General features: G+C 41.0%; 1 non-coding gene across 1 annotated transcript; it reads right to left on the minus strand.

The window, feature by feature from the left end:
* Positions 1-140,238: 140,238 nt before the first annotated feature.
* Positions 140,239-140,346, minus strand: LOC138429803 (U6 spliceosomal RNA). Its single transcript, XR_011252893.1, has one exon. It is a non-coding gene; the product is annotated as a U6 spliceosomal RNA (small nuclear RNA).
* Between the last annotated feature and the right edge of the window lie 3,833 nt (positions 140,347-144,179).

The following is a 144,179-nucleotide window of genomic DNA, read 5'->3' on the forward strand; positions in this document are numbered from 1 at the left end:
TTAAAAAGGAATAGAATCACATCTTGACCACCAGGCCCACACCAGACAGTTTGCTGTTCCCTTGTCATCCATTTTCTCAGTCACTTCCCCATAAAATTTTGAAATCTTATTTGTAAAGGGGGTTCTATGCCTTAATAAGCTGAGGTTTTCTCGTGGACACTCTACAAATGCAGAAAGTAAGCTTTGAGACAATGGCTTGATTGAGCTAATTTTGCTCCTTGAAAAAGCTTTGAAAGAAGAGACTTTTATCCCCTGTACAAAAATTGTTGCTATCTTGCGCCTCTCTCAGCCACGCAGTGCTCCACATCCCCAAGAAACTCCGCTTCTTATTTTAACATCTGTCAACCTCTGCTCCCGCCACCAAATTTCTTCTAATGAACAGCAGCCAAGAGGTGCCGTTCCCTTTGTGTGCCCCGCTGATCCTCTGCATCAAGTTTGATTTCAACATCTCATTGAAAATTGGATGTTGGTAGTTGCCCTGCTACGATAATGAACCATTCATGTCTCAATTTGAAAAGGCTTTGAAGACACCTGTTTTCATTAGTAATTATAGATAATTGCTACGGCGGAGGGATATATATATATGTATATATATATATATATATATCACACAGTAAATGTCTTTGAGAAATGGAAAAATTAATTTTCTGATATCTTATTAAGAGCAAGTTATGATGTTAGCCATCACTTTGGGAAGCATTTCTAGGTAATTGGGCTAGACTGCTTGTGAAGAACAAAAGTAAATTATATTCTAGTCAGCCTTCTGACACATCCTAGCCATGGATAGCTGTTTTTTTTTTTTTAATGTTTTATAGTTTTATACAAAGTTTACTCATTTATACATTCTAGGAACATTTGTTGAATGAGTCCTATGGGCCAGGCACCCTGCTAAATGCTGGAAATGCAAGGACTCAGTTTATTTATTTACTCTTTCATTCAACAATTAGATGCTTACTGCATGCAAGGCACTGGTTATTAAACCATGACTTACAAATTTGAAGCTCTACTTTGACAGTATGAATCCATTATCCTAAAGAAATGTTCCTGTCTTTCAGCCTACACTTCCATATCTAAGACGTTTTATTAAAGAAACTATATTTACGTTAGGAGCAATCTAGTTCCCTGGTGGCTCAGATGGTAAAGTGTCTGCCTACAATGCAGGAGACCTGGGTTCAACTCCTGGGTCAGGAAAATCTCCTGGAGAAGGAAATAGCAACCCATTCCAGTATTCTTGCCTGAAAACTCCCATGGACGGAGGAGCCTGGTGGGCTACAGTCCATGGGATCGCAAAGAGTGGACACGACTGAGTGGCTTCACTTTCACTTTCACTTAGGAGCAATCTAAGTATTTAGTAAGAGTTGAAGAATGGTTAAATGAATCATGATAGTAATGTGCAGTCGTTAAGAAATGTCTTATAGAAAAAGATACAATATGGGGAAGTGATATTTCAAAACAAGGAGAATGTGGTGTTGAACACTCCAAACTTGTGAAATAAAATAGACTAGAAGGACTCCCCTGGTGGTCCAGTGGTTAAGGCCTCATGCTTCCACTGCAGGGGTGAGGGTTCGATCCCTGGTCTTGGAATTAAGATCTTGTGATGCTGATCAGCATGGCCAAGAAACAAAGAAACAAAAAAATAGAGAGAGATGCAATAAAACTATTTTAAAAAGAATAGAAGAGCATAAGTCAAAAATTGGAACTATCCTAGGTCTAGCCATCACACTACTGGGTATTTATCCAAAAGAATTTAAACAGGTTCCTTAAGAGATCTTAACATTCCCATGATTATCGCAGCACTAGTCACAGCAGCCAAGATGTGGAAACAACTTAAATGCCCATCAGCAGATGAATCAACAGAGAATATGGGTTGTATAACACACAATGGAATACTATGCAGACCTACAAAGGAGACTCTGCAATATGCTACCAGATGGATGAAACTTGAGGACATTTGCTAAGTGAAATAAGTCACAGATGGACAAATACTGCATGATTCTCCTTATTGAGGTATCTAATGTAGTCAGATTTATAGAATCAAAAAGAATAATGGTTGCCAGGAGCTGGAGGGAGGGCAGAGGGAGGGAGTTACAAATCAATGGGCATAAAGCTTCGGTTAAGCAAGGTGAATAAGGGGCCTGCTGTACAACAATGTACCTATGGTTGCCTTAAGAGATGTAAATCTGAGTCCAGAGGTGATAATAAGCTCCCTTACGATAATAATAGCAAAACTAATTCACAGGATCTCAGGATGGGAAAGAACTACAGAGGCTGATGCCTTCTACATCTCTGATTACCAGCCTTGGCTGCAAATAATCAGCTCTGAAACTTTTAAAACATAAGAATGCTCAAGTCCATCCCTACTGTACACACCTCACAAGAGATTCACCATGAGATGGGGCTGAGCCTGGATACCTTTTAGACTCCCCAGGTGATTGTAATATGCACTAGCCAGGGTTGTGAACCACTATGCTATTGATTCTCAAACTGAACGTAGGAATTCCCCGGGAGGCTTTACAAAAATATTGATTCCTAATCTAAAAATAAATGATACACATTAACTTACAAAACAGACAGAGACTTAAAAAAAAAAAAAAAGGACTTAGAAAATGAACTTATGTTGCCTGGGTTTGGGGGGAGGATAGGAGGAAGGGATAGTTAGGGAGTTTGGGATGGACGTGTACACTGCTTTATTTTAAATGGATAACCACCAAGGACCTACTGTCTAACACAGGTAATTCTGCTCAATATTATGTGGCAGCCTGGATAAGAGGGGAGTAGAGGGGAGCTTGGGGGAGAATGGATACATGCATAGGTATGTATAGGCTGAGTCCCTTCATCGTTCACCTGAAACTTTCACAACATTGTGAATCGCCTGTGAGCATATGCACGCTAAGTCGCTTCAGTCGTGTCTGACTCTGTATGCCTCCCATGGACGGTAGCCCACCAGACTAGTCTGTTCATGGGATTCTCCAGGCAAGAATACTGAAATGGGTGGCCATAACCTCCTCCAGGGGATCTTCCTGACCCCTGGAGATCGCAACAGTGTCTCATGTCTCCTGCTTGGCAGGCGGGTTCTTGACCACTAGCGCCACCTAGGAAGCCCTTATTGGCTATAAAAAATTTAAAAATACTGATTCCTAGGTGTCACTTTGAGATTCTGATCTAACTGGTCAGGGGTGTGGCCTGGCATCCTGATTTTTAAAAGCGCTCCAAGCGATTCTAATATGCAAGCAAGTTTGGGAGCCATCTCTTTATACTCTTAAAGAGTGGCCCATGGACTGGAAGCATGGTTTATCTAGGAGCTTGCAGGTAATGCAGAATCTCAACTCCATCCTACATCTAGAAAAGCAGGATCACAAGTGTCTGTGTGTCTACTAATAAAGTCTGAGAAGCACTGCCATAGACCATCCCAGACAGGAATTGCCAAGTCTCTGGCATTCTTCCAAGTCAAATTTCCACAGACACCTGTCTCTACCTCACCCCTACTCCCATCCTTTAAAAGGGTGGGACAGGGATCATTTAGGACAGTTCTGCACCAGGTAAACTAAGGATTTATCCCTCCCAATTTATATCTCAGCATCAGGATATACACAGTGCTGGAAAAGACTGAAGGAAAGAGAAGGGGACAACAGAGGATGGGATGGTTGGAAGGCATCACCAACTCAATGGACTTGAGATTGAGCAAGCTCCAGGAGATGGTGGGGGACAGGGAAGCCTGGTGTGCTGTGGGTCCATGGGGTTGCAAAGAGTCATCAATTTATATCCAGGCTTTTAACCACCCCCTACCCAACACAACTAAGCTGGAAGGCAAGCATTTGCTCCCTGAAGCTGGAAGATCCAGATTTTTTTTATTATTCCAAAGGACCACATTGAGTGGGAACAGAACAACCCCTGAAGAGGACATTTCACCAGTGAGCAGCTTCAGGAGGCCCCAGACTTCCCTACAACAAAGTGAACCATTTTCAACAGCAGCTGCTGGCTCTGTCTGTTTGCAAATCCCATGAATATGCAGGCCGGGTGATAGGATCTCAGGGAGCAGGGCTAATTGGCCCCTTTCACTTGATATTCCAGGCCACAATTCTCTTCTGGTGCAGTTTTCCTCTCCAGCAGTCTTGTGAGGGATTTAGGTCACAGTGAATGCCATGGGCATTCTCCATTAGAACAAGATCAAAGGGAGGAAGGAGCTCATTTTAGAGTCCAGTGTGCGGTGTGATTACTTGACGATACTATTCAATTTCTTCTATGTTTGGCAACCTCTCTGGAGAGGGCTTTGCAAATACCCCTCTGTCTCATTAGCCTTGGGCCAAACCAGCCCTGGGCTTACTGCTTGGTGGGAGGCATGCAGCTGGTGCCTCACCTTCTGCAGCCTGCTCGTCTTTGGAAATGGAGAGATGTAGGGGCTCCCTAAGGCAAGATTAGTGAAAGTGGAAGTCGCTCAGTCATGTCTGACTCTTTGCGACCCCATAGACTGTAGCTCCTCTGTCCATGGAATTCTCCAGGCAAGAATACTGGAGTGGGTAGCCATTCCTTTCTCCAGGGGATCTTCCCAACCAAAGGATTGAATCGAGGTCTCCAGCATTGCAGGTGGATTCTGTACCAGCTGAGCCATCAGGCGGGAGCATTTGAAGACCCAAATCATCCAAATGTAGCCTCTGGAGCAGACACCATATTGCTCACCAGCATTTATTCTCTCTTCTTCCTCTAGGGAAGAACCACTCTCTCCCTGGTTTTGATTTTGCATGGTTTGGAGATGACTGACCAAACCAAAGATGAGTGTGTGATTCAAGTCCAGCCAATCAGAGCTGCCTGATTCAAACAGTTGGATTCAAATCCAGATAGGTTTCTCTGCTTAGGCCTGTCTGAAAATCCAGGCCAGAGGTGGAAAACTGCAAAATCAAGCCAGATCATGCCAAACAGTTGTGATTGGACCATGGAGATTTTTTTTTTTTTTTTTTTACATTTTAGAAGGATTGTTGTTGTTCAGTCATTCATTCATGCCTGACTCTTTGCAACCCCATGGACTGCAGCACACCAGTCTTCCCAGTCCTTCATTATCTTCCTGAGTTTTCTCAAACTCATGTCCATTGAGTTGATGATGTTATCCAACCATCTCATCCTCTGTCACCCCTTTCTCCTCCTGCCCTCAATCTTTCCCAGCATCAGGGTCTTTTCCAAAGAGTTTGGCAGTTTTCCACCTCTGTTCACATCAGGTGGCCAAAGTCTTGAAGCTCCAGCTTCAGCATCAGTCTTTCCAGTGAATATTCAGGATTGATTTCCTTTGGGATTGACTGGTTGAATGTCCTTACAGTTCAAGGGACTTTCAAGTCTTCTCCAACACCACAGTTCAAAAGCATCAGTTCTTCAGTGCTCAGCCTTCTTTATGGTTCAACTCTCACACCGGTACATGACTGCTGGAAAAACAGTAGCTTTGACTATATGGACCTTTGTTGGCAAAGTGATGTCTCTGCTTTTTCATGTGCTGTCTAGGTTTGTCATAGCTTTTCTTCCAAAGAGCAAGCATCTTTTAGTTTCACGGCTGCAGTCACTGTCCTCGGTGATTTTGGAGCCCAAGAAAAGAAAATCTGTTACTGTTTCCACTTTTTCCGCTTCTAGACCAAGTGTTCAAGACCAACTACCAATAAAGGGAAACCAATAAAGTGACAGAAACAAATGTGCCTCCCACTTGTCTGAAGAGGAATGAAATGACAGGTCAAAAGGGCTTGACTTCTTTCATAGTGGGGAGAAAAAAGTTTGGGGGCGGGATTAGGAACATTCAATTTATTACTGAGTATCTGCTGTATGCCAGGCACTGTGCTAGGTGATCAGATACAGTGGTGAGTGAGACACAGTCCCTGCCCACAGGAGCTCACACTATCAGGGGCTGGGAGTAGGGAGATGAGAAGGCATGGGATGCTATAAAGTATAGGAGAGCTCTGATAGAACTGTGCATGCAGTCCAGGGGTCAACCCCACTCAGGGGGTGCACTGGAAGCAAAGGCACGGAGGGGGAAGAAAATGAAGCACATTAAGGGGATGGCTTAGGAATGGATAGGGGCTTCCTCAGTGGCTCAGTGGTAAAGAATCCACCTGCAATGTAGGAGACACGAGTTCAGTTCCTGGGTCAGAAAGATCCCCTGGAAGAAGGTATGTCAACCCACTCCAGTATTCTTGCCCAGAGAATCTCACACAGATGACCCTGGCAGCTACAGTCCATGAGGTCACAAAGAGTTGGACGCAACTGAATCAACTAAGCATGCACACATGCAGGTATGGCTGGAGTATGGGCGGTGAGGAGGCCAGGGGCCCGGATGAGACAGATTACACCAGAGAGGTTGGCAGGAGCCCTAGTGTGATGGGTCCTTCATACTAGATTTAATCAGCTCATCATAGGGGATAAAGTCATAACTCTGGCAACTTACCGACTGGGGCTCAAATCCATATTCCCTGTCTAACTTACTGGGTGACCTTGAGCAAGTGACATCACTTCTCTGAGCCTCAGTTATCGCATCTGAAGAATGGGAAACTAGCAGTGCTTACCTCATCGAGTAGTGGGGATAGTTAACTGAAATAATCTATTCAGATGCTTACCACAGTGCCTGGTACTGAGTACGTGTTTAATACACGTTACTGTGGGAAGCTCCTGAAAGGTGAGGCAGGGAGTCATGTTGTTATTGTTTAGTCACTAAGTATTGTCCAGCTCTTTGCAACTGCATGAACTACAGCATGCCAGGCTTCCCTGTCCTTCACTATCTCCCAGAGTTTACTCAGATTCCTTTCCATTGAGTCAGTGATGCTATCTAACCATCTCATCCTCCGTCATCCCCTTCTCCTCCTGCCCTTAATCTTTCCCAGCATCAGTGTCTTTTCTAATGAGTCGACTCTTCCCATCAGGTGGCCAAAGTATTGGAGCTTCAGCATCAGCTCTTCAAGTGAACCCCCCACCCCACCCCATCCCCTCACCAAATGCCTTAATTTGCTGCTGAGGATATGAGAAAAAAGAGCTCCTGGAGGAAACTGGATCTTTCAGTTCCCGCAGGAGACTATTTCTGCCTGTCCCCACCCCCACTGATAAGATGTGTTGGTACACAGGGAATATACAGAGTTTTGAGAGTCCCAGACATGGAAATGAAGTTTCTGATTTACTTTTCAATTTGCACTTCTATAAATGCATCCAGGCTGTAGGTCACTGAATTATTCAGGCACTTGGTGAACAATGCCCACAGTGGAACGGGTGCTTTGGAGCTGTGCTTTCTGGGGTGACATCATTTGGGAAGTTATCAACAACATGTCCTCAGAGATACCAGGCGAGCCTGCATTGTTGAGACAAGTGCTAATAACTTAAGCCTCTTGAAAATTAAGACGGAAGAGTGATAAAATTAAGAAAGGGACAGTTTACATGTGGAATTTGCATTTGCAATGAGAAGCGCCTCATGTGACTGGTGCATACACAGGGACTAAAAGGTTGGAAAGGTGAAGATAGAACAGCCATCCTGCTCATCCTCTGTCAGGCTGGCCAGGGGTCTGAACTCCACTATGATACCCGTCAATTTGAGGCCTGAAGACTTAACAGTCTTTTTGAACTCTTATTTAAAATGCTTATAGCCTTATAAAAAGGCAAAGGATTTCACATAAGAATTTTGGTTAAATTCCAGCTATATTCTGTTTATGCCTAAAACAAGTGGCAACAAAAGTTTGTGAATATATCTACAGGTACAGGTACAGTGGACTCCCCTGGGGGCTCAATGGTAAAGACTCTGCCTGCCGATGCAGGAGATACGGGTTCCATCCCTGGTTCACGAAGAACCCCTGGAGAAGGAAATGGCAACCCAGTCCAGTATTCTTGCCTGGGAAACCATGGGCAGAGGAGTCTGGCGGGCTATAGGCCAGGGGGTTGCAAAAGAGTTATACACAACTTAGTGACTAAACAACACCAACAATAAAGGTACAGCAGGCAAATGCGAAAACAACAATGGAAAGCATGAGCGGTGCTGGTATCAAGAGATAGAACACAATTCAGGACCAAAAGCATGAATTTGCCCAAATGTTGAAAGATATAATCCATGGAGAGAAGAGTGTAACGCTGACAGTTTCTGCACCAAACAATGGAGAATAAGGGAAAGAAATTAGGAAGAACCTAATGAACATGAATGGAAAAGCAGATGAACAGGTTTTGATGCACGCCTACTATGAAATATTATGTGATTATTAAAAGGGATGAGTTACATTTGTATTATATGTATTATAATATATATAATATGTATATATTAAAGTAGATCAGAGGCTTTCAATCCTGACTGCACATTAGAATCATCTAGAGAACTTTTAAAAAATGCCACTGGCCAAAGTGATTCATACCCATACCTTTACCTGTAGTTATATATGAGTCTAGTCCTTGGAATTGTTTTAAACTTTCAAGAGTGATTTAAATGTGCGATTAGAATGAGACTCACCAGCTTAATAGGACCTCACTGTATCATCATATATTAAGTAGAAAAGCAAGAAAGAGAGGGGGAAATGAAGAAAAACAACAAGAAGAAAAATAAGAGAATAAGCAATATGAATGTGTATAATTTTTCATAGCTTTGTCTGAGGCTTGTGAAAAATGAAAATAATATATATAATACCGAAAGTAAATACTGCTCATCTAATTTGTGGGAAGAGGAGTGTGGAGTACAATGAGGTTAATCATTGAATGTCCTATATGTTTCTTCGTGTAATTTGATTTACAATGATAAACATGAATTATTGTGTAGCATTAAAATTAAACCATTCAATAAAAAGTAATTTATCATCTACTACATGCCAGGCACTACCTTAGCTGCTGATGTTATAGCAGTAGGAAAAACAGGCAAAACGCCTACCTTTGTAGAGCTTATATTCTAGCAGAATCAAATTTTACTAAATTACAAATAAAATGCCAATCCTTATTTTAATGTTAATACTCAACATTGACAAGACATAATGCTGTATCAGCTGTTGTTTTTATGTAGATTAAAACCTGTAGAAACAGTAGGATGATGGAAACAGAATGACTATTTGGAATGATCTCAGAATTTGATGGCTAAATCAGGGACTGGAAGTGATCCCCTGGTCTGACTGACATGTGGTTCAACTGTAAGTTAAGCAGACTAAAGTCATTTAGAAAGGTTGCCCTCACTGCCGACCAGACAATCAGGAGTTATTCTGTGTGTCAGCTAAATATCTTATGTATTAATAATGGCATTTCTGAGTCTACTCTTCCCACTGGCATCTGAGTGTCCAGTTAACCCAGACTTCCTGAATATCTAAACAGAGTTTTAAGAGCTTAATAGGAGGGATAGGTGGCTTGAACAACAAGAATAACTTACTCCAACATTATCTAGGCCACCTTCTGTGCTTACTCATGAAGTCTACACCATAATCCGGCTTAAAACAGAAGAAGCCTATTTGAAACAACATGGCATATAATCCCCTTCCCTTCTCACCCCTCTCATTAAAGAATAAAAAAAACCTTGAGGTTCTTCAGGTCAGAAAAGAGCCATGAGTTTGTAAATACTTATTTCATGACTAATCTTGTTATCCCAGTCACTGCTGGTTTCTATTAGCACCTGCAAATCCTAAAACTTACGTTGTGTACCTAAAAGTATCCTGGAGCCTTGTCAAATACTGGAGCCAGGACAATCCCCAAATATGACCAAAGTTCAGGAATAGCTTAAGTTTTTACTAGCTGGAGAGAAAAACCTCATAATTCACAGAAAATGAAAGTTCTGAAAAATGAGTCATCTTATTAGTTTGGAAATGTAAGCCCTGAACTAAAGGATCTGCTTACCAAAACTTAAAAAGCAAGGCTAGACAGCAACAAACTTAACTATGTCCCACAACAAAATCATAAAATATTTATAAGATTACAAAACTATTCAACATCCAACAAGGTAAAATTCAAAATGGCTGATAATAATAAAAATTTCCAGGCATGCAAGGGAGTAGAAAAATCTTATGAAAAATGAGGAGAATAATTAATCAGCAGAAAGACACCCAGAAATGACACTGACTAGAGACGAGGTAGACAAGGAAAATAAAACAGCTGTTATTAATATATTCAATATGATCAAGAAGACAGAAAAGCTTGAACATGTTAAGGAGAGAAGATATTTTAGAAGATTGAAATCACACTTCTAGAAAGGAAAAATACAATCTCTAAGATGAAAAATACACTAGATGAAATTAACAACAGATTAGACACTGCGGAGGAAAATAGTGAATTGAAGACACAGCAGTGGAAATTTGAGAGGGAAAAAAAAGAATGACAAAAACCCAGAAGATAAATATGCTGTAGAACAATTTCAGATGGCTTTGATAATGTAACTGTAATCCTGAGAGGAAAGTAGGCATAAATATTTATAAGAAAAAAGCAGATACATTACTTTACCAACAAAGGCCTGTCTAGTCGAAGCTATGGTTTTTCCAGTAGTCATGTATGGATGTGAGAGTTGGACCATAAAGAAAGCTAAGTGCCAAAGAATCGATGCGTTTGAACTGTGGGGCTGGAGAAGACTCTTGAGTCCCATGGACAGCAAGGAAATCAAATCAGTCCATCCTAAAGGAAATCAGTCCTGAATATTCATTGGAAGGGCTGATGCTAAAGCTGAAACTCCAATATTTTGCTCACCTGATACGATGAACTGACTCACTGGAAAAGACCCTAATGCTGGGAAAGATTGAACACAGGAGAAGGGGATGACAGAGGATAAGATGGTTGGATTTCATCACTGACTCGGTGGACATGAAACTGAGCAGGCTCTGGGAGATGATGGACAGGGAAGCCTGGTGTGCTGCCATCCATGGGGTCACAAAGTCAGACATGACTGAGCGACTGAACTGACTGACTGATTGATAAAAAGAAAGCCAAATTAAATCCAAAAAAGAAGAAGAAGAAAAGTAATAAAGAAAAGAATAGAAATAAATGACATAGAAAATATACATATTAAAACTAAAAACAAGTCTTTGAAGAGATTAATCAAATTAATATACTTCTACTCAAATTGATCAGGATGAAAAATGATGTCAATCACCAATATCCAAAATGAGAGAAGAGACATCACTATTGATCTTACAAACATTAAAAGCCTAATAAGGGAATATTATGAACACCAATATGCCATTATAATCAACAACTTGTTGATGAAATGGGCAAACACCTTAAAAATCACAAACTGTCAAAACGCATTTAAAAAGAAATAGAATATCTGATAGTCCTGTATCTACTGATGAAATTAAATCTAGAGTTTAAAACACCTTACCACCAAGAAAACTCCTTGCCTAGATGAATTCATTTGAGAATTCCAACAAACATTTAAGAAATAAATAATACCGATTCTACAAAAACTCTCTGGAAATGTTACAAGCAATCTGGGACATATGCGTGTGTGCATGCTAAGTTGCTTTAATTGTGTCTGACTCATTGAAACCATATGGACTGTAGCCCATCACGATCCTCTGTTCATGAGACTCTCCAGGCAAGAATATTGGAGTGTGATACCATGTTCTCCTCCAGGGGATCTTCCCAACCCAGGGACTGAACCTGCATCTCTTATGTCTCCTGTATTGGCAGGTGGGTTCTTTACAACTAGCACCACCTGCGAAGCCCCTGTGGGACATATAAATGCTTGCAAATTAAAAAAAAAAAAATCTAAACATTTGACTAAACTATGATCAAATCATTCTGTTCTTAGGTATGAACCAAGGGGCAATTAAGACTTAGGTCCATACAAAGACTTGCAGACATATGGTCAAAGTAGCTTTACATGTAATAGTCAAAAAATAGAAGCATCTGAGAAGTCTCTCATCAGTTCAGTTCAGTCACTCAGTCGTGTCTGACTCTGCGATCCCATGAATCGCAGCACGCCAGGCCTCCCTGTCCATCAGCAACTCCCGGAGTTCACTCAGACTCACGTCCATCGAGTCTATGATACCATCCAGCCATCTCATCTTCTGTCATCCCCTTCTCCTCCTGCCCCCAATCCCTCCCAGCATCAGAGTCTTTCCCAATGAGTCAACTCTTCGCATGAGGTGGCCAAAGTACTGGAGTTTCAGCTTTAGCATCATTCCTTCCAAAGAAATCCCAGGGCTGATCTCCTTCAGAAGGGACTGGTTGGATCTCCTTGCAGTCCAAGGGTCAAGAGTCTTCTCCAACACCACAGTTCAAAAGCATCCATTCTTCGGCACTCAGCCTTCTTCACAGCCCAACTCTCACATCCATACATGACCACAGGAAAAACCATAGCCTTGACTAGACGGACCTTAGTCGGCAAAGTAATATCTCTGTTTTTGAATATGCTATCTAGGTTGGTCATAACTTTTCTTCCAAGGAGTAAGCGTCTTTTAATTTCATGGCTGCAGTCACCATCTGCAGTGATTTTGGAGCCCCAAAATATAAAGTCTGACACTGTTTCCATTGTTTTCCCATCTATTTCCCATGAAGTGATGGGACTGGATGCCATGATCTTCATTTTCTGAATGTTGATCTTTAAGCCAACTTTTTCACTCTCCTCTTTCACTTTCATCAAGAGGCTTTTTAGTTGCTCTTCACTTTCTGCCATAAGGGTGGTGTTATCTGCATATCTGAGGTTATTGATATTTCTCCTGGCAATCTTGATTCCAGCTTGTGTTTCTTCTCTTATCAGATGGGTAGAATAAATGAGTGAAAGTCACCAAACAAAAAGAGTGTGTAATCTATGAATCCACTTATATGAAATTTTAGAAAATTGCAAACTGATCTACAGAGACCATAGATCTATGGCAATCTGAGATAGGAAGATGGGGAAGGAACGGAGATGAATGCATTACAAAAGGACTCCAGGAAACTTGAGGAGGTGATATATTCATGATCTTAATTGTGGTGATGACTTCACAGACACATCGTAATGTCCAAACTCATCAAATTGTATACTTTAATGTGTGAAGTTATTATCAGTCAATCATACTTCAGTAAAGCTGTAAAAAAAAAAAAATGCAGCCACCCAGCTCCATGCCCAGAAATGTTTAAGTAGCAGTAGGTGAAATACAAGAATCAGCTTTTCAATACAACTCCCAGGACATGCTGGTGAAGGTGGTACCCGAATTGCACTTTGAAAAATGCTGCTTGAGGAAAATATATCTCGGCCACACCAAGCCAGCCAGGAATGCTAAATGCCAAGCACAGCTGGCCAGTTAGCCACAGTCAGCTGGGCAGGTAGGTGACATATTGCGGGAACTGATTTCCGCACTTTTTTTGTTCTCCCCTTTCTCTCTATACTGGCTCACCCACGAGTTCATTTTTCTTTCCTGTCATTGCCCTTCTGTGTCACTTCACTGGTTCTGGATGGCTATCTTCAACTCGTCCCCTTGTGGCTTTAGACCACTCATTCTTCTAAACACTCCAGAATTGCCAGAGCCCTCCCCACCCTTAAGCTGGAAAAACTCTCCAATGAAAAGAAAACACATTATGGTTTCCAAATTTGATTCATAAAAAATATATTCTTGGTGTACAGAAAGGCTAGAAACCAAGCTCAGTCTAATGGAAACGGTTTGATGGCTCTTAAAACATCTCTTTTTTTTTTTTTCCCACAAATTTTTCTAAGAGTTCTTTTTCTGACTGCATCAGGTGCTGAAATGAGGTCAGCAAGCAATCCAAGGGCACATTGTAATAGTATAGAAAAAGGTTTTTTTTTTAAGAGTAAGAAATGGAAATAAAAAGATAATAAACTCTTAAAAATGCAAATAACTATGAGTAAAAGTCAATACATTTTGCCTTATCAGTAGGTGTCTGGTGGATTTAAAGGGATTTTGGTTGTTGTTAGTGTTGTTAGTGAACTGCTTCTGTCCATGTTTTTAAATTAACTAAACAAGAAGGTCGATAGACTAAGTTGACTTTAATGCCTTAATAGCTTCAGGTGGCTCAGTGGTAAAGACTCCACCTGCCAATGCAGGAGACGTAGGAGATGCGGGTTCGATTCCTGGGTCAGGAAGATTCCCTGGAGAAGGAAATGACAGCCCACTCCAGTATTGTTGCCTGAAAAATCCCACAGACGGAGGAACCTGGTGGGATTCCTCCATGATCCATGGATGGGGTCACAAAGAGTCAGGCACGACTTAGCGACTGAGCACGCAGCTGACATAAGCAAACCAAAATCTAAGCCTGAAATCTCTCAAGGTTAAACAATTGATACCTAAAGACAACCAACCACAAATAGACAACTAGGTTTCTCCCCATAAAGCAACCACTTAAGCTATCGCTGAGCAAACCATTCCCTCACATTACTTTCACCCTTTCTCTACAAACATCTTTCCCCAAGCTCCTGTGTTGGGCTACTTCTAACCACTTCCTATTGGGCACTGGCAGATTCAAATAGATTTTTGCTCAAATAAATTCTTACCATTTTGAATATGACTCAATTTATCTCTTAAAAATGCTCATTGACATCACCCATTTGCCTGCCCCACTCTACTTTCGTCTACCTTTCCTTCTAAAGTAAATCTATGCCTTCCTCTGGCTTGGCTTAAGCTGTCAGCCTTACGAGGGCCACTTTGTTTGAAAGTCACTTTGTCAGCACCTGGCCCTCAGCAATTAGGGAAAGCTGGCAGGAAAGTCTCATTCTCAGAGGTATGGGCAGCCTTGGTGCCCTCTGAGTAGCCTAATGTGCCTCTTTTCTGGCTGAGACAATGAAAAATCTAATTTGGAAAACTGCCCTGGCTTGGAAGGCTCTGCTCACTCAGTCAAAAGAGAACTTTATTTACATAGCAACAATAATCCTGTAAGTTGATTGACTGTTTCTCATTTATATAGCGCTCCTGGGGCCATTACGGCAATAATATCAGTCAGGACTCCCTCACTATTGCAGGTATCCAGAATTTCCAGCTCAGAGAAATAAGCAAAAGCGGGAGAAATGGCTTATGTAATGTGGAAGTGCAAGGGGAGAGTAAACTTCAAGCATGTTTTGATCCAGGGACCTTGTTTCTCTCCGTCATTTGACTATCATTCACTGAACTATCTTCATTCTCAGACCCCATGTTTGACCCCTGACTGGTCTAGCTTGTAATGCCACAATTGTTAGCATTATCTGTGGGAAAGACCATGTAACTCTCTGCCAGCATTCCTAGCAAAAGTTTCCTTGCGTTTTATTGGCTTTCATGAGATCACATGATCACCTCTGAACCAATTACTATGGGCAGGCAAATCTCATATTCTCTTTGGCCAAGTCTCAGGTCACAAATCTTCCCTTGGAGTTGGGCTAAGACTGAGAGTAGGGGAGGGGGCTTCCAGAGGAAATCAAAGTGCATCAGAAAGGTACAGTGGATGCTACTGGTATCCCAGCCTCAATACAAGGTCTGTGCATTCATCTCCCAGCTGCTGTGATGCTGGGTGCTGACAGTTTATCTTGCAGCCTTCTCTGGGGGATTGCCTTGCTATTGATAGGAGCCTTCTCATCAGGCATGTCTGGGAAATTAGGTCCTTCTGGGAGCAGGCAAACAACCAATGACTGACTGATATGGGGGTATAAAGCCCAGTTCTCTGGCCTCTGGATAGGATAAACTCTGTGATACAGTGCACTAGTACTCCCTGCAGGATCTGACCAAAGTTGGACATCACCCCAAATCACTTCTTTGCATTTTTCCTCTCCCACTCTCTCCTGATTCCCTGATTCTTGTTTGTCCTGAGAGCAGTCTCTCAATAAACCATTTGCACACACACACAAAATATCCTGTTTCAAATTATGCTTCTAGGCAATATAACCTAAGGCAGATGGGAAGGGAAAAGCATGCTAAGCAGCAAAACAACCAACTGTCCCTAATAATGGTGGTGATGATGGTGATAGTGATGAAGATGGATGGTGGCGGTTATGAAGGTGGTGATGATGATGGTGATGATGTTGATGGTGACAATAGTGGTGATGATGGTGCTGATGGTGATGATGGTGCTAATGGTGATGATGATGTGATGGTGATGATGGTGATTCTTATGTTGTACCAAGGACTGATATGTACTGGCCTCCATTCTAGATGTTTTAGATACATTGCTTCATGTCTTCACTGTAGCCTCAAAAGATGGTCATTATTATCCCTACTTTGCAGAGGAGGAAGTTGGGGTGGAGAGAGGGGAATGGAATCACTGCTAGGAGCAGGCAAAAGCTGCCTGTGAACATACTCTTCCTTGCTGCTGCTCTTAGACCAGTTCAGTAATTTCCACCGCACCCGGCAATATAGCACACCTCCTTTCTCTGTTATATTATTTTTAGAAATATGCCATATGTGTCAGACACTTTGCTAAGCCTTTATATGCATCATCTCATTCAATTCTCCCAACATCTCTGAGAGGTTGGTTATTATCCCATTTTACAGTCTGAGACCTGGTAAGGTGAATGAGCCTGCCAAAGTCATTCATCCAATAAGTAGCAGGACCCAAATTTTGACCCAAGTACCTGACTTCAGGGCCCACACTCCTAACCCCTACCTTAACATCATTACTAAAGTTTTTCCAAAATACTCTAAGAAACCAAACTTCACCTAACTATGAAAAGACTAAAACAAATCATGTTTCTCTATTCTGCCCTTCAACACTGATTTCCTAGATATGTAAGAAAGTGATAATAACTCTGAGTTATTAACCCATGACTCAATCAATTTAAGTCAATTCCCCAAGCTGCCAGAGGTAGGCATGAAATTGTCTGCTTCATAACAATTATGATCTGAAAGAAAAAAAAACCTGAAAATCATGTTTAAAATTGGGGCCCATGTCCTTTAGCCACATAAAGACCAATTGGTTCCTTTCCTTCTCCAGTAATTGCCATAATTTTTTAGCAGTTTTGCGGTTGTTGTTGTTCGGCACTTCCTGAAGGTAACCTCCACAAGAACAAGGGTTAGGTTGGCATTGTTTATCACTGTTTTTCCAATACCTGGCACTATCATGGCACATAGTTTTGCTTTTTAAAAATATATTTGGGTGAGTACATTCTGAGAATGAAAAGAAAAATAGCAATCACATCAGGTTATGCATCACTGATACAGAAACTCCTTTAAAAGAGAGAACCGAATAATGTTGGAGGTCTACTAACTCCTCATGATTCTACTAGTGATTAAAAGCCAGTAGTTTCATTATTTCATTCTGTTCTGAGGTTTCCGGAACTTAATTGTGCCTTGTAAATTGAGGTCAGAAAACTGGTAGAAAATCTAAGTCCTCTGGGCTGTTTCTCCATTCTGGAGACTACAGTCGCCATCAGCACTGTCTTAATGAATCTCCACTCTATTAAATTGTTATTTGGTCCTGAAGCAGGTCATTTGCAGCCCTTCTTCCTGAGAACAGAAGGCAGGCTGCAGAAAAGAACAGGCAAATACAGACAAGGCAGAATGAAAAGAAGATGTACCCTTCAATTGTGCATCCTCACTGAATTAACTCTTTCTGTCTCAGATCTCAGACTCACACTAGCAGGGGCAATGTGGTGGAAAATTTCAGCATGGGACTGTCCAGACCTGGACATGGTAGGAATCCCAGGAATAGGGCATCTGTTTGGAAATGTGAATGTTTTGTTGCTGGGTCCCTGGAGAATGTCAGTTTCTTGAGTCAACTCAGTTCAGGTAGGAGCTACTGCAGCTCTTCTCCATCACCCCATCATTGCGCTAGCTCATGTCCCCATCATGTTCCATTCCTTCTTCTAAACTGGTCTCCCTGCCTTGAGGCTCAAACCCCCACACTTCCTGGGAATCTAGAATAATTATTTAATGAGTTTCAACTACATCCAGACACTTCAGCGCATTACATGAATTAACTTCTTTAATCCTCACCAACAACCCAGTGGGGTAGGCAGGATTATCATCTTCATTTTGCAGAGAAGGAAGTGGGGGTTTAGGGAAGAGACATACTTTGCCCAAGGTCCCACATGCTATTCGACGGTGAAGCAAGATCCCAGCCCAAGGCAGCCTGATTCCAAAGACAGTGTCATTCACTCTGATGCCCCGACTCTCGCCAACACCCATGTGATCTCTCTAAAGCCCACATCTGCCCATATCAATTTTATTAGACTTTTTGTAATTTTCTGCTGCCCAGTTAACGAAGTCCAGATTCATATTCTAGCAGTTTTCCAAAGTGGACTTAAATCTAGGTCCCCATCTTATCCCTCAATCCCTAACTCTCTCCCTAGTGTACCCATCACCCCATTCCCTTTAAATTTCTTACTGTGTTTCAAAGACACTATTCACCTTCATATCATCCCCTTTGCTTGGGAGGTCTTCCCCTTCTTCCCCACCTGGGGAATATCCGATGATCACCTGAAGCCCCAAAGGCACATCCCCTGTAAAGCTCTGTCTGACTGTCCAAGAAGAAACATCCCTCCTTCTTTGTCTCTGACAGCACTTTTGCCAAACCTTAACAGGGCACTTAGAGTTTTGTAATACACTTGCTCACATGACTTGCTCACATGACTTACTCACAAGAGTAGTTTATTTGTCTTGATCTTCAGAATGCCTAGCCCAATATTTCTCAACAGGCAACAGTTTTGTCTCATCTCCAGGGGATGTTTGGCAACATCTGGAGAAATTTCTGTTTTCACAATTGGGGAAGAGGGTGACTAGCATTTGTTGGGTTGAGCCAAGGAAGCTGCTAACTAACCAAAAATGCACAGACAACAAACAAAGGGTTATCCAGCCCAAAATGTTAATATTGCTGAGGCTGAGAAATCTGGCTTCTCTCAAAGTCTGCTGACAGCATGGAAATAGACCAGTATTTCCATAAGGGCAAATCTAGCTAGGAACCTCAGTTGTGACAGGTGTTTGTGTTAGAGAACCCCAGCTCTGCCCTTGGAAAACCAACTGAAAAATCCAGACAAAATCCAAGATTTTAAACTCTCAGGAATCCGCAGTGGAAAAATCTTATATATACATTTTTAGTCTTTGATCTGGGCTTTTGGAAATTGACATTCTTTGACATAGACAGGATACTCAATATTGCAGAAATAAAGAAGGAGCTCCATTTAGAAGAGAGGTTTGTTGTGTTTTTTTTCCCCCCCCAGGAGCTATTTTGGGGAGGAAGAAAGAATTGTCAGATACAGGAGAGGCTAAGAAGTGTGATCTCATGGCTGTGTTCTAGAATATATCCAAGAGTCCTTTAGATAGGAAGTATGGAATTATGCTTAGTGGAAAAAAAAGTGAAAGTCACTCAACCATGTGACCCCATGAACTATACAGTCCATGGAATTCTCCAGGCCTGAATACTGGAATGGGTAGCCTTTCCTTCTCCAGGGGATCTTCCCAACCCAGGGATTGAACCCAGGTCTCCCGCATTGCAGGCAAATTCTTTACCTGCTGAACCACAAGGGAAAGGCTCTATTGTGCTGAGATATTTTGAGCAGAATACTGAGAAAACACTGGTCCCCCAAAAGAAGATGGTGGCTAATAATGAGTGGTGAGGGCTCAACAGAAGAGATTTAGGAATATTTCTTGAGTTAACAAATGAGCTAATAATAATCATGCAAGAATCTTTACAGAGTGACTGTAAATCACTACTATCCAGACTAGGAGACACTCTTGAAAATAAAGAGGCATATATACATAACTAAGAAGGATTAACTGATTTATGACAGGGATAAACTGAGACTGTCCCATGCATATTGGATCTTATGATAATCCTTTGCAAACTTTCTGTTTTATTTATCCTACTTAGGCTGCAGGTAACATACACATGTATACTGCTATTTGCTCTTCCAACGCTTGTTAACAGACATTACTATTCACTTACATCACTCCATCCTTCTAAATTAGTGAGTGGTCTTGAAATCATCCTCAGTAGAGCATCCCCACCCTTCTCTATAAATGACAGGTGTTCAGTAAAAGAGTAAAAGGGCTTCCCTTGTGACTCAGCTGATAAAGAATCTACCTGTAATGCAGGAGACCTGGGTTTGATCCCCGGGTTGGGAAGATCCCCTGGAGAAGGGAAAGGCTACCCACTCCAGTATTCTGGCCTGGAGTATTCCATGAACTGTATAGTCCATGGGGTTGGAAAGAGTTGGACACAACTGAGTGGCTTTCACTTTCACTTTTCAGTAAAAGAGTAGATACTTGCAGTAGGAGAGCACCTTACCTTTTTTATTCCACTGGCTTCTACCCTGCCTTTACCACTTCTCGCCTCACTAGAGTTCTCATTCCCAGGAACACAGAATTCTGTTCTTCATATTCTCATAAGAAGGCAACATCCTAGATACAGTGGTTCTTTTAGACTTACTTGCAGTTATTTGAATATCTTGCTGTGCTTTTTAATAAAAATGCTATATGATGCTTGATCCATATCTAGGGTCAATGAGGCATGAATATTAAATATGTTTTTCAATTAATGGATAATAAAATGAAACCTCAGATGGATTTCTGCTTGTTGGAAGTTGTAGGCTTTGATTAACATGGTCATTTTTCCAAAGGGAGATTTCAGTTCCTATCTTTGCAAATACATAAGAGAACTTTGACATGCTTGACGAGTGGTTATTAAAGCAAGCGGGATGAACCAACAACAATAACTGATAGGCTGAAAGCCAAAAGCAGTTAAGAACCCCATCTCTCTCCATTAATATTAATGCATAAACTTTGAGAACATGGTGAAGCAAGGTCAGGGGGTATGATAGGGAGCTTCTCAAGGGTGACATAACTTTCATTATTTCAACCATAATGGAGATCAATGACTTGAAGATGATAGACTCAAGGTCTCTATCTTGTTGAGTAAAGCACTAGCATAAAATGCTAAAAATTGATCTTTAATGCCATAATCCTTCCTGTGTTATTTGGGAAACCCTTTGTGAAGTAGGCCCACTAAAATCTAACCTCAGGCCTCAAAATTGGGCCTTAATTGGATCTCTATCAATTTTATAGGTTTTGTACTATTCAACAATAAATGTAGTGTTTGATATTACCCAAGGTTGTTCTTTGGGCTTCCCTGGTGGCTCAGATCGTAAAGAATTTGCCTACAATGCAAGAGACCCAGGTTTGATCCCTGGGTCAGGTATATACCCTAGAGAAAGGAATGGCTACCTAGTCCAGTATTCTTGCCTGGAGAATCCCAAGAAGAGAGGAGCCTGGTGGGCTACAGGTCCATGGGGTCACAAGGAAGTGGACACAACTGAGAAATGAACACTTTCACTAGTTCAAGGTTGTTCATTGTAAATTAAATATTCATTGCAAACTAAAATACTATTACAGGTGTAAAACATTTAACTCCTTTTCTCAGACTGATTGCTTATGAGTTGGCTCTAAGCTTCAGATATATTTTATTTGGCCCATATAATATTTTAGACATTCTGTTTTAGTATTTCCCAATTCTATTAATAACAAAATTAAAATCAGGACCTTTTACATCTCTTAAAAGCACATTTTAAAACCAAAATCCTACTCTGAAAAACTAGAATATCCAGCAATACTGAGTGTCTATTCCTATGAAAATAGTGGATATCCATTCCTATGAAGATATTGGGGTTTTTTTTTTTCAGTTATACCTAAGCATCCTTGTTTACTATGCTTCTTTCTGGCCCCTCAAGGTATTCTAGTTTTCAATTCCCAGTTTAGCTTAATAAGTCAATCACAAAGGAATCAACCATGAAATTGAAGATGTAGTCACCCAGGAGCATATTTTAATTTAAATTTAACATTAGCCAATGCTTCAGGCAAATGATGAACATTATCCAGCTATTTCAACACAAATACACACAGACACACACAGAAACACACACACACACACAAAACTTCAGAACAATTTCTATTCATTGAACCAAACATTTATTGAGTGTCCACTGTCAGCCAGAAATAATGTCAGGTATTCTGATAACAAGATCAACTTGATTCTTCCTCTCAAAAAGCCCAGAGATAAGCAGGATAAACTCACAAGGTAATGGAAAATTACAACACAGTGAAATGCTGGATGCGGGGATGTGCTATGGAAGCTCTGAGGTGAAGCATACACCCCAGATTTTTAAAAAATCCTTGTACCGAGATAAGCTAGGAAGAAGAGATAGGTTTGAATAAGTTAATATGTTTATAACTGCCTTGGTACTTTGATAGGTACAAATCCTATCCAAGACATAGTAACTAAGACTCAGAGGACAGATATTAATGACTCACTCAAGGTCAATTATTTGACATCATCGGGCAGGACTAGAACTCAGAGCTGGGCAATTTTTTTTTGGGGGGGGGAGGTTTACAGATTCCAACCCACTGACTTGAAAAGTGTGTCATGCAATTGCTGGTAGATTTGGAAAATATTATCTGCAAAAATACCCAGCATATTATCTCCTTATTTCCATTCCTCTGAAATCATTAGTGGAGGTGATGGAATTCCAGTAGAGCTATTTCAAATCCTGAAAGATGATGCTGTGAAAGTGCTGCACTCAATATGCCAGCACATTTGGAAAACTCAGGAGTGGCCACAGGACTGGAAAAGGTCAGTTTTCATTCCAATCCCAAAGAAAGGCAATGCCAAAGAATGCTCAAACTACCATACAATTGCACTCATCTCACACGTAAAGCAATGCTCAAAATTCTCCAAGCCAGGCTTCATCAATATGTGAACCGTGGACTTCCAGACGTTCAAGCTGGTTTTAGAAAAGGCAGAGGAACCAGAGATCAAATTGCCAACATCCGCTGGATCATCACAAAAGCAAGAGAGTTCCAGAAAAACATCTATTTCTGCCTTATTGACTATGCCAAAGCCTTTGACTGTGTGGATCACAAGAAACTGTGGAAAATTCTGAAAGAGATGGGAATACCAGACCACCTGACCTGCCTCTTGAGAAATCTGTATGCAGGTCAGGAAGCAACAGTTAGAACTGGACATGGAACAACAGACTGGTCCAAATAGGAAAAGGAATACATCAAGGCTGTATATTGTCACCCTGCTTATTTAACTTATATGCAGAGTACATCATGAGAAATGATGGACTGGAAGAAACACAAGCTGGAATCAAGATTGCCAGGAGAAATATCAATAACCTCAGATATGCAGATGACACCACCCTTATGGCAGAAAGTGAAGAGGAACTCAAAAGCCTCTTGATGAAAGTGAAAGAGGAGAGTGAAAGAGTTGGCTTAAAGCTCAACATTCAGAAAACGAAGATCATGGCATCTGGTCCCATAACTTCATGGGAAATAGATGGGGAAACAGTGGAAACAGTGTCAGACTTTATTTTTTTGGGCTCCAAAATCCCTGCAGATGGTGACTGCAGCCACGCAATTAAAAGACGCTTACTCCTTGGAAGAAAAATTATGACCAACCTAGATAGTATATTCAAAAGCAGGGACATTACTTTGCCAACGAAGGTCCATCTAGTCAAGGCTATGGTTTTTCCTGTGGTCATGTATGGATGTGAGAGTTGAGCTGTGAAGAAGGCTGAGTGCCGAAGAATTGATGCTTTTGAACTGTGGTGTTGGAGAAGACTCTTGAGAGTCCCTTGGACTGCAAGGAGATCCAACCAGTCCATTCTGAAGGAGATCAGCCCTGGGATTTCTTTGGAAGGAATGATGCTAAAGCTGAAACTCCAGTACTTTGGCCACCTCATGCGAAGAGTTGACTCATTTGAAAAGACTCTGATGCTGGGAGGGATTGGGGGGCAGGAGGAGAAGGGGACGACAGAGGATGAGATGGCTGGATGGCATCACTGACTTGATGGACATGAATCTGAGTGAACTCCAGGAATTGGTGATGGACAGGGAGGCCTGGTGTGCTGCAATTCATGGCGTCGCAAAGAGTCAGACACGACTGAGCGACTCAACTGAACTGAACTGAAATCATTATGGTGGAAAAAAAAAAAAAAAAACCTGAAAAATTTTCTGTCCTATGACCTTCATCTAGAATAACTGGCCAAATAATGATCATTTGTGTGGTTGGGGTCAGCCTTGAGGTTGGTTTTCAGTGCAACACTGCAAGATCATAATGGAGAAATCAGGGGCTTGGAAGAGTCCCTTGTGGCCACACAGATCCAATCTGTATTTGACAAAATGTTGAATGAGAAAGCTAAGCCCCAGAATGAAAGAGTCAAATTGAGAAAGATCTCACTAGACTGGAACATTGGGTGCAAGCCAAAAGATAAGCATTAACAAATATTGCTTTAAAAAAAAAATCAATTGCTCAAGCAGAGCACGGAGAGGCCCAAGCTTGGCTACAGCTTCCTTGAGAAAGACTTGGGGTGTCACAGAGGCTTCTGTGCACCAAAGAGTGATGCAATGCCATAAAAAGACATTAATGCAGAAGATTCTTCTGGTTAACAAATAACAAAACTCCAACTCAAATTAATTTAAGCAATATGCAGAACCTATTGGATCATATATCTAAAAAGTCCTAGGATGAACTCTTTAATGTTAGTCATTTTTTTATTGTGTGGCAAAACGTCCTTATCTCAGTAGCTTTCAACAACAAATCTTTGTTTTCCTTTCTCATAGGTCCTTGGGGCAGCTTTTTTGCAGATCCGGGTTGAATGTGGTTGAACCAGGCAGGACTCAGGACTCCCAGCTTGTTCTGACTACTCCATGGGTTTCCACTCCAGTGCCCTGCCAAAAACGGAGTGGCAGCTTGAGGAGGATCATCTCATGGCTGATCACAGAAGCTTAAAAAGGGCGGTAGAAATACAAATGCTCATAGGTCACTGCTCAAAACTGGCAGCCATCACTCCTACCCATAATCTATTGGCCAAGTCCAGTCCTGTGACTAGCCCAGCATCACTAGGACTGAGAAATAGAATCCACATTGTTTGTTAGGAGGTGTTCTGGTTGCATGATAAAAGATGAGAATGTGTAATTCTAATGCAAAGAGAGCATGATTCAACCAGCCATTGCTGACTTTAGTATTTCTGGATTCAGAAATTTATTTATTTGTATCGAAGTATAGTTGATTTACAACATTGTGTTAATTTCAGGTGTATAGCAAAGCGATTCAGCTATACACATAAATGTCTTTTTTTTTTCAGATTCTTTTCCCTTTATTGGTTATTACAAAATATTGAATATAGTTCCCTGTGCTATATAGTAGGTCCTTTGGTTATGTATTTTGTATATAATAGTTGTTATATGTTAATTGCAAACTCCTAAATTTATCCGTATAGAAATTAAATGATGCCAACAGAATATCTTCCATCCCTCTGCCTTCCATCACCTACATCCACAGCTTACTGTCTACATTATCAGTTCAGCTCAGTTCAGTTGCTTAGTCAGATGAAACTCTTTGCAACCCCAAGTACTGCGCACGTCAGGTTTCCCTGTCTATCACCAACTCCCGGAGACTGCTCAAACTCATGTCTATAGAATCAGTGATGTCATCCAACCATCTCATCCTCTGACCTCCCCTTCTCCTCCTGTCTTCTTCAATCTTTCCAGGAAGCAGGATCTTTTCTGGTGAGTCAGTTCTTCGCATCAGGTGACCAAAATATTGGAGTTTCAGTTTCAGCATCAGTCTTTCCAATGAATATTCAGGACTGATTTCCTTTAGGATTGACTGGTTGGATCTCCTTGCAGTCCAAGGGATTCTCAAGAGTCTTCCCCAACACCACAGTTTAAAATTATCAATTCTTTGGCACTCAGCCTTCTTTATGGTCCAACTCTCATATCCATACATGACTACTGGAAAAACCATAGCTTTTACTATACAGACCTTTGTTGGCAAAGTAATGTCTCTGCTTCTTAATATGCTGTCTAGGTTGGTCATAGCTTTTCTTCCAAGGAGCAAATGTCTTTAAATTTCATGGCTTCATTCACCATCTGCAGTGATTTTGGAGCCTAAGAAAAGAATGTCTGTCACTGTTTCCATTGTTTTCCCACTTATTTGCCATGAAGTGATGGGGCCAGATGCCATGATCTTCGTTTTTTGAATGTTTAGTTTTAAGTCAGCTTTTTCACTCTCCTCCTTCACTTTCACCAAGAGGCTCTTTAGTTCCTCTTCACCTTCTGCCATAAGGGGGGTGCCATCTGCATATCTGAGGTTATGGATATTTCTCCCTGCAGTGTTGAGTCCAGCTTGTGCTTCATCTATCCTGGCATTTCACATGATGTACTCTGCATATAAGTTAAAAGAGCAGGGTGATAATATACAGCCTTGATGTACTCCTTTCCCAATGGAACCAGTCCATTGTTCCATGCCCAGTTCTGTTTCTTCTTGACCCACATACAGGTTTCTCAGGAGGCAGGTAAGGTGGTCTGGTATTCCCATCTCTTTAAGAATTTTCCACAGTTTGTTGTGATCCACACAATCAAAGGCTTTAGCATAGTCAATGAAGCAGAAGTAGATATTTTTTCTGGAATTATCTTGCTTTATCTATGATCCAACGGATGTTGGCAATTTGATCTGGTCCCTTTACCTTTTCTAAATCCAGTTTCAACATCTGGAAGCTCATGGTTCACATATTGTTGAAGCCTGTCTTGGAGAATTTTGAGCATTTCTTTGCTAGCATGTGAGATGAGAGCAATTGCGTGATAGTTTGAACATTCTTTGGCATTACCTTTCTTTGGGATTGAAATGAAAACTGAATTTTTCCAGTCCTGTGGTCATTGCTGAGTTTTCCAAATTTGCTGGCATATTGAGTTCAATACTTTCGCAGTATCATCTTTTAGGATTTGAAATAGCTCAACTGGAATTCCATCTCCTCCACTAGCTTTGTTCATAGTGATGCTCCTAAAGCCCACTTGACTTCGCACTCCAGGATGTCTGGCTCTAGATGAGTGATCACACCATCATGGTTATCTGGGTCATTTATATCTGTTTTGTATAGTTCTTTGTATTCTTGCCACCACTTCTTAATATCTTCTGCTTCTCTTAGGTCCAATGCCCAATGGTATGGGCATTCATGCCCATCTTTGCAAGAAATGTTCCCTTGGTATCTCTCATTTTCTTGAAGAGATCTCTAGTCTTTCCCATTCTATTTTTTTCCTTCATTTCTTTGCACTGATCACTTAGGAAGGCTTTCTTATATCTCCTTGCTATTCTTTGGAACTCTGCATTCAGATGGCTATATCTTTCCTTTTCTCCTTTGCTGTTCACTTCTCTTCTTTTCTCAGCTATTTGGGAGGCCTCAGACAACCATTTTGACTTTTGCATTTCTTTTTCTTGGGGATGGTTTTGATCACAGCCTTCTGTATAATGTTACAAACCTCCGTCCATAGTTCTTTAGGCATTTGATCATATCTAATCCCTTGAATCTATTTGTCACTTCTACTGTATAATCATAAGGATTTGATTTAGGTCATATCTGAATGGTCTAGTGGTTTTCCCTACTTTCTTCAATTTATGTCTGAATTTTGCAATAAAGAGTTTATGTTCTGAACTATAGTCAGATCCCAGTCGTTTTTTGCTCTCTGTATAGAGCTTCTCCATCTTTGGCTGCAAACAATATAATCAATCTGATTTCAGTATTGACCGTCTGGTGAGTTATCTCTCGTGTTGTTGGAAGAGGGTGCTTGCTATGACTTGTGCATTCTCTTGACAAAACTGTTAGCCTTTGCCTTGTTTCATTTTATGGTTCAAGGCCAAATTTTCCCGTTACTCCAGGTATTTCTTGACTTCCTACTTTTTGCATTCCAGTCTCCAATGATGAAAAGGACATCTTTCTTTCATGATAGTTTTAGAAGGTCTTGTAGGTCTTCATAAAACCATTCAACTTCAGCTTCTTCGGCATTAGTGGCTAAGGCATAGACTTGGATTACTGTGATATTAAATAGTTTGCCTTGGAAATGAACAGAGATCATTCTGTCATTTTTGAGATTGCACTCAATTACTGTATTTTGGACTCTTACTGACTATGTGGGCTGCTGCACTTCTTTTAAGGGATTCTTGCCCACAGTAGTAGATGTAATGGTCATCTGAATTAAATTCATCCATTCCAGTCCATTTTAGTTCACTGATTCCTAAAATGTTGATGTTCAGGCTTGCCATCTCCTATTTGCCCACCTCCAATTTACCTGGATTCATGGACCTAACATTCCAGGTTCCTATGCAATATTGTTCTTTGCCACATCAGACTTTACTTCCATCACCAGTCACATCCACAACTGGACATTGTTTTTGCTTTGGCTCAACCTCTTTATTTTTTCTTGAGCTATTTCTCCAATCTTCTCAAGTAGCATATTGGGCACCTACCCACCTGGGAATTTCATCTTTCAGTGTCCTATCTTTTTGCCTTTTCATACTGTTCATGGGGTTCTCAAGGCAAGAATACTGAAGTGGTTTGCCCTTCCCTTCTCCAGTGGACCACATTTGGTCAGAACTCTCCCACATGACCTGTCCATTGTGGCCCTACATGGCATGGCTCACAGTTTCATTGAGTTAGACAAGGCTAACTCCATGTGATCAGTTTGGTTAGTTTTCTGTGACTGTGGTTTTCATTCTGTCTGCCCTCTGATGGATAAGAATAAGAGGCTTGTCTACATTTTCATGACTTTACTATTTCCCCAGGGCTTCCCTGATGGCTCAAACAGTAAAGAATTTGCCCTGAGTGTGGGAGAACTGGGTTTAATCCCTGGGTTAGGAAGATCCCCTGGAAAAGGGAATGGCTACCCACACCAGTATTCTTGCCTGGAGAATCCCAGAGACAGTGGAGTCTGACAGGCTAAAGTCTGTGGGCTCTCAGAATCAGACACAACTGAATGACTAACACTATTTTCCTGTCTTCATAGACATAATTTTACCGTTCCAGAAAACTCTTACCCAGAAAGATAAAAGTGGCAAATAACCTTATTATTCTTTTAAGGAACTTGAGGAAAGATCCATCAATTCTTCAACAGAAAGTATTAAACAACAGTTTATACTCAAGACTCTTTGAACCCCTCATTTTGAATTTCTCATCCTGATATATCTACCAAACCTAAATTATTATACTACAGTGCTTACTAATTCTGACAAAGTCCTCAGATTAGAGACCCACCATAAATTGACTTCAGAATCTCAATAAATATTTCAAGTTTGTCCTTACTTCTCTGTGATGTTAGTAAAATTCTATCAAGGTAGAGCTCTACTCTCTATGGTAAAAATCAACTCAACTTTGACTTATCAGCAAATTGTTTTCTTGGTATTTGGGGGAGCCAGCATTCAATAGCTTCAGTCTTAGGATGTCAGCATAAGACTGCAAAAATGTCCGCAGCTTCCTTTGGTTTATATTATTAGCATAAAAAGTGGGCAACCCTGAAAGAAAAGGTGAAGACTGTTTCTTGGTAGCTACGGAAAAAGTCTTAGTTAAGGCTTGGATTCTCCCAGGTTAAAGCACAAGCCCAGCTATAAACAAATCCGTTCTGAGGGTTGTATATTCTGGCGCTGCCTTAATCTCTTGGCTATTGCTGGATGTGAGAACAGAGGAAACTCCTTCTGAATCATGTGGGTTGAGAGTGGGGGAATTGTGGCTCCCCAAATGACAATCAAGCATTTGATAACAGAGTAAGGAAGAATGGATGATGAGTGGCAAAAATGACTGATATTTGCTACATTATCTTAGTGGGTAGATATAACTGAATCCCACACAAGAGGAGAAAAGCTTTATTGCATCACTTAGTACTAATGTCTACACACTTTTGTGTATCCAGAAGAAACAGTGATAATAGTCATGAGATAGAAACCAACTGAATAATGAAGCCTGCAGTTTACCCAGAGCAAACAAAAGCCTTGAAGTCTTGTATAAAAAGAATATGGGATGGGGAGGGGGTGGGGCTCAAGAAGGAGAGAGTATATGTATATCTGATTCACTTTGTTATACAGTAGAAACCAAGGCAATGTTGTAAAGCAATTCTACTCCAGAAATAATAATAATAAGCAAACTCTTACAACAATTACAAAAAAAACTCGATTAAAAAATAGGCAAAGAATTTGAATAGGCATTTCTTAAAAGATGTACAAATGAAAAAGATATACAAATGCATACATACACATCTAAATATGTGTAAAACTGAGTCACTTTGTTGTACAGCAAAGATTGGCAAAACATTGTAAAACAATACTTAAATTGAAAAAATTTTTAAACACGAATGAACCTGATCCTCATCTGATTCCATTCAAAATTGAACTTTGTTATGGAATGAATATATGCATCCTCCCAAAATTCATCTGTGGAAACCCTAATTCCCAGTGTGGCTGTTTTTGGAGTAAGGAAGTAAACAAGGTCAAATGAGGTGATAAAGATGGAGCGCTGATACAAAAGGACTAGTGTCCTTACAGAAAGAGACACCAGAGAGTTCCTTCTCTGTGTGTACATGGAGGAAAGGCTCTGCGCAGACACGAAGGCAGCTCTCTGCAAGCCAGGAAGAGACCTCTCGCCAGAACCCAATCACAGAAACTTTAATCTTGGACTTCTCTCCTCCAGAACTGTGAGAAAATAAATTTCTGCTTTTTAAGCCCTCCAGCCTAGCAGCCTTAGCTGAATAACACAGACTTCAGGTTAATTTGCTATACAGTATTCTTTTACTGGCTTCCCTGGTGGCTCACTGGTAAAGAATCTGCCTGACAATGCAGGAGACACGGGTTCGATCCCTGGGTCTGGGAGATCCCCTGGAGGAGGAAATGGCAGCCCACTCCAGTACTCTTACCTGGAGAACCCCATGGACAGAGGAGCCTGGCGGGCTACAGTCCCTGGGGTCACAAAAGAGTCAGATGCAACTGAGTGACTGAACAACAACAGATTCTTTTATTTCAGTCAGTAGTTGATAAATCTCCACTGGATTCTGATCAAAGCAAAAGTTTTATTTCAAGAACTGGGCTAGGTACTATAGCAACACCACAAAAGGGGCCTTGACCATATGGGCGTTTTAAAAAAGATGATATAAAATTTATAAATAAGGTCAGAAAAACATAGCCTGAGTTCTCAATGTCATGTCAGAGTGTTGTTTAACAATTCTGCTCACTTAAGATTTATTTAGTTCTCTTAGAGAATGTATCTATATTGGTTTTGTTATTTATTCTTTGCTTAGAGACCAAATACTCTGAAGTTACATGTCACCTTGCAGATTTCTGTGCAGTTGAAAAGGCCGCCCTACCGGTTCCATTTTCTTGTCCTATAGGACAGTATTCAGTTTTGCACCTAACCTAGCAGTCTTAGTCTAATGTTTTTCTTTCTAAAATGCCTATAAATATCCAGTTCTTCAAACTGTTCTTTGAATAAGTTTTACCTTTTCTATGGATTCCTTCATTAAAGAGGGAAATAAAACCTTGACATGTTGTTCAATTGATATTCACCTGAAAGTCACATCTTTAACTTTTTGAAAATTATTCTGGGAGAGAGCTTTCTAGACTAGGAGAGAGACATTAAGCAAATTATAGCTGGGAAGAGTATTAAGGAAAGGTGACTATGGTGTCCTGTGGGGCCAGGAAACAGTGGGGTTTAATCTAGTAGAAAGGATTGGAGATGATTTCCCTTTAAAAAAAAAGTGGCACTTCCTGAAGCATGAGTGGAAATCAGTCAAGTGGAGAAGAGGAAGTTGGAGGCTGGGAAGTGGGCCTGATACAAAGCCCAGGGTTACAGTTGCAAGAAGAGGAGATGGGTAGAGTCAAGGGCGTCAAGCCATAAGAAGCATATTTTTCACCAGAGGGATCTGATAGACCCCTTCTGGCCTTCCAGGGAGGTCTGAATCCCTGACAGGATCATGAAAGGGGCACTCAGGCCCTTGTTATCTCTGACTAGGCTTGCACATGACTTCAGAATCTACGTGAATGACTCCCACAAAAGAAAAAGCTCAGAGGCCCATGCTTGGGACTCAAGGCTCAGCTTCAGAGAAATAAGAAAGACTGTTCCTTCTCCCCACCCACTGAGGGCTCAGGAGGGGAAGAAGGAAGTCAACTTCCACGAGCCCAACAGAAAAGACAGCTCTCCTAAGCCGGTGTGACACAGAAGCCTAATTAATCCCCATCCATGAAAGGGAGTGGCTGCCACATGGGCTAGCTCTGATCCCATCTCTGCTTTGCAGATGAGGGGGTTTAGTTAATGAGCCCCGTGTACTCCTCATTTGGTTGCAAATTTCAGAAAACAGGGGGGATATAAAATGTCAGGGCTTGTGTTGCCAGGATATTAAGCCACTTGGCATAAAATGAGATACCTCGAATTCCGTAGAAGGAGGTGGCTTTTCAATGCTGGGTCCTGACTTCTGAAGCACAGAGAGGCCTTTGAGGGGGAGGTTTGACCTGGAGGATGGTGGAGGGAGGTGCTTTGTTCAGCCTGCAACCAATCCAGTCCATGCCAGCCACCTAAAGGAGTCCCTGTTTGAACTTTAGACACTGATCAAAATTGTGCCAACTTCAGAAACACACAGGCCCGGGATTGTACCCTGGCTCTGTCACTTACTACCTCTGTGACCTTACACAGACAGACTCAACCTCTGCATCTCCACTGGGGAAATAACAGTCCTTACCTCACGGGGCTTCTAGCATGAAGTGAGTGAATGCATAGAAAATGCTTAGTCCAGGGAGGGGAATTCGGGGGAGAATGGATACATGTGTTAGGTTGGCCAAAAATTCCACTTGAGTTTTTCAGTAACATTGTATGGAGAAATCCAAGTGAACATTTTGGCCATTCCAATATATTAATATGTATGACTGGGTTGTTCTGCTGTGCACCTAAAACTAACAACTTTGTTAACCAGCTATTGTTGTTATTTAGTCTGTAAGTTGTGTCTGATTCTTCATGACCCCACAGACTCTAGCAGCCAGGCTCCTCTGTCCACGGGATTCTCCAGGCAAGAATACTGGAGTGGGTTGCCATTTCCTTCTCCAGGAGATCTTCCCGACCTTCACGATAGTAATAATAATGATCCCCTTCATGATCAAGGACTGTCTATAATTTCTATTATAAAAATTTGATTTCAAATTCCAGTCTCTTTTTCTATCTCAAGTTTCATCTTCTAACACTTTTAAAGAACATGTCAGCATCTTGAGTAAAAATGTGAGGAGTTTTGATGGCTGCCATTCAACTTAGAATGCCAGGCAGGTCCAGAGTGATGGCTGGCCAATTTGTCTCCATTTGCGTGGGTCCTTCCTGGTTTCAGCACAGAAAAGTCCCATATCCTGGGAAACCGCACAGATCTGGGCCAACCTGGACAGGTCAGTCAGTACCTTAATTGCAGGACTGACTCAGGATGCACAGTGAGTCTGACATAGAACCATTTCATAACTCCAACCTGGAGGTGCCCCCAACAGAAGTCCCCTCACCTGGTCCTGGGGTGAGGTGAGGAGGAGCCCAGACTGAAAGAAGTTCCAATTGACAAGCTTAAGGGCATAGCTTTTTGCACCTGGAACTAAAATGAATGAGCCAGACCAGGGGACTCCTACAGCAAATCACACAAGCTTTCTAAGTGGGCAGCAGTTGGTTCAGTCCAATTCAGTCGGCTCAGTCGTGTCCAACTCTTTGCGACCCCATGGACTGCAGCACTCCAGGCTTCCCTGTGCATCACCAACTCCTGGAGCTTGCACCAACTCATGTCCATCAAGTTGGTGATGCCATCCAACCATCTCATCCTCTGTCATCCCCTCTCCTCCTGCCTTCAATCTTCCCCAGCATCAGGGTCTTTTCCAGTGAGTCAGTTCTTTATATCAGGTGGCCAAAGTATTGGAGCTTCAGCTTCAGGATCAGTCCTTCCAATGAATATTCAGGGACTGATTTCCTTTAGGATTGACTGGTTTGATCTCCTTTCAGCCCAAGGAACTCTCAAGATCTTCTCCAACCACAGTTCGAAAGCATTAATTCTTCAGCTCTCAGCTTTTAGCAATAGCCATTTCTTGCCTGTGGGGGAACTGGAGCCAGTGTTGTGAAGTACACTGATTATTGAAGAGATGGCAGATTTCCAATTTTTTTTTCTTAAAAATGTGAAACCTCCCTATTTTCAAATGCTGGCATCTGTTGACTAAAAAACATAGTCACAACCTTTTCAGTCACAACCTGAAAAGTATTTTTTTTTTTTTTCCGATGGAAATGTTTAGGACTCCAAGTTCAGGAGCGGCTTTCTCAGAGCTAACAACTAATTCCACTAAGACAAACAAGCAAACAAAAACTGGATGAGCCAAACAAAAGACATTAGTGAGCCAGTGAGGTCCGCCGGTGCTCAGTTACAATCCTGACCTTGACCATCCTTTTCCTCACTCGTGGCCTTGCACATTCCTGCCCCTCTGCCTGGTACATAATTTCCTATGCTTGCTTATTATTCAGCTTAAGTACCAGAGCTTATTGGCCATGACGCTGCATCTTCCTAATTTTCTTGCCACTTTTCAGAGGGTCCCAGGGCTCTACCCCTGGACTTCTATTTGTTATCTATGTTTATTTTCTAGTGCTTTCATCCTCGTGACATTAAACAGTGTCTCTAAGCTAATGACTCCCAAATTTTATTAGTAGGTTAGAACCCTCTCCGGAATGTCAGACCCTTATATTCACCTGCTTGCTCAACATCCATTCTTGATGTCATAATGGGCATTTACATCTTAACACGATCAAAACTGGACTTGTGATCACGTGCCTCTAAATCTGTCTCCTCCCAGTGATGCTGACACCATTTCTTCCATTTCTTACCAAACTAGAAGCCATTCTTGGCTTCCCTCTGTCTGCTGTATCCCATATAAATCCTTCAATAGAGTCCGTGGCTCCTCCTCTACAATACAACCAGAATCCCACCTCTTCTCAACCCTCCTCTGCTATCGTCTTGGTCCAAACAACCATCATTTCTTACCTGGATAGAACCACAGCCTCCACGCTAGTTGTCCAACTTCCACTCTCACAAAAACAGTGTTTAACAATCTGCCCTCCTCCCCAGCACATCTCTGACTTCAATTCCTGAAGTGTAGTGAAGTGTTAGTCACTCAGTTGCGTCTGAGTCTTTGTGACCCCATGGACTGTATGTATCCTATTAGGCACCTTTGTCTGGGGGATTCTCCAGGCAAGAATACTAGAGTGTGTTGCCATGCCCTCCTCCAGGGGATCTTCCCAATCCAGGGATCAAACCCAGGTCTCCCACATTGCAGGAAGATTTTTTACCATCTGAGCCACCAGGGAAGCCCTCAGTTCCTATTGAGTAGAATAAATCCCCTACATACAAATGAGTTCCATTTCGAGAGTGGGTCAGGAAGTCCAATTTGTTCCTAAGTCCAACAAAGATAGCCTAGGTTCCCAACTAACACAATCAGCTATACAGTACTGTGCTGTAATAGCTTTACAATACTTTAGAAATGGAATATTTCCTGCCATATCAGTAAACAAGAATATCACAATCAACAGTGATTACAGCCCTCCAAAATGAGCTGGTAAGCCCTAAGGGCACTCAGGAAGGAAAAGAATACCTGCAATTTAGCAGCCATCAGACTATAGTCACTCCCTACAGTGAGCCCCATGGAAGCTCAGGATGTGAAAAACAGAGGCAACTGGACCCAGACAGCTGAGATGCATATGAAAGGAATGCTTTCAGTGAGACTAGACTCTTGTATCTTTCCATACATAGAAATGCACTACATTCCTTAACTTGGGATAACTGGTTTTCTCTAATTAACAATAATCTCTTGATGTTCAGACTACCTGCCCTTTGTTGCGAAACTTCTATGTAACCTGGCTCTTCCCTTCATCTTCTCAGAGTATTTATCTCAGGGTCAATTGATTTGCTATCTCTATGGCTTAAAGTCCTAAAAATATCCACCACATAAAACATACCTCTCAACTTTTAGGTTGCGAATATTTTTTAAGGCCACATACTTTTCACACAAATAATACATTTAAAAACACACACAAAAATAAAAAACATTTGTAGTCTTACAATATCTTGGAAAGTACCTTGGAAACTACAGTAGTGCCAGCTACATCACTGCTGCTTTCACACTTATTTCTGGACATGCTGGGCTTGAAATAAAGAGACTGTGCTACTGGGCTCTCTACAGTACTCCACAGTAAAGTACACCAAAGCACAACCACTTGTAGAGGATAGAAGCACACCAGACATGTGAGTTAGCTTACGGGACTGGGTGTGTCGCACACCCACATCTTTGAAAGTTTGCAACTTGAAGGTTCTTATGTAGGGGATTTATTACATTTTGCTATGCTCCCTTTGTGCTGTTTCCTTAGATGAGTGCTTTTCTCCCAGATATTCATGTGGCTCATTTCCTTGCCCCCTTCATATCTTTCATCAAATGTCACCTTCACAATAAGACAAGGCTTTAAAAATTAAAATTTTGTAACTGCCACCCTACAACCCCTCACCCCCACCCCATGAAATCTTGATTCCTTTCACTTGCTTTATTTTCTCTCTAGCATGTATCATCACTGAACATTCAATATATTTTACCTGCTTTTTGACTATCTGTGTCTCCTCACTAGCCCCTAGAAGACAAAGGTTTGTGATAACTTTATTTCTGTCTTTCCAGAACCTAAAACAATGTCTGACACATAATAAGAGCTCAATAAGTATTTGTGGAATGAATGAAACAAAGAACTAAGAATACATGAGGTGAAAGATCCAAAGAACCAGTTGTCCTTTAGGAGCAATTATGGATATTTGAATAAATCAGAACAAATAGATTCTGGCCATCCATAATAAAATCAAAAGAAAAAATTTATAAACCGAAGGAAAAATACTTTTGCCCCACCAGTGACAGAAGAAGGATCAATTTCTTTCATCAAATCAGTGCTCTTTCAAAGAAATTAAAAAATGGTCCCAGTGGAAAAATTAGCTGAGGGCACAAACAGCAGTTCACAAGAGGGGGTGGCGGGGGGAAGCTTCATTAACATATGAAATTATGTCTAACTCCCTCATAATTAAAGAAATGCAAATTAAAATAACAATGAGACCCTAATTTTTGCCTCCCTGGCTGAAAAATATAAAGATATTTATAACTGACAGTGTTATTGAGGAGAGCCTGGCTGAAATGTGTCAAGCAGAACAGCTTCAGGGAAGCCAAATTAACCTCAATTATTTAAACTGTAAGATACAAATCCTATGATCTACCAGGAATTTACCTTCCCCTACAATAAGAATGCACAGAAGAACTATACAAAAAAGATCTTCATGACCCAGATAATCACAAGGGTGTGATCACTCACCTGGAGCCAGACATCCTGGAATGCAAAGTCAAGTGGGCCTTAGGAAGCATCACTATGAACAAAGCTAGTGGAGGTGATGGAATTCCAGTTGAGCCATTTTAAATTCTAAAAGATGATGCTGTGAAAGTGCTGCATTCAATATGGCAGCAAATTTGGAAAACTCAGCAACGGCCACAAGACTGGAAAAGGTCAGTTTTCATTCCAATCTCAAAGAAAGGCAATGGCAAAGATGCTCAAACTACCACACAATTGCACTCATCTCACATGCTAGTAAAGTAATGCTCAAAGTTATTCAAGCCAGGCTTCAATAGTACGTGAACTGTGAACTTCCAGATTTTCAAGCTGGATTTAGAAAAGGCAGAGGAACCAAGATCAAATAGCCAACATCTGCTGGATCATTGAAAAAGCAAGAGAGTTCCAGGAAAACATTTACTTCTGCTTTATTGACTATGCCAAAGCCTTTGACTGTGTGGATCACAGCCAACTGTGGAAAATTATTAAAGAGATGAGAATACCAGACCACCTTAGCTGCCTCCTGAGAAATCTGTAAGCAGGTCAAGAGGCAACAGTTAGAACTGGACATGGAACAACAGACTGGTTCCACATTGGGGAAGGAGTACGTCAAGGCTGTATATTGTCACCCTCCTTATTTAACTTCTATGCAGAGTACATCATGAGAAATGCTGGACTGGATGAAGCACAAACTGGAATCAAGATTGCTGGGAGAAATGTCAGTAACCTCAGATAATCAGATGACACCACCCTTATGGCAGAATGTGAAGGAAAACTAAAGCACCTGTTGATGAAAGAGGAGAGTGAAAAAGTTGGCTTAAAGCTCATCATTCAGAAAACTAAGATCATGGCATCTGGGGCCATCACTTCATGGCAAATAGATGGGGAAACAATGACAGACTTGTGACAGACTTTATTTTTGGGGGCTCCAAAATCACTGCAGATAGTGACTGCAGCCATGAAATGAAAACATGCTTGCTCCTTGGAAGAAAAGTTATGACCAACCAAGATAGCATATTAAAAAGCAGAGACATTACTTTGCCAAAAAAGGTCTGTCTAGTCAAAGCTATGGTTTTTCCAGTAGTCATGTATGAATGTGAGAGTTGGACTATAAAGAAAGCTGAGCCCTGAAGAAGTGATGCTTTTGAACTGTGGTGTTGGAGAAGACTCTTGAGAGTTCCCTGGACTGCAAGGAGATCAAACCAGTCCATCCTAAAGGAAATCAGTCCGGGAATATTCATTGCAAGGACTGATGCTGAAGCTGAAGCTCCAATTCTTTGGCAACCTGATGCAAAGAATTGACTCATTTGAAAAGACCCTGATGCTGGGAATGATTGAAGGCAGGAGGAGAAGGGGATGACAGAGGATGAGATGGTTGGGTGGCATCACTGAATCAGTGGACATGAGTTTGAGCAAGCTCTGGGCATTGGTGATGGACAGGGAAGCCTGGCGTGCCGCAGTCCATGAAGAGTCAGACACGACTGAGTGACTGAACTGAACTGAACTGTACAACCACAGCAACATTTGTCCTTGCAAAAATGCACTAAAATACACGCACAAAAAGATTTATAGCAACATTGTTCATAAAAGAGAAAGACTGGAAATAACCTAAATATTCATCAACAGGAGTGTTGTTGAATTTTTAAAGCAGGTCAAGACTGTCCCATTTTATAGATGACTATATACACCTATTTGGGGGGAAAAAGAGATTAAGGTGGATCTGCATTATTTATTTGAAAATAGTAAGTGAAAAATGTAATATACAGAACACTATATACCTTTTATGTTAAAAAAAGAGAATATACTGACATACATATACTTATAATACATAGAAATTTTATTTTAAAAATATATAAGAAGCCATGAATACTGGTTGTTCATGGGAAAAGTCATGGGAGTCTGAGGTGGGAGGGAAACCTTGGTTTCATTGATATAGTTGTATTTTAATATTTTTATATTTGTAATTAAAATTAGATTTTAAAATACCATTTCCCTAAAACTTACACTGAGTATTTTAAGTCCTACAACTTAGGACCGAGAGGTGCTTGTCTGTGAGATCACAGGCTCCCCACTGCTGCTAAGTCGCTTCAGTCGTGTCCGACTCTGTGTGACCCCATAGACGGCAGCCCACCAGGCTCCCCTGTCCCTGGGATTCTCCAGGCAAGAACACTGGAGTAGGTTGCCATCTCCTTCTCCAATGCATGAAAGTGAAAAGTGAGAGTGAAGTCACTCAGTCGTGTCCAACTCTTAGCGACCCCATGGACTGCAGCCCACCAGGCTCCTCTGTCCATGGGATTTTCCAGGCAAGAGTGCTGGAGTGGGGTGCCATTGCCTTCTCCAGGCTCCCCACTACCTCACCCCAAATGTGGATTTTGCTGCTTCTTAATATCCTACCATGCCCTGACTATATGCTTTCATAATTTACCATACTTTTCCTCTGTTGCATTTACCATGAGTGTGGTTCATTGCTTATGTGATTATTTGATTAATTATCTGACTTTTCCTTTAGACCACAGCTATGGGTAGTTGGAGACAATGTGTGTCTTGCTCCCTGCTCAAGGGCTACCATCAAGTGAATTTCCACATACTCAGCACTCATGATTGAAAAACATTTGTTCAACAGGTGGATATGTTTGAAGATAGATACCATTATCAGTGAGAGCTGTTCCTCTTACATCATTCAATCTGGGCAGTGGCGCCTTCCAACCTGCCAGCTACAAAGATAATTACAATGGCATTTTCCCTCTCCTGAAGCTCTGTCCTCTGCATGCGCCTTTGGAGAGAGAAAAATTAAGGAGAGCTTTTATCCTTGGCTTTGAAATGAAGCTTAAAAACCCTGCAAGCACCTGTACAAATGAAGTGTAAGGCAGACAGAAACTTCAGGTCCAAGAATACCTTGCCCTTTAGACTTGAGAATGAGATCCTTTGCACAATAATAGCTTCTATTTAAGATGTATTGAGAATAAAGGTAAGCCCACTCTTCCTCATTCTCTGGATCCCGGGGTAATTGTCACCTCTTCATATGCCCTGACTATGTCCTCTCATAATTTACCGTACATTTCCTCTGTTGCATTTATCATGAGTGCAGTTAATTGCTTGTGTGATTATTTGATTAATTATCTGACTTTTCCTTTAGACCACAGCTATGGGTAGGTGGAGACAATGTGTGTCTTGCTCCCTGCTCAAGGGCTACCATCGAGTGAATTTCCACATACTCAGCACTCGTGATTGAAAAACATTTGTTCAACAGGTGCATCTGTTTGAAGATAGATACCATTATCCTCTTCACATAGTTAAGAAAAGTTACAAGGTTCAGTAACTTGCCTCAGTTTACAAGGTAGGAAGTAGATGGTAGAGCTAGAATTTGAACCTATTTCTATTTGGCTCCAAAGCCATGCTCCTATCATATCTCCTCCTAACAGGAGCAGAGTATTGCTGGGGGTAGAGTATTTTAAGATATAAAGGGCCTATAGGGTTTGGAAGCAGTAAGTTATTTTCTTTCCCCACTGCAAAAGAAAGTATGTATTAATCACTCCTGCCCCTGGCTTGAGGCATTTGTGAATGAAACTGAGTGAGTATGAAGGAATGCAAGCTCCTGGCTTCTTTGAGATAAATCATCAAATACTTTGAGAGGCAAAGAGGCATGGATTCAAGACTTTGATTTTGAATATTTTACTTAACATGTTTGAAACAGTGGGGAAGGTTAAATTAGAAAATAAATAGAAGGGCCTAGCTCCAGCTGGCAGGTTAGAAACAGTGACCATCATTATTAACGTCACTTTTCAGTTAGTCATACCACTGTGTTGGAGACAAGAAAATAACATGATCCCCTAGGAGCACATGAAATTTATGACATGATTAAAAGAAATCATAATTACTGGATAGATAGATGGAAGAATGGAAGGGTAGATGGATGGAGAGAGAATATATTAGCCCACTCAAGCTACCGTAATAAAGTACTACAGACTGGGTGGCTCAAACAACAGAAATATATTTGCTCACAATTCTATAGACTAGAAACCTGAGTCGCACGTTATGAACTCTCCAAGTGTTCTTTTTTTCATTCCTTTGTTCTTGAAATAACTGCATGTATGGATATTAAAATTAAATAATATTGAAAATTCTGTTCTTTCTTTGCCCTACTAACATGTCACAAGGGAGCCACAGCCACATGCCTAGGTCAAGTTTTAGTTGCTCAGTTATGTCCAACTCTTGCGACCCCATGCACTGTAGCCCACCAGGTTCTTCTGTCCATGGGATTTTCCAGGCAAGAGTAATGGAGTGGGTTGTGTGTGGCTGATGACAGATGGATCAGACAATATACATTCTGGCTGTTGGACAGCCCAGAATGGACCATTTTAGTACATGGTAGTTTTTCTGATATTCAAGTTCTCATTTGAGACACTGCCAAAACGGATCTCAAGATATACTTGGATGCGGCGCTTCTCCCAATGTTCTGAATCACCCAGCTAGTTCCATCTGAACCTAAGGAAGGCATCAAAAGCATCCCATGAGGACCATCAAGTCTCACATTTGTTGCAAATTGCTTTGGGTAGTTTTGCCTTTTTCCCCCAGTCCTATTGAAAACTGATGTACATTACTGTGTAAATTTAAGGCATACAGCATGATGGTTTGATTTGCATACGTGTGAAATGATGACCACAATATGTTCAGCTAACATCCATCATACTATAAAGATACAATAAAAAGAAATGAAGAAAAAAAATCTCCTTGTAATCAGAGCTCTTAAGATTTACTCTCCTAACCATTTCCGTAAAGTTACTCATCATGTAGTACATTACACTCCAAGTACTTACTTGTCTCGTAACAGAAGGTTTCAATCTTTTGACAACCTTTCTCCATTCAGATGGTCACACAGTGTAACCTCTACGTGGTTCCTGGAATCCCATCCTCCTCTCCATGGACTCTCTATGTGGATGGGATGTTGCATCCCCCTAGGGGTAAGGGGGCCAAGTGAGAAGTGACAAATGGCTTCTCTGAAGCTGACCATCCCTGGTTTAATTATTTGATCCAGCGGAGTATGGTGATTGGACTGGCTTAAGTTCAGGATCTTTCTAGGCAGCCACAGCTCAATTAGTGGATGCTAACTGCTCCAAAGTTACAAGACAGACTGAAATTCCACCAAAACTCCAACTACAGTTGGGTGGAAATCTCCAACTGTTAGGCATGAAGATTCAAAAGAAAAAAACAAAAGGAAGAGAAAGAATTGGGAGGCAAAAGAGAATTGGGAGAGAAATGGAAAATTCAAGACATAATCCTTTTAGTGAGAAGAAATGGCTCACAAAAGTAGTCATGGGGGATTAAAACATAGGATTTACAGCTTCCACATGTAGTTATGAAGGGGCATAAGATGTTCTGTGTTATTGATCTGGAGAATACAGAGGATGGTGCTCCTGTGTTTTCATCGGACAGATCTGACTTAAAATCCTAGCTCTTCTGTTTTCCAGGTGTGTGACACTTGTGAAGTCATGCAGGCTCATTATGCCTCCCAGTTTGACAGTGCCTGTCTCCAACATCATTGTGGAGAATAAGTGAGAGAAGGCGAGGGATGCAGAGCACGTAGTGTGCATCTGGAAGGTCCTAACTGGGATAAAGATGCAGCTGGGCTTGCCCAGAAAGTGTGAAGACAGAGAGAAATAAGAGCCCAACTCAAGCCCTGAGAGACGTCAGATTCCTCAAAGAGGAAGATGGAAGATGAGAAGGCTTTAGGATGCTGAAATAGAGAGATCACAGAAAAGGGAGAATTCCTGAGGCCAAAGAAAGATAATGCTTCAAGATGCTCCCAAGAGGTAACAACTCTGCATAGCCATTAAAAGTGAGGTGCTGCTAAAGGAGTAAACGTAGATGTTTGTGATAGATTGCTTCGAGGGAAGACTCTGATTACAAAATGTTTACATATTTAAGGATAAAAGCTGCTGGTTGTGCTAGTATTGATTTAGCTTGTTTATTCAACAAGCACTCACTTGAGTGTTTCACTCCATGCACTGTTCTAAATGTTAGGGATATGGGGCGGGGGCAGATGGGATGAGGGAGTGAGATCAACATCTTACGGTGTTTATATCAGACTGCAGGAGTTCCTAATCCCCTGGCCACGGTCCTGAACCGGTCCATGGACTGTTAGGAAAACAGGCCGCACAGCAGGTGGCAAGAGGCAGGCAATCAAGTGAAGTTTCGGCTGTATTGACAGCCACTCCCCATCAGTCATGTTACTGCCTGAACTTTGCCTCTTGTTAACTCAGTGGTGGCATTAGACTCTCATAGGAGTGCAAACCTTCCTGTGAACTGCATACAAGAGATCTAGGCTGCCCGCTCCTTAGGAGATTCATCCCAAATCTAACCCCATCCCTGGTCCATGGAAAAATTATCTTCCGTGAAACCGGTCCCTAGTGCCCGAAGGTATATACATGCACACATGTACTTATAAGTATCTGTACCTTTGACTGGAAGCTAAATGTAATATGATGGATGACAAAACTGGGCAAAATCATATGTATGCAAATGAATACCATTTATCGCTTAAAATATGCCATTCTATGTTCCTAACACTAATGGTGTTTCAGCCCAGTGGTGGGACAGTGTCTGAATAACATGAGTTCAGATAATTGGGGGTCAGATAACATGAGTTCAACTTATTTTTGCCACCTACTAGCTGCCAAGTTGAGCAAGCTACTTGACTCACTCAAACTGTTTTCTCTTCTCTATAATGGATATAATAATAGTCCCCACCTCCTGGTGTTATGGTGAGAATAAAATGATATCTGCAAGTGTATGCCAAACTCAGTGTCTGGCACACAGTACCTAATAGAGCTGAGCCATTACGGTTAATAGTTGTTGAGGGGCTTCCCTGGTGGCTCAGTGGTAAAAATCTGCTCGCCAAAGCAGGACACAGGTTTGATGCCTGGTCCGGGAAGATCCCACATGCAGCAGAGCAACTAAACCCATGCACCACAGCTACTAAGCCCGTGCTCTAGAGCCTGCGCTTAACAGCAAGAGAAGCCACTAAATGAGAGGCTTGTGCACTGCAAATAGAGAGTGGCCCCCAATCGCTGCAACTAGAGAAAGGCCTGTGCAGCAATGAAGACCCAGCACAGTCAAAAATAAATAAACAAATAACATAAATAAAAATGAAAAACAATTGTTGAGTTTGCCTGGATTTTATCATCTTTTTTGCAAAACATGGTTGTATTCCTCTTATAACTAGAAAACATAATAGAAGTTGTTTAAACATTTTTAGTGGAGAGTAAGGAGGGGCCAGTTGCCTGGAGTTTAAATACTTAGAGAGAAGAAAAGGAAAGTCATTCTGTTTTACAACCTGATTGGGTCAAATACCAGCACTCTGTAAAATATGTCTCATCTTTCTATATTTAAAAGTCAATAAAAGAGAGGAAAAGTCAATAAAAGCATCTGGAAATTATATACTTGAAACAAGGTCTTATCAGTTTTTCCAATAAATGAAACACAATCAAACAAAAAGTCTTAGTGGGTGAGTCACGTGGCCCCAGGGGTAATACCATAAGAGGTCATTGAGTTACGTGCTGTGTGCTGTGCTTAGTCGCTCAGTCATGTCCAGCTCTTTGTAACCCTAAGACTATAGCCAACCAGGCTCCTCTGTCCATGGGGATTCTCCAGGCAAGAATACTGGAGTTGGTTGCGATGCTCTCCTCAAGAGGATCTTCCCAACCCAGGGATCGAACCCAGGTCTCCTGCACTGCAGGCGGATTCTTTACCAGCAGAGCAACCAGGGAAGTCCCATCGAGTTACAGTCTACTTCAAATAGCCCTTGGAGGGTAGTCTTGCCAATTTCCTTCCTAATGCAAAAATGTCCTCTAAGACACCTCTGAAGGATGGGAATTGAGCTGCTGATGGAGCTACTATTTATTTAGCAACTATTATTGCCAGACATTGTGTTGTCATCTATTCTTCCCTGGTGGCTCAATCGGTAGAGAATCCGCCTGCAACGTGGGAGACCTGGATTCAATCCTGGGTTGGGAAGATACCCTGGAAGAGGGCATGGCTACCCACTGCAGTATTCTTGCCTGGAGAATTTCCATGGACAGAGGAGTCTGGTGGGCTACAGTCCGTGGGGTCACAAAGAGTCTGACACAGTTGAAAGACTAAGCCCAAGCACACTTTCCTGGTGGCTCAGCAGTAAAGAATCCACCTGGCAATCCAAGAGACCCACGAGACACATGTTCTCTCCTTGGATTGGGAAGATCTCTTGGAGAAGGAAATGGCAATCCACTCCAGTATTCTTGCCTGGGAAATCCCATGGACAGAGAAGCCTCTCAGGCTACAGTCCATGGGGTCGCAAAGATTCAGACACGACTTAGAAACTAAACAGCATCCTTAGCATCCTGAGTGATCTTGTTGAAATCTGAATCAAGTCTCATCCCCGTCAATATATTCAAATCATCTGGAACACAACCCATTTCTTTCCTCAGCTTACAAAGAAGGGTACTGTGGCTGCTTTTCTGACCTCATCCCCTTCCACTCCGCCCTTATCTACTACACTCCAGCCTCAGGCCGTCTTCCAGGCTGCAGTTCACTTCCTCCTGAGATCCTTTGCCAGTTATTTCCTGAAACGCTTCTCCCCTGGGTCAGTGTAGACATTCTCCCTTCCCAGCCAGGTCTCATTTCAAAATGCTCCTGCCTCCAAAAAGCCCTTCTTGACACCTGATCTAAAATAAGTCCCTCTTTCCTCATTACCCTCTGGCACATTTCTCCGGCCCTGTTTCCATAGCCCTCCTTGCTACTAAGAATTATCCTGTATTTCAGGTCAGTTTCCCTGGAAGAGGATCCTGAGGATTCTTGTGCAATTGACTGGCTTTCTAAGGGAAGGCTTCTGGGAGGAACATGTAAGGGAGCATGGGATGCAGGACAGGATGTGGAAAAGCTGAGCAAAGATATAGATGATGCAGGTGACACAAAGCATTGGCAAGGATACAGGTTCAGGTGACATGAAGCGTCAGCACTCACCCCTACCTGGGAGCTTCAGAGCAGGGACTGAACCACTGAGTCTGTCTTGCTTTGAAGCAAAGGGAGCTGGGTTTTGGTAGCTATTCATCAGTCAGTCCGAGACTAAAGGCTGCCCCGGCGGTGAAAGTGAAGTCACTCAATTGTGTCCGACTCTTTCAATCGTGTCCGACTCTTTGTGACCCCACAGACTGTAGCCTACCAGGCTTCTCCGTCCATGGGATTTTCCAGGCAAGAGTACTGGCGTGGGTTGCCATTTCCTTCTCCAGGGGATCTTCCGGTTCAACCCAGGGATCGAATCCAGGTCTCCCGCATTGCAGGCAGATGCTTTTAGCGTCTGAGCCGCCAGGAAGCCCCAGCGGTAGGGGTACATAAAATTCGAGGCAATCACAAGCCTTAGCATGACACTGGAATATGAGCTGTCAGGAAGGCAACAGAGGCTCCAACAAACACGCCAACTGAGTCTGCAACATGGTGTTCACTTACTGTTATTAATTGACTCGTGTCTGTCTACCCTGCTAGACTGTAAGCTCCATGAGGGCCAGGTCAGCAACTGCTTTCTCCACTGTGCATTATTTCTTCAGATACAATTGTTCCAGTCACTAAGTTGTGTCCAATTCTTTGCAACCCCATGGACTGTAGCATGCCAGGCTCCTCTGTGCTCCACCATCTCCTGGAGTTTGCTCAAACTCAAGCCCATTGAGTCAGTGATACTGTCCAACCATCTCATCCCCTGCCATCCCCTTTTCCTTTTGCCTTCAATCTTTCCCAGCATTAGGGTCTTTTCCAATGAGAAAGCTCTTTGCATCAGATGGCCAAAGTTTTGGAGTCTCAGCTTTAGCAACAGTCCTTCTGATTAATATTCAGGGTTGATTTCCTTTAGGAATGACTGGTTTGATCTCCTTGCAGTCCAAGGGAGTCTGTAGAATCTTCTCCAGCACCACAATTCAATGTCATCAATTTTCAGCACTCAGCGTTCTTCAGATATAATAGGTGCTCAGTAAATATTGTTTAAATGATCAAGGAATTAGTTTATATGTTAAGACACTTTACCTAACCTACCTAACTCATCCTTATAATCACGCTGGGAGGCAGGACCTTTAAGTCTCAGTACTTTCCAGGCTCAGATCCAAGTCTGTCCACTTGAGAGCCAATTAACCAGACAGCTCGGATAGAGATGAATCATGAGGGCAAACTTCACTCTAGCTTTGACTTTGAGCCTTTTTCCGTGTTCCCAACTACTTCCCACCCCTAACACATGGATTTTCTTTTGTTTTTCAAAGTACTAATTCCCAACATCCTTAAACGTGAGATCAAAGAATCACAAAGAATCAGTGCACACATACATTAAGTCAACCTTAAAAATGCATTCCAATCAATATTCAGTTCAGTTCAGTTCAGTCACTCAGTCGTGTCCAACTCTTTGCAACCCCATGGACTGCAGCACACCAGGCTTCATTGTCCATCACCAACTCCCAGAGCTTACTCAAACTCATGTCCTTCAAGTCGGTGATGCCATCCAACCATCTCATCCTCTGACATCCCCTTCTCCTCCTGCCTTCAATCTTTCCCAGCATCCGGGTCTTTTCAAATGAGTCAGTTCCTCGCATCAGGTGGCCAAAGTATTGGAGTTTCAGCTTCACCTTCAGTCCTCTTAATGAATATCCAATGAATACCCAAGAGGTGCATATTATTCACATTATTCCATCTTTATGAAGAGGAAATCAAAGTCCAGAGTCACCTAGTACATAAATGGTAGGGCTGGCACCAAAGTTCAGGTCTATCTAAGTCCAAGGATACAACAGCTCTTAGTGTAATATATTGAAACTTGCTCAATCATGTCCAACTCTCCTCAATCCCATGCACTGTAACTCTCCAGCCTCCTTTGTTCATGGAATTCTCCAGGCAAGAACACTGGAGTGGGTTGCAATTCCCTTCTCCAACAATAGTTCTTACCCAATGCTAATGAGAAATGGAAGAGGATGTTGTCAAGCTCATAATCAAGAGATTAAGGGCTGATATTCCAAGGAGATTGAAGATTCAAAGACACAGCAGAGAAAGGATCTTTCCCCTCTCCTTTCACCGTGCCCATATTAAATATTAATTCCCTTTGTCTTTGCAAATACAGAAGTTGACTAAGACACACATCATAAAAAATGCAAGGTAAAGTTTCACTCTAATTTCAGCTTTCATATTGAAAATGCATCCAGAGGACATTGCCCCCTGCTTCTGGGGTTGAGCATTTGATCTTCTTTGCCCTTGGTCAGTGTCGTCCCAAAGGACAGCGTGTAGCCAGAGGTCAAGGGCACAGTCCCATCAGAAGACTGACAGCCCCAGCTCCAGGCATCAACAAACACTGTCCTTTAAATGTTTTTAGGAAGCAAGAGGACCTGAGAAGGAGACCTTCCTGGCTGATGATTATCTGGATCTCAGGAGAGGGGCTGGGAGGGACAGCTTGGGCAGGAGGGTTCAAAGGGCTCACCAGGATGAAGGAAGGCCCTTGACTGCAGGTTTCTGAAGGCACTCTTTTGGGGGCCCTGATTTCCAACATCTCCTTTTGGGTTTTAAAAAATAATTTTTACTTTTTTTTTTCCTTGAAAGGATATGTGTTCACTGCAGGAAATCTCAATGATGTGAGCATGGAAAAAGGAGATAAAAATTAACTATAATCCAAGAAGTGTCTGAGAATGATAAACACCCAAGTTACAGAAGTGTTTACCCCTAAGGGGAAGGGATGGAGTGTAATGGGGAATGAATAATATACAAGGACCTTCAACGGCATCAGTTATGTTTTATTTCTCTGTCTAATTATTGGATACATGGATGTTAGTTGCACTTTTTATTTGATACTTTTTCATTATGTCTGAAATAACACAGGATACATTTTTAAAAGTCATCTGCTATACTCATCATTGAAAACTAAGTGCCTAGCACAACCCCAAGCACTCTCGAAGCCAGGTTTCAACTGTAAGTGAACCATGAACTTCCAGATGTTCAACCTGAATTTAGAAAAGGCAGAGGAACCAGAGATCAAATAGCCAACATCTGTTGGATCATTGAAAAAGCAAGAAGAGTTCCAGGAAAATATCTATTTCTGCTTTATTGACTATGCCAAAACCTTTGACTGTGTGGATCACAACAAGCTATGGAAAATTCTTAAAGAGAGGGGAATGCCAGATCACCTTACCTTGCTCCTGAGAAATCTGTATGCAGGTCAAGAAGCAACAGTTAGAATCGGACATGGAACAATGTACTGGTTACAAATTGAAAAAGGAGTATGTCAAGGCTGTATATTGTCACCACGCTTGTTTAACTTCTACGCAGAGTACATCATGAGAAATGCCAGGCTGGATGAAGCACAAGCTGGAATCAAGATTGCCAGGAGAAATCTCAGTAACCTCAGACATGCAGATGGTATCACCCTTATGGCAGAAAGTGAAGAACTAAAGCACCTCTTGATGAAAGTGAAAGACGAGAGTGAAAAGTTGGCTTAAAACACAACATTAAAAAAACTAAGATCATGACATCTGGTCACATCACTTCATGGCAAATAGATGGAGAAACAATAGAAACAATGACAGACTTTATTTTGGGGAGCTCCAAAATCACTGCAGATGGTGACTGCAGCCATGAAATGAAAAGATGCTTGCTCCTTAGAAGAAAAGCTGTGACCAAACTAGATAGCATATTAAAAAGCAGAGACATTACTTTGCCAAAAAAGGGTCCATCTAGTCAAAGCTATGGTTTTTCCAGTAGTCCTGTATAGATATGAGATTTGGGCTATAAAGAAATCTGAGCCCCAAAGAATTGATGCCTTTGAACTATGGCGTTGGGGAAGACTCTTGAGAGTCCCTTGGACTTCAAGGAGATTTAACCAGCTAATCCTAAAGGAAATCAGTCCTGAATATTCATTGCAAGGACTGATGCTGAAGCTCCAATACTTTGACCACCTGATGTGAAGAACTGACTCATTAGAAAACACCCTGATGCTGGGAAAGATTGAAGGCAGGAGGAGAAGGGGATGACAGAGGATGAGATGGTTGGATGGCATCACCAACTCTATTTTGAGCAAGGTCTGGGAGCTGGTGATGGACAGGGAAGTCTGGCGTGCTGCAGTCCATGGGGTCACAAAGAGTCAGACAGGACTGAGTGACTGAATTGAACTGAACTGAGCACAACTCCTGATACATAGGAAGTACCTAATAAATATTTCTTGAAGGAATGAATAAATGAGTGTGAGTGATTTAACAGTGTGTTGAGTGTGTAGGTGTGCTCAATCAAGTCCAACTCTTTGGGACCCCATGGACTATAGCCTGCCAGATTCCTCAGTCTTTGGAATTTCCCAGGCAAGAACCCTGAAGTGAGTTGCCATTTCCTACTAAGGGGATCTGACTGACCCATGGATTGGACTCCTATCTCTTATGTCTCCTGCATTGGCAGGTGGGTTCTTTACCACTGAGTCACTTGGGAAGCCCCAACAGTGTGTTAACTCTGATAGTTTTCCTCATCTAGAATTTAAGGCCAGCAGTGTCTTCTCTCAAAGTTTGGTGAGAGTTAAACATATGCGGGATCCTACCACTCAGAAGTGCCATTTTGATAAATATCCACCGAGGGCTTTCATTTTTCCAAAACATGGATTGGTTAACACCATTTAGATCATGTAATGCATACTACTTTGTAATCAGATACTAAGATCATGGCATCTAGCCCCATCACTTCATGGTAAATAGATGGGGGAAAAATGGAAACAGAGAAAGACTTTATTTTCTTGGGCTCCAAAATCACTGTGGACGGTGACTGCAGCCATGAAACTAAAAGATGCTTGCCCCTTGGAAGAAAAGTTAGGACAAACATAGTGTATTAAAAAGCAGAGACATTACTTTGATGACAAAGATCCATATAGTCAAAGCTATGGTTTTCCAAGGAGTAATGTATGGATGTGAGAGTTGGACTGTAAAGAATGCTGAGTGCCAAAGAATTCATGTTTTTGAATTGTGGGGCTGGAGAAGACTCTTGACAGTCCCTTGGACTGCAAGGAAATCAAACCAGTGAATGCTAAAGGAAATCAACCCTGAACATTCCTTGGAAGGACTGATGCTGAAGTTGAAGCTCCAACACTTTGGCCAAGTGATGTGAAGACCCAACTCATTGGAAAAAGACCCTGATGCTGGGAAAGATTAAGGGCAAGAGGAGAAGGGGGCAACAGAGGATGAGATGGTTGGATGGCATCATTGACTCAATGTATATGAGTTTGAGCAAACTCCAGGAGATAGTGAAGGACAGGGAAACCTGGTGTGCTGTCATCCATGGGATCGCAAAGAGTTAGAGATGACTGAGTGACTGAACAAAAATAATCAGATACAGTCAAGGCATTTTCTCACATCCTTTAAATTCCTTTCCTTTTCTTTCCTTCTTTCTTATTATTTCTCTTCTTTGGCTGAGCCACACAGCATGTAGAATCTTAGTTCCCCAACAAAGAATCGGACCTGTGCCCCTACAGTGGAAGTGTGGAGCTGGGACCACTGGAGCAACTGCTAGGAAATTCCCAATTCTTTTCTTTATTATTTTAATGGCTGCATATTATTCCATCATATGAGTAAATCTCCTTTGAGTTTTGCAAGATTCAACATCCTTCACAGAAAAGGATTGTCTGGGGGTAGCATTGTCAGAATTACTCTGGGCGGACTCCCAGGAGGCAGAAGGCACTGTCCTCTACAAATTAGAGGATTAATTCTATTTCTCCCAGGTAACCTCAGTTGAGACTCAGTTGTGTTTAGCTTGCTAGGGAAGCACAGGCTCAGATGTTTCCTCTCTTAGCTTCCAGTTACCTAAAAATAAAATCCAAATTTCCATGTACCCTCACGATCTGGCCCCTCATCAGCCACTGTGTCTAGGCCCCTAAAATCCCCATCATCCAGCCACGTGGGCTTGTCCACCTCTGGATCACATCAAGCACCTTCCTGGCCCCAGCTGATCACCACCCTTCAGATGGAGCACTTCTGGAGCACTTCTGGAGCACTTTACCCTGGAGCACTTCTTCCCCAGCTTCTCCTCCTTCTTTGGCCTGAGCTGAATGTCACTTCCTCAGAAAGGCTTTTCTGATCTCCTAATTTAAAAAAGGTTCCCTCACCTGCTATAAACCACCGGAAGCTCCGCTCGGTGCTCTGCGATGACCTAAATAAAGGGAGGGGATATACACACGTGTGTGTGCATGCTAAGTCACTTCAGTCGTGTCCGACTCTTTGTGACCCTTTGGACTGTGGCCTGCCGGGCTCCTCTGTCCATGGGATTCTCCAGGCAAGAATACTGGAGTGAGTTGCCATGCCCTCCTCCAGGGGATCTTTCCAACCCAGGGATCAAACAAGTGTCTTTTGTATCTCCTTGCATTGGCAGGTGGGTTCTTTACCACTAGCGCCCGCTGGGAAGCCCGTATATATATATATATAATATACATACAGCTGATTCATTTCCTTGTACGGCAGAAACTAATGCAACATTATAAAGCAATTATATTCCAGTATGAATAATTAAATAAAGAAGATTCCTTCATATTCCCTCTCATAACATCGTGTCCTTTCTCTTCACAGCCTTTGCTCTATTGTAATAATTAAATATTTATCTGCATGTTTATTTGTCAAATCCTGTCCTCACTTCTACTGTCCTCCTTACCAAGGACTCTAAGCCCCACGAGGACAGGGAGGAACCGCATCCATTTTGTTCACTGAATATATGCAACTAGCACACAGCCCCTGCTGCCTACTGAGGCCTAATAAATCTTGAAGGAATGAATGAAAAAACAAATCACTTGGACAGAAGAGTAGGTGTGTATTGCTGACCTCTAGGCTTCAGTTTCCTCTGTCAATAAGAAATAGGGCCAGCAATATTTCCCCACATTTCCCCACCCCAATTATTATGAGTAAATGCACCCTTTCTGAGAAATGTCCCACTGGGCATAGTTAGCAGTGAGAAATGATTTCCACCTGCAAAGTCCTTTTGCTCCTCAAACATCCCTGGCCTTAGTATTCAATGTGGCAGACATGCTGCCCTACTTAACTTAAAACTTTCTCTTTCTTCTTTTGAAGGCAGGTGTATATGAGAACTCTGGAATGTTCATTTTCATATAATCCCTTTGAACCTTGAAATGCATGTGATAGAAAATGGGAAGACACACACAGCGTTTCCTTTTTTTTTCTAGCTAACTACTGTTTACAAAGTTGGTTGCTCCAGGTTAGCTCAAAATACCTTTTCAAAGCCCAAGCAGTTAATTACAGCTGCTTCTGGGACCATGGAACCTGAGCCACACTCAGATCAACAGCTTTGACTACATTGAGAGGGAAAATGTATCACTCAGCCATGACAGGCTGAATGCCAGTCACCCCAGGAACCAATGTTTCTGTAAGTCAGTTCTCCCAGCCTCATGTTCCATTTGCAAAAGTTTATACAAACAATAATCAATCAATGCAAATACATCCTTTACTTCCCAAGGAAAATCTGGCCTCCAATCTGGAATGGAGGGGATGTTAAATAATTCATCCATTCAACCCACAAATATCTATTGACCACCCACTATGTGTCAAGTTTTGTACTAGATGCTAAGCAAGAATACAGCTGTGAACAAGACAGTAAACGATCTCTGCTGTCAAGGAGCTTCTATCTTCTTGGAGGGAGATGGAAGAGGGACAGAAGACAGAAAAACAAAAGAAGAAAATGAAGAAAAAATATCTTACAGAGACGAGCACTTTTTCAGATAAACTAAGATAAAGAAAGAATGACAAAGGTTGATATTGGATCAGAGATATTTCAACAGCAAGAAGCAATTAGCTACATGAAATGTCTTAGAGCAGAGCATTCAGACTTGTGGACGCAGTGGGGAAAGGAGAGGGAAGGATGAATCGAGAGGGCAGCATTGAAACACATGCATTACCATGTGTAAAATAGACAGCCAGTGGGAGTTTGTTCTGTGACGCAGGGAGCTCAAACCGGGTGCTCTGTGACAACCTAGATGGGTGGGAGGGGGTGGGAGGTAGGAGGGAGGTTCCAGAGGGAGGGGACATGTGCATACCAATGGCTGGTTCATGTTGATACACGGCAGAGACCAACACAATATTGTAGAGCAATTACCCTCCAATTAAAAATAAAGAAAGAAGAGCATTCTAGGAAGACAGAACAAGTAGTACAAAAGGTCCTGGGGTGGGACGGTCAGATTTTTGGAACGTTGGCAAGTGGACTGAAGAGGAAATAGAAAGACGGGTGTAGAGACTGACCTTGTACATCATGGTAAAGTTTCCATTTCTTCTATGGGGCAACAGAAGCCATTGGATGGTTTTAGCAAGGGGGTAATATGATATGACTTATGTTTTTAAACATCATCTGGCCACTGCGTGGAAAACGTGTATAGGTATATGTGTACAAGTAGTGAGACCGTACAGGAGGCTGTTGCTATACCCTAAAAGAGAGTGGTGACTTAGATGGTGGCTAAAATGGTGGCTTAGGCAAAGATGTCACAGACAATTCATGTCCACAGTGGGCTTACAGTCAGTTAAGGAAACTTTCAAACCCACAGAGGAAGGACATGAATCCTACAAGAACTTAAAATACAATGATAAGTTAATTTGTACAGAAAAGTTCAAACCTTCATTCAAGTCTTTTGTGTTGGAAGAGGTGGTCTACAAATAATCTTCCTTTCCTTCCTTCCCAAAATCATCAGTTAAGATTCACCTGTTTAGTTATACAGAGAGAGGAATTCAGAAAGAGAAAAAAAAATTAACACATATATATGGAATCTAGAAAGATGATACTGATGAACTTATTTTCAGGGCAATAGAGACTCAGACAAGAGAACAAATTTATGGACACAGCGGGGAAGGAGAGGGTGGGAGGAATTGAGAGAGCAGCACTGAAAAAAATATATTACCATATGTAAAACAGATGCTAATTGAAAGTTGTTCTATAATCCAGGTTGCTGAGCCTGGCGCTCTGTGACAACCTGGGGGGGGGGGGGGGTTGATAAGGTGGGAGGTGGGAGGGAGGTTCAAAAGTGAGGAGACATTTATAACCTATGGCTGATTCATGTTGATGTATGGCAGAAACCAACCCAACATTGTAAAGCAATTATCCTCCAATTAAAAATAAATGTAAAAAAGATTCACCTGCTTATGATCTACCTGTAGGTCTTAGATACTGTCATAGCCTTCAAAGAACAAGGTCAAAGTAGGGAAAGATGAAAAAGGTATTCTTCCTCTCTGGTGTATAAAATCCAAGAGGTTTGGGATGAGGATATTAAGGCCAGAGTTTCTTTGAATGAATCCAGCCATGGAACAAGTCAGAATTAGAAACCTCTCCTTCTTCCCCATATGACAAAATAGGAACATCTTGGATCATGGAATGAAGACTGTGGATAAAATGACTTAGGGTCTCCTGATGATGCTCACTTGGGTGCTTAAGGAAGTGTGCTGGGAAGAGAACAGGTAGCTGAAGATGATGTGCGAAAACTTATCACAGTCATGCATGGTCCAGTAACACCTCCAAATGTTTGCCGGGTGATTAGTCTCTTTTGTAATTTGTATTACTCCAGGGACCTGGGACCATAGCAGCTGAGGGGGTGGGGCAGGGAACTTGGCAACCTTAATCCAATAATCAAATATGGTGGGTGAAGAGTGCAAAAACTGTCAAAGATCAGTAATCAACATTTGGATGAGTGAAACTAAGACTCACCCCAGAAGTATCAGAAAATAAATATCAAATATTATGATATCAATTAATATATTAAATATATAGTATTTAATATAATACATTATAATATACAATTAATATATTATATTAAATAATAGTATATTTTAAAAACATAATACATTTGTTGTTGTTCAGTTGCTCAGTTGTGTCTGACTCTTTGTGATCCCATGAATGGTAGCAGGCTAGGCTTCCTTGTCCTTCACTCTCTCCTGGAGTTTGTGCAAACTCATGTCCATTGAGTCTGTGATGCCATCCAACCATCTCATCCTCTGTCGTCCCCTTCTCCTCCTGCCTTCTTTAATCTTTCCCAGCATCGGGGTCTTTTCTAGTGAGTCGGCTCTTCACATCAGGGTGCCAAAGAATGGGAGCTTCAGCTTCAGCATCAGTCCTTCCAATGAATATTCAGGGCTGATTTCCTTTAGGATTGACTGGTTTGATCTCCTTGCTGTCTGAAGAACTCTCAAGAGTCTTCTCCAACACCAAAGTTCAAAAGCATCAATTCTTTGGTGCTCAACCTTCTTTATGGTCCAACTCTCACATCCAAATATGAAAACTAGAAAAACCATAGCTTTGACTATATGGACCTTTGCGAGCATTTAACACGATATTAAATGATATAGACGGACAAAGTTTCCTTTTTCTCCATATCCTTGCCAACACTTGTTATTTCTTGTTTTGACAAGAGTGAAGTGATGTCTCACTGTGGTTTTGATTTGCATTTCCCTGATGACTAGTGATGTTGAGCTTTTTCTAAAGTGCCATCTGAATATTTTTATCTGGAAAAAATGTCTGTTCAAGTCCTCTGCCCATGTTTCAATTAAACTGGTTTTCGACATTAGGTTGTATGATTTTTTTAAAATATATTCTGGATTTAACTCCTTATCATATATATGATTTTCAAACATATTCTCCCTTATTCACCATTGGAGGGGACATGATATGGAGCATAATGGAATGTAATATGGAAAACAGTACAAAACTTCTTTAAATAATTAAAAATAGGACTACCATATAATCCAGCAATTCCATTTCTGGGTATTAATCTAAACAAAGCAAAAACACTAATTTGAAAAGAGATATGCAACCTTATGTTTATTGCAGCATTGTTTACAATAGCCAAGATATGGAAACAACTGAAATAAGTTAGACAGAGAAAGACAAATACCATATCATTTCACTTCTATATGGAAGCTGGAAAACACAATAAATGAACAAATATAAAAGAGAAACAGACTCATAGATACAGAGAACAGACTGGTCTCCAGAGGGGAAGGGGTTCAGGGGATGGAGGGTGAAAGGGATTAAGAGGTACAAATTTCCAGTTATAAAATAAGTCACAGAGATGTAATACACAGCATTAGAAAGTGAAAGTGAAGTCGCTCACTCGTGTCCGACCCTTTGCAACCCCGTGGACTGTAGCCTACCAGGCTCCTCCCTCCATGGGATTCTCCAGGCAAGAATGCTGGAGTGGGTTGCCATTTCCTTCTTCAGGGGATCTTCCCAACCCAGGGATCAAACCCGGGTCTCCCACATTGCAGGCAGACGCTTTAACCTCTGAGCCACCAGGGAAGCCGCAGCATTAGAAACATAGTGAATAATACTGTAATAAGTTTAAATGATGACAGATGGCAACTAGACTTATGGTAATGACCACCTCATAGTGTTCCCAAATACTGAATTGCTATTTTGTACACATGAAACATATAACATTGTATGTCAATTATAGTTCAATTAAGTATATACTTATTAAAGTGAGTGAAGACATGACTCTAAAATGAATGTAGTGTCTCTCCAATGCCTGTGTCTAGTAAACCCTCTTACATCTTTTTCAGACGTCTGAATTGAGATGTTGTTTTATTTGTTATCAGGACAAAATATTCTGAGACATCAGAATCAGGAGAGGGACTGAGAAAGAGGCAGAGAAAGAGCCTTAACAGATGACACTACTCTTGTGTCTAATTACATGAAAAGGCCATTATCATGTGTCACAAAACAAGGGCTCTCGTGTCTTAAATCACAGAAAGAAACAACTCATGAACTTGCCCCACAGGAAATCTATTATAAATCAATATTAAGCCATGACTTGGAATCAAGTTACATGTAAGCCCTTCAAAGGGTCTCACCTTCTTCCCAATCTTAGAACACAGCTCCTGTGTGGGACCTAGTCTAAAACTGAAACACACACACACACACACACACAAACACCTTCATCTCCAAAATAAGTATTCTCAGATCAGGTTCTCAAATAAAATAAAAGGTTGAAAGTTTGCAGAACAATTCATTTTAAATGAAACATCCTAACAAGAAAAGAAATTTACCAAGTCGGAATGCTGATAAACCATGATTTCTCCCCAAATATGCTGGGGAGTGCCTTTAGAAGTATCACCTTTTCAAGAGAAAAATGTCAGACTTAGCCGCCTCCTCTCCTCACCTTCTCCTCTACCACCATTGCTTCTCTCTCCTCCACGTGACAGTCCCCTCCCACCAACTAAGGACAGATCAAAGGGAAATTCAAGTTCCCTGCCCTTTGGGAATGCCTTTCTTATTTGTAACCCTACAGGAAAAAAAAAAAATTACTCTTACTCTGTGTTCCCCCAGGAGGCTGTTGAATTTGAAAGTCTGACTTTGAGTCTCAGAGGCACAGAGGCGCAGCAGAGTCATTGACCTTTGGGGGTGACCAACTTTAACTTCTTACACCTGGTTATCGAATCTTCTAGGGCCACAGAGGAGAGTCAGGACCATTGAGGAGAGTCAGATGCCGATTCAAAATCCAGTTCTGCAGGGAACTATATTCAATATCCTGTGATAAACCAGGATGGAAAAGAATACAAAAAAGAATATTCATATATGTATGTATAACTGAGTCACTTTGCTGTACAGCAGAAATTCACATAACATTCTAAATCAACTATACTTTAATAAAGCAATTCTGTACTGACACATTTGTACTTAAGCAGTTAATAATGGATAAATGGATCAAACATACTTTACTAACTTACACGAACTCAATGCATAGAAAATATTCACTCAGAAGTATACACGTGCTCTTTATTGACTGGGATATTTTTATTGATTCATGTATCTATTTTTTTCTCCTCTCCCACTTAGACTGTCAGCTCTAAAAAAGTAGGGGCCTTTCTTCTGTCTTCAGTGGTATAGCTATAGTATCTGGCATGCAGTAAACTGAAGTCTGGAGAAGGAAATGGCAACCCACTCCAGTACTGTTGCCTAGAATATCTTATGGTCAGAGGAGCCTGGTGTCCAAGGGGTCTCAAAGAGTCTATTTTTTTCTCCTCTCCCACTTAGACTGTCAGCTCTAAAAGGGTAGGGGCCTTGTCTGTTTCCTTCGGTGCTATAGCTATAGTATCTGGCATGCAGTAAGTACTTGGTAAATTCTTGTTTAATGAAGAGAGAGAGAAAAAAAAATTAGAAGGAAATAAACCAAGAATTAATAGTGATTACTCAACCCTAGGAGACCATGGTAGGCAGAATAATAAGATCCAAAGATGTCCAGGTCCTATTTTTCAGTATTTGTGGTATGTACATGGCAAAAGAGACATTGCAATGTAGTTAAGTAAAGGATCTTGAGAAGGGAAGTTTATCTTGGCTTATCCAGTGGGCCCAATGCAATCATAAGATCCTTAAAAGAGGGAGGCCAGGACTTCCCTGCTGGTTCAGTGAATGGGAATCCTCCTGCCAACGCAGGGGATATAGGTTCAATCCCTGGTCAGGGAAGATTCCACATGCTGTGGAGCAACTAGGCGCATATGCCACGGCTATTGAGCCTGCGCTCTAGAGTCCATGAGCCTCGACTACCGAAGCCTACACGGCTAGAGTCCGAGCTCTGCAACAAGAGAAGCCACTGCAATGAGAAGCCCGGGACCACAACTGGAGAGCAGCCCGCTCTCCACAACTAGAGAAAGCCACGCACAGCAATGAAGACCCAGCACAGCCAAAGCTAAAACGAAAAAATTATTTTAAAAAGGAGGCCAAAATGTCAGAGTTGGGATGTGCAATGACACAAGAGGAGGTCAGAGAGAAAACAAGAGTTGAAGATGTTACATTGTGGACTTAAAATGAAGGGATGGGCCAAAAGCCTCAAAAAGCATCTAGAAGCTGGAAAAAGGCAAGGAAATAGCTTCTCCCCTAGAGAATCCAGAAGGAATACAGCCCTTCCAACACCTTGATCTTAGGGCATCTACTCACTAGAATTGAAAGGTAAATCTGTGTTGTTTTAAGCCACTACTATTCTAGTAGGAAAAAAAAGTGTTAAAAAATTTTCGTATGCTTTATACTTTTGCCATATGTGCTTATTATCTATCTTAAATTAGTTAAATTATACTTTTAAAAATTGTGATTACTCAAGGGAGATAAATTATGGAGTGGTTACAATTTATTCTTTTTCCTTTCTATCTTTTCTGATTTTTCTTAAAAAATATTTTCTAATTCTAATAACATCAAATGATGATGGCTTGGATAAAACCCAAGTTATCACCAATCTTAACATTAGCTAGCAAGCCATGAGAAAGTTCAGACTTGTCAATAATGCAGCTACTTGAACTCATGTTATTTTAACATGGGAAATAGATGGGGAAACAGTGGAAACAGTGTCAGACTTTATTTTGGGGTCTTCAAAATCACTGCAGATGGTGATTGCAGCCATGAAATTAAAAGACGCTTACTCCTTGGAAGGAAAGCTATGACCAACCTAGATAGCATATTCAAAAGCAGAGACATTACTTTGCCAACAAAGGTCCATCTAGTCAGGGCTATGGTTTTTCCAGTGGTCATGTATGGATGCTAGAGTTGGACCATGAAGAAAGCTGAGCACTGAAGAACTGATGCTTTTGAACTGTGGTGTTGGAGAAGACTCTTGAGAGTCTCTTGGACTGCAAGGAGATCCAATCAGTCCATTCTAAAGGAGATCAGTCCTGGGTGTTCATTGGAAGGACTGATGCTAAAGCTGAAATTCCAATACGTTGGCCACCTCATGTGAAGAATTGACTCATTGGAAAAGACTCTGATGCTGGGAGGGATTGGGGGCAGGAGGAGAAGGGGCCGACAGAGGATGAGATGGCTGGATGGCATCACCCACTCAATGGACATGAGTTTGAGTAAACTCTTGGAGTTGGTGATGGACAGGGAGGCCTGGCGTGCTGCGATTCATGGGGTCGCAAAGAGTCAGACACGACTGAGTGACTGAACTGAACTGAACCTCCTACCAGTTCCCTCATTCAGTTCAGATCAGTTCAGTCGCTCAGTCATGTCCGACTCTTTGCGACCCCATGAATCACAGCACGCCAGGCCTCCCTGTCCATCACCATCTCCCAGAGTTCACTCAGACTCACGTCCATCAAGTCCGTGATGCCATCCAGCCATCTTATCCTGGGTCATCCCCTTCTCCTCCTGCCCCTAATCTCTCCCAGCTTCAGAGTCTTTTCCAATGAGTCAACTCTTCGCATGAGGTGTCCAAAGTACTGGAGCTGCAGCTTTAGCATCATTCCTTCCAAAGAAATCCCAGGGCTGATCTCCTTCAGAATGGACTGGCTGGATCTCCTTGTAGTCCAAGAGACTCTCAAGAGTCTTCTCCAACACCACAGTTCAAATGCATCAATTCTTCAGTGCTCAGCCTTCTTCACAGTCCAACTCTCACATCCATATATGACCACAGGAAAAACCATAACCTTGACTAGACAGACCTGAGTAGGCAAAGTAATGTCTCTGCTTTTGAATATACTATCTAGGTTAGTCATAACTTTTCTTCCAAGGAGTAAGCATCTTTTAATTTCATGGCTGCAGTCACCATCTGCGGTAATTTTGGAGTCCCCAAAAATAAAGTCTGACACTGTTTCTACTGTTTCCCCATCTATTTCCCATGAAGTGATGGGACCAGATGCCATGATCTTCATTTTCTGAATGTTGAGCTTTGAGCCAACTTTTTCACTCTCCTCTTTTACTTTCATCAAGAGGCTTTTTAGTTCCTCTTCACTTTCTGCCATAAGGGTGGTGTCATCTGCATTTCTGAGGTTATTGATATTTCTCCCGGCAATCTTGATTCCAGCTTGTGTTTTTTCCAGTCCATCGTTTCTTATCATGCACTCTGCATATAAGTTAAATAAGCAGGGTGACAATATACAGCCTTGACGTACTCCTTTTCCTATTTGGAACCAGTCTGTTGTTCCATGTCCAGTTCTAACTGTTGCTTGCTGACCTGCATACAGATTTCTCAAGAGGCAGGTTAGGTGGTCTGGTATTCCCATCTCTTTCAGAATTTTCCACAGTTTCTTGTGATCCACACAGTCAAAGGCTTTGGCATAGTCAATAAAGCAGAAATAGGAGGTTACTATCAGGTTAAAGGAGAATGCAAAGATTATACACACGCATAGGTCAGGAATATTAAAGTGAATATGCAAACTGGGAAAACCTGGCCTCTTCTACCTGAGAATCTCCACTGTCTAGATATGAACCTTCATTTTACAGAATTTTGGGATGTCTACTGGCAAGGATGGTTTTCCATTGCTGTGGCTCACCCACAACTTACAGTCATCAAAGAACTCAACAATGGTAAACACTCGACAACCAGAAAGAATACACTCTAGGCAGTGGGTACTTTCCCACTGAACCACCACTTTTCCTTACACTACAAGAATGATTAAGATGCAGCCTCTGCCTTCTCATGTGGTGTCTGGGAAATCTAACATTACAAAGAACTTGCTTTGCTTTGCTTTGCCTGAACAGAAGGAGAATAAATCTCTCCATGGCTCCTCTTCTGTTTACCAGGCCCCTGTGAAAGAAACTCCTGTATGAGAATTGACTATTATCCCAAGAATTAGAAAGAGGCTATTTTAAACTTCCTTGCATTAATGATTTCATTACAAATACACCAATAAACCAATAGGCACTCACTGTAAAAATATAATAAAACCATATATAAACATACATTTTAAAAAGAGAAAACAGAGTCCTTGACTGTCTCCCTTCTAGCAATTCCATTTTCTCACCCACTGGAAATGCTACTGATAAAAAAATAACATCTGCACGTCAGATGCTTTGTGAGCTAAAGGGAGAGACCAGAAGAAAAAAACCTCTTATTAAGGGCGGCCACCTTAATGAAATTTTTGGATATGTCAAGTCAGCCAGAGATTAGTTCAGAGGAAAAGAGGAAGACACTAGAAAGCTCTGCACGTAAGTCACAAGAATGCTAAGGGTTCAAGGCTGGCAAAAGTAGAGGGGAGGGGACATCCACAGAGGCAGGACAAGAAAGGTATATAAAATAAAATCCTCGGCTGAGATGCAGTCAGTGAGAAATCCCCAGTGCCAGGGAACATCTGATGAGTTCTTGGGATCGCGACATCTAATATTTCATCTCAAGTTATTGTCTCTTCTGTTCTTCCATGAGGTAATCTCCCACTGTGAGCAAAAACCTTCTGGTAAATAAATATCTGCTAGACAGGACAGCCTGCATCAGCGGTACTTTGAAGACCGTGTCAGTACAGGTCAGGGGGAAGGGAAAGAAGAGAGAAATTGCAGGAGGTGGCCAGAACAGAGGAACTCAGGGCAAGAGACAATCGGGAGAGGATAAGTGCCCTGTAGTGGGTCCTGCCAGGAGTCCCTAGAGATACTGGGCATAGACAGATTTTATGCCTTCTCTTAGATTGCAGTTTCAGACATTTGAGATGAATATTAAAGGAAAGGGTCATCTCAAGATGCTGCAGTGAAACTGAGAGCATGCAGAGCTTCCCAGAGAAAGTGATATTTGGACTAAGTCTGGAAGGAAGTGGAGGCTCTCATCACACAAAAGGGGAAGAGGAGAGAGAACCACATGTGCAAAAAAAGCCAAGAGATGTTTGGGGGGACTAAAGAGCAGGTTGGCATTATTAGAGCTCAGCCTCTGTAGAACTGGTGGGATATGATTTTGAATAGTGTCCAGACCTCTCAGGCTACTGTTGATATTCATCTTAAGAGCTATACTCAGCACAGAATAGAAAAGCATTGTGGTGGAAAACTAGTGATCAGACAGGATTTGAAGCGCCATAACCTAATATTCACTCTGCCACTAACTTAAGCAATCAGTTTTCCTTCATCTGTGAAACCTTACCAGGCTGTGTTTATCCACCCCAAATACTGGACGAATACAAAGTATTGGGATCAGGGAAGACTTCCTCTTTCTCGAAGCAAGGATGTAGAACAAACCTGTGAGTATTTTGCTAAAAATGCTCAGAACAGGTAAATAGATTGAGTTTAATTCCCCATGTTGGAGCAGAATCAAGGCAAAATGAACAATGACAATAAAATGCTCCAAAAAAGCTCCAGAACAAATTTGGCGCAGTGAGATTTTTTTTTTCTTCTTGCCCATTGGTAGCATCTTGATGTGGAACATAGACCTCTGAACCACTAGCTCGATTGTTTCCACTTCCTTTTGTAAAAATTTATTTATTTTTAACTGAAGGATAATTGCTTTACAATATTGTGTTGGTTTCTGCCATACATCAGCATGAATCAACCATAGATACACAGATGTCCCCTCCCTCTTGAACTACTCTCCCACCTCCCACCCCTTCCCATCCCTCTAGGTTGTCACAGAGCATCTATTTGAGCTCCCTGAGTCATACAGCAAATATGTTTCCATTTAATTGTCATTGTTTCTACCTGCTTCCCTCTGATGCTCTTCTCAACACCTGTTATGTAAAAGAAAGTGAAAGCACAACTCCTGGTATTTTTCACTTGGTAAACCATGAATCCTAAACATATTTCCAAATGCTTTGACTTCCTCTAGGTTCAGGGGAGCATACAAAATATTAAATGTGGGCACCAGAGGCATAGTTCAACAGAAGCAAATCTACAGAAGGTGAAATCGAGAGATATGCAGCCACTCTGATGAACAGGCACTCTTTTACCCTTTGCCTCCCTTCCTGTGAGACACTTGGAGCTCAAGAGCCAGGATTGACTCCACACACTTCTCTAACCCCAATAGTTCTTCTGGAAAGAACCCAAGGCTTCAGATGAGGTCCTTCAGATGATCTGTAGATACTGAAGTCCTACTTCCTGAGTGGGGACATAAAAGTCCTCGGTGAGTGGGTTGCAGCCATATGTCAAGTAGTTCTCTGGACACCAAGGTGGGAATGTAGCAAGACATGATTTACCTGGCACCATATGCAGATTGTTTTGTAGGTAAGACTTAAGCAATCTATATGGAATTTTGTCTATTATAGCATCACCATCATTAAATGATCATCAAGCAATTATGATCATCTAAGTGTTAAGAGAGATGTCCAACAGCAAAAACACAACTAATTCCCTAAGGAAGATACAGGATGCAAAACACATCATAAAAAGATAAAAAGTAGCGTGCACCCCATACCTCTGCGTGGAGTGGATAGCAATGCATCTGAAGGTCAATTTTATTGGCCTGACAAGTTCAGGACATGGACTGCACCATTTCATCTGCCAATATCACCCTGGAAACTAGCCCGCAACATACACAGAGTAAGGGGGCTCGGAATGTCTGTTGAACAGGAGAACAGATGTAGAGGTCTGCAGTGATGGTCAAGAAAGTTGACCACCCAACTTGGAAGTTGACCAAATTGGTGGCTTATGATTTGTGAAAAGAGAGAATGTACAGATGAGGGGTCAGAACCATTGCCTCTGGAGCTGGGCTGCCTAGACTTGAATCCTGGCCACATCATGTCCATGCTAGGTGACTTTGGGCAAATTATTTAACCTCAGTGTTTCAGTTTCTTTACCTATACAATGAGGAAAGTTAAGATACCTATATCATAGGTTGGTGAGAAAGATTAGATACATGTAAAGTACTAAGATGCTAAAGCTGAAACTCCAGTACTTTGGCCACCTCATGGAAAGAGTTGACTCATTGGAAAAGACCCTGATGCTGGGAGGGATTGGGGGCAGGAGGAGAAGGGGATGACGGAGGATGAGATGGCTGGATGGCATCACTGACTCGATGGACATGAGTTTGGGTGGACTCCGGGAGTTGGTGATGGACAGGGAGGCCTGGCGTGCTGCAATTCATGGGGCTGCAAAAAGTCGGACACGACTGAGCAACTGAACTGAACTGAACTGAACTGGACATCAAGTACTAAGAAAATGAGAAAAGAGTAGATATGTGTAAAGTACTTAGAAAATGACTAGAATATAGTAAGGGCAAGGGGTAATGTGATGATGATGGTAATGAGGAGGAAGATAATGATAATGAGGATGATGACAATGCTGCCAAACTATATACACATGAGTAGTCTGGAGAGAGGAACACAATTTAGGGGATGAGGGTGTCAGAGGGATTTCACACACAGGCTCCATGTCTTTTGATGAAGGAATGCATTCATGTATTCAGTTCAGTTCAGTCACTCAGTGGTATCCAACTCTTTGTGACTCCATGGACTGCAGCACGCCAGGTTTCCCTGTCCATCACCAACTCCCACAGCCTGGTCAAACTCATGTCCATTGAGTCGGTGATGCCATCCAACTATCTCATCCTCTGTCAGCCCCGTCTCCTCCTGCTTTCAATCTTTCCCAGCATCAGAGTCTTTTCCAATGAGTCAGCTCTTCACATTAGGTGGCCAAAGTATTGGAGTTTCAGCATCAGTCCTTCCAACGAATATTCGGGTCTGATTTCCTTTACAATTGACGGGTTTGATTTCCTTGTAGTCCAAGGGACTCTCAATAGTCTTCTCCAACATGACAGTGCAAGCATCAATTCTTCAGTGCTTAACCTTCTTTATGTTCCAACTCTCATATCCATACATGACTCCTGGAAAAACCACAGCTTTGACTACATGGACCTTTGTTGGTAATGTTTCTGCTTTTTGATATGCTGTCTAGGTTTGTCATAGTTTTTCTTCCAAGGAGCAAGTGTCTTTTAATTTCATGACTGCAGTCAACATCTGCAGTGATTTTGAAGCCCAAGAAAACAAAGTCTGTCACAGTTTCCCCATCTGTTTGCCATGAAGTGATGGGATTGGATGCCATGATCTTAGGTTTTTGAATGTTGAGTATTATGTACATTATAAAAAGTAAGAATTTGTTGGGGGGGGGCAGTTCTCCCCTGGTGGTCCAGTGGTTAATAATCCACCTTCCAATGCAGGCAACATGGGTTTGACTTGATCCCTGGTCAGGGAACTAAATCCCACATGAAAGCAAAAATGTTACTAACTCAGTTGTTTTCAGTTCTTTGTGACCCCATGGACCACAGCCCACCAGGCTCTTCTGTTCTTGGGATTTTTCAGGCAAGAATACTGGAGTGGGTTGCCATTCCCTTCTCTGGGGGATCTTCCAGACCCAGGGATAGAACCTGGGTCTCCTGCATGCAGACAGATTCTTTATCATCTAAGCCAACAGAGGCAACTAAGCCATTTCTCCACAACCAGAGAGAAGTTCCAGCACACCGAAAGTAGACAAAGCCCATGAACCACAATGAAGAGCATGAGTGCCACAATAAATATTTAGCACAGCCAAAAGCAAAAAATATTCAAAGTAATAATTTTAAACTTGTTGGCATGGAGGAGAGAATAGAAGCTGGAGGCATGATTGCAGGGCATTGCAGTGGTCTGGTCTGAGGGGTTGGTAGAAATGTCAGTTAAAAGGAATAATAAGGAAAATTACATGAATCAACGGAAATGAGTGGAGAGCCAGAGAAAAGGTGAAGGATTTCTCAGAGAGAGAAGACTTGGAGCAGAAAGAGAGCAAGAGAGAGACAGAGGGATTTAGTTCAGTTTTACACTTGCACATGGTGACTCCGAAGCTCTGAGAACAGCTAGCATCCAAAATTCGACTGCTTTCATGAGGACTGCTTTCTCTAGCATAATAATGACCAGATTAAATCAATTAATTTGGCCAATTAATTAATCACTTGGCCCACAGCTATTGCAACAGCTTTGTATAACAACCACAAAAAACCTCCCAAACAGTTGATTGGATATTTAGCTATAGCTTTAATCTTGCTTAATAAGAAATAGCTCCGTTGACACCAGAGTGTATTATTACTTTATGAGAGGATTGAATCCCACGCACTCAGTGGTCGCCACTGATGTGGAGTAGTTATTTTTATGCCACTGAGAAGGCAGTTTGAGCCCTCGGCCACTTGAATTAAAGCATTTCTGATCAGTACAGAGCTAAAGTGTGTATGTCACTTCCATCACAGCAAATAGCACTTACAATGTTTTGACTTCTCAAGTCCTTATGTATAGATAGGCCTTGATGATAGCTTTTCTTTTCCTTCTGACAGCAGACTCTAGAAATACAATTACTGAATCAAGTTTAAAGTTAATCGTGATGGAAGTTGTCTATTGGCAATATCAAATATGGTTCCCTTGTGCTTCAGTTAATACACAACACAAGAGAATTAACCTATTGGAGCACAAGTTCTTAATCAAGTGCAAATGAAGGTATGGTGGTTTGAGGTAATTCTGAAATATTATGCAAAATTCTCTGGAATTTTGCCTTGTTGACCTCTTGGTGAGGGCTTTCCGGGTGCTGCTAGTGGTAAACAACCTGCTGCCAGTGCAGGAGACCTAAGAACCATGGGTTCGATCCCTGGGTTAGGAAGATCCCATGGAGAAGGGCATGGCAAGCCACTCCAGTATTCTGGCCTGGAGAATCCCATGGACAGAGAAGCCTGGGAGGGTTATGTCCAATAGGGTCACAAAGAGTCAGACCTGACTGAAGCAACTTAGCACACATGCACACAACCTCTTGGTGAAAAACAGCCCATGGTTTAAATAGGTTCTTAAAAATGCTAAAAACAGTATTCCCTTTATAAATTATGTCATCCTAGCTAATTGAATCATTTTAATTAGACAGGGGATTGCTCATTCGGGTAATATTAAATTGAACTTCATACCAAGTCAATCCTTTAAGGGAAATATGACTTGAACTATTAACTTAAAAAAAAAATCATATCATGTGAATTGAATTGCCAGTCTATGTCTGACGCAGGATGCAGCATGCTTGGGGCTGGTGCATGGGGATGACCCAGAAAGATGTTATGGGGAGGGAGGTGGGAGGGGGGTTCATGTTTGGGAATGCATGTAAGAATTAAAGATTTTAAAATTTAAATAATAAAAAACTAAAAAAAAAAAAAAGAAAAAAAAATCATAGGCAGTAATGAGCCCAACATTTCTCACAAACAATACCTAAGAAGGAACGTTTACAGAAACATTCTCAGGAAGGGAAATTTCAAGGAAAAAAAAAGGCTTCATCTAGTTGAGAAAATACTAGGACGCTTTTGGTAGCAGAAAGCACTTCAACTGTCCCTTATAGAAGAGATACGAATATGTAGCAAAAGGATGAGAGAGCAGGCTCTAAGCTAAAATAAGTATTGCCCAAAGTCACAGGTGCAGGACAATGCAAGATGTCTTCAATAGCTAAAACTTTCTGGGAAAAAGTAGGAGATAAGACAAGAAATGTAGCCTTGGGCCTGACCAAGAAGGCTGGATTCTATTCATAGGAAACATATGAAATGGAGAGCTATTTGATGTTTCTGATCAATGGAAGAAACTGAAAAAGTAGGTTCATCTAAAGTGAAAGTAGAAGAAGTTTGGAGGAAAGAGGGCCATTATCTGTAGAGGCCCTGATTAGCTTCTGAGAGGATTAGCCACAAAGGCAGCTGGACCCCTAGGGTTATAAAGTATTAATAGTTTATAGTTGCCAAGGGCAGCTACTCTGAGGTCAAAATTTCTGTCCAAAATGATTGCTTTTTTCAAATGCTTAGTTACAAAAACACACACACCATTAGCACCTGCTGTTAAGTCCTAAGATGATGAGTCTGAACTAATGCCTTTCCTAGTAACTTGGCCTTTGTGTGAGGGAAATAATCTCAGTCCATAAAGATATTCAGCAAATGCCAGAGGGCAGGAATGAATTCCCTCCTAAACTCTCTTCCTTTGGTTATAATCTTAACTCCCTGATCCCTCATCAATGTGGGACATGAATGTTGCCTCTAGTAGGTGTCAAGCCCACCTGCCCTGTCTGACTTTCCCACCCACTCGGTTGAAAGGTTAATTGCATCACACACTCAGGCTGCTCAATGAATAAGTGGCTAAAAGTTCAGAGGTCATTTTGAATAAAAAATTTTATTTTCTTGAGAAACCATGACAAGTTTCTCCATCACACATCCAACAGAACACAGGCTCTGAGATCATTATGTTGCATACAATCATTATAACAACTTCAACAGGAATCAAAGAACCACAAGATGGGAATGTGACAGTGTGCAGAGATTTACACAAACTGCAGTAGACATGCATGGTCCTCTGTGATTACAACTGTGGGTTGCTGTTGTTGCTTAGCCACTAAGTCATGTCTGACTGTTTTGTGACCCCATGGACTGTAGCCTGCCAGTCTCCTCTGTCCATGGGACTCTCCAGGCAAGAATACTGGAGTGGGTTGCCATTTCCTTTTCAGGTGATCTTCTCAACCCAGGAATTGAACCTGAATTGGCAGGTGGATTCTTTACCACTGAACCCCCCAGGAAGCCCACAACTATGAGTAGAAAATGATAAACCTTCTTTCATTTAAATCCCCAGTGATTGGAATTGTTACATTTTGCTTTTGGCAAATATGAGAGAAAGATGCCCACCCACAAGGACCAGAAGAGAAGAAATGGGTCAAGCATTAAGATCTCATCCTGAGAGTATCAATTAACAGCTAAGCAGCAGATACCTAATCTTTGAGCAGAAATCTCATTTTGGACCCAGCTTGACAGACACTGATTTTGTAAAGATCTGATACAACCTGAGACTTCCACATAATAATATTTCCTCCTGGAGAAAATATTACTTTGCAACAAGATGCTCCAGAGTCCAAGCGTCATTTCTAAAATTATCTTGTTCCTCTGTACCGACCAAGCATTTTTCAGTGTCTGAAGGTTCTTTGTTTAAATTTCATTTTGTTTGATAATCATGCCAGGCCAAAAAATCCCTCATTATTTAAGAATCATGGTCAGTAAGACAGGTAAGGACGTAGTTAACTAGATAGATTATATATATAATAGATAGATGGATAAAGAACCTTTCACCGATGTCATAAACACGATAAAAGAAAGTTTTTGCTCATCTAAATAACGACCCCTTGCAAAGATTTCCATGCCCTAATCCTTAGAACCTGTGAATGTGTTAAAGGTAACATGTGGCAAGAGTGACTTTGCAGATGTGATTAAGGACACTGAGATGGGGAGATTAGCCTGAGAGAGATTACCTGGCTGAACCCAGTGTAACTACAAAGGATCTTATTAAGAGGGAGGCAAGAGGTCAGAGACCAAGAAGGAGATGTGATGTTGGAATTGTGGAGGTTGGAGCAATGCATTTAGAAGAAGGCAGAAGGGGCCACAAGTCACGGAATGCGCGAGACCTCTATAAGTTAGAAAAGGCAAGGATTCTCCTCTAAAACCTCCAAGAAGAATGTAGCCCTGCCAAAACCTTGGTTTTAGGACTTCTGACCCCCAGAACTACAAGATGATACATTTATGTTGTTTTGAGCCAATGCTGCTGCTGCTTCTTAGTCGCTCAGTCGTGTCCAACTCTTTGCGACCCCATGGACTGTAGCCTGCCAGGATCCTCCGTCCATAGAATTCTCCCAGGCAAGAATACTGGAGTGGGTTGCCATTTCCTACTCCAGGGGATCTTCCCGACCCAGAAGCTGAACCCACATCTCCTGCCTTAGTAGATGAGTTCTTTACCATGGAGACACCTGGGAAGGCAATAGTTTGTGATAATATGTTAAAGCAGCAATAGGAAATACATGGTGATAACTGGAATTACTCAGGACTCTCAATTTCTGCCGAAAGGAAACAGTAAAAAGTTGAAAATGGCCCCCCCACTTCTCTGGTTCAGGTCCGCAGAAGCATCTGGAAGATCTGAGCTGCAGACAGTGATGACCCCATTCTTCTGTCCAGAGCAACCCCTGGCATTTAACAACCATGGCATCAAGGTCTGAAGGAATCCTTCAACCAGCTTCTATATCCTCATATTTCATATTTTATTCCATTATGATCAGAAGACTGAAAACCTGGCTGGACCAGAGGGTAAGAAAGCAGAGAGGGGAGTGATTTGCACAAGATGACTCAAGCCTGAAGTTATATGGATAGATCTGACAGAGCAAGACACCGTGGGGAGAGAGGAATGTTGTTTTCAGCTGGGTCCCCTGAGAGCACTGACAGTGAGCAGGGCCTCCCTGCAGGTCGCTTCTTTGGGAATTGATTATAGGGACTTGCAGTTAGTCCAGGGAAGAGGAACAGGGGGAAGGGAGAGCAAAGCAAAGGTGTACTATGGGGTGACCTCTGCTGAGGGTGCTCAGCCTGCAGAGGCTGATGAAATGCATCTGAATCTCTCTGCCTGGGGGTATTCAACTGCTCAGCCCCATTGTTCAAGGTGGTCCCACAGGCATTAACCACACACACACACACACACACACAAATACATACACAACTTCTGTGTCCAAGCTAAAGGCCAATCAGTTCCTATAGACCATCATGGTGTCATAGAAGCCAGAAATATACCCTCAAGGTCCAGGGTGGGGACTGACCAGTTGAAGACTGTTGACATCTGCTCTCAACTAGTGGCTGCCAAAGCATCTGGAGTAACAGGTGGGGCTCATAGGTTTGCAGCATCCCAGGTGGCACTAGTGGTAAAGAACCCACCTGTCAGGCAGGAGACATAAGAGACACAGGTTCGATCCCTGAGTCCAGAAGATCCCCTGGAGGAGAGCAAGGCCACACACTCTAGTGTTCCTGCCTCGAGAATCCCATGGACAAAGGAGCCTGGCAGGCTATGGTCCGTGGGGTCACAAAGAGTTGGACACGACTGAAGTGACTTAGCACGCACACACACACACCCAAGAGGGACCCAATACAATGACAAAACCCAAATGATGAATTGAAAAGGAAGATCCATTTGGAAGTAAAAAAGGATGAGGATGAGGAGGAAAAGAAGGAGAGAAGGAGGCAAGGCAGCCCACATCATGTGGTCACTACCATGTGTTAACAAAGGTGACCAGAGCTCCTCTTCAACACTTTCCAGTTCTCCAATGCCTGGCACAAGGCTGGAAGTCATAGAGCAGGTCCTTAGCAAAAGTTTGTGAAATTGAATTATTTCCCTCTGCCGTCTCCCCCTGTCATAGTTTCCAAGGGCTGCCATAATAAATTACCTCACACTCAGTGGCTGAAAACAAAACAAATTCATTGCCTCACAATTCTGGAGGCCAGAAGTCCAAAATCAATTTCATGGAGCCTGAACTAAGGTGTTGGCAGGGCCATGCTCTCTCTGGAGGCCCTTGGTGAGTCCCTCTTCATTTCTTGCACCTTCTGGTGGCTCCTGGCCTCCCTTGGTTTGTGGCAGCGTGACTACAATCTCTGCCCCATCTTCACGGGGACTTCCTGTGTGTCTGTGTGTCTTTCTGGGTCCTCTTCTCTTCTTAAAAGGATACAAGTCACCAGAGTTAGGTTGACCTTACATCCATGACTTCATCTCAAGGCTTTTAACAAATTGCATCTTTCACATGGCCTGTTTCCAAATAAAATCACATTCTTTGGTTCCAGGTGGACAGGAATATTGGGGACATGCTACTCAGCCCACTAAACTGCCTTAATCCCCATCACAACAGGAATCTGGGGCCGTTTTAGGTCTCCAAGTGAAAGTTGGGATAGGGGAAACCAGGGATGATCCAGGAAGAATCTAAAGTAGGTGGAAGTAGAAGAAGGGAAACAGGCAAAAAAAGGGTTTCAAGAAGCATGGAAGAGAAAGAAAATTTTAAAAATGGCCCTGGAGGACTTCCCTGGTGGTCCAGTGGTTAAGACACTGTTCTTCCAATGCAGAAGATGGGGTTCAATCCCTGGTCAGGAAACTAAGATCCCACATGCCACACAATGTGTTCCCACCCCCACAGAATGACCCTGAACTCTAAGCCTGGGTGAACAAGAAAGTGGGGAGGGAACATGTGTATGTCACTGGACAATCCTGCACTGTCAAGAGTGTATCTTCCAAGCTGTCTGATTCTACAGGAGCTGCTTCCCAACTTTGTAAGTTGTAGATAACTGATAGCAGTAAAAACAGTTTTCATATAGATGTGCAAGTAAGTTATGTCCAGTAGAGAGATAACCCCCCACTCCGTCACCCCCATGTAAAGGCAGCTTTGCATTCATTTGCAAATCCATTTTAACTTTCCTTTACTCCCCATTAATTTGTGCTTTGAACCATTTGCTGGCTGTTGTCCTCATATGAATTAAATAAAATCTTTAATGTGTGTGTTTCAGTTTGCTAAGCTGCCATAACAAATAGCCATAAACTGAATGACTTAAGACAACAGAAACTTATTCATTCACAGTTCTGGAGGAGAGACGCCTGAAATCAAGGGGTCAGCAGGACCATTTTCCCTCTGACAGTTCTAGGGAGAGATCTTCCCCTGCTTCTTTTTAGTTTCTTGTAGTTTCTTCCCCAGCTTCTTATAGTTTCTGGCACTCCTTGTTTTGCAGATACATCGCTCTAATTCTCTGTCTTTGTCTACACCCAGCATTCTCCCTGTGAGTCTGCGTTGAGATTTTCCCCTTACAGGGCATCAGTCACTGGATTTAGGACCTACCCTAATTTAGTATGATCTCATCTTAATTTGATTACATCTGAAAATATCTTATCCTCAAATAAGGTCACATTCACAAATGTGAATAGAGGGATACTATTCAACCTAATGTGCTTCTCCATATGACTAAGGAAATCATGATTCTATCTTTTTGGAAAATTATCCCATAAGAGTACTGCTGTCAGTGAAAGTCAACAGGAGATAATGAACTGGGAAAGATGAAAGAGAAGGAGTGGACTATGTTGAGTTTGCCTACATGTGGGGCTGGAGGTCAGAGAAAGAAAGACTGGAAGAGAGAAGGGCTACAGAACACAGTGGCAAAGGCTTTGTTCAATCTAATGTGCTCATTTGACATATGAGCAAACTGAGGCCCCGAGAGGGGAACCTCTCCCAAGGACACAGAACAGGCAATGAGCAGAAGCAGAATGCAACCCAGACTTTTTGGACTTTGAGCCCAGGATCCACCCACTGGTTGCAAAAGGTTTCAAGAATTCCAGCATTTGGACAGAGACCTTCACATCCTTTCTTTTCCCTGGACAACTTTCCACATAGCATATCTTTCACATTCCCACGTAGGCACACACATTCATACACATAAAAGCGAGAGTTCCCCATCATGGCTCAAAACCAAAGTGCGAAATCTCTTATTAAATCTGAATCAAAATTCAACCATAGATAATTAGCTTGCATGCCACTCTGATTACACCATTGTGTCATCTCTTGGCTGCAAGGAGATGTCTACACTGTAGACAACTCTATAGCTGTTAGATCAGTGAAATTGATTTCAAGACCACCGTTTCAGTACTTGATAATGGCACAGGTATAGAGGATCTCTGAATTCTTATAATTTTTAAAAGCAGAAGAAATAGTGAAAATGGAAAACATCACAGTCCAAAACTTGAGTTTTTTAAATTATGGTACTAACACTATAAGCCTGGCAATATCGTAATCAAGCCTCATTTTCTTGCCTAACCCTACAGTGATATTCCAGCTCCAAGAGTTTATAATTACCAAATCATAAAATGTAGCTTAATTCCCACTTTCTTTTACTCTGTACTGTTGAATGTATTAATCATGTAGCCATATTTCTTTACCAGCAAAAAAAGAGAACTGAGAAAATTTGATCATTCATTTCACAAACTTTCTTAAAACTTTAGTACTTCAGAGAGGTAACTCTCCTATTCTGTGGGAAAATTCAAATTTGCACCAGGGAGAAAGGGGATCAAGATGGCAGAGTAGGGGGACAGTGAGCTCAACTCCCCCCAGCAGCAGCAAAAATACATCTCCATGTGGAGCAATTCTCATGAAAGCAAATGAAACTGTCAGAAAGACTCTTCTACAACCAAGGCTAGAGAGTCGCTTTGGAAGATGACCTCCAAGCCTGTAATATCCCCATTCTCTTCTGAGTCCCCTAGGTGTATTATAGGGGTCCCAGATGAAGAAATACAGAAGGGGAACAAAAAATGTATTTGATAAAATTATGGCTGAAAGAATCTTGAGCCTAAAGAAGGAAACAGATATTCAGGTACAGGAATCAGACAGTACAAACAAGATGAACCCAAAGAGACTCACTCCAAACCATATCATGATTAAAATGACAAAAGGTAAAAAGAGAAGCCTAAAGGCAGCAAGAGAAAAACAGAGTCACACATGCAAGGGAATCAGCTATTAGCAAACTTTTCTGGAGAAAACTTGCAAGCAAGAGGGGACTGGCATGACATATTTAAAGTGTTGAAAGGGAAAAACCTAGGATACACTACTCAGAAAACTATCTTTCAGAATTAAAGAAAAGATTTTTTTTTTTTAATTTAAGAGGGTAGAAATCATTTCAAGCATCTTCTCTGACCACAGTGGTACAAAACTAGTAATCAACCACAGAACGATAAACAGGGGGAAAAATGATTACACAGAGGCTAAACAATATGCTACTGAAAATCAATGGGTCAACAATGAAATCAAAGAGAAAATCAGAAAATGCCTTGAGACAAAAGACGGTGAAAACAACCTTACCCAATCTATGGGACACAGCAAAAGCAGTTCTAAGAGAGAAATTTATAGCAGCACAGGCCTTTGGCAAGAAATAAGAAAAATTTGCATAAACAACTTAACCTACTAACTAAAAGAATCAGAAAACTAAACAAAACCCAAAGTCAGCAGAAGAAAGAAAATAATAAAGATCAGAGAGGAAATAAATAAAATAGAGATTAAAAAAGAAAAAACATAGAAAAGATCACTAAAACCAAGAGCTGAATTTTGAAAGGATAAACAAAATTGACAAACCTCTAGCCAGGCTCACCAAGAAGAAAAGAAAGAAGACACAAATAAACAAAATAAGAAATGAAAGAGGAGAAATAACAGCTGATTTTTTTGGTATTTTTTAGAAATACAAAAAATTATAAGAATATACTATGAACAGTTAAATGCTAGCATATATATCAATACATATTAATATGTGTGCGTGTATACAATTGAATCACTTTGCTCCGCACCTGAAACTAACACAGTGTTATAAATCAACTATACTCCAATAATAAATAAATAAATATCTAGAATTTCAGACCTGGAATGAACATGAATATTATCTGGTTCAGTGGTTCTCATCCGGGGGATGTTGGCTGACTGCTGTGGGGACGACGCTACTGGTGTCTTTTTGGGCCAAGAATGCTGTTAAAACGTTTTACAACACACGGATCAGAATCCTGCAAAAAGAATCATTCAACCCAAGATGTTAATATTGCCAAGTCTGAGAAACCCTGATCTAGCTCAGAGGCCTGCAAACATTTTCTGCAAAGGGCCAGATAGTAAATATTTTAGGCTTTGCTATTTACAGTAGAAACAACCTTAGATAATATATAAATGGACATGATTTTCTTCCAACATAACTTTACAAAATTACCAACTTTCTGGATTTGGTCCACAATGGAATTCTAATTTTCTTTTCTAAAAACAATTAAATGTTTCATTCAAATGAAATATTATGTGGAATCCAAAGTGTAAAACAGATCAAAAGGATGCTTCTCAGATGAGGCAAGTGTGCATTCAAGGTATTAATAGCTCTCAAAGAAACTCCAGTAGTAGTTTGGCCATCCCTAACACAGGCAGCTTGAAACACTCTCATCTTACCCAGATGCCCTTCCCAGAATGAGTTAGTCATCCTTTCCTCATAACCCTTCAGTGCTACCTCACTGTTCCTGGGATGAAGTTCATTTCCCAGCAGACACGACCTCACATAGCAGTGTAGCCCAATGGCTCTAGACTCTGATTTAGAGGCTTCCAGAAGAAGGCAATGGCACCCCACTCCAGTACTCTTGCCTGGAAAATCCCATGGACAGCGGAGCCTGGAAGGCTGCAGTCCATGGGGTCGCTGAGGGTCGGACACGACTGAGTGACTTCACTTTCACTTTTCACTTTCATGTATTGGAGAAGGAAATGGCAACCCACTCCAGTGTTCTTGCCTGGAGAATCCCAGGGACCGGGGAGCCTGGTGGACTGCCATCTATGGGGTCGCACAGAGTCGGACACGACTGAAGTGACTTAGCAGCAGCAGCAGCTGCAGGTTAACTACAGCTTTTACTAGCTGTGTGACTGTAAGAAAGTTACTGCAACTCTCTGAGACTCAGTTTCCTTATTTACACAGAAAGAATTACCAACAAAACCTACCCCACATGATTGTTTTGAGGAATAAATGAAATAATACATGCATAGCCCTTCCCCAATCCTAGCACGTAATAGCAGTCAATCAACTGACATCATTATTACATGAACTTATTACTTTTAAAATATCTATTGTGTGGGGTCTTAGTTGCAGCATGCAGGATCTTTAGTTGCAGCATGTGGGATCTAGCTCCCTGATTAGGGATCAAACCCTGGACCCCTGCACTGGGAGTGTGTAGTCTTAGTCACTAGACCACCAGGAAAGTCCCTGAATTTATTGTTTTCATTGGGCACTTGTATCTCTACAACCAACTTGAATGTCAAAGGAAGCTGGTGGGATGCTGAGTTTATACACATGGGAGGTTTGTGAATAGAAAATTGTCCTAAGGAAGACCTCTCTTGGGTTTCTACTTAGTTATTTTCAGTCCTTATTCTGCACAAATACCAATTGTAGGAGAAGATCAGCTCAAGCTGCTTGTGTCAAGCCTTCTGGACTCCAGACGGATAACAGCATTGACAAGTTTATCAGTGTTGCTGCCTGGAATGAAGATTCCCTGTCCCTCAGCCCATGGGAAGCAGAGATGGATGCAAAGTGCAGCGGTAAAAGTTTCCTCTGGTACCGTAGTTGCTTCCATTGGGGAGAAAAAGAGCAGCAACAGTTTGTGGTTGACACTGTTTGTTGTTTCCCCAACAGCTATGCCTCACCTTCTTTGTTGCTAACAGAAATGTCAACACTCAAGGGCCAAGTGCTCTTCACCAGCCCAGAGGCTAAATCTTTATCAGCTCAAGCCACTCATGACAATTTCACTCTCCTGTGATTCATGGAGAGGTGAGCCTGGGGTGCTGCTCTGGTCAAAAGAGGTAGAAAACAACGTCTACAAGACCACTCTCACTTCTGACATCACCTACAAGTTTGTTGGTCTCCAAGATCATGTGCAGGTATAATACAATAATTGCCTAGGACTCACAGAACTCGAACTTCCCTGGTGGTTCAGATGGTAAAGAATCTGCCAGCAATGCAGGAGACTTGAGTTCGATCCCTGGGTTGGGAAGGTTCTCTGGAGAAGGGAATGGCTACCCACTTCAGTATTCTTACCTTGAAAATTTCATGGACAGGGGAGCCTGGCAGGCTACAGTCCATGGGGCAGCAAAGAGTTGGACACAACTGAGTGACTAACACTTTCTCTTTCACAGAACTCAGCAAAGTCTTCATACTTATAGGGACAGAGTAAAGGACAGACAAAATAGGTGATTAAAAGTTAACCGAAAAAAATATGGGAGACCCCTGTAAGTTAATGATTACTCACAAAAGCTGGTTTGCTTAACCACAAAACCAAGCAGGTTTGCTTAGCAACAAAACCATGCAACAAAACCATGCATAAGACATACCCCCAAAACAATAAAACAAGGGTGGCATGAGGCCCACAACCTGCCCAGTGAGCTTAATAAGTTAGTAATCCCCAGAACATGCTCTCTGCATGCGTGTGCACACATGCACGCACACACACACACACACACACACACACAATAATTTGTAGACCTAGCTTGACCATGTAGGAACCAGAAAACTCCCCTGCCCAACTGGGAGGGGGAACTAACGCTGGGAGCATGACATATACTCAAGAAAGACAAAGAAGGTCTTCTCCACCCCACTTTTCCTTTGATTATAAACCTGTAGCCCAATAAGTTCTCAGGGTTTGGCACCCTCTCAACCACAAGTGTAAGCCTCACAAGCGTCCTATTCTAATAAACCACTTTTCTATCACTTCACCTCTCACTGAATTCTTTCTGCAAAAAAACATAAAGAACTAGAGCTCTTTGGAGCCCCCTGAAATGCCACCTAACAGTTTCAATAGCAACTATTAAGGGCTTTTTTTTTTTAATAGCAAAAGAACGTATTAAAATCAGCCAAGTTTCATGAGCAACATTTAAGAGATACCTAGCATGGAGACTATGGTTGTTCTCTTCCAGTGGAGTCTTGCAGATAGCACTTACTTCTCAAGCAGCATTGTATGATGATGCATGCTATGTTGCCAGCCAGGAATATTATCCAAACCTTGGTATCCAGAGTTTTTACTGGGACTCAGTCACAAAGATGCAACTGACCACTCCCATGGCTGACCTTAATCTCAGCCCTTGCAGAGATCAAGAGATGTGCTATGCAACGCTTCCCACCTTAACTCACCTTGTCAACAGACACTATCTGGCCTGGCCCAAAGCCCCCAGGTAAACAGATATCCTTATCATGCAGGACTCCCCAAAGGCCTAGAGGTCACCTCCCAGTAGCTGGGGCCAAAGCCCAAATCTTGGGGCAATTTTAATCCTTCACTGCACAGGCTCATAGAGGAAGACTTGTGGAATTTTTATCTCCTATCTTTGAAAGAGTTAAAGGTAGGGATTCTTCCTCCACATTTGATTGTTCCTATGCACAGCTGTGAGGTCTGGAACTGCAGCCATCATCCTGTAACCATGAGGTGACTCAGTTGGGGATAAAAGTCATAAGTGTAGGGTGGCTGAGGAGAAAGGCGGGAAAGCTAACGTTCTTTCTAACGTGTGTTTCTTTTTTTTAAGGGAAGTTTTATTTTATTTTAATTGACCTTGTTCATATGTCAGAATCATGTCTATTTAATTATTTTTAAATTTTGTTTTGGCCATGCTATATAGCATGTAAGATCTTAGTTCCCCAACCAGGAATTAAACCCACACTCCCTGTGTTAGATGCGCAAAATCTACACTGGACTGCCAGGAAGTCCCCTTGCTCATGTCTTGAGACAAACTTTTCTTTATATGAGATAATGCACATCTTTAACATTTAAGCTATTTTAAGTTAGACTTTCTCGTCACAACTGAAGGCATCCTAATTCATACACGTGGTCATTAGGGTATTATAATCTGGCTTAGAGCAAGTCAACATGAGGCAAAACCAATGGGATTTTCTGAGGCAACCTGTAAATAGACTATAAGGCATACCTGGATAATAGTAATAGAGTCACCAGTTGATTTCACTGGAGTGGGCCTATATCTGCAGTTTCAGTGTGGGTGGAGCAGAAAAGTCCCAAGTTAGGAGTATGGAGATATGGTTTTGATGTTTGATCCTGTCAATACTTTATTGTGGGAACCTGAGGAAGTCACTCAACTGCTCTGAGCTTCCAATTCTTCATCTGAAATAGAAACCAAATAAAAATTCACCCAATTTCTAGTGCTTTGGAGAAATTCCATGAAAAATCTTAACTGAGACTGAAACCCAGTTTAAATGGTTTAAGCAAAAGAGAGAAAGAAAATTCATTTTGAGAAGGAGATAGTACCACACGCACAGATGAAATGCTGAGCTAGACGGTTACTTGGGCTGCTGGTGGGGGGAGGGCTCATATGTAGGTTGCTTAGTCCAGTCTTCAGTGGAGGAATATTTCCTAACTCAAATCTTAGAGAATGGGACTTAACCAGGCAATGAGTAGAGGAAAGAGTGTTCTGGTCTAAAGGAACAACATACAGATGGGGAACCACGTAAAGCACAGCCATAAATGTTGGTGCATGTGTGTGTGCATGCAAATGTGCACACACGTGTGTGTGTTTATGATAGAGTGTGGGCCACTAGATAAAGAGTTCAATGTTACCAGTGAGTAAGTCAGGTGGGAGATGGGGCTGGACAGGTCATCAGAGACCACCTCGTGTAAGGCAGAGTCCATGACAAGATAAGAGCTGTGTAGCTTCCTTTTACACTGTGCAGGAAGTGAGGAAAAATCGCCCTCAAGCAGACTTTAAACCCATCGGGTACTTGAACGAACAAAAATGGCTATCACTCTTTCTTTCCTAGGCTTACAACCCACACAATTTCCCTTTGCTTTTAGTCTACCTCTCTTTTCCTGTATTCGCCATTCACCAGGTGAATGCCTTTTTTATATATTTTATTGGATTTTCCTTTCAAGTTACACAATGCATGCTTGTGACAACAAGTCAAAATCAGAGTTGTACAAAGAAAAGGGCAACTGTTTCTCTCTTCTCATTCAATTCTTGTCAACCTTCCACCAAAGAAACAGGATAACACACATATTTGGTGTATAATCTTTTACATCTACATTCATCCAACCATACGTAAACATAGTCACATACATAAAGTTATTTTCAAAATAACTAGATCACACTATTCTCACTATAGTATACAACTTGCTCATGTTAAGGCGTAGAGATGTAATTAATTTCCCAAAATACTGAATAATATTCTGTAAAATGAGAACTCCAGTCCATCAATTCAACCATCTCTATCAGTAGATGATATGGAATTTGCTTTCTTTTAAACCATTGTTAATAATACTTTAATAAACATGCTAACACAGAGATCTTCAGGTACTAATATGCTTCTTTCTATAAAATTCCTCAAAGTTGGATTTGTGACTGAAGGGGTATTAATGTAATTAATTTTACAATTAATTATATATTTAATTATGCATGCTAAGTCACTTCAGTCGTGTCTGACTCTTTGCAACTCCATGGACTGTACCCTGCCAGGCTCCTCTGTCGATGGGATTCTTCAGGCAAGAACATTGGAGTGGGTTGCCATGCAGGGAATCTTCCTGACCCAGGGACTGTACCTGCACCTCTAACTTCTGCACTGCCATGCGGGTTCTTTACCACTAGTAGCCCCTGGGAAGCCCATATTTAATTATATAATTAATACAATTATTGCTGTTGTTTAGTCACTATGTTGTATCCAATTCTTTTTTTTTTTTTTTTTTTTTGTATCCAATTCTTTTGCAACCCCATGGAGTGTAGTCTGCCAGGCTTTTCTGTACATGGGATTTCCCAGACAAGAATGCTGAAGTGGGTTGCCATTTCCTTCTCCAGGGGATCTTCCCGACCCAGGGATCAAACCAGTGTCTCCTGTGTTGGTAGGTGGATTCTTTACCACTGAGCTACCGAGGAAGTCCAATTAATATAAATATAATTAATTTTTACAGACACTGCCAGATTAATTTCCTAAAAGATTATAGCATTATATTTGTACTGCAAATTTTTTAAAGTGAAGTGTCAACTGCTACTGCTGCTAAGTCGCTTCAGTCGTGTCCAACTCTGTGCGACCCCATAGATGGCAGCCCACTAGGCTCCTCTCTCCCTGGGATTCTCCAGGCAAGAATACTGGAGTGGGTTGCCATTTCCTTCTCCAATGCATGAAAGTGAAAAGTGAAAGTGAAGTCAGTCGTGCCCGACTCTTAGCGACCCCATGGACTGCAGCCTACCAAGCTCCTCCATCCATGGGATTTTCCAGGCAAGAGTACTGGAGTGGGGTGCCATTGTCTTCTCCGATATATATACATATACATATACATATATATATAATATATTTTTTATAAGAGTACTCTGTGATCTTAAGCATTGAGAATTAAAGTGTTTCATTTCTTTGCAAAAACATCAGCAAGGAGGCCTCTCAACTCTGCTTCCTTTCTTCTCTACATAACTTTCAACTGGGGGTGAGGATCTTTCCTATGCACGACCTGGTCAGTTGTCACCCGATACTTCCTTAACCTGGATCTGCTTTCAATGTCTCATTCTTTGTGCTTTCAGGCCTGATACTATCTCCAAGTTTCTTTATCCCTACCAAGTGAAGTAACAGTTGCTGGCATATTTACCTCTGAGACATCTTTTCTTTTGTCACAAACAGGGGCTTTATTTAAGCTTTTCCAGGGGATGGGGAATGAGAGCCTGAAGCTGGATTCTACGTCAAAATGACAACACCTCCAATTTGGCAGAATTCAAATCACCTAGAAGATGCCATTTTTCACCTATCAGATTGGCAAGCATTGGCCAAGGTAAGGGGATAAGTGTCAGTGCCTTTGAGGATCTTGGAAAAAATGGTGAGCTACCTAAACGGTGGTGTATCCTTAGGTATTCCCTGCAGTCTGATACTTAAGAACTATACTAGAGAACCTAGTTTGAACTTGGCTACTCAAGAAGGTCATGTCTTATGCATGACAAATCACAGAGAAAGTGGTTCCGAATCTATCTTAGCTATTCCCTATTCCCTGCCCTTCTCCTATTCCTTGAATAAGCCATAAACCCTCCCATCTCCCAAATCTTTGCTTAAGCTGTGTCCTTTTTTCCAGGTTTCCATTCTTCTCCCAATTTATATGCTCATGTCAAATCTTTACTCTTAGTTCCAGATGAATCTCAGCTTCCACATTTTCCAAGGAGCCTCCAAATCTCTACAGTGAAATGAATTTCCTTCTCTACCATTTGCTTGAACAAGATCAACTATTCATTCCATCATTTATGATGGGCCAGGCATCACCGTGTTCTTTGTATGCCTTATCGTATTGACCCCCAGTAATTTTATCAGGTAGTTTATGGTATTATACATATTTTGAAGGTAAGGAAACTAAGGCTCAAAATGGTGAAGTTACAAGACCAAGGACACACAGCCAATAAGTGTTGGAACTGGGTATTATGCACAACTCTGACTTCAAAGTTCAGACTCATCACTTCACACCAGTCAGAATGGCCATCATCAAAAAATCTACAGATTGTAAATGCTGGAGAGAATATGGAGAAAAGGGAAGCCTCCTACCCTGTTGATGGAAATGTAAACTGATACAGCCATTATGGAGAATAATATGGAGATTTTTTTAAAAACTAGGAATAAATCTATCATGTGATCCAGCAATCCTAGTACTGGGCATAACCCCACTAAAGGGCTTCCCAACTGGTGCAGTTGGTAAAGAATCTTGTCAATGCAGGAGACGCAAGAGATGTGGGTTCAACCCCTGGGGTCAGAAAGACCTCCTGGAGTAGGAAGTGGCAACTCACTCCCATATTGTTGCCTGGAAAATTCCATACACAGAGGTACCTGGCAGGCTATAGTCCATGGGGTCGCGAAGACTCAGACATAACTAAGCACACACAAACACACACACATACACACACACGCACGACTCAGCAGTCCTACTACTGGGCATATACCCTGAGAAAGCCACACTTCTAAAAGGCAGATATGATGCTTACTGCAGCACTATTTATAATAGTGCTAGAAAGAACCTAGATGTCCATCTACAGATGAGTGGATAAAGAAGATGTGGAAGAAATACACAATGGAATATTACTCAGCCATACGAAGAATGCATGTGAGTCAGTTCTAATGAGGTGGAGGAACCTAGAGCCTGTTATACAGAGTGAAGTCAGTCAGAAAGAGAAAGACAAATACCGTATAGAAATGTGTATATATGGAATCTAGAAAAATGGTATTGATGAACGTGTTTGCATGGAAGGAATAGAGATGCAGATGTAGAGAATGGACTTATAGACACAATCAGGGAAGGAGAGGGTGGGACGAAAGGAGAAAGTAGCGCTGACATATATACACTACCATGTGTGAAATAGAGGGCTGGTTGGAAGCTGCTGCATAATGCAGGGACTCCAGCCTGGCAGTCTGATGACCTAGAGGGGTGAGGTGAGAGGAGGCAGGTGATGTATGCATAATTATGACTGACTTGCATTGTTGTATGGCAGAAAACAACACAATATTGTAAAGCAATTTTCCTCCAATTAAAAAAAAATTTTTTTTTTAAGTTCAGACTTCTGCTATTATCCAATGCCACATAATACAAGAAGAATTTCACTGAGTAAGGTTTGACTGCCATAGCAGACTGCCTGGGTCATTGCTTTGTAAACACTGCCTGCTATAGATGAATTGGTTTTCTACATCTTCTAAGGGATCTTGCTTCACCAATGAATCTTATGAATGGAGCAGAGTTGTCAAAGCCCTACAGCAAACGGCATGCAGTGTGATGTTACCAGAATTCAAGCTTTCTGTTGCTAATTTTTCACGGGGTTGCAAGCTTTAATTTAACTGTCAGACCCTGGGTCTTTTGCCAATGCTAATGGAGGACTGTGGCAGAGATGGTAATTATTTCCAGACTCTAGTACCTCCTTCATTTACCTTCTGGTCACAAATACTCAGCAGCTTCAAGCTAATTTCCTTTCTTATTTTCCTCATTAGTTTGCAAACCCCTACTGTCAATGAAAACAAGCAACCCATCTGATAAAAATGTCAACATGGAGTGTTCAAAATATTAAAACTGTCAAATAAAAATTGTGTTTTCACAAGGCAGTCTAACCATGTCATGCATGCGGAAATCACTTTCTGAAGACACATTATATAGGTCAAAAGTTGGTGGGATATTTTTTTTAACCCACAAAAACAAACCCACTGTGACAGAGTCTTCTGGATAATGTTTTGATGTCTTGAAAATCAACTTCCAAACTACTCTGGACAAATCTGATTAAAATGCTAGTGTCAAATGTCCTTGCTTCCAATAAAAACCACAGGTTTTCTATCCGCAGTGAAATTAATAGGAAATTACCCAAAAGAAGATACAAGAATTTGACTTTATTTATATTTCATTCTTCCCACCATTTAACAATGCGGACAGAAGATGGAGCCTGTCAACTAATGCTTGTTATCAGGAGTGCTATTCATTCACAAATCTCAGAGGCTGAACACCCTGATTCAAATTGCTAGGTAGCAACTCAAGTTGTGCACGGGAATAAAAGCACCAAAGATAATTGAAAGGCAGAGAAGAGAGGTGATTGACCTCGGGTGGAACTGAGCTGCACAAACAGACAAAGACTGAACCGCAAATGGGTAATTTTAAAAGAGACTTTGAGGAGGAAAAATCCTCCCAAATGAAAGACTTTCCAAATAGACACTGGCATGTTTGCAATGTTGGTTTAAAGAAAAGAAGCCATTCAGAGGGGCCTTTATCTTCCACTTAGCTCAACTCAAAAGGCTCAAACCAAGAGAACTTGGATGTGTGTCTTAGGGAAGCCAAGCCTCTTGTGATAAAGGGAAAGAAAAGTTAGTAAAAGATGATACAAGAGGAAGCAGAGTCATGTCTGGGAAAATAGCTCATGTACACACATACACCTGCAAAGAGAAAAACAGACATACCATGTGTGTTGCTTTTGTGTGTATATGAGAAAGACATTGAAAAAGGAGACAAAGATTAAAAGGCAGATGTAAGCAGAGATAACAACAAAGACAGAAACAAATAGAAATTAGGATAGAAATAGCCAAACTCTGTGATCAAGACAGAGAGACACAAATCACAAATGCTAGAGAGAAGGCGGAAAAAAGGAACCCTCCTTGATGAAAGTGAAAGAGGAGAGTGAAAAAGTTGGCTTAAAGCTCAACATTCAGAAAATGAAGATCATGGCATCCGGTCCCATCACTTCATGGGAAATAGATGGGGAAACAGTGGAAACAGTGTCAGACTTTATTTTTAGGGGCTCCAAAATCACTGCAGATGGTGACTGCAGCCATGAAATTAAAAGACGCTTACTCCTTGGAAGAAAAATTATGACCAACCTAGATAGTATATTCAAAAGCAGAGACATTACTTTGCCAACAAAGGTCTGTCTAGTCAAGGCTATGGTTTTTCCAGTAGTCATGTATTGATGTGAGAGTTGGACTGTGAAGAAGGCTGAGTGCCAAAGAATTGATGCTTTTGAACTGTGGTGTTGGAGAAGACTCTTGAGAGTCCCTTGGACTGCAAGGAGATCCAACGAGTCCATTCTGAAGGAAATCAGCCCTGGGATTTCTTTGGAAGGAATGATGCTAAAGCTGAAACTCCAGTACTTTGGCCACCTCATGTGAAGAGTTGACTCACTGGAAAAGACTTTGACACTGGGAGGGATAGGGGGCAGGAGGAGAAGGGGATGACAGAGGATGAGATGGCTGGATGGCAACACTGACTCGATGGATGTGAATCTGAGTGAACTCCAGGTGTTGGTGATGGACAGGGAGGCCTGGCGTGCTGCGATTCATGGGGTTGCAAAGAGTCAGACACGACTGAGTGACTGAACTGAACTGATACTGTTGGTGGGCATATAAATTGGTGCAGCCACTGTGGAAAACAATACGGAGGTTTCTTTAAGAACTAAAAGTTGCCATATGATCTAGCAATCCCTCTCCTGAGCATATATCCAGAGAAACTCTAATTTGAAAAGATATATGCACCCCAATGTTCAAAGCAGAGTCACTATTCACAATAGCCAAGAAATGGAAGTAACGCAGGTTATCCATCAACAGATGAATGGTTAGAGAAGATGAACTTCTCTATGGAATACACACACACACACACACACACACACACACACACACAATGGAATACTACTCAGTCATAAATAACAATGAAATTTTGCCATCTGCAGCAACATGAATAGACTTGGAGAGCACTATGCTAAGTGAAATACGTCAGACATAGAAAGAAAAATACCATACCAATTACATATGTAATCTAAAAACTTAGATTAACTTATTTACAAAATAGAAACAGATACATAGAAACAGAAAACGAATATATGGTTACCAAAGGAAGAAGAGGGTGGAAGAGGGATAAATTAGGAGTTGGGATTGGCAGATACAAAAAATTATGTACAAAATAGACATACAGCAAGGTCCATACTGTATAACACAGGGAACTGTATTCAATATCCTATAATAAACCATAATGGAAAAGAATATGAAAAAGAATATATGTATGTATACATATATAACTGGCTCACTTTGCTATACACCAGAAACTAACGCAACGTTGTAAATCAGCTATGTACATGTGTGTGTTAGTCACTCAGTCGTGTCCAACTCTTTGAGACCCCATGGACTGTAGCCCGCCAGGCTCCTCTGTCCATGGAATTTTTGAGGCAAGAACACTGGAGAGGGTTTCCATTCCCTTCTCCAGGGGATCTTCCGGACCCAGGGATTGAACCTGGGTCTCCTGTATTGCAGACAGATTCCTTACCTTCTCAGCCAAAAGGGAGGCAACAAATACCTCAATTAAACAAAAAGAGAGACAGACAAGAGATGAAATAAGAGTGAGGCAGACAGAGGCCAGAAACATAAGCAGAGGAAGAAGGAACAATGTAATTTGTGAAGATAATTGCATATCTGCATAGCCAGGACATCATACTATTTTGCATATTTTCTGTCTAAGTACAGCTTAGCAGCCAGAAGTAAAGAAACCAAGAGGTCAAATGAGATCATTAAATATTTGGTGAAATGGGCAAGAGAGGTTTTCAAACTGCCCAAGAGCAATTCCTGGAAAGAAGGTCAGAATTCCTTGTCACTGCAAGATTGAAACCCATTTGCTTTTTTAAATTGCAAGGGTCACACAGAGATGTTATGGAGAGGGAGGTGGGAGGGGGGTTCATGTTTGGGAATGCATGTAAGAATTAAAGATTTTAAAATTAAAAAAATAATAATAATAATAAAATAAATAAATTGCAAGGGTCAAAAGAGTTTGAAAACCAATCTTGGGTTGGTACTTAATTTTACTGAAAAACATGTATGTATAATAGTAACAGCTAAGAGCTAGTAGGTGCTTACTATGAGTCAGGCATTAGTTTAAGTACCTATATGGATTAACCCACTTAATCGTCATTACTGCTGAATGAGGTAGGTTCCACTATTATCATCCTCATTTTGCCCATGAGGAAACAGAGTCACAAAAGGATTAAATAACTTGCCCAAAGTTACACAGCTTGTAGCCTAGGAGCCAAGATATAATTGAGGCAGACCAGAGGTCAGATTCTACACTCTTAATTCCTGCACCACACTGATCTTCCTTCCTAGGTTATACTGTACACTTATGTGTTTCTATATATTCCACAAAATAGAATGCCATGAAAATTTCCAAAGAAATTAAATATGCTATGATCAAAACATATATTTTCAGGACTCCCCTGGTGGTCAAGAGATTAAGAATCCAACCGCCAATGCAGGGGAAAGTGAAAGTGAAAGGTGCTCAGTCGTGTCTGACTCTTTGTGACCCCATGAACTATACAGTCCATGGAATTCCCCAGGCCAGAATACTGGAGTGGGTAGCCTTTCCTTTCTCCAGGGGATCTTCCCAACCCAGGTCTCCCGCATTGCAGGCAGATTCTTTACCAGTTGACCAAAAATACTGGAGGAGGTAGCCTATCCCTTCTCCAGCGGATCTTCTCAACCCAGGAATCAAACTGGGGTCTCCTGCATTGCAGGGGGATTCTTTACCAACTGAGCTATCAGGGAAGCCCTGCCAATGCACAGACTCTAGGCATTCAGGGAACCCAGGGGAAATGGGTTTAATTCCTGGTCCAGGAAGATTCCACATGCTGCAGAGCAACTAAGCTCCAGCACCACAACTACTGAGCCCAAGCCCTAGAGCCCGCGAGCTGCAACTGCTGGGCCCATGTGATGCAACTACTGAGCCTGTGTGCCTGGAAGTCTGTGCTTTACAATGAGAGAAGCCACCGCAGTAAGATGCCTGGACACCACCGTTGAGAGCAGGTCTCACTGCATCTAGAGAAAGCCCGCAGGTAGCAACAAAGACCCATCACAGCCAAAAATAATTAATTGAAAATCTTTTAGGTGAATTGCCCTGTTAGTGCTGGGGTTTCCTTCATAGCTCAGCTGGTAAAAAATCTTAACTGCAATGCAGGAGACCCAGATCTGATTTCTGGGTCAGGAAGATCCCCTGGAGAAGAAAATGGCAACCCACTCCAGTGTTCTTGCCAGGAGAATCCGATGGACAGAGGAGCCTGGCAGGCTACCGTCCATGGGATCCCAAGAGTCAGACACGACTTAGTGACTAAATCACCACCAAACCAGTTAAACTTTCTTTATGATAGAACTTCTCTATTACTCTGTATCAATGTGCATCATACTCCAAAAATGCTTTATTTCAAAAGTCTTATTTTTTTCACAGATTTACCTAATAACATAGAAATTGGTGAGAAATACTGATTTAGATGCTTTATCAGGTCTCCCACAACTCTAAGACTCCTGAATTAACTCTATGGTGTTTTCCTTTGTGATTACAAATAAAGATAATTTTTAAAAATAAGAAAAGAGTAAAAAAATCATTGTAAAGTCAGAAATATCAGCCATATTCTCTCTCCCCTCTCTCTCTCTCTCTCTCTCTCTCTCTCTCTCTCTCTCTCTCTCTCTCTCTCTCTCTTTTTCTTTTTGGCTGCACTGAGTATTAGTTGCAGCACACAGGATCTTCATTGCCTCATATGGGATCTTTCCTTGCATGCATGGATTCTAGTTGTAGTTGTGAGGTGTGGTCTCAGTATTTGTGGCATGGGGGCTTGGTTGCTCCTCAGTATGTGGCATCTTAGTTCTCAACCAGGGATCAAACCTGTATCCCCTGTACTGCAAGGTGGATTCTTAACCCCTGGACCACCAGGGAAGTCCCAGCCATGTTCTTTCACTCACTCAACAACTATTTATTGAATAACTGCTTTGTACCAAGAACCTGTCCACCATACTGGCTAATCACATGGAGCTTGCTTTTGGGTGTGGGAAGAGTGGTACAGAAACACTTAAGAAATAAATACCAAATGAACAATATAATCAGAATGAGATCAGTACTATGAAAATAGGATAGTCAAGGATTAAGGAGTAGAAAGGGACAAGTGTTGCTCTTTCAGGCATGTTAAGAAAGGTAACACTTGAGGAGGTGACATTTGGGCAGAGTTCCAGATGAAGTTAGGGAGTGAATCATGTAATTATTGGTCAGTGTCCAAGGCAAGGGGAAAGAGCAGGTGGAAAGGCTCCAAGGTGGGGATATTTGTATGATGGGGGATCTGCAGTGAAGCCAATATAGCTGGCGGACTGTTACGGGGGCAAGTGGTGAGAAAAGGGGCCAGGAGCCAAATGGTCATGGGAACAACCCTGTAGACCAGGGATCCCCAAACTCTGGACTGTGGATTGGTACCTCCTGTCAGGTCAGCGGCAGCATTAGATCAGAAATAAAGGGTGCAATAAATGTAATGTGCTTGAATCATCTCAAAATCACCCCCTTCCCCATGCTGGTCTGTGGGAAAACTGTCTTCCAGGAAACAGGTCCCTGGGGTCAAAAAGGTTGGGGACCATTGCTATAGACCATAGGAAGAACTTGGATCATTTGCTCTTACCATACCGTTAGTTAAGGGGCATTGAAGAAAAGAAGACCTTACTCCACCATGCAATAAATTCTTGAGAATCAGTTGTTCCTAGAAAGAAAGTTAGATGGATCGTGTTGACCTCAAAATAGTGTCAGAAAGAGAGTAGCAGAGGAATCTAATTATTAAGGCTTCAGAAAAGCAAAAGCTGTAAGCGAGGTAGCTCCACAGAGCTGTGACATGGTGTGGCGGGAAGGTAGGATAGCATTGAGATTCAGTGGACCTGAGTTCATACCCTATGTCGTCCATGATGTGAAATGTGAGGGCCGGTGTGTGTGTGTGTGTGTGTGTGTGTGTGTGTGTGTGTGTGTGTGTGTACCTATCCAAATATAGGTTTTGATACTGGCTTTAGAAGTATTTTCTTTTATTTAATTATAAAAATTTTCAAACACAAAGAAAGGCACAGGTCTCCCCTGCACTCTCACTTCCCCATTTGCTTCTCCACTTTAGCTCCCCCACCCTTCTCCCTCCATGGGAACTTTGCTTACCAATATTACCAATGACTTCCATCTGTCAAACGCAGAGCCCTTTGACTTTATTTCACTCAGTCTCTCAACAACACTTGTCAAGTCCTGTGTGGGCAGCGGGGCTCTGTTTGCTTCTCGAATATTGGGTTCTTCTCCTCTCTCCCAGATCATGGCTTTACATCCGTCTGTCACTCTTCTTCTTCTTAACTCTAAAGGGCAGAGTTACTCAGGAGTCAGTCCTGGGCCTCTTTTTAGTTCTTTCCTTTCCCTTCATGCTAGATTCCCAGTTGATCCAAAAGGTCTCAGAGTTTCAACCAAGCAATGTTGGACGCAACCAAGCAAGGCTCCCTTCATAGCTCATTTGGGAAGGAATCCACCTGCATTGCAGGAGACCCTGGTTCAATTCCTGGGTCGGGAAGATGCCCTGGAGAAGGGATAGGCTATCCACTCCAGTATTCTTGGGCTTCCTTTGTGGCTCAGCTGGTAAAGAATCTGCCTGCAATTCAAGAGACATGGGTTCAATCCCTGGGTTGGGAAGATCCCCTGGAGAAGGGAAAGGCTACCCACTCCAGTATTCTGGCTTGGAGAATTCCATGGACTGTACAGTCCATGAGGTCACAGAGAGTCAGACACAACTGAGCAAATTTTACTTTCACTTTCCAGCAATGTGACCACTATGTCTGCCTGTATCTGGCTGGAATCTGAGAGAAAAGTCAGCCTGTGTTGCTTGAGGGAGGAATCAGTGTGCGGTCTTGAGCAGATGTCAGTGAAAAGCAGGATGATAGGAATAACAAATATTATTTAACCACTGTGTTGCTTATCACAGTGTGACCATGAAGTTTTTGAATATTTATTGACAAGCAGCTTGCAAGGATCCTGCAATACAGGCAAATGCATTGAAAAATAAGAGAAGTATTCATGGCTTGAGGCTTCAAAGCATCCAGAATTATTAATAATTTCTCAGCCGGCCTCAGTGCCCCTAGCAAGAAAGCACCAACATTTTTTTAATTCAAAAAATATTAATTAGGAGTAACCTTTAAGTAAAGGCAGGCTCCTGTAATAAACCTACAGTTCCAATATTATTCAAAACCAATAGTTTTTTCATTAATTATTGCAGATTAAGTCTCTCTTCATGTATATGCATTTTCTGAGAATTTTATCTGGAACATATGAATATCAAAGGCCTTGGAGCTTTTTTATAACTCATTCCTTTCCACTGTTAAAAATAAATACTTGTTCTTGCACAGAAAATTTTGTTAACTCTATTTAAATATTAAAGATAGATAAATAGATAGGAAGACTGATGGATAGATAATCAGGCAGACACAAACAACTGTGTCAGACCACAAGGAAAAACACAAAACCATTACTTCATTTAATCTTTTTTTTTTTGAGACGAAATTTTTTTAAGGATATCTGTTTTATTAGATTTTTCTCTAACAACCACAACATTGTGTAATAGAGTAACACATATAACAGTTAAGTATTTGCATTACAGATCAGGTAGAGAATATTCTAAAGTTTCATGCAGCCAGGTGTACTTTGAAAATTTGTCTTTTTTCTAATTTTATTTATTTATTTATAATGATTTTTTTATTTTACTTTATCTTACTTTACAATACTGTATGGGTTTTGCCATACATCAACATGAATCTGCCACGGGTGTACATGTGTTCCCAATCCTGAACCCCCCTCCCACCTCCCTCCCCGTACCATCTTTCTGGGTCATCCCAGTGCACCAGCCGCAAGCACCCTGTATCCTGCATTGAACCTAGCCTGACGATTCGTTTCTTATATGATATTATACATGTTTCAGTGCCATTCTCCCAAATCATCCCACCCTCTCCTTCTCTCACGGAGTCCAAAAGAGTTACCTATACATATGTGTCTCTTTTGCTGTCTCACATACAAGGTTATCATTACCATCTTTCTGAATTCTATATATGTGTTAGTATACTGTATTGGTGTTTTTCTTTCTGGCTTACTTCACTCTATATAATCGGCTGCAGTTTCATCCACCTCATTAGAACTGATTCAAATGTATTCTTTTTAATGGCTGAGTAATACTCCATTTTGTATATGTACCACAGCTTTCTTATCCATTCATCTGTTGATGGACATCTAGGTTGCTTCCATGTCCTGGCTATTATAATCAGTGTACAGCCACTATGGAGAACAGTGTGGAGATTCCTTAAAAAACTGGAAATAGAACTGCCTTATGACCCAGCAATCCCACTGCTGGGCATACACACCAAGGAAACCAGAATTGAAAGAGACACGTGTACCCCAATGTTCATCACAGTACTTCATTTAATCTTCATAGCCTTTCCATATGGAATATGAAGTTTTTATAGACATTTTACACAAGCAACTGAAGCTGGGGGATGGTAAGCAATTTTCCCCAGACAATTCAGCTTGGCAGTGCAGGAACCATTGATGGTGATCACAATGATGAAGACAAAGATAGCAAAACATTAACAATCATCTTTAAAAAAAAATCTGTTATGTGCTAGGTATCATACTTGGCTTTTTATTTGTATTGTGTCACTTGTTGTGTTAGTAGTCACGTCCAACTCTTTTGCGACCCCATGGGCTGTAGCCCACCAAGTTCCTCTGTCTGTGGAATTTCCCAGGCAAGAATACTGGAGTGGGTAGCCATTTTCTTCTCCAGGGGATCTTCCCAACCCAGGAATTGCCAAGCCTACCTCATTGGCAGGCGGATTCTTCACCACTGAGCCACCAGGGAAGCCCCATTGTGTCACGTAGGCACCACGATTGTGTCATGTAGGCACCACAATAAATATTTAACTATCTCTATTTCAAGTATGGAAACTTGGACTCAAAAAATCAAGTAGCATGGCCAACGTCATCAAGTTATCAGTGCCGGCATCATAATTTTTTTTTTTTGGCTTTGCTGTAGAGCATCTGGGATCTTAACTTCCTTATTAGGGTTTGCACCTGAGCCCCCTGCACTGGAAGCACAGTCTTAACCACTGGCCTGCCAGGAAAGTTTCTGGCATCATAATTAGAACCCAGGTCCATTTGATATCCGTGGCCGAGACCTTCCCATTGCACCATGCTTTGTTTCTCCTGGTTTGGTGTTTTGAAATTTTATTTCCTGTTTTTGTCCAAAGCTATCAGCTTTGTCTCTGAAGACTTCAGAAGTCTGTTGGAAAGTTTATGAATCTATTTTTGTGCTGTTATTCTTTGTGAGGACTGCTTATGGAAGTCACAGATACAGAGCACCAAAAAAACTCAGCTCAGAAATATCTCCTGGGTATTATATTTTGAGATTTGAGTAAATAAGCGCCTCTTTTAAAATGTAAATACCACCCGAAAATGTTAAGCCCATTAGAAAGTCACACCTCAGTTTTAACAGTTAGATAATCCAATTTATACTTGAGTAGCATACTGAATAGGCATTGCAACTGTGGTAGAATGGATCGTTTTCTTCTTTTCCTTTAGTCTGGGATGTTGCAAAGGAGAGGAAGGAAGAAAATACCTGGGTAGGGTTTCTTTTTTCCTTTTTTTTTTTTTTTTTTTGGCTGTGCTTTATTTATTTTCTTTAAATATAAATTTATTTATTTTAATTGGAGGTTAATTACTTTACAATATTGTATAGGTTTTGCCATACATCAATAAGCCTTTTCACTTTAGCAAACTTTTGGATATACAGAAAAATTGTGAAGATAGCACAATGAGTCCCCAAATACCCTACGTCCAGGTCTTCCTATTATTAACATGGTACATTAACCTGATACATTTTTTTACAGTAAGTGAACCAGTATTAATTCACGATCATTAACTAGAGCCCATAATTTCTTCTTACATCTTTAGTTTTTACCTAATGTCCTTTCTTTGTTGCAGAATTTTATCCAGGGGACCATGTGACATTTAGTCATCATGTTCTCCTTAAGCAATCTGGGCTGTGACAGTTTCTCAGACTCACCTTGTTTTTGACAGTTTGAGGAGTGCTATTTGAGTATGAATGTAGGATATCTCTCCACTGAGATTTGTCTGATATTTCTCTTCTGATTAGACTGGGGTTACGGGTTCATCAGAGGAAGAACACAGAGGTAAAATGCCATAGCACCAAAGGGTATGTGCTTTCAAGATGACTTATCACTGTTGATGCTGACCTTGATCCCCTCACTGAGTAGTGTTTTTCAGATTTCTCCTCTATCCAGCCACTCTTATTCCCCACTTTCCATACTGGACTCTTTGGAAGGAAGTCATTATATGAAGCCCACAGTTACAGAGTGGGGTCTGAGGCTCTTCCTCCTTGAAAAAGGAATATCTACCTAAATTATTTGGAATTCTTCTGCCTGGAAGATTAGTCTCTTTCCCCCCATTTATTTAACTATTTACTTATATCAGTGTGGATTGGTGGCTATTTTTCACTTTGAGTTGTCATCCAATACTACTTTATTATTTTGTTGCTCAGATTGTTCCAGCTTTAGCCATTGGGAATTCTTTCAATTGACTTCTGCATCTCTGACATATCCCCATCATTGTGGGGCTTTTTTTGTTTGTGGTTGGTTTTTGTTTTTAGCACTTCCTTAATTCTCTAGCACATGTGCTCTAGGTTTATTTTATATATTTTTTGCCCAGTCTTAGAATCAGTTATTTCTTCAAGGACCACTGATACATATTATTAGAGCTTAGAGTTTATTGGAGAATATATGAGAAATTAAGATATGAGCTCTAGGACTGCTTGTTGCTACTGGGTGTTTCTTCTAGGGCCTCTCAACTAACAGAAAAGGAATTTCATGTATCTAATCTATATGTGTGTGTGTATATATATATATACACATTTTTCTATAAATACTTCTATATGTAAACATCTGCATCTATATTAATCTAAATATAAGTTCATACTAATGCTTGGGTATATTTTTTAAAAATACCAATCCTCCAAACACAGTCCAGATCAACTGAATTAGAATTGATTAAACTTGACTCCAGGTATGTGGAGAAAGGGGTCTTGCCCAGGCCTAGGGTAATATTTTTGAAAGCTCCCCTAGGAGTCTGACAGCTGCCACAAGCCTTGAGAATCACCAACAGAAACAAAATAGCAGATATAAAGGCAAAGAAATAAAGGTAGATTCTTTTTCTGGGAAACTATATATTAAAATTACTGATAGATGGAAGAGTTAAGAGCATTTTCCTAACACCTCTTACCTTTATATCCTCAGCATTTTTTAAAAATTTTCAATTTAGTTCAATATTCATTGATCAAGCCCAGCCACAGCAATACTGATATTTTATATATGAGCAGAAATGGAATTGTCCTAGTTGTAGAGAGAACCAAGATGGGAGAAAAGACCCGTGCATATGAAACCCACACACAAAGAACATAGGCACCATTTTATTCATAAACCCAAGGAGACTGAGAATCATCTGAGCACAAATAATTAGTGGAGCACCTTCAATGTACAAAATGTCCTGCTAGGTACCTTTATTTGGGCAATGTCATAATAGCAATATTCACCATTAAAAATAACATTAAGGCACTTCCCTGGCGGTCCAGTGGTTAAGAATCTGCCTTCCAATGCAGGAGATGCACGCAGGTTTGATCCCTGGTTGGGGAGCTCATATCCCACAAACCCTGGGGCACCTAAGCCTGCACACCACAGCTATTCAGTGCACGTGCCTCAATGAAAATCTTGCTTGGTGCAACTAAGACCTGGTGCAGCCAAAAAACAATTTAAAATAAATAAATAAATAGCATTAAATTGAGACTAATCTATGTAATCGGAGAAGGCAATGGCACCCCACTCCAGTACTCTTGCCTGGAAAATCCCATGGACGGAGGAGCCTGGTAGGCTGCAGTCCATGGGGTCGCGAAGAGTCGAAGACGACTGAGCGACTTCATTTTCATTTTTCACTTTCATGCATTGGAGAAGGAAATGGCAACCCACTCCAGTGTTCTTGCCTGGAGAATCCCAGGGATGGAGGAGCCTGGTGGGCTGCTGTCTATGGAGTCACACAGAGTCGGACACGACTGAAGTGACTTAGTAGTAGTAGTAGTAATCTATGTAATATAATTTTTAAAAATCTCTGGTCTTTGTCCCTGCTTCCTGGCACAGAGCTTCAAAAACCCTTGAAATTTCATGATTGATGGGCATGCCGTTGTATACTGATGAGATGACGAATCTCAGAGCTCCTAGACAGCTTTGGGATGAGGGCTGGTCCCTAGAAAAACCAACCAAATGATGAGAGGGTTGGAACTTTCAACAGCCCAACATTTGGGGAGGGGAAGAGTTCTGGAATATGAGTTTAATCACATAGTCAATGATTTAATCAATCATTCCTATGTAATTAATAGGTCTTAGTTTAAAAAAAAAAAGACTGAACATCAGGGATTGAGGGAGTTTCCTGGCTGATGAACATATCAAAGGCAAGAGGAGACACTCTGACTGCATAATGCTGAAACCTCGTCACCCTATGTACCTTATCTGGCTCTTCATTTGTATCCTTTATGTGAAAATGGTAATCCTAAGTATAGCACTTCCCTGAGTTCTGTGAGTGGTTCTATAAATTACAGAAGGAAGTTAGTTGTGGGAAGCCCCAAAATTGTAGTTGTGCAATAGTGAAGGCGGCCTTGGGTCCCTACTTGAGGCTGGTGTCTGAAGTAAGGGGGAGTCTTCTTGGGGAACCTTACCCTTTACTGTATGAGATTGGACATTAACTCTGGGCAGTTAATTTCAGAATTGAATTGAATTAGAGGAGACCACACTGGTATTGGATAATTTCCTGCAGAACACAAATTGAAGCAAATAACATAACTGTATATCAAGTTTTTGGCATAATCACCCAAGAATTATTTTAAGTGACAGGCACAGAATATATTGAATTTACATTCCAAGGGGCAGATATCCAAAATGCAAAAGAGCTTAAACTATTTCTAGCAGTGTTAGTATCAGTTATTCTTATTTTGAAATTACATATATATATGTATATACATATATATACGCATATATATGTGTGTATATATATATATATATCGTCGTCATTGTGAAGTTGCTTAGTCGTGTCTGACTCTTTGAGACCCCATGGACTGTAGCCTACCAGGCTCCTCCCTTCATGGGGTTCTCCAGGCAAGAGTACTGGACAGGGTTGTCATATATACATGTATATTAAGAAGAGGTGGAAAGAATACACAGAACTAAATAAAAAAGACCTTAATGACCCAGATAACCTTGATGGCATGATCACTCACCTAGAGCCGGATGTCCTGGAACGCGAAGTCAAGTGGACCTTAGGAAGCATCACTACAAACAAAATTAGTGGAGGTGATGGAATTCCAGCAGAGCTATTTCAAATCCTAAAAGATGATGCTGTGAAAGTGTGGCACTCAATATGCCAGCAAATTTGGAAAACTCAGCAGTGGTCACAGAAATGGAAAAGTCAGTTTCCATTCCAATCCCAAAGAAAGGCAATGCCAAAGAATGTTCACACTATCTCACAGCTACACTTATCTCACAGACTAGCAAAGTAATGCCCAACATTCTTCAAACTAGGCTTCAACAGTATGTGAACCCAGAACTTCCAGATGGTCAAGCTGGATTTAGAAAAGGCAGAGGAACTAGAGATCAAATTGCCATCATCCACTGGATCATAGAAAAAGCTAAAGAATTCCAGAAAAACATCTACTTCTGCTTCATTGACTACACTAAAGCCTTTGACTGTGGATCACAACAAGCTGTGAACAATTCTTCAAGAGATGGGAATACCAGCCCACCTGACCTGCCTCCTGAGAAATTTGTATGCGGGTCAAGAAGCAACAGTTAGAACCAGACAGGAAACAACAGACTGGTTCCAAATTGGGAAAGGAGTACGTCAAGTCTGTATACTATCATCCTGCTTATTTAACTTATATGCAGAGTACATCATGAGAAAGGCCGGGATGGATGAAGCACAAGCTGGAAACAAGATTGCTGGGAGAAATATAAATAACCTCAGATATGCAGATGACACCACCCTTATGTCAGAAAGCAAAGAGGAACTAAAGACTCTCTTGATGAAAGTGAAAGAGGAGAGTGAAAAAGCTGGCTTAAAACTCAACATTCAGAAAATGAAGATCATGGCATCTGGTCCCACCACTTCATGGCAAATAGTTGGGGAAACAATGGAAACAGTGACAGACTTTATTTTTTTGGATTCCAAAATCACTGCAGATGGTGACTGCAGCCATGCAATTAAAAGAGTCTTGCTCCTTGGAAGAAAAACTATAACCAAACTAGACAGAATATTAGAAAGTAGAGACATTACTTTGCCAACAAAGGTCCACCTAATCAAAGGTATGGTTTTTCCAGTAGTCATGTATGGATGTGAGGGTTGAACCGTAAAGAAAGCTGAGCACAAAGCATTGATGCTTTTGAGCTGTGATGTTGGAGAAGAATCTTGAAGTCCCTTGGACTGTGAGGAGACCAAACCAGTCAATCCTAAAGGAAATCAGTCCTGAATACTCATTGGAAAGACTGATGCTGAAGCTGAAGCTCCTCCAATACTTTGGCCACCTGATGTGAAGAACTGATAATCAAAATTACAGAAATCAAGCATCTAGCCTGCTTTTATAAATAGACTATATTTATGTTGACCCTTGAACAACACGGGGAGGGGTTAATCTGTATATAATTTATAATTGGCCCTCCATATCTGCAGTTCCTCTGTTGTCTGTGGACTCAACCAGCCATGGATCTGACTGTGTAGTTCTGTAGTATTTACTATTGGAAAATATCTAGGTACCAGTAGACCCTTGCAGTTCAAACCCAGGTTGTTCAAGGGTCAACTGTATTTCAGAGTCACTAGATTTTTTTTTTAATTGGAGGATAACTGCTTTACAATGTTGCATTAGTTTCTGCTGTACAATGATGTGAACCAGTTTTATATATATATATATATATATATATATATATATATATATATATATATATATATCCCCTCCCTCTTGAGCTTTCCTCCCACCTCCCATCCCATCCCTCTGGTTATCACAGACCACTAAGCTGAGCTCCTTGTGTTACACAGCACCTTTCCACTGGTTATCTACTTTACACATGGTAGTGTGTGTGTGTCAACACTACTCTCAATTTGTCCTGCCTTCTCCTTCCTGCCCTGTGTTCACAAGTCTGTTATGTATGTCTGTGTCTCTATTCGTGCCCTGCAAATAGGTTCATCAGTCTATATATATGCATTAATATATAATATTTGTTTTTCTCCTTCTGACTTACTTCACTTTGTATGGAAGACTCTAGCTTCATCTACCTCACTAAGACTGTTTCTTATAAGAGAATTCCTGTTAATAAATTCAGCAGAAATTATATAATTTTGAGATTGCTATTTTTCAATCACTAAAAGTGGGACAACCAATGCCTCCAGATGTGATGCCATAGGAAGCAAACAGAGGTATCCAAGATGGTTTTTTTCCAGAAGAAAAAAAGCATGAAAATCATAAAGCTTCTAACCCTAACTACCAGATTACAAGAAATAAAGGAAAGGAAGGAAGTTGTTAAAAAGTCAGAAGATTAGAATCAGCCAAATCTCAGATGTAGAAAGTTCTATCAGGCAGTGACTCATTTTTTTATTCACAAATAAACAGCATGAAACAAAAATAAAAAGGTGGGGAGATTAATTATCACAGTTGTATTCTTATATAAACTGTTATAGTTAAAAGGCAAGAGTTGTTTGGATCCCAATCACAAAAAAATGTAACCATAAAAATATATTTTAAGAATTTCAAACATAAGCCAAGTAGTAGCTAAGATATAAGAAATTATTTTTATATATAATTTCAGTTAAAAGCACCTCCATAAATATTATCCAAAATCTAAAATTTTGTATAGAAGGTCATGGCCAGTAATAGTCAATTCATTTCTTAAAGTGCTCTGACTTATCTCAATGTGAAAATCACTTCAAGTGTATAAAAAACAGTTGAAGGCACCTTATCTTTGACAAAGGAGGCAAAAATATACAATGGAGAAAAGACAGTCTCTTCAACAAGTGGTGCTGGGAAAACTGGTCAACTACATACAAAAGAATGAAACCAGAACACTTCCTAACACCACAGACAAAAATAAACTCAAAATGGATTAAAGATCTAAATATAAAACCAGAAACTATAAACTCTTAGAGGGAAACATAGAGAACACTCTCTGCATAGGTCACAGCGAGATCCTCTATGACCCACCTCCTAGGATAATGGAGATAAAAACAAAAATAGACTAATGGGACCTAATTAAACTTAAAAGCTTTTGCACAATGAAGGAAACTATAAGCAAGGTGAAAAGATGACTCTCAGAATGGGAGAAATATACAGCAAATGAAACAACTGATGAAGAATTAATCTCCAAAATATACAAGTAGCTCCTGCAACTCAATATTAGAAAAGCAACCCAATCAATAAGTAGGCAGAAGACCTCAACAGACATTTGTCCAAAGAAGACATGCAGATAGCTAATAAACACATGAAAAGATGTTCAATATTGCTCATTATTAGAGAAATGAAATAAAAACTACATGAGGTATCATCTCACACTGGCCATCATCAAAAAGTCTAAGAGCAATAAATGCTGGAAAAGGTGTAGAGAAAAGGGAACCCTCTTGCACTGTGTGGGAATGCAAACTGATATAGCCACTATGGAGAACAGTGTGGAGATTTCTTTAAAAAAAAAAAAAAAAAAAACTAGGAAAAAGCTATCATACAACCCAGCAATCCCACTACTGGGCATATATCCTGAGGAAATCAGAACTGAAAAAGACACATACACTCTATGTTCATTGAAGCACTATTTACAATAGCTAAGACATGGAAACAAACTAGCAGTCCAATGACAGATGAATGCATAAGGAAATTGTGGTTACATATACACAATGGAATATTATCCAGCTATGAAAAGGAACACATTTGAGTCAGTTCTGATGAGGAACTTAGAGCCTATTATACAGAGTGAAGTAGTCAGAAAGAGAGAGACAAATAGCTCATATTAGTGCATATACATGGAATCAAGAAAGCACTGATGATCCTACCTGCAGGGCGGCAAAGGAGACAGACGTTTTGGACACAGTAGGTGAAGGAGAGGGTGGGATGATATGAGGGAATCGCCTTGAAACACACACATTACCATATGTAAAACACGTAGCCCGTGGGAGTTCAATGCATGATGCGGGAAAGTCAGTGCTCTGTGACAACCTAGAGGTGTAGGATGGGGAAAGAACAGGGAAGAAGGTTCAAGAGGAAGAGGATGCATGTGTACCCAATGCCAATGCATTGATGCATGGCAAAAACCATCCTCTAATTCACAAAAAATAAAATACACTTTGTAAAAAGTTGAAACATCTTTACCAAAATAAATGGCTTATTTGAAAAGTGTATCCTAGTCCTTCCTATTTTAATCTGAAGAAAGCCAAAATTTTCTTTGTTTCTATTTCAAGCATAGGCTGTGTTGTGTGTGTGTCCACGTGCATGTGTGTTTGTATCAGAAATTTCTAAGTAGACTTTGTTTTTATTAACAGAAGCACACAAGGTTTCATTCTCTAACATGTGTCCTGTGCAAACTGTGATGAGCTCTTCAACTGTGAGGTCCTTAAATATCCCAAATAAGACTGTACAAAACAAAGCAAACATATCCCAAAGTCATAAACCAACTCTGAGAGTAAATAAACAAAATATCTCAAAATGAAGCTGAACAAACATTCAAAGCATGGCCAAAAAAAAAAAAAAAGATTTTAAGACAAATGTAGAATTTTGAATATAAGCCAAGTAGTAGAGGATATATATGACATTATCATTGAACTTGTCAGGTATGATTAATAATAGTATAGTTCTGCTTTTAAAAGATTCTTTATCAGTTATTAATGCATACTATATTATTTATAGTTGAAGTGCTATAATATTTTATTTGCTTTAAACTATTACAGAAAAAAAAAAAAAACAAGCAAACCAGGAAGAGTAGCTGAATGAAGAGTGGCAAATGTTAATAACAGTCGAAGCTGAGTGGTTAGTCCCTGAAGGATCATTATCTAGTGGCTCTGATTTTGTGTTTGCTCAAAATTTTCCATAAAAAGATTTTTAAAAGGAAAAAATAACAGTTATTCAGAGACACATCCAACTAGCCCTTAGTGAGTGCCACCCCTGAGCCAGGTCCTGTTTTAGAATTAGGGGTACAAAGATGAGTCACTCATGGACTCCAACTTCAAGGACTTTTCACTGGAGTATAGTAGTTCAAGAAGTCAAGAGGTGATTACCATATAGATGCATATTCCCACTGGAAGGACTTTGCCAAGCTGTGCATTCCTTTTGATGGCCCACTTATGGTTATCTTTCCACTCTCAAAGAATTTCTACCCTGAGGTATCTGCCATTCTTTGAAATACTGTCTCAGATCCAAAGGAAGGCAAGCCTTGGAAGCCAAGGATGGACCAAGGCCAATGAGTGGTGGGCAAGCCAACATTCCCCAGTGCGAGTCATCATAGTTCTGGGCTGTCACTCAAAGAAGAAGTAGCTTCTCCAACTGACATTTGGAGAATATCAGGGCTTTATGGCAGCTGGTGGGTGGGCATACTGGGCTGGCACTTCACCATGAGGTGATGGGATAAGCCATCAACACTTCTCAACTGATCAAATTGGAAAGGGCTTCCCTGTAAATCGACCAGGTGAAAGGCTTGGACACTCTCCATGGTGGAAAACTCGTATTTGTTAGTGCACTCATTATGTTCATCAACAGAAGCTGCCATTTCCTGAACACCTGGAATGGGCTCTGCTTTGTATATGTGATTTCATGTAATGCTCACTATGAACTTGCAAGCATTTTGACATATAAGAAACTAAGACTTAGAGAAGTGAACTGTTCATGGTCAAAAAGTGTTTAGAGTTTTTTTTGTTTTGAATCAATTAAAATAAAACAACAACCAAAATAAAACAACATGCAGGCCAAATAAAGCACACTTCTGTGGGCTAGCTCAGCCATAGTTTCCAGTTTGAGACCTATACTGTACCCTGATGCGTTTACCAAATGCACCTCTTACTAAAAGCCTTTTTTATTCTCCAGCTTAAAAAGTAATAGTTCTAGAGCCCTGGGTTCTAGAGCATGGAATGCAAGGCAATTCCACTCTCTTCTTCACATGATATGGAATGACCAATTTCTACTTGGAAATACACATTTCTTGGGGAATGTGTTTTCTCTTTCCTTCTTCTAAGGACACTAATCTTTGTCAAGGGTCAGGGCTTCACCTTTATGACTTCATTTAGCTTTACTTCCTAAGAGGCCCTATCCCCAAATGCCATCATATTGGGGGCTAAGACTTTAATATAAGAATTTGGGAAGGGCATAAACACTCAATTTATAGGACTCTATACAGGTGAGTTGTCAGGCAAGTACACAGACTCACTGGCATCGATGGGAAACACTGGAATGTTTAAAATGTCCACATAGTATGGAAATACTGCATTTAGACACAGATATGGACAGAGGAGCCAAACTATCACTCTTGTTTCAAGCCCAGGAATTACATCAACCATTTGCCCCTGGTATGGAAAACTCTCCTTCTCTATTTGTTTGTGAAAACTGCCTGTCATGAATAAGAGATCAAACTAGAAATGTATATCAAACCTGATGCAGCAGGGGTTGGGGCAACCAGGAAGGGAATATGGTGAGTTACAAATCCTCCAAGAGAAAAGGAGGTCTGTACAACTCTCTTGAGCAAAACCTTGACAACAAAAGAAGAACCATCATCTTCTGAGAGCCTAAAGAATGTGCTGCCCAGAGGCTGTTCTACCAGCATGAATGGATCATGCCATTATGTTCAACAACCACTTTACAAAACAGATTTCTGTACTGGCCAGTTATCTGACTAAGTCAGGATTGGCTTGCTATAGTAGGTAGGTGATCAGATGGTATAGACAAGGAATGAAAGGTTTAGGGTCAGTGTAGACCTGGGTTTGGAAGAAGGCAATGGCACCCCACTCCAGTACTCTTGCCTGGAAAATCCCAAGGACGGAGGAGCCTGGTAGGCTGCGGTCCATGGGGTGGCTAAGAGTCGGACACGACTGAGTGTCCTCACTTTCACTTTTCACTTTCACCCATTGGAGAAGGAAATGGCAACCCACTCCAGTGTTCTTGCCTGGAGAATCCCAGGGATGGGGGAGTCTGGTGGGCTGCCATCTATGGGGTCACACAGAGTTGGACACAACTGAAGCGACTTAGCAGCAGCAGCAGCAGACCTGGGTTCAAATTCCACTTGCATCACCTACAAGTTACCTATAAAACCCATTTCAGCAACAAACATGACCCACATGAATCTACTTTCCAGATTTGTAAAATGGAGATAATAATATATTTCTCCTAAGGTCCACTGGAAAAAGTGTTGAGTGCTATTTACATGCCAGGTCCCATGCTAAACTTACAACCTTCCCAACAGCCAGTGACGTAGATTTTTACCCCATATTATCCCATATTACAGACAATGAAAGTGAGGCACAGAGAAGTTAAACAACTTTCCTAAGTCCACATATTTGAAGGAGTATGTATGTGACATTTAGCTGCTTCTAGGCACAGGTACACTCTCAAAAAGTGCTTCCTCCTCACCGTATGTTGTTCTCAAACACTAATAAACTTTGGGTTTAGGCAGTTGTTGATCTTGTCGTTCAGTCATAAGTCATATCTGACTCTCTGCAGCCCTATGAACTGCAGCACTCCAGGCTTCCCTGTCCTTCACTATCTCCTAGAGTTTGCTCAAGCTAGGCAGTTGAGATCCCTTTGAAATGTAAATATTTTAACTAGGGCAGATAGAACATTAAGCCATATCAGTCAAGAAATAAAATTACCATAGAATCTTGTTTTCCAAACTTCCCCCAAGATAAAAAAACTCATTTGGGACTCTTGATGTCTTTCCCCTCTTCCCAGGACCTTGCCCTGATGATTCTGAAGCAACAGATTGAGCTAGAGGACTGGAAATTTTTATGCTTAAACTTTCAGGTGATACTGATACTCAAGGAAAATGTTCACCTGATCCCCAAGGAGAAGAGACCTCTAGGAATTATATGGCCATATTCCCCTGAGAGCTCAGTTAGTAAAGAATCCGCCTGCAATGCAGGAGACCCTGGTTCAATTCCTGGGTTGGGAAGATCCACTGGAGAAAGGATAGGCTACCCACTCCAGTATTCTTGGCTTCCTTTGTGGTTCAGCTGGTAAAAAATCTGCCTGCAATGCAGGAGACCTGGGTTTGATCCCTGGGTTGGGAAGATCCCCTGGAGAAGGGAAAGGCTACCAACTCCAGTATTCTGGCCTGCAGAATTCCATGGACTGTATGGTCCATGGGGTCGCAAAGAGTTGGACACAACTGAACGATTTTCACTTCACTTCAAAAGGCATGATAAACTCTTACAAAAAGAAAGGATGGGAGACCTTACTGAATAGCATCCCTTCATATTACTGATGGGGAAAACTGAGTCCTGGCGAGGGGAAGATTTGAAAATTGAACCAATGTTTCATGACCCATCAAGACACTTTTCTTTACTCTAACATCTTCAGGACAAGCAAGTGTTGGTGAGGTAAGAGGTAGAAGCAATTAAGAACACCGGGAGATATCCAAGTAAGGTAAGTTTGGATGGAACACGTGTGAATGACCCTGAGCAGCCCAGGAGAAAACAAGAGATGCAGAAAAGGGGGAAATAAAACAATTGTTTCTGGGACTTCCCTTGTGGTCCAGTGGTTGAGAATCTGCCTGCCAATGCAAGAGACATGGGTTCAATCTCTTGTCCAAGAAGATTCCACATGTCCTGGGGCAGCTAAGCCCATTTGCCACAACTACTGAAGCCCTAGAGACCAGACACCACAGCTAGAGAGCAGCCCCCACTCTCCACAACTATAGAGCAACATAAGACCCAGCACAGCCAAAAATAAATAAACATTTTTAAAATTGCTTCCAGTGTGCATTGTAAGACCTGGGTATCTCATATCCATTCATATTTATAGCTTCTCTCCCTGTCTCTCTCCTCCACTTTTATCTTTCACCTTTTTCTTTGTTTCTCTTTCTGTTCTCTTGTACTTTGTGTACCTCTTTTTCAGATATATTCCTATCAAACAATAAAGATATCTTTTCTACAGAAAACTTGGATTTCTTATTCAATGCCTACAAAGCGCCAGAGTTTTCTTTCTCTCAGTGACATTTCTGTTCAATATAATCTTCGCCTTCCCAGCAGTGGCTGCCCTCCTTCTTCACTTAGTCTAGATATGTTTTCTTAATTTTCCTCCAGAAAAATGTTCCTTCAGGCTCCAGTTGGGGCAAATCTAAACCAAGAGATAGGCAGCCTGTGTCTAAGGCTTGAGAAACCCCAGTCCATGTCTGTCCCACAAACTTTCATATTTTTGTTCAGTCCCCATGGACTACAACATGCCAGGCTGCCCTGTCCACCAACTCTTGGAGTTTGCTCAAACTCATGTCCATTGAGTTGGTGATGCCATCCAACCATCTCATCCTCTGTCATCCCCTTCTCCTCCTACATTCAATCTTTCTCAACATCTGGGTCTTTTCCAATGAGTCAGCTCTTTGCATCAGGTGGCCAAAGTATTGGAGCTTCAGCTTCAGCATCAGTCCTTCCAATGATTATACAGGGTTGATTTCATTTAGGATTGGCTGATTTGATCTCTTTGCTCTCCAAGGGACTCTCAAGAGTCTTCTCCAGCACCATAAATGGAAACCATCAATTCTTCAGCACTCAGCTTTCCATATGGTCCAACTCTCACATCTGCACATGACTACTGGAAAAACCATAGCTTTGACAATAGTGAACTTTGTCAGCAAAGCAGTGTCTCTGGTTTTTAATATGTTGTCTAGGTTTGTCATAGCTCTTCTTCCAAGGAGCAAGTGTCTTTTAATTTCATGGCTGCAGTCACTGTCTGCAGTGATTTTGAAGCCCAGAAAAATAAAGTCTGACACTGTTTCCATTTTTTCCCCATCTATTTGCCTTGTAGTGATGGCAGGGCCACCCAAGATGGAAAGGTTGTGGTGGAGAGTTCTGACAAAATGTGGTCTGCTGGAGAAGGGAATGGCAAACCACTTCACATTCTTGCATTAAGAACCCTATGATCAGTATGAAACAGCAAAAAGACTTGTGAGGAAGTTTCCTTGATCTGGGGCATAGTTTGGAATAAGTGAGGGAAGAATATGTCAGGGAAGGATTAAGTTAAAGTGAAATGTCTTACATTCTTTGAGCTATTCAGCGCCTATGGTAAAACTTAGTTCTGGACTTTAGGAAGAGGAGCAGAGAAAACCATGGTTTCTACTAGCCTGGGAGAGGAGCAGTCAGAAGGATTCCTACCTGGTGCACTGGATGACAGCCAAAGGCTCAGAACAGAGCCAACGTGTCCTTCTCTGGAAGCCATAGCTCTGCTGACCCTGAAGGCAAATATCTAATCAACTGGTACCCCACAGTGAGCCCTCTAGTCTTCAGACTGGAGGTTTCTCAGGCCTGCCTAGACTGTGATCTCAGTTCCCACTGAGATGCTCAAATTTGAAGATGTAAATAATAGAACCAGAGAGAAATTGAAAATTCTTTTTAATCTACTTCCCAGAACAGATTTCTGCAAATACCATTTTATTCCTGATGAGCATAAACAGAGAAAAGGCAGAAGATTTTCCCTTTCCATTGGAGGAAGAAGGAAGAATATACACTAAACTCTAGTGTCCAAAATCCTTTTAAATCCTGGCTCTGTCATTTGCCAGTGGTGTGGTCTGGAGGAACTGACTTATCCTTGCTGAGCCAAAATGTCTTCATCCATAAAATGGGAATGATACTCATAAAATCTATTGCAGAGGGATGTCAAAAGGTTTAAATAAGGTGATAAAGGCAAAGCATTTAGAACAGTGGTTAGAACTTAATATGTGGGCTTTAACCATTAGTACAGATAATGCTAAAGAATGTTCAAACTACCAAACAATTGCACTCATTTCACATGCTGGCAAAGTAACACTCAAAATCCTTCAAGCTAGGTTTCAGAACTACATGAACCAAAAACTTTCATATGCATAAGCTGGATATTGAAAAGGCAGAGGAACCAGAGGTCAAATTGCCAACATTTTTTGGATCATAGAGAAAGCAAGGGAATTCCAGAAAAACATATATTTCTGCTTCACTGACTACATTAAATCCTTTGACTCTGTGGATCACAACAAACTGTGGAAAATCTTTAAAGAGATGGGAATACCAGACCACTTAACCTGTCTCCTGAGAAACCTGTATATAGGTCAAGAAGCAACATTTAGAACCAGACAGGGAACAGCAAACTGGTTCCAAGTTGGGAAAGGAGTATGTCAAGGCTGTATATTGTCACCCTGCTTATTTTACTTATATGCAGTGTACATCTACAAAATGCTGGACTGGATGAAGCACAAGCTAGAATCAGAATTTCCAGGAGAAATATCAACAACCTCAGATATGCAGGTAATACTACTCTAATGGCAGAAACTAAAGAGGAACTAAATAACCTCTTGGTGAGAGTGAAAGAGGAGAGTGAAAAACCTGTTTTAAAACTCAACATCAAAAAAATGAAGATCTTGGCATCTGGTCCCATCACTTCATGGTAAATAGATGGGGAAAAAGTGGAAGCAGTGACTGATTTTATTTTCTTGGGCTCCAAAATCACTATGGAAGGTGACTACAGCCATGAAATTGAAAGACATTTGCTCCTTGGAAGGAAAGCTTCCTTCCAAGCTTCTTTGGAAGGAAAACTATGGCAAACTTGCTGCTGCAGTTAAGTCTCTTCAGTCGTGTCAGACTCTGTGTGACTCCATAGATGGCAGCCCACCAGGCTCCTCCACCCCTGGGATTCTTCAGGCAAGAATACTGGGGTGGGTTGCCATTTTCTTTTCCATGGCAAACCTAGACAGCATGTTAAAAAGCAGAGATATCACTTTGCAAACAAAGGTCCATGTCAAAGCTATACACATGTGAGAGTTGGACTGTACAGAAAGTTGAGTGCCAAGTATTGATACTCTCAAATTGTGGTGCTCAAGTTGTGGGACTCTTCAGAGTCCCTTATACTGCAAGAAGATCAAACCAGTCCATCCTAAAGGAAATCAACACTGAATATTCATTGGAAGGTCTGATGCTGAAGCTGATGCTCCAAATTTTTGGCCACCTGATGCAAAAAGCTGACTTGTTGGAGAAGACTCTTATCCTGGGATATATGAAGGCAGGAGGAGAAGAGGGTGGCAGAGAGTGAGATGGTTAGATAGTATCACCAACTCAATGGACCTAAGTTTGAGCAAACACTGTGAGATAGTGAAGGACGGGGAAACCTGGTGTGCTGCCATCCATGGGATCTCAAAGAGTCAGACATGACTTAGTGATTGAACAACAACAACAAATAGATATGTCTGACTTGGTTGAATTATTAAAATCTGCTCGATTACTTTGCAATTAGGAAAAAAATCCAAAGATCCAAATCACAGATTGTGAGAAGTAAAGATTCTTAGTTAGCCATTTGCCAACTCCAAAGTCATGACCATGAAATGCATCCAAATTAAACTGCCAGGAATAAACCCCAAACATTTCTAATACCATTTCTATATAACTTTTATATTTAAGGTTTTTTTTCTTTTTTTAAATATGTAGTGGCACTTCCAGCAAACAAAAGCCCAGGTTCAGACGGCTTCACAGCTGAATTCCACCAAAAATTTAGAGAAGAGCTAACACCTATCCTACTCAAACTCTTCCAGAAAATTGCAGAGGAAGGTAAACTTCCAAACTCATTCTATGAGGCCACCATCACCCTAATACCAAAACCTGACAAAGATGCCACAGAAAAAAAAGAAAACTTCAGGCCAATATCACTGATGAACATAGATGCAAAAATCCTTAACAAAATTTTAGCAATCAGAATCTAACAACACATTAAAAAGACCATATACCATGACCAAGTGGGCTTTATCCCAGCGATGCAAGGATTCTTCAATATCCGCAAATCAATCAATGTAATACACCACATTAACAGACTGAAAAATAAAAGCCATATGATTATCTCAATAGATGCAGAGAAAGCCTTTGACAAAATTCAACATCCATTTATGATAAAAACTCTCCAGAAAGCAGGAATAGAAGAAACATACCTCAACATAATAAAAGCTATATATGACAAACCCACAGCGAACACTATCCTCAATGGTGAAAAATTGAAAGCATTTCCCCTAAAGTCAGGAACAAGACAATGGTGTCCACTTTCACCACTACTATCCAACATAGTTTTGGAAGTTTTGCCCACAGAATCAGAGCAGAAAAAGAAATAAAAGGAATCCAAATTGGAAAAAAAGAAGTAAAACCCTCACTGTTTGCAGATGACATGATCCTCTACATAGAAAACCCTAAAGACTCCACCAGAAAATTACTAGAGCTAATCAATGAATATAGTAAAGTTGCAGGATATAAAATCAACACACAGAAATCCCTTGCATTCCTATACACTAATAATGAGAAAGTAGAAGAAATTAAGGAAACAATTCCATTCACCATTGCAACGAAAAGAATAAAATACTTAGGAATATATCTACCTAAAGAAACTAAAGACCTATATATAGAAAACTATAAAACACTGGTGAAAGAAATCAAAGAGGACACTAATAGATGGAGAAATATACCATGTTCATGGATTGGAAGAAGCAATATAGTGAAAATGAGGATACTACCCAAAGCAATCTACAGATTCAATGCAATCCCTATCAAGCTACCAGCAGTATTTTTTACAGAGCTAGAACAAATAATTTCACAATTTGTATGGAAATACAAAAAACCTCGAATAGCCAAAGCAATCTTGAGAAAGAAGAATGGAACTGGAGGAATCAACCTGCCTGACTTCAGGCTCTACTACAAAGCCACAGTCTTCAAGACAGTATGGTACTGGCAGAAAGACAGAAATATAGATCAATGGAACAAAATAGAAAGCCCAGAGATAAATTCACACACCTATGGACACCTTATCTTTGACAAAGGAGGCTAGAATATACAATGGAGAAAAGACAATCTCTTTAACAAGTGGTGCTGAGGAAACTGGTCAACCACTTGCAAAAGAATGAAACTAGATCACTTTCTAACACCATACACAAAAATAAACTCAAAATGGATTAAAGATCTCAATGTAAGACCAGAAACTATAAAACTCTAAGAGGAGAACATAAGCAAAACACTCTCTGACATAAATCACAGCAGGATCCTCTATGATCCACCTCCCAGAATACTGGAAATAAAAGCAAAAATAAACAAATGGGACCTAATTAAAATTAAAAGCTTCTGCACAACAAAGGAAACTATAAGCAAGGTGAAAAGACAGCCTTCAGAATGGGAGAAAATTATAACAAATGAAACAACTGACAAACAATTAATCTCAAAAATATACAAGCAACACCTGCAGCTCAATTCCAGAAAAATAAACGACCCAACCAAAAAATGGGCCAAAGAACTGAATAGACATTTCTCCAAAGAAGACATACAGATGGCTAACAAATACATGAAAAGATGTTCAACATCACTCATTATTAGAGAAATGCAAATCAAAACCACAATGAGGTACCATTTCACGCCAGTCAGAATGGCTGCAATCCAAAAGTCTACAAGCAATAAATGCTGGAGAGGGTGTGAAGAAAAGGGAACCTTCTTACACTGTTGCTGGGAATGCAAACTAGTACAGCCATTATGGAGAACAGTGTGGAGATTCCTTAAAACCCTGGAAATTGAACTGCCTTATGACCCAGCAATCCCACTGCTGGGCATACACACTGAGGAAACCAGAATTGAAAGAGACACGTGTACCCCAATGTTCATCGCAGCACTGTTTATAATAACCAGGACATGGAAGCAACCTAGATGTCCATCAGCAGATGAATGGATAAGAAAGCTGTGGTACATATACACAATGGAGTATTACTCAGCCATTAAAAAGAATGCATTTGAATCAGTTCTAATGAGGTGGATGAAACTGGAGCCTATTATACAGAGTGAAATAAGCCAGAAAGAAAAACACCAATACAGTATACTAAAGTGAAAGTGGAGAGTGAAAAACTTGGCCTAAAGCTCAACATTCAGAAAACGAAGATCATGGCATCCGGTCCCATCACTTCATGGCAAATAGATGGGGAAACAGTGGAAACAGTGTCAGACTTTATTTTGGGGGGCTCCAAAATCACTGTAGATGGTGACTGCAGCCGTGAAATTAAAAGATGCTTACTCCTTGGAAGAAAAGTTATGACCAACCTAGACAGCATATTCAAAAGCAGAGATATTACTTTGTCGACTAAGGTCCATCTAGTCAAGGCTATGGTTTTTCCTGTGGTCATGTATGGATGTGAGAGTTGGACTGTGAAGAAGGCTGAGCACCGAAGAAGTGATGCTTTTGAACTGTGGTGTTGGAGAAGACTCTTGAGAGTCCCTTGGACTGCAAGGAAATCCAACCAGTCCATTCTGAAGGAGATCAACCCTGGGATTTCTTTGGAAGGAATGATGCTAAAGCTGAAACTCCAGTACTTTGGCCACCTCATGTGAAGTGCTGACTCATTGGAAAAGACTCTGATGCTGGGAGGGATTGGGGGCAGGAGGAGAAGGGGATGACAGAGGATGAGATGGCTGGATGGCATCACTGACTCGATGGACGTGAGTCTCAATGAACTCCGGGAGTTGGTGATGGACAGGGAGGCCTGGTGTGCTGTGATTCATGGGGTCGTAAAGAGTCGGACACGACTGAGTGACTGAACTCAACTGAATGCATATATATGGAATTTAGAGAGATGATAATGATAACTTTATATGTGAGACAGCAAAAGAGAAACAGTATAGAACAGTCTTTTGGACTCTGTGGGAGAGGGAGAGAGTGGGATGATTTGGGAGAATGGGATTGAAACATGTATAATATCTTATAAGAAATGAATCGCCAGTCCAGGTTCGCTGCAGGATACAGGATGCTTGGGGCTGGTGCACTGGGATGACCCAGAGGAATGGTACGGGAAGAGAGGTGGGAGGAGGGTTCAGGATGGGGTACACGTGTACACCCGTGGCAGATTCATGTTGATATATGGCAAAACCAATACAATATTGTAATGTAATTAGCCTCCAATGAAAATAAATAAATTTAAATTTAAAAAATAAATATGTCGTGGCAGATTTACCCTCTTAACAATCTTCACTGTGAAAGTGAAAGTCACTCAGTCGTGTCTTACTCTTTGTGACACCATGGACTATACAGTCCATGGAATTCTCCAGGCCAGAATACTGGAATGGGTAGCCATTCCCTTCTCCAAAGGGTCTCCCCAACCCAGGAATCGAACCCAGGTCTTTCATGTTGCAGGCGGATTCTTTACCAGCTGAGCCACTAGGGAAGCCCAAGAACACTAGTGTGGGTAGCCTATTCCTTCTCCAGTGGATCTTCCTGATGCAGGAATCAGTCTGGGGTCTCTTGCATTACAGGCAGATTCTTTACTAGCTAAGCTACCAGGAAAGCCAAATAGTCACTGTAGTTGAATATTAAAATGAGTTTTTATATCCTCAAGCATGTTTACGGGGCTTATGCTTATGCTGGGCTTTAGAAGGAAGCCAGCCCCTGATAACCCTCCTCCTTGGAAATAAATCAAGAAATAATACATGGGGGGCTTCCCTGGTGGTCCAGTGATTAAGAATCTGCCTGCCAATACACAGGAATTCTCTGGTCAGGAAACTAAGATCCCGCATGCCACGGGGCAACTAGGACTGCATGCCACAACTAGAGAAGCCCATGTGCCACAATGAGGACCCAACACAACCAGAAAAAAAAAAAATGATACAGGACATTCATCTAATCACCAATAGTTTAAGTAATGGAGTCAGATTGACCCAGGTTAAAATTCTGTTTCTGATTCTTACTAGTTAGCAAATAATTTTGGGTAGTTACCTGAACTTTTTGAGTTCTGGTCTCCTTTACTATGGGCTTCCCAGATAGCTCAGCGGTTTAAAAAAAAAAAAATCCATCTGCAATGCAGGAGCCTCAGGAGATGTGCGTTCAATCTCTGGGTTGGAAAGATCCCATAGTGGAGGGCATGACAATCTACTCCAGTATTCTTAACTGGAGAATCCTAAGGACAAAGAAGCCTGGCGGGCTACAAGTCTATGCAGTCACAAAGAGTCAGACACAACTGAAGCAAGTTAGCACACATGTACTCCTTCTCTATAATGGAGCCAAGGGTGATAATTGTATCCTTCATAGTTTTTATGAGATTAAGAGGACAATAAACACTCAAAAAATGTCCTTGTTGTTTCCCTTTCCCTGCAACCTCCCAGGCTCTCTCTGGACATTCATATTCTGTTTGTTGATGAGACCCACCAGAGGAGAGACCATGTCTGTTTTTTCCATCTTTGTATCCCAGCCACAGTGTGCAGCACCTGATAGTACTCAATACATATCTTGGGAATGAATGACTGTTTGAGTAAACATCAGCTTCCTAAAGAACATGAGGAAACCTGGGTTTTGACCTGTTGCTTCTTCCCTCCCTTTTCCTGACTCCATTTCACTGAACTGCTGAATTTACAGCCATCTGAACAGTATCCTAACAGTAGGTATTTTGCAATGAAAATGCTGGCGAATGAGCGATTTCTGTCTCCCCATCTGCCTTTATTCCTGTGCTACCGATAACTTTATCAATTTTTTCCCCCAAAGGATGAATGGCAGGTCTTAACTGAGAACATCTTCTGCAGTGACCCTGGTGGCATAAAGTTATTGTAAACCCGGAATATCTCATCTGTTTAGCAGGCAAAGATGAACTCCTTGGGGCCTCCTAGAACAATATCATAGGCTGGCTGTTCAAGGAACACTGGGTAAATGAGTTTCTCCTCCATCCCAAAACGTGTCAGACAAGCTCAGTGAGAAAAGGTGACATTGCCCAGGTGGAATGGGAAAGGTCAGTTCACATTTGGCACTGGAAGCCCATGAAAGTGGATCCAAAGACTGCAGTAAAATTAGAAAGGAAGTAATTCGGCTTTATCAACTATCCTATTCCACCTTGTCTTCTAGCTTTGGCCTTCATCAATTTCTCAAATATCCAGAGCTCCCCAACATTGAAATTTCCTTTCATTGCCTTATATCTCATTCCCACAGTGCCCTAGCTTTCATTTTTCCAATATGACATTTTAAATCCACATTTACATGTTAGTTAATGAACTAAAGACCTAACTACCTTGAATAACAAATTGCTTTTTTAAAAAATATTTCCCAGTGGGTGTTCCAAATAATTTGTGTTTATTATTCCTCATCATTCTACCCCCTGAAACTGGCATACTGCCAGGTATCTAGTATGTTCTTCATGAATATGCATTTATAAAATAATAGAATATTCTGTGACTAAGCGGGCTTAAATCAGTTTTGACTTAAATTAGGTTTGACTGCAAAAAGAAAGGAAACGAAAGTGAAGTCATTCAGTCGTGTCTGACTCTTTGTGACCCCATGAGCTGTAGCCTACCAGGCTCCTCTGTCCATGGGATTTTCCAGGCAATAGTCCTGGAGTGGATTGCCGTTTCCTTCTCCAGGGGATCTTCCCAAACCAGGGATCGAACCGGGTCTCCTGCATTGTAGACAGATGCTTTACCGTCTGAGCCACCAGGGAAGTCACAGTTTTGATTGTGAAAGAGACTCAAAATATCAGTGGCATAAACTAAGCCATGTTTATTTCTTTCTCCTATAAATGTCTAGAGGTTGACCAGTTCAAGGTTGACATGGAAGTTCTGATTCATAAGAAAACAGAGCCAATAAAGAAACTATGGCAAGTCCAACACTTTTGGAAGTTGTAAGACCTGTATAACTACATACTACAAACAAAGGACAGGTCCTTTAATCAGACAGGATCCAATCGTGCCCTCAAATTTACTATATGTATGAAATTTGGCAAGTGATTATATTTTCTGGGTTTGTTTTCTTAGCTGGAAGAAGAAGGGGGAGAAGCAGAAGGATAAGAAAAAGAAGCGAAGGAAGAGGAGAAGAGAAAGAAGAACAGGGAAGGGGAGAAGAGAGGAGGGGAAAAAGGGGGAGGAGAAGGAAGGGGAGAAGGAGGAGGCAAAAGGGAAGAAAGAGAAAGGGGAGGAAAAGAAGTACCACTACAACTCCTGGGGAACATAGAAACATCCTGGGTGAAGAAAAAGATCCACATCCCACAGCTTCCTAGGAAAAACTGGAACCTCTCTGGCTGGCCATCTCTCTGACTTGTACCTCCTCAACCACATACCTTTTCTCCCACCATTGCCTCTTTCCTACCGCGGTTCAGAATACCGAACAATCAATGAATCCATACCTCTAGAGCTGGGAAATGAAAGTCGCTTAGTCGTACCTGACTCTGCGACCTGAATTCTCCAGGCCAGAATACTGGAGTGGATAGCCATTCCCTTCTCCAGGGGATCTTCCCTACCAAGAGATCGCACCCAGGTGTCCTGCATTGTGGGCAGATTCTTTACCAGCTGAACCACCAGGGAAGCCCAAGATTACTGGAGTGGGTAGCCTATCTCTGCTCCAGGGAATCTTCCTGACCCAGGAATCAAACCGAGTCTCCTGCATTGCAGGCAGATTCTTTACCAGCTGAAGTAAAAATCAACCAAAGTAAGGGCTTAGGGAGGGGCTCTCCTTAATCTTTTCATCACTTCTAGAAAGGCATCCTTATAAGGTTTTTAGACTCTACATGCCAAGAATAAGACTTGGCACATAGTAGGTGACCAGTATATTTGAGTTTTCCTCTTTCATTCCTCAATAGTAGTAGTATTTATTAATTTTTTAACTCCGTTAAAAATTATATCTTCAGATTTAAATCCAGGATAATCCAAAATCTACTCATTTTATTCTCAAGAGTATGACTTCTTGATCTTCTATAATAGCTTTAAATGAATATAGGACATTTCTAATTCCTTTGCATTTAGCAGTGAAGTTATTTTAATATCATATTTTAATTATAGATCTCAGGAGTAGGCAGTTTGTCTGGAGTCCATGGATCCAGATGCTTGAAATAATATTTTTAGTCCCATATACCCAGGTTTTCTTCGGAGAAGGCAATGGCACCCCACTCCAGTACTCTTGCCTGGAAAATCCCATGGATGGAGGAGCCTGGTGGGCTACAGTCCATGGGGTAGCTAAGGGTCGGACATGACTGAGTGACTTCACTTTCACTTTTCACTTTCATGCATTGGAGAAGGAAATGACAACCCACTCCAGTGTTCTCGCCTTGAGAATCCCAGGGATGGGGGAGTCTGGTGGGCTGCCGTCTATGGGGTCGCACAGAGTTGGACACGACTGAAGCAACTTAGCAGCAGCAGCAGCAATGGAGGAGTGGAGAGGATGGGCAAGGGGGTAAATCAGAAACACTGAGAGTTTTCATGCTATTATGTTTATTGAAGACAACCCTCTAGGAGTTCTTGTTTCTCTGATTATAATCTGGAGATTATGATCTGCTCACAACTCTTCAGCATCCTGGAAATCCCTTTCATTAACCTGGAAATTCCTTTTGTCTCTTTCCTAAGTTGGAGACTTTGTTTCCTGAATTCTATATATTTTTTTCTTTTTCTTAGTTGGAAAATAGTTGACATTAAAAGCTATACATATTTAATGTATACAACTTGATGGTTTGGGGGGTAGATATACACTATGAGGGCTTCCTTGGTGGCTATAAGGGTAAAGAATCTATTTGCAATGTAGGAGACCAGAGTTTGATCCCTGGGTCAGGAAGATACCATAGAGAAGGAAATTTACCCACTCCAGTATTCTTGCCTGGAGAATTCCATGGACAGAGGAGCCTGGCAGACTACAGTCTGTAGGGTCCCAAAGAGTCAGACACAAATGGGCAACTAACACTTCACTTCGCACACACTTATGAAACCATCACTATCATCAAGGCCATAAACATATTCATCACCTCCCAAAGTTTCCTCTCACCCTTTTATTATATTATTATCACAGTTCTTACTTGTGAAAAGAACACTTAACATAGATCTACTCTCACGGCAAATTTTAAGTGTACCATGCAGCATTGTTAGCTATAGTATAACACCTTACCTGTCTGTAGATCTCCAGAACTTATCTTGCATAATCAAATATTTGAACCCTTTCATATCCTCATTTTCCCTCTCTTAGCCACTGGCAACTACCACTCTACTGCCTATTTCTGTGAGCTTGACTACTTTTGATCTCACAGATAGGTGAGACCATACAGTATGTGTCTCAGTTCAGTTCAGTTCAGTCCCTCAGTCGTCTCCAACTATTTGCGACCCCATGGACTGCAGCACACCAGGATTTCCTGTCCACCACCAACTCCCAGAGCTTACTCAAACTCATGTCCATCGAGTCGGTGATGCCATCCAGCTATCTCATCCTCTGTTATCCCTTTCTCCTCCTGCCTTCAGACTTTCCCAGCATCAGAGTCTTTTCCAGTGAGTCAGTTCTTCACATCAGGTGGCCAAAGAATTGGAATTTCAGCTTCAGCAACAGTCCTTCCAATGAATATTCAGGACTGATTTCCTTTATGATGGATTTGTTGGATCACCTTGCAGTCCAAGGGACTCTCAAGAGTCTTCTCCAACACCACAGTTCAAAAGCATCAATTCTTCAGTACTCAGCTTCTTTATAGTCCAACTCTTACATCCAAACATGACACTGGAAGAACGATACCTTTGACTAGATGGGCCTTTGTTGGCAAAGTAACATCTCTGCTTTTTAATATGCTATCTAGGTTGTTCCTTTTCTTCCAAGGAACAAGCGTCTTAATTTAATGGCTGCAGCCACCATCTGCAGTGATTTTGGAGCCCCCCAAAATAAAGTAACTCATTGTTTCCATTGCTTCCCCATCTATTTGCCATGAAGTGATGGAACCAGATGCCATGATCTTCGTTTTCTGAATGTTGAATTTTAAGCCAGCTTTTTCACTCTCCTCTTTCACTTTCATCAAGAGGCTCTTTAGTTCTTCTTTGCTTTCTGCTATAAGGGTGGTATCATCTGCATTTCTGAGGTTATTGGTATTTCCCCCAGCAATCTTGATTTCTGCTTGTGCTTCATCCAGCCTGGTATTTTGCATGATGACTCTGCATACAAGTTAAATAAGCAGGGTGACAATACACAGCCTTGACATACTCCTTTTCCTATTTGGAACCAGTCTGTTGTTCCATGCCAGTTCTAACTGTTGCTGCTTGGCCTGCATACAGATTTCTCAGGAGGTGAAAGAGACTCAAAATATCAGTGGCATAAACTAAGCCATGTTTATTTCTCTCTCCTATAAATGTCTAGAGGTTGACCAGTTCAAGGTTGACACGGAAGTTCTGATTCATAAGAAAACAGAGCCAATAAAGAAACTACAGCAAGCCCAACACTTTTGGAAGTTGTAAGCACTGTATAACTATACACTACAAGCAAAGGACAGGTCCTTTAATCAGACAGGATCCATCAGTCCATCAGAAGACAGGTCAGGTGGTCTGATATTCCCATCTCTTTCAGAATTTTCCAGTTTGTTGTGATCCACACAAAGGCTTTGGCATAGTCAATAAAGCAAAAGTAGATGTTTCTCTGGGACTCTCTTGCTTTTCGATGATCCAGTGGATGTTGACAATTTGATCTCTGGTTCCTCTGCCTTTTCTAAATCCAGCTTGAACATCTGGAAGTTTATGATTCACATACTGTTGTAGCCTGGCTTGGAGAATTTTGAGCATTACTTTGCTAGCATGTAAGGTGAGTGCAATTGTGTGGTAGTTCTTTGGGATTGGAATGAAAACTGACTTTTCCAGTCTTGTGGCCACTGCTGAGTTTTCCAAATTTGTTGGCATATTGAATGCAGCACTTTCACAGCACCATCTTTCAGGATTTGAAGTAGCTCAACTGGAATTCCATCACCTCCACTAGCTTTGTTCATAGTGATGCTTCCTAAGGCCCACTTGACTTTGCATTCCAGGATGTCTGGCTCTAGGTGAATGATCACACCATCATGATTATCTGGGTCATGAAGATCTTTTTTGTACAGTTCTTCTGTGTATTCTTGCCACCTCTTCTTAATATCTTCTGCTTCTGTTAGGTCCTTACCATTTCTGTCCTTTATTGAGCCCATCTTTGCATGAAATGTTCCCTTGTTATCTCTCATTTTCTTGAAGAGATCACTAGTCCTTCCCATTCTATTGTTTTCCTTTATTTCTTTGCACTGATCCCTGAGGAAGGCTTTCTTATCTCTCCTTGCTATTCTTTGGAACTCCCCATTCAAATGTGTATATCTTTCTTTTTCTCCTTTGCCTTTAGCTTCTCTTCTTTTCTCAGCTATTTGTAAGGCCTCCTCAGACAACCATTTTGCCTTTCTGTTTCTTGGGGATGTTCTTGATCACTGCCTCCTGTACAATGTCACAAATCTTTGTCCATAGTTCTTCAGACACTCTGTCTGTCAGATCTAATCCATGAGTCTATTCATCACTTCCACAGTATAATTGTAAGGGATTTGATTTAGGTCATACCTGAATGGTCTAGTGGTTTTCCCTACTTTCTTCAATTTAAGTCTGAATTTTCCAATAAGGAGTTCATGATCTGAGCCACAGTCATTGTCTATGTTTGGCTTATTTCATTTAGCATAATATCCTCAAACCTCAGGCATGATATTGCAAATGGCAGGAATTCCTTATTTTTTAAGAGATCAGTAATATTCCATTAAATTCATATACCACATTTTCTTTATCCACCCAACAATCAATGGACATTTAGATTGTTTCCATATTTGGGCTATTGTGAATAATAGTGCAATGAACATGACAGCACAGATATCTCTTCAAGGCACTCATTTCATTTCCTTTGGATAAATGTCCATCAGTTGAATGGCACATCTTCTTTTTATCACTGTTGCTCTAAAATTCACAGTGAGGTAGTTTAGTATGTAGAATTTTTATTCACATTGTGTGGATGCCCAAAAACACTTCTTTTAATTCATGTCATGGAGGTCTGATAGTTTAATCATTTCCTTCCTTCCATTTTCTGTTTTCTTTTCTTGGCCAGCAATATTTCTGTCTTTGTCTTTTCTATCTTTTTGTTATTCCTAAAATTCTGAGTCATAAACTTGACTTTATCTTTAAATTCTTATATTAAAATTTGGCAAATATCCCTCCATCTTTTAACTTCCAATATTTCTTTCTGGTTCTTTTCTGTACCTTTTCTAAAGCATCCTGTTCTTTCATAATGCAATGGTTATAGTCTACTATCTCTCTGAAGGTACTAATGATCATTTTGTGGTCTGGACACTATTTCCCCCGCATTCCTTTATTTAGGTCATTGTATTTCATAGTACAGGCTTTCCTTAAGTGTCTAAAGATCAGAAGATTTTACTCATTCATTGTAAATCCAATATGGAATTGGATTTTATTTAATAACAAAACACTAAAATGCTGGTTGAGGATGATGGGTAGCTCTATCTTCATAGATAGAACTTGTCAATTTTGGGGCTTCACTCTAGGAGTAATGACCTAACTATTTCTCTGGGTGCACCTTAACACCAGTATGTCCATACAAGGCTGTATATTGTCACTCTGCTTATTTAACTTATATGCATTTCATATATCATGTAAAATGCCAAGCTGGATAAATCACAAGCTGGAATCAAGACTGCAAGGAGAAATATCAACCACCTCAGATATGCAGGTGATACCACTCTAATGGCAAAAAGTGAAAAGGAGCTAAAGAGCCTCTTGATGAAGGTCAAAAAGGAGACTAAAAAAACTGGTTGAAAGTCTTCATTCAAAAAACGAAGATCACACCATCTGATCCCATCACTTCATGGGAAATAGATGGAGGAAAAATGGAAACAGTAGCAGATTTTATTTTCTTGGGCTCCAAAATCACTGCAGATGATGACTGCAGCCATGAAATTAAAAGACGCTTGCTCCTAGGAAGGAAAGCTATGGCAAACCTAGACAGAGTATTAAAAAGCAAAGACATCACTTTGTGCACAATGGTCTGTATAGGCAAAGCTATGGTTTTTCCAGTAGTCATGTACGGATGTGAGAGTTGGACCATAAAGGAGGCTGAGAGCCAAAGAATTGATGCTTTCGAGCTGTGGTGCTGGAGAAGATTTTTGAGAGTCCCTTGGACAGTAAGGAGATCAAACCAATCAATCCTAAAGGAAATCAACCCTGAATATTCATTGGAAGTACTGATGCTGAAGCTGAAGCTCCAATACTTTGGCCACCTGATGCAAAAGCTGACTTATTGGAAAATACCCTGATCCTGGGAAAGATGGAAGGCAAAAGGAGAAGAGGGCAGCAGAGGATGAGATGGTTAGATAGCATTACTGACTCAACAGACATGAATCTGAGAAAACTCCAGGAGACAGAAGAGGACAGAGGAGCCTGGCGTGCTGCAGTCCATGGAGTCACAAAGAGTTGGACACAACTTAGGAACAGAACAACAATAACAACAACAAATTTACTATCTTTTCAGGTAGCAAATATTCCCAGAGGTAACTTCATTGTCCTAGTTGGATGGTCTAGCTTTGGCTGACAACATTCTGGGATCTAAGAGGGAAAAGATAACTCAGAGTCTCACCATTTAGTATGCAGATATTTTCTCAATGCCTTATCTTTAGTAGAGTCAGTTCAGTTCAGTTCAGTCGTGTCCGACTCTTTGCGACCCCATGAATTGCAGCAATTTTGTCTGAATCTGGTATCCTAATCAAGCTGGAATCAAGATTGCTGGGAGAAATAGCAATAACCTCAGATATGTAGATAACACCACGCTTATGGCAGAAAGTGATGAAGAACTAAGAGCCTCTTGATGAAAGTGAAAGAGAAGAGTGAAAAAGTTGGCTTAAAGCTCAACATTCAGATAACTAAAATCATGGCATCCGGTCCCATCACTTTATGGCAAATAGATGGGGAAACAGTGGAAACAGTGGCTGACTTTATTTTTCTGGCCTCCAAGATCACTGCAGATGGTGATTGCAGCCATGAACAATAAAAAGTACACAAAAATAAATAAATAAATAAAATATGCTTACTCCTTGGAAGGAAAGTTGTGACCAACCTAGACAGCATATTAAAAAGAAGAGACAATACTTTGCCAACAAAGGTCCATCTAGTCAAGGCTATGGTTTTTCCAGTGGTCATGTATGGATGTGACAGTTGGACTATAAAGAAAGCTGAGTGCCGAAGAATTGATGCTTTTGAACTGTGGTGTTGGAGAAGGCTCTTGAGAGTCCCTCAGACTACAAGGAGATCCAGCCAGTCCATCCTAAAGGAGGTCAGTCCTGGGTGCTCATTGGAAGGACTTATGTTGAAGCTGAAACTCCAATACTTTGGCCACCTGATGCGAAGAGCTGACTCATTGGAAAAGACCCTGCTGCTGGGAAAGATTGAGGACAGGCAGAGAAGGGGACAACAGAGGATGAGATGGTCACTGACTCGATAGACATGGGTTTGGGTGGACTCTGGGAGTTGGTGATGGACAGGGAGGTCTGGCGTGCTGCAGTCCATGGGGTCGCAAAGAGTTGGACACGACTGAGTGACTGAACTGAACTCAACTGAATCTAGAGATCTTCTGGCTGTATCTTCCTGGAGAATAAACTTGCAATCTTCTGCCAAAGAAGAAGAGATGTAGTAAAATGATTTCTAGATTTGCAGTGAGGGAGCAGCTCTCATGGTTTCACTTCCCATTATGAAAACTTGCAACCAGTCTTTATGTTCTCAATCCTTCCTCACACCTTTTTTGAACCTTTCTGGGCTTCAGCAACTATACCTCCTCGTTTTTAGCCTTCTCCCTCTTCTCACTGGTACCTAACTTTCAACTTTCTCAGTCTTCCAGGTAGGTATCTTCTGCTCATCTTTTTTTTTTTTTTTTTTTTGCTTTATAATACTGTATTGGTTTTGCCATACATTGACATGAATCCACCACAGGTGTACATGAGTGCCCATCTTTTATCAACAATCAAAAGTATACTGAAATTTCTTGCCTATTATTATGTCCTCTGTTTCTTTGTGTAGCTGTTTAAAATTTTTTTACTTTTTATCTTTTATTTTGGTCTTTCAGGGGATTTCAGGAGGGCCAGCATAAAGAGATGTGTTCAGTCTACCACACTGAACTCAAGTTTCCTGAGATTTATTTCAAAATAATAGACATTACTACTATCTACTGAGGATCCTGAACCAAAGTAAGACTGCTGCTGCTGCTGCTGCTGCTGCTGCTGCTGCTGCTGCTAAGTCGCTTCAGTCGTGTCCGACTCTGTGGGACCCCATAGACAGCAGTCCACCAGGCTCCCATCCCTGGGATTCCCCAGGCAAGAACACTGGAGTGGTTGCCATTTCCTTCTCCAAAAGTAAGACTAAGAAGACCCAATTCTAAGTTCTAAGATACCATGACAAAAATACCAGAAAGAATGTATACAATAATAAATACAAAGATTCTGCATAATAATTTATTACTCTAAATATGCATTTCTAGTAAATGATCTCATTTAATATTTACAGAATCTCTGAAAGACACATTTTATTACCACTTTTACTGTTGCTCAGTTACTCATTTGTAACTCTAATTCTTTGCAACCTCATGGATTGCAGCACACCAGGCTTCCCTTTCCTTGACTATCTCCCAGAGTTTGCTCAAACTCATATCCATTGCGTCGATGATTCCATCCAACCATCTCATCCTCTGTCACCCCCTTCTCCTACCCTCAATTTTTCCCAGCATCAGGGTCACTTCCAATTTACAGGTAAATATAATGAAACTTCAGAAATGTTAAACAGCTGCTCAGGATATGACAGTCAGTAAAATATGTAAGCTGATTTTGGACTTTCTACCTCCCAATGCTGTGCTGTTTCCACAACATCACCCAGTGGGAGATTTCCTAAAGTAAAAAGCCTAAATTCCCCATCTTGAGGAAGGCATGGTGTGAGTTTTAGGATTAAGAATTCTTGGATGATTTACCAAAGCTGAAAAACCCCTGAGAGCTCTCACTGGTGTTCTCCATGGCTCTGACTTCCATTCCTGACCTAGTACTCTGTACTGTAGGATTCATCTAGGAAAATCCCTTCTTTTAATCTCTATACTTCTTTAACTCAGACTTTTTAAGTCAACCTGTGGTCCAGTTGCCTTTTACCTTTATTTTTTATCCACTCTATTTTATACCCACACTATTGGCGTCTAGAAGGTGTTGTAGGAAGAGAAAAGGGGCCATAATCCCAATTGCACCATTAACTAAATGACATCAAAGAGGTTTTTAGTCCTCAATCTCCTCATCTTTAACAGGAGGTGGAGATGAAAATGGGTTAAATAATTTCTAAGGTTTCTTCCAGGAATAAGTATGTGTGTTTCTACCACTTAAATAATTGAGTTGTCTTTACAATAATGAATTAAGGACCAAAGAAGTCATGCATACCTTTTTATATCCATAATGACTCCTTTGAGGCCAACAACAGCTGTTCTTCTCAAAATAAGTGAATAAATCCAGAGCAAGAATTGTCTTTTTTTGTTGTTGTTCAAGAAATATTAGGAGTCAGATCCATCAAACAAATTGTGATAGTTCAAAATGCCCAAGACAAAGAAGATACACTTCTTTCTTACTATTCCCATGCATGCTAAGCCACTTTCCCTCGTAACTTATCTGGTAAAGAATCTGCCTGAAATGCAGAAGACCCCAGTTCAATTCCTGGGCCTGGAAGATCCCCTTGAGAAGGAAATGGCTACCCACTCCAGTATTCTGGCCTCGAGAAACCTATGGACTGTATAGTCAATGGGGTCACAAAGAGTCAGACCCAACTGGGTGATTTTCACTGGACTGTAGCCCACCAGGCTCTTCACTCTATGGGATTCTCCAGGCAAGAATACTGGAATGGATTGCCATGCCCTCCTTCAGGGAATCTTCCTGGCCCTGGGATCAAACTCATGTCTCTTTTGTCTCCTGCATTGGCAGGCTGGTTCTTTACCACTAGCGCCACCTGGGAAGCCTATTATTACCATAGAACCCCGTAAGTTATATTATAAGCTTTATAGAGTCCTGTCTTGCTCTCCACTGCCTAACAGAGTTTCCAGTATATTGTTATGCCAAACTAATATAATAGCTCTTTGATGAACTCTATTAATACTTAATCTGTGCTGTAATTGTTTTCCAGGTCTACCTCTTACATTAACTGTAAACTCTTGAAGGAGAATCTGTATGGATATTTTCATAAATTGAATGCCTAACATATTAGCTGATAGATTAAAGATGTTCAATAAATACTTGCTAAACTTGTATGGATCAATGTCTGGATCAATTCATTTTCTTAGAGATAATCACCACTCTTCTGGAGGTTAACATTACACCCAAAGTGTGAAACACAAAATTCCCTGAACATGGCCTACTTTAGCTCGTGACTCTTTCTAGCTGGTTACAATATGAATGCTATTAACGCTTGGTAGAGTTTATGGGTCTCACTAAGAATCATTCAGCATCTGTCATTTATAGCTTAGAATTCATTACTTCCCTAAGAACACGCAACAAATGGAGACTTGAAGCTCAGTAGGATACTGAGGTTGCAATTTTCATCCCCTTTTCAGAGTCACTATAGGAATAGTAGCTTGGCTTTAGCTCACTTATCCTGAAATCCAGGTTCACACCAGAGATCTGAGCAGGATATGAAAAGCACATTTTAAGCTTATCTGGTGGCTCAGTGATAAAGAATCTGCCTGCCAGTGCAGGAGACATGGGTCCAATCCCTGATCTAGGAAAATCCCACATGCCACAGAGCAACTAAGCTCACATACCACAACTATTGAGGCTGGCTCTAGAACCCAGGAGCTGCAACTACTGAGGCCCACATGCCTTAAAGCCCATGCTCCACAACAAGAGAAACCACCACAATGAGAAGCCCATACATTGCAACTGGAGAGTAGCTCCTGCTCACCGCAAATAGAGAAAAAGCCTGTGCAGCAAAAAGACCCAGCACAGACAAAAATAAGTAAATAAAATTATTTTAAGGGCGAAAAAGAAAAATGTATTTTGGGTTGGGCAGACCCTAGTACTGATGCCAAGCATTTCTCTTTCAACTTCACCAACATGCATTTTCTATCTCTCACTTATAAAAAATGAGATGCAAAAGCACCATCCAAAAAGGAAAAAATTACCTAAAGGATAGACTGAGTTTTCCTCTGGAAAAGAAAAATGAAACCATAAAAATATAATATTTCTCATCATTAAAAAATCAGACATTACACATTTCATGAAAGACCTTATTTCACCTTCCTGTTTTGAAAGATATTTTTACTAGGTATAGAATTCATAGCTGACAGGTTTTTTTCCTTTTGATCCTTTGAAGTTGTTCCACTGTCTCCCTGAATTGCGCCTAAGAAATCAACTGTCATGCTTATCATTGTTCCTTTTCTATGATGTGAGCTTTTTCTCTGACTGCTTTAAGATTTTATTTTCATCCCTGGTTTTAAGCAATTTTATATGACATACTTTGGGTAAGATTTTGTCATCTTTCTTGTCCTTGCTCTTTGTTGAGCTCCTTGGAGCTATAAGGTTTAAACTTCACATCAAATTTTAAATTTTTTCAGCCACTATCTCCTAATATTTTTTTTGGCCACCCACTTTGCCACACTGAAATTATAAACATATTGAGCTCCTTAAAGTTTTCCCACATATCATTCATGCTGTTTATTTTTTCCCCAGTGTTTTTCCTATGTGCATTTTATTTCAAGTGAAGTGAAGTGAAGTGAAGTCACTCAGTCGTGTCTGACTCTTTGTGACCCCATTGACTATACCCTGCCAGGCTCCTCCATCCATGGGATTTTCCAGGTAAGAATACTGGAGTGGGTTGCCATTTCCTTCTTATCATTATCTCTTCAAATTCACTAATCTTTTCCTCTGCAACATCTAATCTGCTATTAATACCATCTACTATATTACTCCCCCCGCTTGGTGTTTTTTTTTTTTACTTGATTTTACTTTACAATACTGTATTGGTTTTGCCATACATCAACATGAATCTGCCACAGGTGTACATGTGTTCCCCATTCTGAACCCCCCTCCCACCTCCCTCCCCATACCATCTTTCTGGGTCATCCCAGTGCACCAGCCCCAAGCATCCTGTATCCTGCATCGAACCTAGACTAGCGATTTGTTTCTTATATGATTTTATACATGTTTCAATGCCATTCTCCAAAATCATCCCACCATCTCCCTCTCCCACAGAGTCCAAAAGACTGTTCTATACATCTGTGTCTCTTTTGCTGTCTCGCATACAGGGTTATCATTACCATCTTTCTAAATTCCATATATATATGTTAGTATACTGTATTGGTGTTTTTCTTTCTGGCTTACTTCATTCTATATAAAATCGACTCCAGTTTCATCCACCTCATTATAACAGATTCAAATGTATTCTTTTTAATGGCTGAGTAATACTCCATTGTGTATATGTACCACAGCTTTCTTATCCATTCATCTACTGATGGACATCTAGGTTGTTTCCATGTCCTGGCTATTATAAATACTGCTGCAATGAACATTGGGGTACACATGTCTCTTTCAATTCTGGTTTCCTCGGTGTGTATTCCCAGCAGTGGGATTGCTGGGTCATAAGGCAGTTCAATTTCCAGGGTTTTAAGGAATCTCCACACTGTTCTCCATAGTGGCTGTACTAGTTTGCATTCCCAGCAACAGTGTAAGAGGGTTCCCTTTTCTCCACACCCTCGCCAGCATTTATTGCTTGTAGGCTTTTGGATTGCAGCCATTCTGACTGGCGTGAAATGGTACCTCATTGTGGTTTTGATTTGCATTTCTCTGATAATGAGTGATGTTGAGCATCTTTTCATGTATTTGTTAGCCATCTGTATGTCTTCTTTGGAGAAATGTCTATTCAGTTCTTTGGCCCATTTTTTGGTTGGGTCATTTATTTTTCTGGAATTGAGCTGCAGGTGTTGCTTGTATATTTTTGAAATTAAATCTTTGTCAATTACTTCATTTGTTATAATTTTCTCCCATTCTGAAGGCTGTCTTTTCACCTTGCTTATAGTTTCCTTTGTTGTGCAGAAGCTTTTAATTTTAATTAGGTCCCATTTGTTTATCTTTTCTTTTATTTGCAGTATTCTGGGAGGTGGGTCATAGAGAATCCTGCTGTGATTTATGTTGGAGAGTGTTTTGCTTATGTTCTCCTCTAGGAGTTTTATAGTTTCTGGTCTTACATTGAGATCTTTAATCCACTTTGAGTTTATTTTTGTGTATGGTGTTAGAAAGTGTTCTAGTTTCATTCTTTTACAAGTGGTTGACCAGTTTTCCCAGCACCACTTGTTAAAGAGATTGTCTTTAATCCACTGTATATTCTTGCCTCCTTTGTCGAAGATAAGGTGTCCATAGGTGTGTGGATTTATCTCCGGGCTTTCTATTTTGTTCCATTGATCTATATTTCTGTCTTTCTGCCAGTACCATACTGTCTTGAAGACTGTGGCTTTGTAGTAGAGCCTGAAGTCAGGCAGGTTGATTCCTCCAGTTCCATTCTTCTTTCTCAAGATTGCTTTGGCTATTCGAGGTTTTTTGTATTTCCATACAAATTGTGAAATTATTTGTTCTAGCTCTGTAAAAAATACTGCTGGTAGCTTGATAGGGATTGCATTGAATCTGTAGATTGCCTTGGGTAGTATACTCATTTTCACTATATTGATTCTTCCAATCCATGAACACGGTATATTTCTCCATCTATTAGTGTCCTCTTTGATTTCTTTCACCAGTGTTTTATAGTTTTCTATATATATAGGTCTTTAGTTTCTTTAGGTAGATATATTCCTAAGTATTTTATTCTTTTCGTTGCAATGGTGAATGGAATTGTTTCCTTAATTTCTTTTTCTACTTTCTCATTATTAGTGTATAGGAATGCAAGGGATTTCTGTGTGTTGATTTTATATCCTGCAACTTTACTATATTCATTGATTAGCTCTAGTAATTTTCTGGTGGAGTCTTTAGGGTTTTCTATGTAGAGGATCATGTCATCTGCAAACAGTGAGAGTTTTACTTCTTCTTTTCCAAATTGATTTCCTTTTATTTCTTTTTCTGCTCTGATTGCTGTGGCCAAAACTCCCAGAACTATGTTGAATAGTAGTGGCGAAAGTTGAATAGTAGTGGTGAAAGTGGGCACCCTTGTCTTGTTACTGACTTTAGGGGAAATGCTTTCAATTTTTCACCATTGAGGATGTTTGCTGTGGGTTTGTCATATATAGCTTTTATTATGTTGAGGTATGTTCCTTCTATTCCTGCTTTCTGGAGAGTTTTTATCATAAATGGATGTTGAATTTTGTCAAAGGCTTTCTCTGCATCTATTGAGATAATCATATGGCTTTTATTTTTCAGTCTGTTAATGTGGTGTATTACATTGATTTGCGGATATTGAAGAATCCTTGCATCGCTGGGATAAAGCCCACTTGGTCATGGTATATGACCTTTTTAATTTGTTGTTAGATTCTGATTGCTAGAATTTTGTTAAGGATTTTTGCATCTATGTTCATCAGTGATATTGGCCTATAGTTTTCTTTTTTTTTGTGGCATCTTTGTCAGGTTTTGGTATTAGGGTGATGGCGGCCTCATAGAATGAGTTTAGAAGTTTACCTTCCTCTGCAATTTTCTGGAAGAGTTTGAGAAGGATAAGTGTTAGCTCTTCCTTAAATTTTTGGTAGAATTCAGCTGTGGAGCCCTCTGGGCCTGGGCTTTTGTTTGCTGGAAGATTTCTGATTACAGTTTCAATTTCCGTGCTTGTGATGGGTTTGTTAAGATTTTCTATTTCTTCCTGGTTCAGTTTTGGAAAATTGTACTTTTCTAAGAATTTGTCCATTTCTTCCACGTTGTCCATTTTATTGGTGTATAATTGCTGATAGTAGTCTCTTATGATCCTTGTATTTCTGTGTTGTCTGTTGTGATCTCTCCATTTTCATTTCTAATTTTATTGATTTGATTTTTCTCCCTTTGTTTCTTGATGAGTCTGGCTAATGGTTTGTCAATTTTATTTATCATTTCAAAGAGCCAGCTTTGGGCTTTGTTGATTTTTGCTATGGTCTCTTTTGTTTCTTTTGCATTTATTTCTGCCCTAATTTTTAAGATTTCTTTCCTTCTACTAACCATGGGGTTCTCCATTTCTTCCTTTTATAATTACTTTAGGTGTAGAGTTAGGTTATTTATTTGACTTTTTTCTTGTTTCTTGAGGTATGCCTGTATTGCTATGAACTTTCCCCTTAGCACTGCTTTTATAGTGTCCCACAGGTTTTGGGTTGTTGTGTTTTCATTTTCATTCGTTTCTATGCATATTTTGATTTCTTTTTTTATTTCTTCTGTGATTTGTTGGTTATTCAGAAGCGTGTTGTTCAGCCTCCATATGTTGGAATTTTTAACAGTTTTTCTCCTGTAATTGAGATCTAATCTTAATGCATTATGGTCAGAAAAGATGCTTGGAACGATTTCAATTTTTTTTAATTTACCAAGGCTAGATTTATGGCCCAGGATGTGATCTATCCTGGAGAAGGTTCTGTGAGCACTTGAAAAAAAGGTGAAATGCATTGTTTGGGGGTGAAATGTCCTATAGATATCAATTAGGTCTAACTGGTCTATTGTATCATTTAAAGTTTGTGTTTCTTTGTTAGTTTTCTGTTTAGTTGACCTATCCATAGATCTGAGTGGGGTATTAAAGTCTCCCAATATTATTGTGTTATTGTTATTTTCCCCTTTCATACTTGTTAGCATTTGTCTTACATATTGTGGTGCTCCTATGTTGAGTGCATATATATTTATAATTGTTATATCTTCTTCTTGGATTGATCCTTTTATCATTATGTAGTGTCCTTCTTTGTCTCTTTTCACAGCCTTTGTTTTAAAATCTACTTTATCTGATATGAGTATTGCTACTCCTGCTTTCTTTTTATCTCTATTTGCGTGGGATATCTTTTTGCAGCCCTTCATTTTCAGTCTGTATGTGTCCCTTGGTTTGAGGTGGGTCTCTTGTAGAGAACATATATAAGGGTCTTGTTTTTGTATCCATTCAGCCAGCCTTTGTCTTTTGGTTGGGGCATTCAACCCATTTACGTTGAAGGTAATTATTGATAAGTATGATCCCATTGCCATTTACTTTATTGTTTTGGGTTCTGGTTTATGCACCCTTTTTGTGTTTCCTGTCTAGAGAATACCCTTTAGCATTCGTTGGAGAGCTGGTTTGGTGGTGCTGAATTTTCTCAGTTTTTGCTTGTCTGTAAAGCTTTTGATTTCTCCTTTATACTTGAATGAGATCCTTGCTGGGAACAGTAATCTGGGCTGTAGGTTATTTTCTTTCATCACTTTAAGTATGTCTTGACATTCCCTCCTGGCCTGAAGCGTTTCTATTGAAAGATCAGCTGTTATCCTTATGGGAATCCCCTTGTGTGTTATTTGTTGTTTTCCCCTTGCTGCTTTTAATATTTGTTCTTTGTGTTTGATCTTTGTTAATTTGATTAATATGTGTCTTGGGGTGTTTCACCTTGGGTTCATCCTGTTTGGGACTCTCTGGGTTTCTTGGACTTGGGTGATTATTTCCTTCCCCATTTTAGGGGAGTTTTCAACTATTATCTCCTCAAGTATTTTCTTCTTGTCTTCTTCTTCTGGGACTCCTATAATTCAAATGTTGGAGTGTTTCATATTGTCCTGAGGTCTCTGAGATTGTCCTCATTTCTTTTAATTCATTTTTCTTTTTTCCTCTCTGATTCATTTATTTCTACCATTCTATCTTCTACTTCACTAGTCCTATCTTCTGCCTCCGTTATTCTACTATTTGTTGCCTCCAGAGTGTTTTTTATCTCATTTATTGCATTATTCATTATATATTGACTCTTTTTTATTTCTTCTAGGTCCTTGTTGAACCTTTCTTGCATCTTCTCAATCCTTGTCTCCAGGCTATTTATCTGTGATTCCATTTTCATTTCAAGATTTTGGATCATTCTTACTATCGTTATTCGGAATTCTTTATCAGGTAGATTTCCTATCTCTTCCTCTTTTGTTTGGTTTGGTGGGCATTTATCCTGTTCTTTTACCTGCTGGGTATTCCTCTGTCTCTTCATCTTGTTTATATTGCTGTGTTTGGGGTGGCCTTTCTGTATTCTGGCAGTTTGTGGATTTCTCTTTATTGTGGAGTTTCCTCACTGTGGGTGGCGTTGTACAGGTGGTTTGTCAAGGTTTCTTGGTTAGGGAAGCTTGTGTCAGTGCTCTGGTGGGTGGAGCTGGATTTCTTCTCTCTGGAGTGCAATGAAGTGTCCAGTAATGGGTTATGAGATGACAATGGTTTTGGAGTAACTTTGGGCAGCCTGTATATTGCAGCTCAGGACTGTGTTCCTGTGTTGCTGGAGAATTTGTGTGGTATGTCTTGCTCTGGAACTTGTTGGCCCTTGGGTGGTGCTTGGTTTCAGTGTAGGTATGGAGGTGTTTGATGAGCTCCTGTCGATTAATGTTCCCTGGAGCCAGGAGTTCTCTGATGTTCTCAGGATTTGGACTTAAGCCTCCTGCTTCTGGTTTTCAGTCTTATTTTTACAGTAGTCTCAAGACTTCTCCTTCTATACAGCACCATTGATGAAACACCTAGGTTATAGATGAAAAGTTTCTCCACAGTGAGGGACACTCAGAGAGGTTCACAGAGTTACATGGTGAAGAGAAGAGGGAGGAGGGAGTTAGAGGTGACCCGACTGAGATGAGGTGGGATCCAACGAGGAGAGAGCAAGTTAGCCAGTAATCACTTTCTTATGTGCGCTCCACAGTCTGGACCGCTCAGAGATGTTCATGGAGTTATACAGAGAAGAGAAGAGGGAGGAAGGAGACAGAGGTGGCCGGGAGGATAAAAGGGGGGAATGAAAAGGAGAGAGACAGATCCAGCCAGTAATCAGGTCCCTGAGTGTTCTCCACCATCTGGAACACACAGAGATTCACAGAGTTGAGTAGAGAAGAGAAGGGGGAGGGAGGAAACAGAGGTGACCTGGTGGAGAAAAAGAAGAGTCCAAAGGAGGAGAGAGCAGTCAAGCCAGTAAAAATGGGTACTGAAGATTGGATTTTTGAAGGTACAAAATTGATAACAAATACCAAAAAGCAAAGATTAAAAATCTAGAGTAGAGGTTGGAGTTTCAAAAATACAATATTAAAGAAAAGAAGAAGAAGAAGAAAAAGCAAAGTCACAAGAATTATATATATATATATATATATATATATATATATATATATATATATGAAGTTTGCTTTAAAAATAGGGTCTTTTTTTAAAGCAATAGTAGGTTATAAAAATGAAAATTAAAGGAGTAATAGAGGACTTAAAAATTTTTTAAGTTTATAAAAAAAGAAGAAAAAGAAAAGAATTTAAAAAATGATCATAAAAATAGTAAAGATATATCTAGGACTTTCTCTGGTGTTGTGGGCACTGTGGGGTCAGTTCATTTTTGGATAGTTCCTTGGTCTGGGTTATATTTCTCAAGATCTATAGGCCCCTTCCTATGTAGTTGGTACTAACGACAGGGTTTTAATCTATTGCACCTGTCACTTCCAAGGCAGTTCCCTCTGTTTTAGCTTCTTCTGTTTGCTGGTCTCTTCAGTGTCTGATTTCCGTCCTGACACAAGGCGGGGCAGTGGTGGATACTTTTTTTGGGCTCACTTGTTCAGTCACACTGTGGGGAGGGAGGGACGCTGTAAACAAATAACACTGGCGTGTGCTTGCAGTGTCTCAGCCACACTGGGCCTGCCTGCCCCCGCTCACAGCGCACACAGCTCAGGCTCTAGGTTGCTCTGCCGGGAACTGTCTGAGGCCAGCCCCGGGCTGCATACACCTCCCAGGTCTAAGCCACTCAGGCTCAGGCCCTCAGTTGGTCCTCAGAGGTGCAGACTCGGTTGGGCCTGTGTTTTGTGCCCTTCCTAGGTCCGAGTAGCTCAGGTGTTTGGCGAGCATGGTCGCTGCAACTTGTCGCCTCTCCCATCCCTGATGCTCAGTTTTCTGGGTGTACAACTGACGCACCTTCTCAGGCGGATGATGACTGTCCAGAACCCCAAGAAGTCTTAGTTAGCAAAGAAGCCTGTTTGCAGTTTGATAGTTAATGTCTCTCTGGGGCTGCTATTGCCCCCTTCCGGCCCTTCCGGCCCTTCTGGCCCTGGCTGCATGTCACCGGAGGGGGATGGTCTGCAATCGGCTAATTCTGTTCTGTCCTCTGTTCTGTGCACGGTCCTGGTGGTGTCTTATGTTACAGCTTTTCTCTTGGTAGCTATCCCACAGTCTGGTTTGCTAGCCCAAGTTAGTTCGCTCTGGTTACCCTCGGGGCATTCGGGCCCGATCCTTAAAAAGCAATGCAGCCCGCACCTCCCTGCCCAGTCCCCACTTGCTAGTGGCTGATGCAGGCATCTGCGCTGCTGGGGGAGTTACTGTTGGGCTCGTAATCTGTGGGGTTTAATTATTTATTTATTTTTCCTCCCTGTTATGTTGCCCTCTGTGCTTCCAAGGCTCACCACAGACTCGGCAGTGAGAGTGTTTCTGGTGTTTGGAAACTTCTCTCTTTTTAAGACTCCCTTCCCAGGACGGAGCTTCCTCCCTACCTCATTTGTCTCTCTTTTTGTCTTTTATATTTTTTCCTACCTCTTTTCAAAGACAATGAGCTGCTTTTCTGGGTGCCTGATGTCCTCTGCCAGCATTCAGAAGTTGTTTTGTGGAATTTACTCAGTGTTGAAATGTTCTTTTGATGAATTTGTGGGGGAGAAGTGGTCTCCCCATCCTATTCCTCCACCTTCTTAGGACCCCAATATATTACTTTTTAATCTCAGACATCATAGTATTAATTTTTAGAAGCTCAATTCGGTTTTTTTTAATATATCTTTCATTTCTCTAATAAACATGGGAGAGGGAGGAAGTACTAACTGTGTTACCTACAACAGACACAACCACTGCAACTATTACAAAACAACAAACCAGGTGGCCAAATGGAAAGAAGGATACACAGCAACTTCAATGAAGAACTTGCATAAGGATATTTCATATTTATACTGAAATCTTTCTCCTGTTGAAATCATGACATCTTAAGCAAAGAGTGGTGTTTCCTCTCACACCACAGTATTTCTCAAACTTTCTCAATGATAAGAATATCTTGGAGTATTTGTTAAAACAGATTCCTACACTTCAACTGAGTCTTACTGAATCAGTATTTCCTGGGGAAGAAATTGGGTAATCTCTAGACTTGACAAGTACTCTCATCATCATGGAAGTTTGAGAAACAGTATGTATGGATATGCAAGACCAGACGCCTCTAAATTGTTTCTTTCATAGAATCCGATCAGGAGCTAGGATTTCTGAACAAAATAAACAGAAATGTAGACTAGGTAACAACTACATGGAGAAGGCAATGGCACCCCACTCCAGTACTCTTGCCTGGAAAATCCCATGGACCGAGGAGCCTGGTGGGCTGCAGTCCATGGGGTCACTAAGAGTCGGACACAACTGAGTGACTTCACTTTCACTTTTCCCTTCCATACATTGGAGAAGGAAATGGCAACCCACTCCAGTGTTCTTGCCTGGAGAATCCCAGGGAAGGGGGAGTCTGGGTGGGCTGCCGTCTCTGGGGTCGCACAGAGTCGGACACGACTGAAGCCACTTAGCAGTAGCAGCAGCAACAACTACATACTCTAGAAAGGCTTCCTATGCCCATAATTACCTAAAGTTTAAAAAAAAAAAAACTTTCTCTTTCAATCATGGTTTTAACTTTAAAAGTTGTAGTTAATTAAACACAAGTACCAATTACTTTTGCTAGTATAGTGGACTGTTGACATTTAACTTTCTTGATTCTAACAATTTGTGAGTGGCTCTGAACATCTATCATTTGAAATGACCCATTTGTGAGTTTAAGGGACAACTGTTAGAACATCATGCCTCTGTAAATTGTAAATAGTGAGTGGACTTAGTGGACCACCACACACTGTTTTCCACTAGTAGTCAAGATTCAGTAATTCATGTGAGTTAAACGAAAAAGTTCTTCCCCCCACCCAATCCTTTCTCCCAAGAAATACAACTGCTAACGCTGGTTTAGAAGCAATGAGAAGAGATTAAAGGAATAATAACTTCTGGGCTTCTGTGGTGGCTCAGTGGTAAAGAATCCACCTGCCAGTGCAGGAGATGTGGGTTCAATCCCCAGCCAGGTAAGATCCCACATGCCCATGGAGCGACTAAGCTTGAGCACCTCAACCACTGAACTTGTGCTCTAGATCCTGGGAACCACAACCACTGAAGCCTGCACACCCTAGAGCCTGTGCCCCACAACAACAGAAGCCACCACAATGAGTAGCCCCTACACCACAATGAAGAGTAGCCCGTGCTCACTGAAACTAGAGAAAAGCCCAAGCAGCAGCAAAGACCCAGCACAGCCAAAAATAAACAAATAAATAGAAATTGTTTTTAAAATTTTAACAAAAAATAATAAAAATAAGCTTTATGGAAAAACCAACATGGTGGAATTTGAAAATGTGGGTCATTTATAAATTAATGTCTAGGGTGATATTCCCTAGGATGGGAGACTTTATCATAATTATATTTTAAAATGTTATAGAATGAGAAACTTCTAAGTGCAACTAGGCAACTTAAAAAATCATTTTCTATTGATTTTATTTTATTTTTTTTATTGTTCAGTATTTTTTTTCTATTTTTTTTTATTTTTTTTTCAGGTTTAGTTTTTCATTTTTTAAATTTTAAAATCTTTAATTCTTACATGTGTTCCCAAACATGAACCCCCCTCCCACCTCCCTCCCCACAACATCTCTCTGGTTCATCCCCATGCACCAGCCCCAAGCATGCTGCACCCTGCGTCAGACATGGAGTGGCGATTCAATTCTTAAAAATATGGAACGCTTCACGAATTTGCGTGTCATCCTTGCGCAGGGGCCATGCTAATCTTCTCTGTATCGTTCCAATTTTTAGTATATGTGCTGCCGAAGCGAGCACTCTATTGATTTTAAATCACTGCTTTGTTTAACCTTTTTTCCCCTTAGAATTCATTAGAATAATTTGTTCAACTGAACCAGGACTTCTGCACATCAAGACTAAGGTATTCTCATAAACAAACATAGCTGCAGTCCTTCTCAAGTGTCATCATTCTCAGGTGTCCAGAAACTCTTTCTTCTGCCAGGGGCTTTCATTTTCCAACTGAGAACACTGCTAGTGACATTCAAAAACTCTTCCTAAGCAACTAAATCTCTCTTGGATTTCTCATTAAAAATGTACACAAGTAAATGACCTTGGGCAAGTCATTTCACTTCTCTAAGATACAGTGTATTATCCATGAAAGAATGGGAAGAAGGGAGAAAAGAAATGGACTAGAACACAGTTACTAAGATAGGGCACTTATTTTATATTTATATTTAAAAACACTAAAGCCAGAGTGAAATACCTTGTATTTTAATACTAGATTCTCCATTCACTGTCTAAGAATCTTAAGGAAATTTCCTTAATCTTTCTAAGCCTCTATTTCCTTTAAAAGAGATTATCCTAGTGTCTGCAAGACAAGATTGTTGTAAAGAATTAAATGAGTTAATTGGTGTAAAACAATTAGCATAATACCTAGACCATGATTAGCCTTCAATCACTGTTACCTCTTATATTAACATATGACAATGAATTGCAGTACTAATAAAGGTAGTAATGGCGGTAGTAGCAAGCTGTTGAGAGTTTAGCTAAACTACTTCACAGTATCGCTGCCTTGGTACCCATTATATCTGGTTAAGTGGTCTGAAGGGACCTTCAACTGACACTAGCCGTCTCAGGGAAGCACAAGCCCCAGATAGCAGTCTGCAGAGCCACAAGCAAATGTACGTTGCTGATGTGCCTTTTCCAGTGTCCCTATGTTCACCCCTTTGATAATACCCCCATATGTGCATACTCAGTTGCTCAGTCATGTCTGACTCTTTGTGACTCCATGGATCTGTAGCCCACCAGGCTCCTTTGTCTATGAAATTTCCCAGGCAAGAATACTAGAGTGGGTTGCCATTTCCTTCTCCAGGGGATCTTTCCCACGCAGGGATCAAACCTCCATCTCTTGCATCTTCTAATTGGGAGGCAGGTTCTTTACCACTGCTTCACCTGGGAAACCCCAGCACCCCATGGTGCTTACCAAAATCCTTCTCTTTTGGTTTATATTGACCAAATATGCCCTTACCCCAAAAGAGCAGTTCTTTGTGTACCTCATTTTTTGAGGTGCATCTCATTGTTCTCCATCAAAGACCAAGAAGAGCTCCTGAGATGTAAACTGTGGTACAGGTAGTCATTTAAGTTTGTTGATTTGGGTCCAACATTATAAGCTCCTTAATTTCTTACCAGCTCTGTCTGTTAATACAATTTACAGCCATTTAAAAAATGAAACTATTATCTCTAGCAGGTAGATTAATAGACAGCAAATCATTTAGTCTGGTGCTTATGCAAATGTTTTTGTCTTCCTCTGGACAGAGTGACAAGGAGGGCGGGCGGTGACAGAGAGCTTGTTTTGATGATAATTCGACTGACTCTGTAGATCATCATAGTCCTCAAACCTGACTCACAAATTTAAAAATTGTAATCATAAATCACCCAAATCCAGAGCAATCATCCCCTCCTTGCTTTCTTCCTTTGCTCATTATACAAAGGTGTTTTTGCAGCATGACAATCACCATTCAGTATCCAGAAACCCTGTGATGGGTTCCTTTGGAAATCTTCCAGGAAAAGATTATCTCCTTGTGGTAAAAAGAAAAATATAAAAATTCAACAATTCTACTCTGACTGACTGACTTCCAGGATCATGTTCCCCTGGTTTGCAATAAAGATATGGATGTACTGACTTTGAGGCAGGAGAAATGTGGCTTCCAGGCTAAGCATTTAAAAGTGGCCTCCTGTTTATATTTCTTGAGGCACGGGATAGATAGGTTCTAGGTTATTAGACATTTATAGCTAGTCTCTTGTTTATACTTTGAGATGGAAATAACAACAGAAACAGGGTAAATATCTGGACTTTGTCTCCTGTGGACACTTGGCGATGACACTAATGGCAAGGGCAGAGAGGGGATAAAGTTGTTTGTGTAAAAGATCAAGAGGTCACATATTTCCCATCTTTGGGGCCAGGAAGACCTTCACTGCACATGCATAGAAACGCTTCTTAGAGGTCAAAAAGGGAGGGGATGCTAGGCCATAATAAAATGTCCTAACTCCCCCAAAGGCCCTTGAACTGAAATCCATCTTTGCTGAAGGATGCACACACACGTAGGAATGGTCTTGAAACAAATCAGCCATGGGGTCAAAGCAAAACAACTGGCCAGAGGAAAGCAAAGACCTGGAAGACTGCCAGCTTATGAATGATTCAAGCTTCCCCAAAGACATAAATGTCTCTCCAACTCACCCATGAGTCTGCCCACATGGACACCTTACTTTCCTCTACTTTCCATCTCCTTGTCAGAATTTTTTTTTTTCAAGGCAGAAAAGAACTGGGTCCCAGATTCTAGCCACAGGCCCTCATGGTTTAGTGGTTAGGACTTGGTGCTCTCACCGCCCTTCCCTTCAGGGAACAAAGGTCTTGCTTCAAGCTGCTGTTCATTGCAAGCTACTACTCTCTGCTGTGTGTCTGGAATCAACTTCACTGAGCAACTTCCTACTGCTTTTAACTGCATTTTTGAGAAGAAAAAATAAGCAGGTTTGTAGCATATTTTCCACAGTGTCAGTTAATGATATCACCTGCCTGGTTCGCATTGTTCTTTCTCTAAAGAATTAAAGGGATGGAGAGATAATAGCAGATTTGGAGCTAACTAGCTGCATCCACAAACTGCCTGTAGATGCTTATTAACTGTGTGACCTTAAGCAAAGTGATTAACCTTTTAAAATGGAAATGCCCCTGCTAGGTGCCACATTCCATCCATCAGCAATTCCCGTCCTTCCTAATGTCTCCAAAATATGTCTCAACTCTATTTCCTTTTTCCTATCTTCACAACCACCACTCCGGTGCAGCCCTCCATCGCCTTTTTACTGGTTTCTCTTAGCAGTTCCCACTCTGGTCTCCCACTTCCTCTCCTAAACTTCTAAGATCCAATTTCTACACAAAGTGATCTTCTAATCCTGCACCCAGTTCCAGTGTGTAGGGGGCTTCCACCACCATACCACCAATCAGTTCTCCAACACCAGCTGAATATACTACAATTCAACTCAATTCTGACACTATCTACCTGAATACAGTGTCAGATCCCACAGGTTAAGGACTCACTCTTACAAGACTGACTCCCCACCCCGAGAGGTCAATCAGTAGTTCAGGTTGTTCCCTCACCTTCTGGTCAAATGGTTATACAGACTGGCAGTTCCCATGACTTCCTCCTTGGGTTGATTAATTTTCTAAAGCAGCTCACAGAACTCTGAGAAGCATGTTACTTACTAGATCACTTATTTATTATAAAAGGATATAACTCAGGAACAGCCAGATGGAGGAGATGCCTAAGGCAAAGTATGTGGGACGGAGCACAGTTTCCAAGCCCTCTCCAGGGGACACTCACCCCAAAATGCCAATGTCTCCTGCAAATTATAAGCTCTCTAAACCCGGTCCTTTTGGGTTTTTATGGACGCTTCATTTCATAGACACAGTTGATTAAATCATTGGCTATTAGTAACTGAACTCCATCTCCAACTCCAGTTGAACTCCTTTCCATTCCCCAGAGGTCTGGGAGGGACTGAAAGTTCCAACTCTCTAATCATTTGGTTGGTTTCAGTGAGGACTAGTCATCACCCTTAGGTTCAGTCCAAATGTCTTCTCACTAACATAAGAAAAGATA

Source organism: Ovis canadensis, chromosome 24 (genome assembly GCF_042477335.2).
Source record: "Ovis canadensis isolate MfBH-ARS-UI-01 breed Bighorn chromosome 24, ARS-UI_OviCan_v2, whole genome shotgun sequence".
NCBI classification, from domain to species: domain Eukaryota; kingdom Metazoa; phylum Chordata; class Mammalia; order Artiodactyla; family Bovidae; genus Ovis; species Ovis canadensis.